At 43.2% G+C, this 118,794-nt stretch overlaps 3 protein-coding genes across 7 annotated transcripts; all 3 read right to left on the bottom strand.

Annotated features, from left to right (window-relative positions):
- Positions 1 to 34,855: 34,855 nt before the first annotated feature.
- ncoa1 (nuclear receptor coactivator 1) lies at positions 34,856 to 74,442 on the bottom strand. Of its 3 annotated transcripts, XM_061704421.1 has the most exons (23): positions 74,155 to 74,442; positions 66,823 to 67,008; positions 63,430 to 63,526; positions 58,433 to 58,538; positions 55,582 to 55,748; positions 55,389 to 55,495; positions 55,056 to 55,233; positions 54,522 to 54,704; positions 54,341 to 54,433; positions 53,984 to 54,124; positions 53,348 to 53,495; positions 52,048 to 52,960; positions 51,228 to 51,446; positions 50,027 to 50,345; positions 49,003 to 49,188; positions 48,328 to 48,442; positions 47,313 to 47,481; positions 46,592 to 46,915; positions 45,869 to 45,979; positions 44,655 to 45,087; positions 44,170 to 44,332; positions 43,831 to 44,020; positions 34,856 to 42,774 (listed from the first exon to the last, which is right to left on the bottom strand). In XM_061704421.1, the coding sequence occupies exons 4-23, from the start codon at positions 58,519 to 58,521 to the stop codon at positions 42,595 to 42,597; spliced, it is 4,428 nt and encodes a 1,475-aa protein (XP_061560405.1). In that variant the 5' UTR covers positions 58,522 to 58,538; positions 63,430 to 63,526; positions 66,823 to 67,008; positions 74,155 to 74,442; the 3' UTR covers positions 34,856 to 42,594. The 3 variants fall into 3 exon arrangements, with proteins under 3 accessions (XP_061560405.1, XP_061560404.1, XP_061560406.1); XM_061704420.1 differs by lacking the exon at positions 63,430 to 63,526; XM_061704422.1 differs by lacking the exon at positions 63,430 to 63,526 and having other exon boundaries at positions 45,869 to 45,973.
- Positions 74,443 to 76,730: 2,288 nt separating this feature from the next.
- Positions 76,731 to 78,344, bottom strand: ptrhd1 (peptidyl-tRNA hydrolase domain containing 1). The gene is made up of 2 exons (XM_061705132.1): positions 78,057 to 78,344; positions 76,731 to 77,086 (listed from the first exon to the last, which is right to left on the bottom strand). Exons 1-2 carry the CDS (start codon positions 78,342 to 78,344, stop codon positions 76,916 to 76,918), a joined length of 459 nt encoding a protein of 152 aa, XP_061561116.1. The 3' UTR covers positions 76,731 to 76,915.
- Positions 78,345 to 78,596: 252 nt separating this feature from the next.
- fam184ab (family with sequence similarity 184 member Ab) lies at positions 78,597 to 115,885 on the bottom strand. Of its 3 annotated transcripts, none has more exons than XM_061704755.1 (22): positions 115,235 to 115,885; positions 105,579 to 105,698; positions 104,864 to 105,022; positions 104,430 to 104,669; positions 104,285 to 104,368; positions 103,333 to 103,584; positions 103,020 to 103,155; positions 102,637 to 102,818; positions 101,096 to 101,281; positions 97,886 to 98,008; positions 97,264 to 97,425; positions 97,052 to 97,173; positions 96,202 to 96,352; positions 93,177 to 93,389; positions 90,394 to 90,547; positions 88,607 to 88,734; positions 86,766 to 86,950; positions 84,744 to 84,890; positions 84,136 to 84,253; positions 83,808 to 83,912; positions 82,735 to 83,012; positions 78,597 to 79,630 (listed from the first exon to the last, which is right to left on the bottom strand). In XM_061704755.1, the coding sequence occupies exons 1-22, from the start codon at positions 115,409 to 115,411 to the stop codon at positions 79,549 to 79,551; spliced, it is 3,504 nt and encodes a 1,167-aa protein (XP_061560739.1). In that variant the 5' UTR covers positions 115,412 to 115,885; the 3' UTR covers positions 78,597 to 79,548. The 3 variants fall into 3 exon arrangements, with proteins under 3 accessions (XP_061560739.1, XP_061560740.1, XP_061560741.1); XM_061704756.1 differs by lacking the exon at positions 115,235 to 115,885 and adding an exon at positions 107,097 to 108,965; XM_061704757.1 differs by lacking the exon at positions 82,735 to 83,012 and having other exon boundaries at positions 79,543 to 79,630.
- Between the last annotated feature and the right edge of the window lie 2,909 nt (positions 115,886 to 118,794).

Raw genomic sequence — 118,794 nt, 5'->3', positions numbered from 1 at the left:
AGAAAACAGTCGTAATTTTTTTCACGGCTGGGCCAATCCAAAAAGCGCAGCGGCTCTCAAATACGCAAGCATAAAAAAAATAAAATAAATAAATAAATAAAAAAAATAAAAAGAAATTTACGGCTCGTTACGGCGCCCTGAAGTGCCGTAAAAAAAAAGGGACACTCGTGCAGATAAGCAGGAAGCCATTGTGTGGCATGTGACTGATGGAGGGTACGAATGGTGGGGGGGCTTCGATGGAGTTCTCGGCCATAAAGTAAATAATGTGCGTGTCACCCGAGCAGCGAGCAGATAGAAGGAGAAAAGATGACAATGATCTGCTCTCACGGCACACCCGGGGAGGGGACGCGGGAAGGGGGGTTGCGGCGGGCCCGGAGATGGAGGGCATTGTGGGACAGCTTGGATCCATGTAAAACTGTGGAGTGATCCAGGATCCATTCCAGTACCACACGCTGAGGCGCTACGATACTCGCCACAGATTGCTACAGACAGAAATGTAATTCCAGGATCTTACAGTTCTTGGTCCCTGAACAGTGACACCTTAACTTACGAATTGACTTCGTTCTGGTACCAAGTACTGGTCCATTGACAGTGTTGCCCCGCTATATTGCAATTCACCTATTGCAGAATTTTTTTTTCTTCATATTCAGACAACGCATAATTCGCCATATTGCAGGATTTTGAGCGTATGTTGTAATTATTTTGCGGTAATTCCGAGCATAAAACATTAAAACTGTAAAAAGAGAAATTCATAACCTATTACAAGGAATGAAACTGTACATAATGTGCAGTACTTTATGTTTATGAGAATAGAAAATGTTTCTAACCGTATGGAAGAGGGTAATAGGAGCGTGGGGAATCTTATCAAAAAAAAAAAAAAAAAAAGTGCGGTCGCTACTTTACGGATTTCACCGACTGTGGGCGTGGTCCGGAACCTAACCCCGCGATAAACGAGGGATTACTGTTTTCGCATTTTCCCCGTTGAAATGAATTGAAATTCAAAAGAAACGTTTATCATTCACTCACCACCGTGGACGTTTCTATTTGTCAACTGGAATCCAACCGTTTACTGCCACCGACGGATATATTCGTCAAGTACGTTTTTCAACGTGTAGGTGTGGAAGAGAGTAAATTCAGCTTTGAAAACCACTTTAATGACTAACAGATTCCTGTAGGGGGCATCGTTGCATCGTTTGGGGTTTGAGAGCAGCACATCTTTTGATTAGATGATGATTAGGCGTGAATCTCAGCTTGTCACATCGATTATGTCAACACATTGGAAGTTGGACAAGTTTAGACACCTCCCACTCGAACAGAGTCTGGATATGTCTGGTATAAACAGAGTATGTGTCGCGGTAGGTAGTAAAGATGTCGGACTTCATGAAGTGAATGAGGAACACCGAGTGGCGTTCAACTTGAGCCATGCGGTGAGTCGGTGTTATGCCGTGTTTCATCATTGTCTAAGTGTAAATAAAGTATCATCTTGCAATCAAAAGGCCTTTTCTCAGTCTCATTTTGGTTGTTTTATAGTTTGAGATGTCAAGTAAGCAAAAAAAAAAAACAACAACATTTGCTTCAAAGTCCCTGTTCTGCTTGATATGTTTCTTTCCCCGCAAAACTCGGTTTCTCTGCGTTTTGGTGAGAAACGGGTGTTTTTGGTGAAACCAAGCCACGTTCTACTGCTGACGCACTGTCAAAAAAGTAAATTTAAGGTTTCTTTTAAAGGCAGCAGTTCTGGATTTATAGCACATAAAAATGAACTTTTCCCCCTGAAATAGGAACTTTTGGAGGACCACAGGAACTATTTTACTTCCGGTGTAAAAAGAGCTGTGGTAAAACTGTGGAATAATCCAGGATTTTGTACATGGCGATGAAATGTTGCTCAACGTACAGACTTTTTTGGAGGTGACCTCCTCCGCCAAATTCCGGGCGGCGTCTGGCTCTAAAACCTTTGACGAACGTCAAAGCGCCACGATCCCGCCCAGTGTCATTTATTGGGGCCAAAGGAGTGCAAAAGAGTCTTGTAATCCAGGATTTTAAAAAATAAATACAAATTTTATGACGAATAAATGTTGATCTACAGAAGAGGACAGACACGACGTCACCTGAGAGTACGCCCTCGGCCGAGGTCTGCGCCGCACCACCGTGTGCTCATTTCACTTTGCAGGGGGAAACTTCCAGAATGCGGATAAAATTTTGCACGGAGAGGGAGAACGAGACGTGTCCACAAAATAAGTTAGGAAAGCTGTAAATTATTCTACTTTACAAAGCACAGGTGCTGAGATACCCACAACAGGACGACGACGACTTCTTTTGCTTCACCTCTCTCTCACACACACACACACACACAGTCAGTCAAAAAAAATAAGTTATAAAAAAAAAAAAAAAAAACGGCAGCAGCGACGCCGAGCGAACACACGGAGGAAGATGAAGCGAGGACGGGCCATGGGGAGAGAAACAAACCGACACAAAGATAGAGGAGGAAGCGGGCGAGTGGGAGGGAAACAGGAAGCGGGAGATCACAGCGACGGAGAAGAAGAGGAGCCAAAGATCACAAGGAGGAGGAGAGCGATGCGCCATTTGCACACGAGAGGGAAAAGAGCGCGAAAAGGAGGAGGCGGGAGGCCCGGGACCGTTGGGGACTGTCCCCATTCCGGCACCCCACGCTCAGGCAGACGCTCGGCCGTGGCCCCCGTAAAGAGCGGCGGCGCCTTCTAAAGGATGGATCCCCTCTGAACGGATCCACACGAGAAGGCCCCCCCCAATTACAAGGGGGACGCTTGTACCCACCCCCCACCGGGGGCCCGGCCCCGGCCCCCGTGTCGTGTGATCCGCTGCAACGCGGCGGGACGACACGGACGGGATACACCGCTGCAAAATGATCTGCATATTATATGCAGATGCTTACATTAGTGGATACAGCGAGGAGGAGGTTAGCGTGGCCCAAGATGGAAAAGTAGCACGCACACGCACACACGCGTGCAAAATACATTTATGAGGGCAAACATGTCGCGCCGTGTTAAGAATCCGTATGAATGCAAGCGGGACTGGTTCAACAAAAAAACACACACACACACACACACACACACACACACACGTGTATGCACATACACGCGCATCAATGTCACAAACCGATCGACTTGATTACAATCTAATCCGATCCACTACAAATTAGAGTGTTCCTAATGATTTGACACAACTCCTCCCGAGTGCATGGACAGAACATTAGGTACACTTGCACTATCTCATGAGATCAAATGGAAAATAAATTAATTCGCGCTCAATTTTAATCGACATGTAATATTACATGCGAAATAACAAAAATTGCATCATAAAAATTCTATTCCGGTAATTAACACCATTGTGCAAATGCACTGCATCACACAGTGGCTATGTACAATAAAAAACAAACATTAAATATGTATTTATACATACACAATACATATTAGTTAGTCAGTGTGGTTGTATACATTTTGCTTTTAATATTTTGAACACCTTACTGCTTAAACGGTCAAAGACTCAAACGACAACACACACAAACACGGCCATAACATTAGGTACCCTATACATTTTTAGAATAAGCAAAAACTTCACATTGAAAAAGTGGATTCAAATCATTTCTAATCGTTTGACATGAACCATAATATAAATATAAAGTGGGTGTAAGATTAGGTGCACCCACATTCAATAAAATATTGTCATCATGTTCAAATATAAAAGCTCATGTGGCAAAAAAAAAAAATCGGAGTGCGGTCCTGGGAGCACATCAATAAACATTGTTAAATTAATACCTAAAAAAAATTAGCATTATTATCTTTGCAAAAGCGCAATTTTCCCATTTAGATGGTGCAAGTGTACCTAATGTTGTGTCCGGTGAATTCTAGTTAATCCGTATGTGCTTTTGGTGGATGGATTAGGAATAAAATGCGTATTATTGGCTTCTACCTGAAGACTTTAACTTCCTATAATCTTGACTTCTATTCCAACGAGGGCTTTTTTGCCCCCACTTCTCTTTTTTGGTGGCTCGACTTCCTTTGGAGAAGCTTCGCTCCTTTTATTTGTGTTTATGCATATGAATGGCATACGCTGAATGCCAATGATTAGATGGCTTAAGTTCCCCTTCAGAGTTCATATCCTCCATAAAACTGTCCAATTATGTTTGAATGTGTTCACCAAGCTGCGCCACAAAGCATGTGCAACAGTGCCCCCTAGTACCAGATATGCACAACGCCGTCATCGAGATTTTTCTGTGGGGTGGGGGCAAAAATGCTGAATGATACGTCACACAAAAGGAAAAAAAAAAAAAGGATATTTTCTGTGACAATTCCCTGTTTCCTAATCACTCTTTACGTGCACACACACACACACACACACACACACACACACACACACACAGCGGTGAAATTTCCAGCGGAGCACATAATATGCATACCTTGTCGGCGGCGCGGCACAATACCTCACCGGGAGCCGGTGAGTAATTTTTCGCTGTGTGAGTTCGCCGGCGGAGCAGGGGGAGTTATTCAGCGCGCTGATAAGTGCCAAAATAACAGCAGATAATTAGGCCCTTTAGAGCGCGGGGGTGTCTCTTAACAAAGGCACCTGCGTCCCCCCCCGTCGAGGCGTCGCCGTGCAACCCCCGACTGATTGTCATTTTTAATCCGCCGCTCCCGCTGAGGCTTTGTCGGCGGCGGCCTTGTTTGTAAGGTGGCGGCGTTACCTGTACGCAGGGAGTTTTGAAAGCGGGGGTACGCGATGCATGTGCAAAGGCATGTCAAGATGCGCATGAAACTCTTTACACCAAGTCGATTATCGCGGGGGATACGTTCCAGTCCCGCCCGCAATAGGTGAGATTTCGCAATATCAAACGATAAATACAGTGGAATCTCGGCTTACGAATTTTATTTGTTCCGTGACCGCAAACCGAGGTAATGTCGCCCATTGAAATGAATGCAAATGCAATGAATCTGTTCCCGCTGCAGAATGACGCTATATTTACCTTATTTTGATCGTTGTGTGGTTCAAAATAAATATTGTGCAACATAGAAAATATATGGGCAACATAGAAGTACGTGACAACATGTATGATGATGAAATAACAGTGACTAGCGAATCACTGTGCAGCGTTTTAGCCTTTTCGGGTACAGTAATGGTTTACGCTCACTGTGCTTACAGCTCGGCCTAAATAGCGGCATATTTTAGGCAAAAAGTCAATGATGTTCATGTGGGGCAAGAAAATGCACAAAGTTCTCAGCCTTTTTCTTTTTTTTAATTGTTCAAAACCTTAATTGTTTGTAAATCGAGGTTCCGCTGTCATAGGTCCGATTTTGTTGCTTTGACTTGCGAGCGCGAACTTGCGATACGAGTGCTGTACGGTGGCAGTGAATTCATTTCCACACACTTCACAACAAGCAGATGTCCGGCAAGTGTTGAACAAGCGGCGTCAAAGTGTTTGGTGCCACTCCCAGTTGAAGTTTACCGTCAAACTAAACTAAAGATAAAACAAAGAGAAGTACACGTTGTGTATTTAAAACGCCAATGACATGCTAACAGTCAGCATCGATAACTGACAGCGGGTACTTAATTAGGCCCACAAGCAGCACGAGTGAAGTACGCTCAAGAGTTCCAGGAACAACTGCGTTCATGTCTGCAGTGCTCAACATAGTATCTGATTGGTACAAAGACTGGGAAAATGGTCCCCAGGACATTTATCAGCGACCACAGGAACGCTACCCTGGAAGAGTGTTTGGACCAACCTACTGTCCAATATTAGTTCTGATGTAAAAAGAAGACCCTGCTATGGGGGGTTATTACTTTTGAGAAGTACGGGAACCTTTCTGGAACTTTTTCTGCAGAGCTGAACATCTGATTAGAAAACAGTTCCACGAACGAAAACGGCTGAAGTACTGTAGGCCCTTAACTAAATGGTCAGTATGTTGTGTGTGGGGACTCAAAACCCGATACCGTGTCACAGTTTTTTCGTTGAAGGACGTCTGTAGATGTGCGGTACTCAATCGCTTGGTGTAAGGCGGAAAGTCGCAGTTGTTGAATGTTTGCGATGGTCCATGTCAGTCGCGTTCGGCCACACTCGATTCAACAGACGCTACAACATCATAAATATCAGTTTACAGACAGTAACCGTTCAATGTCGCAATTAAAAAGAAGCTACAATACAACAGAAAGAAAACATTCTGCCACAAAAATGGAAAAATTAATGTTCAAACTACAGTCAGCTAAGTGGTGAATTTGTGAATGTTGAACCGCAACTATGCAGCGGTCCACTACAATTCAAATCTGGGCTGGCGCAGAGCGGGTCAAGCTTGTTTTCATCGTGGGTCGCATCGCAATGACGGTTGACCTTTGGGGGTGAAACCACATATATGTGCAATCGCTCGGGGTGTAACGGTACGCCAAACATCACGGTTTGGGACGTACCTGGGTTCGAAGCTCTCGGTTCGGTTTACATTCTCTACAGTCATGGAACATAACGCAAAACAAATGGGCAGATTTGATGGAATTTAAAAGGAAACATCAAAAGTTTTAATCTTTTCTTTTTAAGAAAGCGCAACATCAACTGCTTGTCTTGTTGCCAGGCGATGAATGGCATTTGTTCTTTCTTTGGCTCCATCAGAAGAGCCCTGCAGTGGCTGCTGGTTACTTTTTTGTTTCGTTTTTTTTTTTTTTTTTTTTTAACACACAAGGCTACCCATGATGAAAAGCGTAAAATGAGCCATAAACTGAGGTGCACTGAGGCCGTTTACGGACGAAACACGTGGCTCGAGCACGAGGCAGTTACACTTCTTGTCCCTTATCTCTTTCCTCTATATGCTGGGAACCCGAATATAATCACCCACATCACATAATTGCCCTGGCATTTGGTTAGCATTTTTGCGGTTAGTATTGAGCAGAAGTCAAGAGAAATTGTTTCAAGCTTTCGCGAGGCTCATAAAATGATGTGGAGGGCCAGACGGGGCCCTCTGGCCTTTAGTTTGACACGTGTGACTTAGAGAAGTGTCCCAATACTTTTGTAGCTCGTGTGTGTGTGTGTTGCATTAGCTGCTGAAATGTGTTTGCAAATAACGCAGGTCCATTTTGTGTATTGTTTTTTTTTGGGGGGGGCTTGGCGTAAATGAAGTAATTTCTTCTGAGCATCTTGGCTCATTCGACAACAAGCTTGCCTCCCTCCTCTTGGCTAACGCGGCCCCCTTTTGTCTTATCCCCAACCACCGCCATCTCTCTCACACACTCCAATAAAGAAACAAACGGCGTGCCAAACAAATGCAATTCCTCTCCAGTGCAGCCATCCACATCCTGGACTGTGCCAGAGCTGGGAAATCATTGGGATTGTTTACCCCCTTCGTACCCACCACGACCGCCGCCACCTTCCCCCACTGCTGCACCCCCTCAACGCACCTCCCCGCCTCCTTCTGCTTGTCCGCACACACACACACACACACACACACACACACACACACACACACACACACACACGCACGCACACAAAGAAAAGATGCTCGCTTGGTGATCGTCGGAGCCAATTTGCGGGGCCCGCGTGGCACCCTTCCCTTCAGACGCGGGCATTGTGCCTGGCGCTCGCTTGGCAAAGAGGCGAGGAATTATTTTTATCCCCCAAACACGCGGGGCTACGCACTGATGATTTCCAAAAGGCTCGGCCCTATTGTGCGGACCGTTCGGGCCAGGTGCCAAAGCTATTATATTGATCGCTCTTTTCTCTCGCGTTTCAATGCAGATTTAGCGCGCCGAGCATATTAGGGGAATACAATCGAGACGGCGTAGCACGGTGGAAGAGCGGCGAGCACGTCTGCGTCGCACTTCTGAGGTTCGGGTTCTAATCTCTGCTCCGGCCTTCCAGTGTTGGGTTAGCGTCTCGTCTTCGGCTGCATTGCAAAAACGCGCAACAGCGTCAATGAAGGCTCGAAATCAGAAGTTCTCAACTTCGGGGGCTCCAGAGACCCCTTAAAGTGGAGACATTTTTCCAAGGACGCTCACATAATGTCAAATAAAACATAGTACCACGTGTAGCCTTACATGCCATAGGAATTTAAAAGTTGCCTATTTTCAAGAAAGAAACAAAAAAGACGAAGTTACGTTAAAATATTCACATTTCTTCAGGAAACAAGTAGGAATGTCATGAGAATAAAGAAACAAAGGTAAAATGTTTCGAGGTAAAATGTCATAATCTTACAAGAATAAAGTAAGAAGGTGAAGCTCTAAGTTACTAAGCCAAATAAATGATAATGTTGCATCATTTTCAAAAAGTGCATATAAGCAAACATTACAAACCAATTCGTCCTCATTTAGCATGAGGCGAGAACAATATTGTTTTATTTTTCAATTGTTTTTTCGAACAATATTTTCTTCGACAATATAGCCGTAAAGTGTCCTACTACGAGAATAAAGTCATATTTTTCATATTCACGGTTTAAAATGACTCTTCCCTTTAATATCAAAACATGACTACCGTGGGAAAATATGACTATTCTCCTAAATTTGCGACTTTGCAACCTGAAAAAGTCTTTGTTGTTCATTTTTCCTTGACGAAAATAGGACTTTAAGCTCATCACAGGACAACTTTTTTTTCCTCTCCAAAATATAAAGTGGTTATTGTGACATTACGACTTTGTTTTTCTCCCAAAAAAAAGGCGACATTTTATTCCTCTGGCATTTCGGGGAACATGTGGTAGTTGTGTTTCGTCGGGATTAAGATTATGAGGAGGTCGTTGGAAAAAAATTCTCTGGATCCAAAAAGTTCGAGAAGCCCTGGTAAAGGAGATGGACGGACGGAGGGACTATCGGATGCGTTTGCGTTTTCCGGCACGCCGGCCAAATATCACGTCATTAAGTATCCCAACATTTCAGCTATTATTTTTCTTTCTACTTCAGGCGTTATTGCTTTGGCATCTCGCCGGCCTCCTTGGAGCGTGCCGCTGGCACACGCGGCGGGCGGCGGCGACTTTGGTTGGAAAACTACGAGACCTCCGATGTTTGCCGAGGCGCGTGGGGGAATATTCCAATGTTGAAACTGGCAGTGTCAAAGGAGGAAGGAGGGCGGGCGGGCGGGCGGGTCGAGGGTGGCTAATGAGAGCGTCTCTGAGAAAACGATTTGCTTGTTTCCTGAGAGGGGAATCACACAGAACGGCTAAATGGGAGCTCTCCGAAGACGAGGCGACGGCAGGCCTTCGTGTCGGGAGGCCGTCGACTGGGCGTGCCAACATCATTAGCGCCGCGGAGAAGCCAGCGCTAGCGGTGGCCGTCGGGCCCCGTCTGCTCGCCATCACGGGATGTCGAGGGACAGTCGTTCAAGCGAATGCTATTCTGCATTCAAAATGGTATTGTTGCGGCAGTTCGGAGAGACAAGCGAGCGTCGGCTCTGATGCTAATTTGAGAATAGTCATCGTGAAGAACAGTTACGCGGGAAGGCTGAGAGTCAAGCGTTCAAAATGAAGAGATTGTCAAAGCATGTCATATGTGTTGTGCTAACGCTAATGTGCATCAAACAGGTTTACTAGATGAATGCTGCGAGTCAAGCATTCAAAATGTGATTGTCAAAGGGTCGTATCGTGTGAATGCTGAGAGACAAGCTTAATTGTCATTGCAAGAATGCCGAGGGACAATCATTCACACTAATACTATTGTGTATTAAAAAAATATTTTTGTGACGATGCTGAGAGACAAGAATTCTCATAATTTTGAGAATGCAGAGAGGCAATCGGTCATACAAATACGATCAAAAGGTTGCTGAGCGAATGCCGAGTGTCAGGCATTCAAAGTATATGCTGAGAGGCAACCATTGGGGAAAACGGTAATGTGCGTCAAAAATATGCAATATACTGTGGGAATGCTCAGTCAAACATTCAAAATTATGCAACTGTCAAAGAAGACATTTCGTATTGTGTGAATGCTGAGGGCCAATCATTCACGCTAATACTAATGTTGATCACGTATCCTTATTTTCTGTCAAAAAGTCCAAATGTATAGACCGCGGGAATGCTGAGAGTCAAACATTCTAGATGATGCAATTGTCCGTGGAAAAATAAGAAAAAATCATTTGGCGTCGTGTGAAGGCTGAGAGACGAGCATTGGTATCATTGTGAGAATCCTGCGGGATAGTTTTTCTTCTTTCTGTTGTACAGAAACAATATCATTCTCACGGGAGAGAATCCCAAGTTTTGTTTTGTTTTTTAAATAAAATTTTGTACGCGAATGCTGAGAGCTAATCATTCCCATTGATGCGCATCACAAACACTTATTATGAGAGACAACCGTTTAGGATAAAATAAATACATAAATAAGCGAGAGACAAGCGCTTACACTCATGCTAATGCCAAAGAATTCCGCTTCCTTATTGTGTGAATGAACGAGCAGCCAAACTAATGCCGATGCCGTCGTCGGTGTCGGGAGGCCCGTCCGACTGGATGTGCCAATGTCATTAGTGCTGAGAAGCGACCATCAGACACGCTGGAGCCAAAAACAAAAACAGGCGAAAAACAAAAAGGCGAGCCGAGGTTCCGCCAGGCGTTTGGCGTCCTTTTGGGGCCGGCGTGTCCTCAGCCCGCTTGGCAAGCGGCGTGCGGCGCGTCGACAAGCCAAAACATAGAGTATCAATCAATGCAATGATCACACACACGTGTCACAGACAAAACATTTTTTTTTTTTTTTTTTTTTTTAAACTCCGCCTGGCAGGACATGAAATGTGAACGAGCGTTCAACGAGCTCACGCGTGATCGTCTTTTCCGCGTTAATGTTTGCGATTAGCCTTCACCTTGGAGCTCAATCACAGTCGTACTCCCACCGGCGGACCGCGCTGGCATCACAGGCTCGCTAACGTGGAGCTAACCTGGCGCGCTAATGAAATGTGCATCCAAAATATTTGCAGGGCGAATGCCGAGAGTCAGACATTCAAAATAATAATAAAAAAAAAAAAAAAAAAAAAAAACACGATTGTCTCTCAAAAGTGGTGTTTGGCAGAGAGACAAGCTGCTGTATAATTGCGAGAATGCTCAGGGATCAAACAAGCTAATTTTATTCTGTATCACAACTATTATTTGTGATTGTGTGGAAATTGAAAGACAAGCATTAATCTTAACACGCACCCAAAAATATGTTCAACGGTGCCTTAAGCGAGTGACTCAACCCCCGAAATTGCTGAGATACGAGCCGTCGTTTGGCCGACTTTGAGCCTTCAGGCTGTTTATTACCAATTCTTCTTAAATTTTACTGGCCAGCTAAACATCAAACAGAGAGAATTACACTTTGTGTATTTAAAATAACCACCTATCTTTGCCTTGAGTCTGCTAGCTTAATTTTAACACATAATGGGGAAACTCCTTCAGTCACAACACCACGAAGATTTTAGAAATGATCGGGGTGGTTCGTAACACATGAATTGAAGGTATTTGTTGTCTCCCAAAGTGTTTCTCCTTATCATCACTTTCGTGAGGTTGAAGAACAGCAGATCGGCGCTGGTCTCAACCGGTCTCCAAAGAAAGTTCAGCCAGTCAGACTTTGGGGAGTCGAGTCAAGACAAGAACCAGACCATTAAAGTGTGGTCTTGAGTCCTCTCTCAAGTGGTACGACGCTAATACTATAGTATTCATGGGTCGAATGTGTGCCTTTAAGGGGTGCGGCCTAGGAGTTGGAGTCGGGTTGGCCCTCCAGCTGAGTTTTCATTTTGTATTTGTGTGTTTGACTGTTTGTCCCGTTCCCGTGAAGCCAATGCAGTAACCTAATACCTCCATTTTTTTCCCACTGTACAGTATTTTCAAAACACTACATTACCTTGACTGATTGACGGCCAGCTTGGATTTTAATTGGTCCCGAGTCCAAAAGGTGATGTCAGGCACTGGTAGCCTCGGGCGAGCATTCAGCACCGTCGGAATAAAGATTGATGACACGGAGATAAGAAGGGTCATCGTGCTATCACAGCACTTTTCTAAATGAAATAAAAACGAGGAGAGAAGCAATTAGCGAGCCCTCGGCATCCTTGACGAAAGACAAACGCTTCTTGTTTGGCCTTCGGTTTGTGCTGCGCTGCTTTCAGACAGTCGTCCCGCGCTAATTGAGGTCAAACACCTTCGCACTGAGCCACGCTTGGTTACCGCAATGATACCTCATAACCCGCGAGCAGGAAAACAAAACAAAACCAAAAAAAAAGCCTTTCCGGGCAGCGCCAAGCAAACATTCCAAGGCGGTTGCTTCGAGCTCAGGCCGTTTATTGCCTTTCAGTGCCTATTTGGGATTTTAACACGCACACGCAAAACAAAAACTTCCCAATATGTCAAGTGAGGAGCAGGAGACGGCGTCAATACAGTGGCGTCGTATGGTTCTAAGATAATTCAGTGGTAGCCAACCAAAGATGTTGAACTCCACTAACACTGGCCGATCATGACACAAAGTTACTTTAAAAACATACTGAAATGACGCATTCGTCCTTGAAGGCGGGGCCAAATTACACAATATCACCGGTAGGTGGCGTACAGGGTACAAAAAAGGTTTTCTGCTCATCAGTAAGCGTCAAACAAAGTTGTTCCGCATTAATACAGTTTATCTTGTTTTAAAGACATACATTTGGAAGTTTTGTTATCACCAACTAGTACATTGCGATTCAATTGAAAACATTCGAGAAAATGTGCATCTTAGGGACACGCGGTGTCAGCTTGCACAGCGAGACGGTTGAGTGAGACGGCGACGGGCCAGCCGGCGGCAGCTCGAGTCCGACGAAGCTCGCTCGTGATCCCAAAAGGCTCCTCCTGCTGGCGGCCCGACAGAACCCGCCCGCTCTCTCGTCGTTCCGGAGACGGCGGGACGGTGCTCGGATGGCGCGAGCGGTATCGTCAGAGGAGCGACACGTGACTAATCAGGAGTGGGCCCGCCTCGCCGTATCGCGCCGATTCAAAAGGCCGCAGAGACCTGGCAGTAATGGAAAAGCACGACGACGGGGGCCGTCAGAGGGAGTCAACGAGTATTGCGCTCGCTATTGCTTTGTTTTGCATCCAATGGCGCGCGTGGCAATATATCAGCGGCGTCACTGAAAGCCATCGTGGGATTCATTACGTAATGTAAACAAGTGATTGATCCCCCTCTGCTGTCAATAATCTGCTTTACAAGTCACGCGTGTGGGATTGGGGGGCGGGCGCCACGTGTCACCCGTCGCCCCCCCTCCATCTTTCTCCCGCTCCCTTGTTATCTCTTATTTCTCTCCGCGGTCATTCGGCACCTCCGCACGCGCTCATAAAATGGAGGGCGGCCAGGTTCCAATTCAGATCTCATTTGCGGCACCGCCGGCCCCCTGCGCCCGCCGCACTCTCCGAGGGGACCCGGGGGAGCCCTATCGCGGCTCTATATGCAAATGCGCCCGCACCTGGGCAACAGCGTGGGCACGCTGCGACGCCGAGCTTATTTATGCAAATCTGGCAGAGCGCCGCACACGGAGCCCTGCCCGCGGACGCCGACGGATTTCCACGGCGGGCTTGGAAACGTGCAGAACATGAAAGATGTGGACCGAGGGGAGCGGGACACGCAAAATGAGGGATAGTCGCCGGACACGACGTTAGTTGCACCTTAACCTTACGGCGTCGCCAGCTGAGAGGTTTTAACGTTTCTACCGTTGGCGCTTTGCGCGGGAAAGTACATTACCGATGAAATTGCCGCATATGAAAAGTGAATTAATGGCAAATTGAATTCTTTTGTACGTACCCTTCCTTCACTTCCCCTCACAAAATTACAATTGTATTCACATAATCGAAATAATTTTGTTAAATAAAATCAAATTTTAATTTGTTAAATAAACAGAAGAAAATACAATTTGAACCTCGTAATATTAACCACATCATATTCTGACTTTTTCCTCAAAGAAATACATTCATCTCGTTAGACCATATCTTTTTTTCACCCTCCTCAGTAAACTAAAACTTCATCCGCATAAAATAAAATTTTAATTTCTGTGGAGAAAAATGTCAAAATTTTACAATTTTTCTCTCCAAAAAAATACAACCAAGTGCTTAATATTCTTCTTTTTTCTCGTATGACTTTTTTCGTCTTAAAAATATGACTATTACAAAAATTATCTTGAGCTTAAAGAAAAATATCTACTCTCTCAATATTGTTTTTTGATTAATAACTTTTTGCTAATAAAACAACTTCTTGAGAAAAACAATAAAACTTTTACCTCATAACATTGTGACTTTTTCAAATATAATTTGACTTTAACCTCATAATATTACAAATTACACCTTGAAAGAAATAAGTTTTTTCATCCAGAAAAAATATCGACTTCTTATCGGTGTGGCCTTAATACTCTTTGAAAAAAACTAATATCAGAAACAGATATGAGTGAGATGAATTATGGCTGTATACCAGTGCTCAATAATAAAGATAATTGCTCTCTGACAGTGCCTTTGTGAAGACAGAATCGTTGTTGTTTGTTGGGTTTCACTCGATTGTGTACCTTGTGGCCTCTAAGTCGCCATCAAGGAGCATGTCTACTGATCACAAGCTAGAATATTCTTTTAAAAACAACAACAGCAGCAACAAGAACACGAGTAGCGCAGACGAGTGTGTGTTTACCCAAATGTCGTCGACGACGAGGCTGAGTGTGTCAAGATGGCGGAAGCAGCGACAACAAAACCAATCTTTGTGTGTCGGCGGGGCCGGCGCCCCGCCTGGGCCGTCGCACGGGAAAACGCTCCCGCAAGCGAGGCGCCGCATTAATGTGCAAATGTATGCAAGAAATGCCAAAATGACTACTGAACCAAAAAAAATTATGAATAATTACAGCTTTTTTTTTTTTTTTTTCTCTCTCTCTGGAACTTTCCTCAATTGACAATGGAACAATGACTTTGGTGGTTTAATTGAGCCCAATTCGAATGTGACGCGGCGCGCTCCGTGTACCGGCAAAGACGAAACGGACCGTGGACATGCTTCTTCTAGAACAGGGGTGTCTAAATTCTGGACTAAGGGCCGTCCTCAGCCCGCCGTTCAGTTTTTAGCGGCCCGCGCAACGAGATTTAAAGTCCCGATAAAGTGAAATTATACATTTGCTTCCAAATCCATTCTACACAAAGAAGTTCCTTGCAAAGGCTGAGAGCTATGTAGTACTGAATTGTGCCAATATAGTCAACATATACAGTATATTAAACATGCATATATAGACAATGGCTTAATTTTTCACGATTTTCAACCCTCATTTTATGTACATGCAGGGTGATTTTTTTTTTTTACCCATTCAAATTTGGCAGGTAGTTAACAACACAATTCTCTGCGCTGTGTCAGGCATTTATTTTTGCTGAATAGGGCGCGGGGAGATAAGTATCAAATCATCCTCAAAATCAAATCACCATAAAATAGTAAAATTCCTCTTCATTATTATAGCTCGTAATATTACAATTTTCTTCTTATTTTGAGTGTGGCATAGCTAACCAATACCTGCAAATTAGGAACATTCATTCTGAACTGTTCGCCTATCGTGAGAACATTCATTTAAAGCATATTCTTCGGTACTTACAGCAACTCTATTAATAAGACCTCGATGAAACTTGTCAGTTCGTCCTGAGGACAAACTGTGAGAAACCTGAAGAATTCTAGTGACTTTTCATCTGTATTTGAATCTTCCTGGCCAACGACATTTCAATCTTTCGCGTGACTTCAACATCTCATTGACTTCTTGAACAATCACGCGCACTTCAGAATTTAATCAATGGCCAGCTCCGATCCACCATCAGCGCTGACTGATGAACGCGACGTTGGGATGATTAGAACCCGCGCGCGAGGATCACGTGTTTCACATACCAGCGTCCATGCATTGAAATCTGAAATGATTCTCTCTGTCGCTAAGACGTTCGAGGACCGCCCAATGCATCTTCGGCTGGATTGTTAACCGCACGTCCAAGTGCACGATTCCGATTTCATGTCTATCCACCATTTACGGACTATTTCCATGTACATTTCAAATGACACATCTCCTGTATGACTTTGTTTACATTCATGGAACAAATGAAAACGGAAACAGTGTTGACGCTGGATGCCCTTTTCTGATCCAACCCACACATTTGTGTTAACCCCCTTTGATAGAAATGAGGGTAGCTAATCTCAACTTGTTTATTTGTGTTGTTCGTGTAGACGCCGGTGTGTATACCTCACTGATCGGCGCATTTCGATCACGTTAAGCTGTCATTGACGCGGCGTATCGCATCTGTGCCTAACTGCGGCACGGGTCCGATATGTTTGGGATTTTTAACCGCATTTGGGAGAGGCCTGATTCTGATCAGAGGATACCCGATTCCATGGGTTTGCTTAAAATGCCCTGACGCATGTCTTTAATTGTTCTCCATAAGTGTGACAGTTAAAAGCAAAAAAAAAATAATAATCGGGATTTTGTCACTTGAAACCATCCATCTAGACACTTTTTATAGCATTTGTCTTAATTAGGGTGGCAGGTAAAGTTGAGCCTATCCCAGTTGACTTTGAGCTTTTTTGTTTGTCCTTTTTCTTTTTAATGAGTGTTCAGTGAAGCTAACGTGCATGTGTTTGAAATGGCGCACCCTCAGAAATCCAACTCAAGCACGAGGCAGAAGATTGCAAACTCCACACCGGAAGGCTAGATTTGAACCCGGGACCTCGAAACTGTGAGGCAGGGGTGTTAACCATCGGGTCACCGTGGCGCACAGTTTGGGAATCCCTGCTTTTAAATCAACTGCAAGAAGCTCATGTAAGTTATTAGAATTCTATGCCTGCACAAATCCATTCAAAGCCACACGACAGATGCTTGGTTTTTTTAATGTCTTTTCCACAGCAGAAAGCTGGCGCCAACATGTGAACGAACTAACTAACTAACTAACTAACCACTAGGCCCTACCGTCACTTGAACCATGCTAGGCCCTACCGTCACTTGAACCAATCCAGCCTTAAAAGCCCACAGTTCAGAACAACTTGAGTTTTCCAGGGTTTTCCAGGGTCTCAAAACCAAGCAGCAACATCTACAGTAGAGTCAGCCTTTTGATTAGCCGATCATTGCCTCGGGCTCGGGAATTTATAGCCATTGGACAAACACCTGAGAAGAACGACCCTAGAAGAAAGCGAGGTCGCTGTGGTTGTAGTCCGTGTTTTTCCATCAATTGGAGTGTCACTTTAGGTAAATTTTCCCAATCACGCTTGCGTTCCTTTCCGCAAGCGAGCTTGTCAATAGAAGGCAGCTCCGCCCGGGGGCTGACTGGCATCTTTGATGCTCTGATCACCAGGTTCCCGCCTCGCACCTTCTGGTTCAAAACCCCAGTCGACAAAAGGACTCTCGCCGTCTCCACGGGGCGTGATTGACTGCGGCAACACACTGTGACGAGGCGCGCAGGTAAGTTGCCTTGAAAGAATGTATATGAGTCCACCGTGAAAGGCACATGAAAGCAGCCTTTGGAGATGAGGCCCAAGAAAGGGAAATGTCAGGGAAGGTATTAAAGAAAGCAGGCAAAACGGAAAGAGGGGGGGGGTTGCTGCTGTTGTTATTGTGTTTGATGTAACGCTTGACAAGGCAGAGAGTTTAGACGTCCTCGTGTCATACAATATGCACACCAGGAGAGGTTTCATTTAAATGCGCGCTCACTCGGCGGATGCGGCGGAGTGCCGGTCTGCCGGGGATTCATCACGGCCTCGCCGATAAAGACTCTCAGCGGACGCCGATCGCTCGCTCGAGGTGAGATTGCCTTCCGAATGGACACTTATGTCGGAACACGCGACCCTGGCGGGTATTACCGCCGCACTTGTGGACAAGCCGGTCCGCCTGTCCGAGGATTACGTCGCTACTTTCCCTGCAAAGCGTTGAAGTGGCCAATTTCCCAAATCGCTAAGTATCTGCTTAAACATTAAAAAAAAAAAAAAAAAAAAAAGCCACAACCATGACTGAGTGGAAATAAAAAGTAGCTTAGGTCTGATTGGGAGCTGCTCCCACTGGAAACAAAACGGCAAAAACTGAAGGAAAGAACAGCGAGACCGTAAAACACCTGGTACAGATTAGAAAGTATACAGGGATTGGACCCCCTTTGGCCTTCAGAACTACTCCACAGTGGTACCTTGGCTGAAGTTGGCTGGAGTTTTGGGGGCTATGGGGCCATCACTTGTTTTTTCCATTTTTTTTATATTTTATTTCCAAGCTTGCTTCAGATACGATAAGATAAGTTCAATTCAAAAAAGATGAGTCACAGTCGCCCGTGCACTTCCGACCGTTTATTGAACAGGACAAAGTGTCAAACACACAAATATAAAATGAAAGGAGAGCACGGAGAAGAGCCCAACGCCGCGTTCACACCGGGCGCGAATTGAACCATTCGCGCGACGTGATTGCATTTAAAGTCAATGCGGTTCGCGTGAATAGGCGCAAATCCGTGCCGGGCGACTACGAAGAAACATGGAGACTCCCAGAACGACGACGATGTACAGCAAGTTGCAAGTTCTGTTCTCACGGTACAAGATACTTGTTGACATCGTCATTTTAGGATTGAAGAAGAGTTTAAGTGACATGGTGATGGGAGTTGCCATCAGAAGATCATCAAAACATACAGACCACCAGTTCAGGTGGGTCGTGGTCTTGAAAGAGAAAATGTCCCTACACCAAATGACACCACATGGAGTTATACTGTATTTAAGTTTTTTTACACAAAGGATTCTGACCTTGCAGTCGAATGTGGCAGCAGAATTCCAAACTCCTTAAACCAATCACCGAGAGTCCAATCTTGAAGAACCCCTTATAAAACCCCAACAAATGAACCCATTTTGTTGCTTCCGTTGAATTCAGCAGATGGTCCTGACCTTGTATGTCTGATACATAAGATTGGTTGATTCCATATGCGTGTTAATGTTGAGTTGTTTGAACAGGTGTACCTAATAAAGTGGTATAAAGTAATGCCGGCAACAGCATAAATTAACGACATCAATTAGCTTTTCAGGAGCAATTAGCGCAGATGTGCAAACAAGGAAGAGCGAGAAACAACGGCCTCAGGTGGCGGCGGCGGCATTTTTCGTTTGTCGATGAAGCTTTAACATGCATGTTTGCATTAGATGTGCGTTTACATTCATAAAAGATAAAAGACTACCCAATCTTCTCAGAACTCAATGGAAACGAGAACAAAATATAGAGTTTGCTATTTGACCTTCGGTTACCAGAAAATTAACTTAGAATTACTACCTCATTTTGAAGAGACCAGCTAACATTTTTACGCGGCTGTATGACAACTCCACGTTTTTCCCTTTAATGTAAACATGCTAGTACGCTGCAGGTGAGGTTAAGCTTAAGCTGAATCAGCAAACAGTTCGCTAGCAATTAGTGTGCTGACTCTCCATGGCGTCCTTGGACAAAACCGCTGCCTGCCTATGTGCATTTGCACAATAAATCCCAAACACGTGCTAAGGTAAGTCCAAAGGAACGCAAACACCAGCCTCCATCTGTTTCCGCTCCAATTTCCCAACAGGTTACCCATCTCTTTGCTTTTATCTCGCAGATGAGAAAAGTTTTTGGGGAGGGCGGCGGCGAAGGAGGCGGCAATTAGCGCCGAGCTAATGAACTGCCGCTCATTATCGGTGAATCAACGGTGCCCGTGCTAATTACGGCTAGCGGGACGGACTGGTCTCTCCGGCCGCCACGGGGCGCCTCGAGAACTGCGTCGCAACGGCAGCGACGGTTTGCGGAACTGACAAACACATACAACAATACTAAACAGGAAATGAAGCTCCCTGACAAGCACTCTCTACAAAGTTGGTAACCTTAAACCAAATACAGTTGACCACTGCTACATTCCTAGGGGATAGCGGACCGCGAATGGTAAATTTGCATGAAAAATTGACACCTCCCTTAAAGTAATTATAGTCGCCTATATTAATAGTTTAAACCATAAATATACAGTATTTCTACACAATGAAGGCGCATTCTCCTCCCACCGCAAGCGTCCAACGACGGTGCGCTGCGAGCGGCCACAGCAACCACGGCGCCGCCGCCGCCGCCTCGTTCTGCTAAGCTTCCAGCCACCGTTACAAGCCCAAACCTTAAAACTAACCTTGAGCCTAATTTATAATGCGCTATCCTCACCCCTAACCTTCAACCCTAACCCCAAACGCAAGTTAAAGGTAACAACCGTTACTTTGGAGTCTAGCAATTACCACCAGCGTCTATAACCGCGATTCACCTTGAAACATTGCACGTGGGGCCTGGCGTAAACCGGATTCCGGATGGTCGACTATCTGCCTGGGCTGCTACGGTCAAAGTCGCGGCTTCCATCACCGCAGCCCCTTTCAACTGGAAACGAGGGCGGCATCTCCGACGTGGCAAACAAACGTGTTTTCCCAGCAAACACGGCCAGATATTCGCGCATCAAACGCCCGCTGCGAGCCCGCCGCGGCAAAAAGTTCTAAGTGCATTAATGAGGAGACTAAAGGCGATTTAAGCGAACCACCAAGGAGAGCAAACAGCAAAAAGATTCTCGGCGTCGAGCCGTAAGAAGAAGCGACCTGGGCATATAAAGTAGCCCCCCTCCTTCTCCCCCTTGCGTTTCCTCCCATAACTTAAGCAGAGATCAGTGGCTAACACTCTTAATCCCAAGGGGGTGCTTTCTGAGCTGTAATTTAAAAATAGCGTTTTAATAACACACCACTGCTACAGTACATTAATCTCAGAATTAATTATCTAGCCCACCCCCAGCCTATTTGCTTGAAAGAGACTCTTTGCCCGCATTTCTTGTGTTTTAGCTCTATTTATTCCACGAGTGAGCGGATAAAGAGATGCTCGCCGAGCCTCTGCCGTGCGCCGCACTAATTACGCCGCTGTACATTAGCGTGCGAGCGTATTAAAAATTTAAACTGGACGAGGAAGCGGCGCGGGCGGGCCGGCGAGGTGTGAATTTCTTAAACGCCGCCCAATCTAGCGCCGGGCGCGCAACGTAAACAAGAATCAATTCAATTAAAGGGGGTAAATGCGAGCGTAATCCGAAGATATTGTCGCAAACGGCTTCGTTTACATCGTCACGCCGCGACACTTTCCTTTTGGTTTTTTATTTATTTTTATTTTTTTAATCAAACGTCACTCGCAGCCATAGGAAATCAATTCCACGGAGAAATTAAAGAGGGCGACGTGACGGCGCGAGAGGCCTAAAGGCAGCGCAAATATTCAAAAACAATATTAAAGTGCAATAAATAAAATATGAAGCTTCTTTGGCAATATAACACCGGGGGCGTCAGGGGAAGTGGGCACTAAATGCGACTTAATGAAAGATGCTGGCGTTTAGAGGAGCAGTAATCACCGTGCCAAAGGTGGCGCCGCTCAGCCCTCCGGCGCGAGCTGCAGCCTGACAAGTACCAGCCAATATTAGGGACACGCAGCGAAGAAAGGAGAAAAGAAGAAGAATACTACCAGAAGAAAGTCGGCTTTCTTTTGAGGGGAAGAAAAGACAATCTTACAAAAATAAAACTGCATTTCTTTTGAAGTTATTTTTAAAAAAATGCATGACTGTTGTAAATTCCTTTTTTCTCCCGCAAAAATACCGCTATCCTCGTAACATTTACATTTATTTCTCCATCAAAGACATTCATGTAAGATTCTGAAATATTTCTCCACAACAACAAGACTTCAATCCCCTGAGATTCCGAGGCATTTTTGGGGGAAAATACAATAGATTCAGATTTTTTCTATATATTTACATTTTTAATTTTAATGTTTTTAATATTAGAATATTTTCCTAAAAATCTAAAAAAAAAAAAAAAAAATGTGGACTGCATTCTCTTGAGATTTAAAAAAAAAAAAAAAGAAACAAACAAAAAAAATACACCTTTATTCCACCCAAAAAAACTACAACTTTACGGCTCCATAAAAAAAACGACTTTTTTCCCCCCCATAAGAGCAGGACTCGTACTTCTCGTAGTATAATTCCCCCCCACCCCAGTGTGGATCTAATGTTCTTTCATAGACAAGAGATGAAGTCTAACACTGACATTTATGATTTGTATATGAGGAGGAATGTTAATAAAAAAAAAAAAAAAAAAAAAAAGAAAATCACACTTGTCCGCTCCTGCCTCCCCTGATGATTGACTGACTGACTGACCTCTATTGTCACGCCGACACCGATCTGCCCGTGCACGCATCACTTTGTACGTCCTCGGCTGAATGGCGTCGGGGCGCGCGAGGCGGGTGCCCCCGGGTCTGTGTATGGCAGATAACCTTTAAGGAGGTGCGGTTCACGCCTCCTGGCCCCCGGCACCTCACCCGCTATCGCACCGCGGCATCGCCACGTGCTAAAATGCGCAGAGTGGAGGCTCGCCGCGCGTGATTGATGTCGACTGCAGCGCGTCCGCTATCGTGAGGTGTAATGCGGGAGATAGCGTGGAGAGTCTAAGATTGCGTTGGGGAGGAAATAGGAAAAGTGCGCGGTGATAGCGTCCGTGTCTTTCACTTCCGTAAAATCGCAACCTAGCTACGTGGGTTACGCAAAACAATCTTAAGCGCGCATCCGAAGACGTCACGCGCATTCAGATTAAGCAGCTTGGAAGTGAACCAGGAGGAAAAATTGATCAGTTTTGTCATTGTTCGATGAAACCCAAGTAAGTCCAGTTAATGTTTTCTCTTTCGGGAGGCGAAAATACAGTTGAATGAGATTCAACTTTTTGTCATTTACTGATGAAACCTAAGCCTAATTAAGGTTCATCTTCAAGGAGCAAGAAAATATAGTTCATTTAGTAAAAACATACCACAAACGCTGTTGTCTGCGGGGAGCCCCGACGCCGACCGCCAAAACAACGTCCAAAAGTTAAATCAAGCGAACCCCCGCCCATTAGGTTTTTTTCATTTGTTGTTGTTGGGGAAACCATTCTTAACTAGTGACCCGAAAAAATAATAATCGCAACATTATCGTAATTTGGTTGCTTTTTCTGTCATGCCACAAGATTGCGCCAAAGCCCTAGTTCGTAGGAAAGTAGTAATTGGTGTCAAGGAAGTACGTTGAAGTGATAAATCTCATAGGTTGGGGAGGAATTTTGGTTTCTGGACCACAAAGGACTGTTACTCGACTGTTGTTACGAGTGAGCATCTGTATACAAAATGTTGACGTCAGATACAAGCGCAAATGTAAAAATGGCTTCCGATTACAAACGGACACTTTGTACGAGTCCTCTCGGCTACGTCACAAAGTTCTGTATTTACATTTTATGTCGAAATTCATTTTGTCACCTGAACTGCATACATCAACTAACAACTTTTCTGTGCTCAAAACATTTGGTTCCTAATCCCAGGTTGTCGAGACCTGGTTTATGAAAAGAAAGAAACAACAGTTAATTCTTGTCATGACTGTTTTGCTATTTGGTCCTTATTCGTGCATTCAACCAAATAAACACACACGAACGCATTGGACTGTAGAGGAAGTACGTGTTGGATGGACACAGCTACGTAGATGAGGGTGGGCTACTATATATTTATATTTGAAACGTTTTCTACGAGCTACTGAAAGTGACGTTTTTTTGTTTGTTTTTTTACCGCCGTCGTCTCTGCGTGTTGTACGTGCGCGTAAACGAACGTAAACCAAGTGAACGCAAACACATCAGACTGAAAAGGAAGTTGTACGTGTTTGATGGATATTTCTGGCGGCCATGTCATTCAGCCAGACAGCGACGATATGAAGCAGAACACGGACGTTCGGCACTCCGCTAACGTGTCAAAATCGCGGACAGAGGTGTTTTATCGCCAGCTACAAATAGTTTTTAACGTTCTAATTAGGCTTGATTGAGTTATGAAAGGCGAGCAGCCAAGTCGGACAAAAAAGATGATTGAAAAAAAGATGACACTTTTGTTGTTTTTCGGGGGGCGTCACTGCGCCACTGATTTTTTTTTTTTTTTTTGCGTCAGCGACACGACGTCGTCCTATTCGTTTGTTTACAGCGAGGCAGGCGGTCGTCAGTTCAAGCCATCTCGTCAATCATCATTTTCTTGTGCGTGCGTGTGGGACTGACTATTTTTTCAAACATCAAAAATAAGTTGCTAATTTTGCCAGTGCTCTTTCTAGACACTGCAGGTTTAATTGCTAATTGTTAACTGGGAATGAATGCATTTGCATATTAATTAGTTAGCCCATTTGCATTTTTAATTTGCCGCCTTCAAAGGGGGTGAGATAAAAGGTCGCACAATTCTGAATAATTTAAATAATTTATGCTCCATTGGTGAAAAGGAGGCGAACAGAGAAGTGTTCCGCGGATATTAACCCCTGAGAGCTTTTACCGAATAAAGCACTCCAAAAATTGTTTTAACAAATCTAATTAAACGGAAAAAGGTCTGAACACACAACCACCCGGAGCACCAGCAGCTCGAGTGTGTCCTCGGGACCAAAACAACGCTGGGGAGCGAGCGGCGGCGAGGACGACACTTCCTGTCCTCCGTGCGGATATGAAGGCCCGCGCGAGTCCTTTCATCAGTCAGATTGATCAAATATCCCTACAGGAATGCTGATGGAGTCGCCGCTCGCTAATCGGAATTCTCTCTGAAGTGAAGCTGCTCTCCGCTGAGCGTCACCCTCCATAAGCAATCAAAGAGAGGCGCGCATCCTTCAAAGTTAACCGGGACAACTTGCAGCGGGCGACGAGCGGGCCTAATGAGTCGTGTACCGTCGCAAACGCAGTCCGAGCGCCAAAGTCCATTGAAAAAAGGCCAACTCTAACAGTTCTACACGCATCAGTCGCTATTTTTTTCTCCCCTCCATCCTGGTGATCTGAATTACAAGCCCTGCGCTGTGAGAAGAGACCCGTTAGCATCAGCTTCAATGACGCGATTGATCCCAACATCGCAAACAGACGCTTCCTTGCTTTCAATGCTGCGACCGAGTCGACTGACAAAAGGCCAACTTTTACAGTTTTTCGCGCGTCGCTCTGATTCTCCCCGCTCTCCATCCCGGTGACCTGAATCACAGAACACGGGACCAAAACTGAGGCCCGTTAGAATCAGAGCATTTCCAACTTCTATGATGGGATTGATCCCGCTTCTTCAGCGGCAACACCAAGCCAAAGTCCGCTGATAAAAGTCCAACAGTACTTCCCCCCCCCGAGTCAGTCGCCGATACATTTCCTCCTTTTTCTTCTTGTCAGAGGGCAGCAAAGTGAAGACCGTGGACCATAATGTCCTGAAATAAGGATAAGCTAATGTTAGCATGGGTGTTTATTTGTTGTCTTTTGGAGTACACACAACCCATGGGCATGGTTCACGTCACCCATATGGAACAAGAACCTACTACCTGTTTTTTTTCCACGGGCCATGTACTAATATTTTCACCTTCCTTCCTCTTGATCAAGTTCCTGAGCACTTTGTGCGTCTGCCGCCTCTCTGGTGTCGTGGTCATCTTCGAATCAGCAAATGTCCAGCTTCCATTACGAGCGTTGCAAACTCCGAAGCAAAGTCCAACTGTTTTGCCTTTCCGTGCACGGGTCACTGTGATTTTCCTGCTCCTTTGTCTTAATCAAGGTCCTGAACGCTTTCTGTGTCTGGGTCCTCTCTTTATGATCTTCACATCCGAACATCCAGATCCAGACATCGTCTCCTCCTCAGTCACTGAAGTCCATTGGAAAAAGTCCAACTTGTATATTTTTTTTTGTGTGTGTGCCAGACATTGAAATTTGCGCCCTCCCTCTTGATGCAAGTCCCGAGCGCTTTGTGCGTCTGTCTGGTCTCCGGTGTCCTGGTGATCTTAATTACAGGCCCTGGGCCTGCAGCAGAGAGGCCCATTAGACTCAGAAGGCATCCAGCTTCCATTATGGGCTTGGCATTCGGTCTTTGTGCCCATGCTCTTAAATTACACGTTGCCAATCGTGGTAGGCACGGGCAAGACGAGGATGGCTAAGGGATAAGTTGAAGGAGGGGTGGGCGGCGATGGTGGAGGCATGGGGTTTTTCGGGCTACGCTTGCCAACCGCACCCCTCTCCTGTGCCCCTCTTTATCGGCAGATAACTTATGCAAAACGGCAGATGAAACCCATTCCCATTCATGTCGAGCTGATTGTCAGAGTACGCTCGCATTCCTTTGAGAGCGTGATTGACCGGCTGAAAGGCGACAAATTAGGGGGCCTGTGCCGTCTTTTCTCCGCGGCGGTCGCCGGGTTTATTTGCGGCAGATTCACCCGGGCCCAAAATGAAGTGAACTCAGGCAGCGCTGAATGGGAGAGCTCTGATTGAATAATTGATTTCCTTTGTGCGGCCGGTGTTTAAGAGGGATAGCTCGACATCCTTTGGAGTGTAATGATTGTAATTACCGCCGTGACTGGTCATGTCAAATATGACACAAGAAAGGACTGTTATTAACCTTTATTCTCAGCCAGAGACAAAAAAAAAAAAAAAGATCCTCGTCTCTTTGCCTTCTGCGTAGGGTTTCTTCCAGGCAGGCGTAGGTTGGAACGCTTGGACGAGCTCCCGGTGCCAGCCCGCCAAAGGTTGACGGCTAATTGAGTGTGCAGTCGGAAGTCGGCGAAGTGTCAGTGACTCGCTTTCAGGATGACGGCGGAGCTACGACGCGCTCGGCTGGAGACGGAGGCAAGCTCATCCGTTCCCTGGAGTCTTTAGGGTACAGGGATGAGGTGGTGGTTGTTCAGGTTGAGTCAACAGATCAGCGAAAATTCGACTCCAGAGGAAGATGCATTTTTTTTCTTTTTTGGTATAGGCATAGGTAGCTTGCTAGCTAGCTAGCTAGCTAACTGCACGTCGCAATGGCACCGGATAACCGCTGAGGCGAACAAAGACGGCTGAGGGGCGACAGCGTTTTAGCCACGGCCCAAAAATCAGGAAAACTGAAATGGTTAAGAACAGTTCAACGCGATTTCGCCACAGCTGATTACTCCTCAGACTTTGCACGTGTATAAAGTATTTAAAAACAAATCTCTGAGTTGACTTTACACGTTCTTTTAACATTTCAGCATTCAGTTCCTTGGCACCAAATAATCGAGTACATGTTCCCAAAAAATATATCGGTGAATCCAAACGATATCTCCATACATACAATGTTGTTTCATGTCGTATGTTAGCATTGTGCTAGCGGACCTTTGTTGGATGGAATTATGTGGTGGTATGTGAAAGTTTTGGTGTTTAAAAATACACAATTTACTTATGTTTTACGTTTCATTTTCACACTAAACTTGAACTGCGAGTGACCAAAACAGCTTGAAGCAAGCTCGCGTTGCCTCTTATTTGGAGAACTTCAAAAATGTTACCTAACGCGGGTGGGTCTGGAAGGTATCCCTCATTATGAACGGGGGTTTACTGTACATAAAAACAATTTAAAAAACACATTGATGTGGATGGAGATATAGTTGGACATATTCCCTGTGACAAGCACATGCTGTGTGGTCATGTGTCAGCCACCCAGCGGGACATGTGACTTCTTTTAGGTTGTAAACAAGACGAGCGATTAGCCTGTCGCGCACTCGGCCGCGTGGAAGTGAAGACGCGAGTCGTCTGGTGTTGCCTAATGACTTCCTAATTCCTCATCAAGGCATGAATGTCCTCCACAGCAGGCGGACCGGGCGCGGTGGCAGGGTGCCATCCGGGAACAGGTGCCGCGCACCCGCCGTCCTTAGGCCTCAATTACCTCCTTCCGGAAAGAAACCCGCGCACCTACTCGCGGCTAACGCTAATCATGCTGATTCTGACAGCTGGCGGCAAAATTAGCCGAAGAGCCACCTTTTTCTTTTTCTTTTTAGGGGGGAGGTCTCTTTTTGGACTTATTTAGCTTAGTAAATAAATGCTTCTGAAAATGACACGGCACGTGACATCAAGATGGTAGCAAACAATTAAAAGACTATGGTCCATTATTATCGCCACTTAAGCAAGTAACTCTATGATGGCAATCAGTCCACCTCGCTTCCTTTTTTTGAATCATCTTTCCCCATTGAAATGAATGGAAATGCCATTAATCCGTTCCACCCCTAAAAACTAACAATTTGTACAGTTTTTTTTTTTAATGATAAAATTAGCGCGTTTTAATATTGCACTTTATAAGTTATGACATAATTAAAAAGAACGCCACCCTTTTCCGACTGAAGACCACGGTCTCAGATTTGGAGGTGCCGATTCTCATCCCAGCCGCTTCACAATCGGCTGCGAACCGCTCCAGTGAGAATTGGAGAGCACGGCTTGATGAAGCCAACAGAACCACATCATCTGCAAAAAGCAAAGGTGCAATTCTGAGGCCACCAAACCGGACCCCCTCTACGCCTCGGCTGCGCCTTGAAATTCTGTCCATAAACGTTATGAACAGAATTGTGACAAAGGGCAGCCTTGGCGGAGTCCAACCCTCACCGGGAACGAGTCCGACTTACTGCCAGATATGCGGACCAAATTCTGACTCTGGTCATAAAGGGACCGAACAGCCCGTATAAGGGGGTTCGGTACCTCATACTCCCGAAGCACCCTCCACAGGACTCCCCAAGGGACACGGTCGAACGCCTTCTCCAAGTCCACAAAAAACATGTAGACTGGTTGGGCGAAGTCCCAACTTAAAAAGGGGGACCACCACGCCAGTCTGCCAATCCAGAGGCACTGTCCCCGATGTCCACCAACGGGTTCGGGGATTGCCGCCACGACAGGCACCGACCACCTTACGGCCACAGCTCCGGTCGGCCGCCTCAGCAATGGAGGCGCGGAACATGGTCCACTCGGACTCGATTTCCCCCGCCTCCCCCGGAACACGAGGAAAGTTCTGTCGGAGGTGGGAGTCGAAACTCCTTCTGACAGGGGATTCTGCCAGACTAAATACACAAGATGCCATTTTCCTTGTTTTATGTTTAGTTTAACAGCAAACTTCAACTAGGAGTGAAATTAAACAGCTCCAAGCTTCTTTTTTTTTTTTTTTTTTTTTTTTTTTTAAAGAGTTGTTCCCCATTTGTCAGAGTGCTGCTATAGTCAAGTTGAGTTCGATGCATCCATGCAGCGCTTGCATCGCCAAGTTTGTGCTCGAAATCAAAAGTGGGTGTGGGTTGGGGGGGGGATAAATCAAATAAAAACATAAATAAATAATTAGCCAAATGATGATTTGGATGTTGAAAACTCGTAAATCAGGTCACTACCACCGTATATTCATAATATACATCAAATTGTAGCTTTATTGTGGCCACTTTCGGTCAACTGAAACACATGAAAACTGCATTGTTAAATGATTTATTTACTGAACTGAATCAAACAATTTGGCGGCTCAGAAAGTGAAAGCGCCCTCTGCTGACTGTACAAATCCTGCACCCTCTAAACGTATTTCCCGAGCGTAGCGCCCTCTGCTGACTGTACAAATCCTGCACCCTCTAAATGTATTTCCCGAGCGTAGCGCCCTCTGCTGAGTGTACAAATACTACACCCTCTAAATGTATTTGCCTAGCGTATCTATGAATGTCAGCTCAAAACATGACATTTCGCCACTAAAGTTGCGCATTCGTTATGGTTGTAAAAAGCGAGAGAGCATCTTTTACATCAATCAGCAGCGTCGCAGAAATCTTGCCTGCTGTGAGCCGTTCCTGAAAACGTCCTCCGGGATCGCGTAGCTGGCCTTAAAGGGTGAAAACGATCCTACAAACACATTTGTAGTACATTTATCATCCGGTAATTGACTAAACGTGACTTTTAGCGGTCACTTTTTTCCCCATTACTGGCTGACTTACCTCGACGCTTGACTTCTTCGCCGCGTCAAATGTGATCCGGGAAGGTGTACTGCGATGTGAGTGTGCGCCCCCTTGTGGGAAAACTGGACAAGTGTTTTCACAACCGATTTATTCAGCCTCGACAAACTAATGTACAGTAATATACTATATTACGTTCTTTTCGTAATCACGGAACTAGCCTTTTTTTTTTTTTACAGTTTGGTATTATTTTATGTTCTTGTTTAATTTAAAAAATAAAAACGCAATTATACCATTTTCATGGGACTCGAACCTATGGTACTTTGACAATGATACTGTGTTTTTATGTTTTATGTATTATACTCTTTTTATTTAAAGGTTTTAAAAACACCTTTAAAATTTAAATAAATATTTATATATTTGTTGCTTACACATATTTTATTTTTATATTTTAGTATCTAATTGTATATTTTCTTTTTACTTTTCACTTAAATGGTTTAAACATTTAAATTTTACATTTGATAGATATTTATTTTTATATTTTAAAAAATGAAACAGGTTGATGTAGGTATGTGTCTCATTCATAAATTGATGTTTTACGTTTTATTTTAATTTAAAGTTTTGAACATTTAAAATTTTGATTGTGTGTGTATTGTTATTTGCATGTTTTATTAACATTTTACTACAGTATTGTTTCAATTCAAATATATCATCAAATTAGCAGTATTTTCTTAAATTTGTATTTATTGAATCAAGAGAATGTTTTGAATTCTATTTTCCATCCATCCATTGTCAACACCGCTTATCCTGGTTAGGGTCGCGGGGCGCTGGAGCCTATCCCAGCTGACTTCGGGCGAAAGGCGGACACCCTGAACTGGTCGCCAGTCAGTCGCAGGGCACATATAGACACGGACACCCATTCGCACTCACATTCACACCGTCACTGAGTGGGAACTGATCCCACGCTGCCCGCACCATAGTCAGGCGAGTGCACCACTACACCAGAATTCTATTTTTTTGTATGCAATTCTTTATTTATTTTTTTTTTTTTTGAGAAATGGTCAGTGGACTTGAATATGTGGAACTTGTATGTTTCTTATTGGTAGTTTTTTTTCTTTTCTAACCTACCTTGGAGTTCAAATAAAATGTCTTTGTATTCATCCAAGTTTTGGAGAAAATACCTTTAGAGGTGAAAATGTATACAAATATTTTTAAAAGATACTGTATGTAACAGCAAAATATATACAAAGCTCTTTGTTTGTTTATATATGTTTTTTTGCTTTCGAACACAGTATTTTGTTTTCATATTTTAGTATTATCTTAACCTGTGTTTTGTCTTCACTTTTCACTTGAATGGCGTCCCAATACTTTTGCATGCAGCTTTAACTCCAGCAGCGTCCACCATCCGTCATCCCATTAGCCTTGTTGGCACGGCGCCGGCCACCGGCGGCGGCGGGCGAGGGGCGGCTCGGGTGCGCCCGGGGGGGGTCGTAGTCGCTCCGTCACTCACGCCGCCGTCGCACGTCACCGAGTCATCAATCACGGCGTGTAAGCAACCCGCCGACAGATGGAGGCCCAGCGGGGGGGGGGGGGGGGGGGGGCACGAGGGAGGCACCCCTCGGCCTCCGACCCCACGCAGAGTGCAGCAAAGAGGGCCCGCTGGCCGTCACCTTCGCCAGCCCCTCCTGCAGTTAAGTCCTAGTGTCACCTGTGATTACGTGGACCTCAAACAGACGTGGACAAACTAGAGAACACGTGCAGGTCATGGCAACAAACAAGCAGCAATTTGGCAGAAAGTAAACAATTATTTTTAAAAAACAAAAAAGAGGCCTCAAGCTGTTTAATGCCACTCCCAGTTGAACTTTACTCCATCCATCCATTTTCTTTACCGCTCATCCTCACTAGGGTCGCAGGTATGCTGGAGCCCATCCCAGCTCTCTTCAGGGTACACCCTGAACCGGTCGCCAGCCAATCGTAGGGCACATAGAAACAAGCAACCATTGGCACTCACATTCACACCTACGGGCAATTTAGAGTCTCCAATCAATCTACCACGCATGTTTTTGGGATGTGGGAGGAAACCGGAGTCCCCGGAGAAAACCCCATGTAGGCACGGGGAGAACATGCAAAATCCACACAGGCTGGTCCGGGATCTGAACCCCGGTCCCCAGAACTGTGAGGCAGGAGTACTAACCAGTCAACCACCATGCCGGTTTGAACTTCACTGTCAAACGAAATATAAAACAAAGACAATTGCATGTTGGGTATAAACAACCACATACAGTACATCTGCTAGCTTGATGCCAACACATAATGGGAAACGTCATAGACGGGCTAACGAAGAGCACCTATGTGGCGGCGTTGTAACACTTTAAGCCAGGGGTGTCAAACTCGTTTTTGTCTCGGGCCGCATTGTAGTTATGATTTCCCTCAGAAGGCCGTTAGAACAGTGAAATGATTCATCACAAAATCATATTATTACCATGACACAACAAATTGAGGGATAACTAGTTTTGAAATCAGAAGACAAGGATAATGGTTTGTTCAAGTATTGTTTAAGTAAAGTAGAAGAAGGGTTTGGTAACAGAAAAATGCAATATCTCAACATTATTGTTTATTATGATGACAATTTGGAATTTGGGTACAGATTTGAGCAAAAATCACAGACGTTGACCAGCATGATTTGCTTTCACATAAAATGATGTGGCGGGCCGCATCTGGTTCCCGGGCCTCGAGTTTGACACCTATGCTTTAAGCAATGGATATTTAAACAAAAAACTGCAGTAACATTTGTCATTTTTCGCAGAGGATACAGAAAATATGCCTGTGGTATATTAGCCGTCGACATGTGTTGCTGCACTATTTGTGTTCAAATATCCATGTTCGGAAACTCTTTCAACATTTCAACTTTTTCTCGTAATCTTCTGATGGGGCCGTGTTTAATTGTATTATTCGAATACGAGGTGGACCAAAAAAAAGAAAAAAAAAGACTTTGGACCCGCTTTCCGTAAGAAGAAATAAAGCCCCTTGTGCCGGATGGAGAGCAAAAATAGCGATTAAGACGGATAAAGATGTCTCTCTGTCTCAGCTGAGATATGTAATGATATTCATAAAAGAGACCACCGACTGGGGGGCTTCCAAAAAAAAAAAAAAAAAAGTGCTCCTAAGCAACAACAACATACACGCTCACAACAAGCTGCATCTTGGGAAATTTTGACCGGATTGGGACGAAGCAAACGGGAAAAGCTTTTTCAAAGTAGGCCATGTTGTGTGTGTGTGTGTGTGTGTGTCTGTGTGGTCTCTCTGCGGGCGCAAACACGAGCCAGCTAGCATTGATAAATTAAACATGAGAGCCTTAATAATCAGCCAAAGGTTTAAGCGTACAGAAGTAACCCCCACTCCGATGTCACTCGCCGTTTCGACGATTTTCTGCTCTGACGTTTGCTGCGTGAGCGTCGATAAGTCGCGGCTGTTTAAACACTTTGAAGCAACGCGTAGTTGAATGCAAACAGTGGGGCAACACGTCGACCGATAATATAACAAAAGTCAAAGGCATATATTGTTTATCCTCTGCGAAGAACGACTCAACAGAGGGGTAACTTCTCCATGTTATATATATATATATATATATATATATATATATATATATATATATATATATATATATATATATATATATATATATATATATATATATATATATATATATATATATATATATATATATATATATATATATATAAGTCACTGATGGTGTAGTGGTACACTCGCCTGACTTTGGTGCAGGCAGCGTGGGTTCAGTTCCCACTCAGTGACGGTGTGAATGTGAGTGTGAATGATTGTCCGTGTCTATATGTGACCTGCGACTGACTGGCGACCAGTTCAGGGTGTAGTTCGCCTTTCGCCCGAAGTCAGCTGGGATAGGCTCCAGTGTCCCGCGACCCTAACCAGGATAAGCGGTGTTGAAAATGGATGGATGGAGATCATATATATATATAGAGAGAGAGAGAGAGAGAGAGAGACTAAGTGTGGGTCTGGAACTATTTGGAGCAATTTCTGTGCCTCAAAATGTCAAAAGAAAGTTGGACTTCAATGTGCAAAAAGTGTGCAGACTTGATTATTATTTTTTTTAATTATTAAAAGTATATATATATTGTATATATATATTATTATACATAATGTATATATATATTATTATCAGTATATATACATGACTAAGGAAATATACTGTATGTGGATATATTTATTTGGTATACTATGTAATGCAATTGCTGGTATGTAGACATTGTAGGGGCTGTAAGGGGAAAGGACCAATAGAAAGGCTTTGCTGGCATCTTGTGGCCACACATGATATTACATGACACTATTCCAGACGTCACAGCTTCCGTATTTCGGTCCCTCACGTTCATGTTACACAAATCGGTCCCTCAAAATATACACAACAGAAGATGAAAAAGTGAAATAAAAAACATAAAAAGTAGGAACTCAATAACATAACATACAAAGCACAATAAAAAATCCGTATATTAGATGAAAATGTAGAAAATAAAAAAAACAACTAATAACATGATATATAAATATTAATTCAATAAAATAAAATGTGCTGTTTTCTATTTTTAATAGAAATAAAAATTATTTTCCCCCCATTTTATCTCATGATAGGTACTTATTTAGGGCATACATCTATACACATAGATAATTATTGATAATAGATAAAAATGTCAAACTCAAATTAATATATCCAGCAATTACTATAATTGCAGAATGTAAAACCAAAACAAAATATAATTGAACAAATTTGATAGTTCAAATTACATGAAAATGTAAAAGTGAAATCAATAAAAAATATCAAACAAAATTAAATGTATACATGATTGCAAATAAAATCGAGAAAAATCATCTATATATGTACTCACACAAATAACATTTAATTTTTAAATTAACTGTGAAACTCAAAAGTGCATGTAAAATATTAATTGCAATTCTATAAACAAATTGTATGTTTCAGCTAGACTCACCTCCCTTTTCTTCAGTTGTTCAGTAGGCCCTGTGGAGGAGAAATACAGCTTAAATAAAATAATAATAAAAAGACAATAATATCAAAATTAAGTAAAAATTCAAGCTTTGGTTCCTTGGTAAAATGATTAACAAATATACTTTTTTAAAAACATATAATTATGTCTCTTCAAGTCAGGAAATTAAGTGTATAACATTTAAATAATAAAATACTCCCGACTGGTGGCTGCATTTTAAATGGTGTTTTTATTGCAATGTGTTGCATTCCCACATTCATATTCAGATGTTATAGATTTGTTAGTCCAAAAAAAAAAAAAAAAAAAAAAAAAGAGAAAGTATCATGTCCTCTGGGGCAGGTGCGCATCCTCACCTCAGAAGAGGAGCGAAAAAAGAAGAGACACACCAACAACTAAAACATTCAAAAGAATTTTCTTTTAAAAAGAGCGAGGGATCAAAAATGATGCACGAGGTGTTGTGTGTACTCGAGAAGTGTGTGTGTGTGTGTGTGTGTGTGTAAACTTGAGCAGCCACAAAAAAAAAGAAAAAAAGTTCCAGTAGGGTTTCTTTTTTTTTTTTTTGTACAAATGAGTCTAACAAGAAGGAAGGGGGCATTGAGGCAGCCCACACTGATTGTCTAAAACACCCCCCAAAAAAATAAAAAAGGTCTTTTTTTTTTCTTTTTTTTTTTCAATTCACACCTGAACAGATTGAAGGGTGGTGGTGGACGGGGATTGTAAAAAAAAAAACAAAAAACAAACAAACAAAAAAAAAATTTTTTTTAAATAAGACAGAAAAACTCCCAACATGCATAAACTTCCCCCCCCCAAAAAAATGTCAAAAAACGTCGTCCCACATGAACACTGTCACTCGTCATATTGTAGCTGCTCCCGTGCCTTTTCTTTACAACCAAACCTTACATAAGGGTCATATACAAAGAAAAGAAAGTAAAATGTATCATATATTTATATCTCTATATATTTATTTATATTAATTTGTACAAGGGGAGAAAGTGGAACCTCAGCGTTTGAAAGTGGAGAAAACGCCACCAGAGTCCAGACCTGACCGACGAGGCGTCTTTTTTTGTCTGTATAAAAAGCGTAAATGGATGAGGGGGGGGGGAAAGGGGGCCAGTGGAGAAGCTAAACACAGGATGGGAGCCCGAGCCCCACCTAGAACCGCGTTGTGATCCAGAATGTTCTGAAAGTTTGAGGTCTTTGAGTCTCTGAGGGGGAAAAAAATAAAGCTGATTAATGAAAATCAAGCATCTCATGTTTTTTTGCAAATCGGGAACATCTCAAGAATTTGTTTCTTTTCTATTTTGTGGACAAAAACCAAAACCCCCCACAAAATGTGGAGATCCCTTTATATATATATATATAGTTTAGCAAAGAAAGAAAAAAAGTTACGTCTTTTTTGCTACCACTTTTCGACAAATTGTTTAACATTTTACTGTCCAATAATAAGCAAGTATGTGAATTTAAAAAGAAAAGAAATAAAGATAAATATTTGTCCGTTGTTTTACGAACTACATCATTCGTTCAATCTTTGTGTCCGGTTGAACTCGTCTCGGTGCACGCTGAAGCTTCTCGCCCAAGCTTAGCATAGTTTAGCTTGCTAGCTGCTAACAAAGAGACACGTTTGTGAAACAAACTCACAAAATGTGGAGATACATGTTTTCGGACAATATTTGCATTGAAGTTGAGCAAAGACAGAAAAAAACAAAAAATGTTGGCATTTGTAATCGTCCTTTTTTAGCTACCACTTTCAGACAAATCATTTAGAATTGCATGTCCGATTTCTTAAAAGTCTAAAACATCAAGCAATATTTTTTTTGCTTTTCGGCAATATTGGCATTGTGGTTAGTAAAGACCGAAAAAAAACCTAACAAGCAGTTGCACCTGTCCTTTTTTGCTACCACTTCGCAACGAATTGTTAAAAATGTTGCTGGACAATAACCATGTATCGTAATTTTTCTAATAGTCTGAAACATCAAGAAAAACTTCCATTATTCTGATTTGGAAAAAAAAAATGCTCACAAAATGTGCATATAAATGCGTTTTGATGATGTTTGCATATAAGTTGAGCGAAGACAAAAAAGTTAGCAGCGGTAATCATCGTCGCTCCCACTTCACGATGAACTGCTTAAAACATTTTCACTGCACAATGAGAAGTGTGCATTGAAGATGTTTTAAAAGTCTGAAACATCAAGAAAAATGCTTTGTCTAGTTTTTCAGAGAAAAACTGGATTATCAATAAAAATGATTCTTTTTTGGGGGGGTAGCAAGAAAGGCTGAGCAAATGTGGAGATCAATGCTTTTCTTTGGACAGTAACGATATTTACATGGAGGTCGGTGAAAATCGAAAGAAAAACAACAAAGCAGCCCAAGTCGTTACTTTTCTCAAATGTTTCTAACTTGGCTGTCCAGAGAAAAGCATGCGCCTCCAAATTTTCCATGATTTTTATCTGCATGTCTTAAAAATAAGAATAGAAAAATATGGGTATTGGATATCAGATCGGAGAGATGATTTGTTTGGAGTTTCTTTTGAAGTTGTCCTGAACAGAACCTTAGCAAATATGTGTTCATTCTTCATATTTCATACTTCATATATCATGTTTTTCATATTAACAAGAGCCAAAATTGGGAGTTCAAAGACAGGGGGCGCTAATGTAAACAGTCAGTGAGGAAGTTAGCATGTTTTGTTGTTTCAAATGTCATTGTCTGAATAAAACCTTTTTTTGTTTGTTTTTCCTGAAACATCAAATACATTGTTTTTGTAGCTTTTCATATTAAATCAAAAAGCCAAAATTGAAGGTAAAGACAGGCGGGGCTACGGTCCAGTCAGGACGTTAGCATTTTTTTCCTCAGTATGTGCTAACGTAAAAATCCAGTGATAAAGTTTGTTTAAAATGTGGCTGTCTGAAGAAAACCAAATATTTTTTTCTGCAACAAATAAATGTTGGTTGTTTTTCACATAAAAACAAGCCAAAAGTGGAGGTAAAAGAAAAGGGGCACTAACGTAAATATCCAATGATGACGTTAGCATTTATCAGCTATCACTTTACGTTTTGCTGCCCAATTCAAAGCATGCATGCTCACACTTTGTCTTTTTCCTGAAAATTGGAGATTGAGTTTTAGAGCCCTCTAAAGTGATAACAAAAAAAAAAGGAAAAACAACAACTAAGGGGGACGCTACCGTAAAACGGACAGTGATGAAGTCGAGATTTTTTTGCTTTCACTTCAGTGTTTCAGTTTCGATTCGTTTAGCTGTCCATTGATAAGCATGCGTATATCCACATTGTTTTGGGAAATTTTTTGGGGGAACAAAAGCCAAAATAGGAGATTGATGATTAAATGTTGTTTTTTAAACACTATTTTTTTAAAAAAATATAAAACCTTTATTGCAAAAAAACATGAATGAGGTTTGGTTTTGTCTGACGACAGACAAGCAAAAACGTAAAAGTTTTGAATTCATGTTAATGGGATTGTGGCTTACTCCAGTGCCCCCCTCCCTTTCTTTTGGCTTATGGGTGCATAGTTTACGTTAACTTTGGGCCACTTAAGATAAAAGACCGGGGGCGCGAACATCCAGTGACGGTTTGCATACGAGATCTTTGAGGCTTTGGTCATTTACAATCACTAAGAGAGATGGAGGGAAAAATGTCAGGTGGTCGTTTCTCCGCCCTGCCGAGGCTCCACTCTCCAGCGTCGGCTATGACAACAAGAGAAAAAAAATAATATACAATATGGCCTTTTTTTCTCTTAAATTAACCCGTACGATGACGATGACAAATACAAACAAAGCCAGTCCACACTGCTCGTCGCTCAGTAAAAATCACATTCAGCAGTCGCTATAGAAACCATTCTCTGGCATCAGACACGTGGAGCAGGGAAGGAGAGGATCCATAATAATAATAATAATAATAATATACAGTATTCATCACACGCACTGATACTCATATACATATGCATCATCATCGAAAGAATTTGAAAAAAGTAGAAAATCCCGTAAAATAAAAATAAAGACGACGGAGGCGAGTAGTTATTTACCACAAACTTGTCTTGATGATGATGATGATTCTCCTTACTATTATTATTATTCACATTTCTCTTTGCTATTTACACCATGTTAACAAAAAGCCTGTATCTGCCGACTAGGAGGAGGAGGAGCAGGAAGAAAAGGGAGGCCTTTCCACTGAGCAGCTGATTGCATAACATCTGGAATTTCAACATGCATCGCTTCTTTTTTGGCTTTTGTTGTTGTTTTGCCTTTTGTTGTTGTTTGTAGTGTGGAGTGAAGAGAGGAAAGGATTCCTCATCCCTGCAGAAAAAACATCAGCCGATGGACTGGACGCGCGACAAATACGAGAAACGGCTAAAACATTCTCCCACTTTGCACAAGCCCAAAAAAAAAAAAAAAAAAACCCCAACAAATCCAAACGGTTGTTCCAAGCGTGAAATCTGTCCAAAACCTTTATGACTTGGGATCATCAAGATACCGGAATTAAATTTTCAACGTCAATACAAAAGGAAAAAAAAGACAAAAGATGAAAACGCAATAATCAGGGGTGGGCAAACTTTTGTACTCGTTATAAAAACATTTGCCAATGGGGGAAAAAAAAGGTGAAAATGTGCATGCAAAATAATCCATTCCCATTTTAAAAAAAAAATGTCCTTATTTGTAATTAATTATAAATTTACCAATGATTTAATACAATAAATAAAACGTATTCACAAGGTCACTTTTTTTCACATTTGCATTGTTACAGCCCTTTTCCAAATTGGTATAAATTCTTTATTTACGGGGGGGAAAAATCCCAAAACAACACCCCACTATGACGTTTTTTTTCTGTATTAAAATAAAAAACTAAGAACTCAAATTAGTCAGTTATTCGAGCCATCGCTTGGGTGATTTTTTTTGTGTTGGTACATGCAAAAAAAAATGACAAATGAACTTGACCGTATCGCTATACTCTTGTATTTTTTTGTATTATTTGTACCTTATTAAAAGTTGACAAGTGCTGCAAATTAGCACTCGCGCTAAAACGTTTAATGCAATACATCTGCTTTGTCCAATGTTCTTGCGATGTTCATATCAAATAAACCAACATACTAGTGCACTTCAGACAGCCACCCACACAATAGCAAAAATGTAATGTATCTATTTTGGAATAAGGCTGTAACATAAAATGTGCGATGAATATTTTCTGGATGCAATGTATATAAAATGATTTATTGTTATTCATATTTATTATGTACAATCCATTACTTAATGAGATAATGTATTAGAAATAACAAATTGATAAATTCTTTGCCCACCCCTGCGCTATATGGACAAAAGTATTGGGACACACGCCTCAATGACGCAACGAAGGCTAGCTAGCATAATGACAATCGACCATTCTTCCAGAACAGTTTCGGGCAAAGTTCCTTTTTCGGTCTGTAAAAGTGTTCTCGGATGAGTGCGGTGCGAAAGAACGCTGGGGCAAGCCAGACCAGGCCCTCTTTCGGGACCAAGTTCTTCCTACACGCAAACGTGCCGAAACCTCGCACCACGCTGCGGCACTGCCCATTACTTTTGTCCACAAACTCGTTCAAATATATAAAAAAAAAACAGCACAACGGAGAGATGGTCATCAATGGAGGGGAAAGTAATGTTCTGAAGAAGTCCTTAAAGTTGTGTGAAAGAGCATGTTGCTGTTTTCATGGATTAATACTGCGTCACTAAAATACACAACAAACAAACAAAAAGATACAAAATAACCAAAGAAGAAACCAGCGAGCTGAGTTCACAGTGTGAAACGAGGTCCGAAAATCAGGCGGCGTGTGCGTCTGGTAAAGAGAAGTATGAGGTAATCGGAAGAAAATCGAAATTAAACAAAAGTACTCTGAGGTAGGGCGTGGAATGAGAGACTGATCTCCTGATGGTGGCATCCATTTGAGGGAGTCTTTTAAGTGTAGGATGCGAATAATTGGGCCGCGGGCGATACGGTAAACAAACCGATTTGGCTGGCTTGTGAGAGAATGTTCACCAACGACTACGACTTTTACGTCCTTAAAAATACGCACCCGACTCGGCCCGGTGCCTGAAGTGCTTCCTTGTGGGGGTTAAAACTACGAAAATGGCGTCGCAGGAGGTAAAGGGCTGGGGTACATTTGAACATTTGGATGATTTTCACATTTTCTCGTTGGGGGAACGACTACTTCCTCCTCCGCTGCAATATTTAGCAGTGCAGTATGACCTTGAAAACTGTTGCAATTAGAGCCCCTTTCACTCAGAGCCGGCGGCCATCTTGGGTAGTCGGTAAAATGGCGCTCGAATGTTGGTTCCGGATTCAGGAAAAAGTTAAAGAACCGGTGCTTAAAACACAGTACGACTCTAAACACCTGCTGCAATTATTGCCCCTTTCACACAGAGCTGGTGCCAGCGCCGCTTTGGCAAACAAAGGCCAAGTGAAGTCTAGAGTGAGTCAGATGTCAGACAAATGTTGGTGCCGGATTCAGGGAAAATACAGTTGCCAACACAGCTAAGGTAAAGTTTGTTTGTTAAATGTGTGGGAAACATCAAAAACCTAGTGCCCATTTTGCAACTAGAGCAAGAGGAGATTGCCAGCATGGTTAAAAACCATGCTACATCTAGAGTGCTTAAAATGGCAGTCGATATGACGCCTGATTCAGGAAAATTTCAAAGAACTGGTGCTTGACGTGCCTTGTCGGCACCGCGTGAAAGGAAATGTCATCGCTCCATGGTGCCAACACAGCTTTGGCAAATAGATTTAGTAAAATGGCAGTTGAATGTTTGTGCCGGATTCAGAGAAAGTCAAGATAAACAAAAATTAAAAATACGGGTCTTCATTTTGGCTCTACTGACTGACGGTGGCCAGCTTAGGTCAACTCCAATGACCATTTTGCATCTTTTGCATCTAGAGTTTGTAAAATGGCAGTCGACTGTCGGATCCAGGAAAAGCCTTGTTTTGCTTTGCCGGCGCCGTGTGAAAAGGGCAATTTTCCACATTTTTTTGTCGCGAGTCCACCAATAATGTCCATCTTCCTTCTGTACTGTACAACACGACACACGCCTGCATGGCAAACAACACTCATAGGCCGAGTTAGCGTCGGATAGAAAAAGAGAGAATAAAAGAGAGAGAGGGAGGCCGAGCTGGCCTCGTATTCACAGCTGCTGAGGTGAGGGTTAATAAACACGCGACTGTTAAATAATCCCATCAGTTTCTCACGTATGTTTTTCTTTTATACTCAATACAAAAATAAAGGAGAAAGAGTTCCAAAAAAACCCAAAAGTGAGCAGCATCCTGTCCGTCTGTCTCCCATTCATACATCTGTCACCGCGTCCCTTGCGGGCTGTAAGCGCTGATTGAGATGATGACGACGATGAAGAGAGCAGAACAACAAGAAAAAAATTGAATAATTGTGTGTGGAAGAAGAAGAAATAAAAGAAGAAGCTCAAACTTCCACCAGGCACTGTGTAGCTGACAGAGAGAGCGTCGCAGAACCAGCTGATACCGAGCTTCCGTTGTCACATTCCCAGAAAAAAGCAAACCAAAAAGCCAAAACGGGGGCCGCCGCCCCTCCGAGGTACTCCCGTGTCCTGATTGGACAGCAACGAGGAAGCAGGTGTTTGGTAATGGTTGGTCGGGTGGGTGTGGTGGTGGGGGAGATGAGCAGCAAAGACAACACTGCCTTGAATAGGCTGAGGCAGACAGACAGGTTGTCAGACAGGTCAGACAGGCAGCTCGTCGGCGCCCTCCCACGCCGGCCCCTCCTCGGGGCGGGGCGGCGGCACGGGAAGTCGTTAAACGCCATCCGCAGCCAGACGCCCTCCGTCCGTCCTGAAGTGAGGCGAGACTGCCACGGGGTCCCAGTGGAGGCGTCCGAGTGAAGAGGAAGTGGTGGTCTGTCGGTTGACGTTTATAGGCGAGCCGGGGCCGGCAGGGGGCGGGGCGGGGCTGTCACTCGGTCAGCAGCTGCTGGAGGAGGCTCTTCTGCTGGGCCTGGGTGGTCTGGGCGCCGGGCGGGGTGCCGGGACCCTTCTGGCCGGCGGCCGCGATGGAGCCCTGACCCAGGTATGCGTCGCCGCCCACCAGGTTGACGGTACATTGGACGTCGGCGAACACTTGCACCTGCTGCACCTGCGCAAGGGAAAACATGCTTACGTACACGACACACCTGTGATTCTCAAACACTAAGTGGTGGTAGTGCGCAGGCTCCCTCTAGTGGTGCATGCAAGAATCAGTGCCCAAGCACTGAACTGTATTTAACCTTTAAGTTCAATACATCTGTATTTCATCTTAAATCCCTGTGAAATGAAAATAAATATCCTCTAAAAAAACAGAGAAGAGTGTTGTGAAAGCCCTGCCAAATCGAAATGATTTAAAACAATTTTTTTTTAAATAAATCACCAACTGTATAAAATGAGACTTCAAAATCGTGAAAATCAAACTGTTCTTTCCACTCTTGAACGGTGTGCATGTATTTTGCATGCCCTGAATCCACGTCCCGCTCAATTGTCAATCAAATGCCAGTACTACGACCTGGAAAAAGGGGTGGCACCTCGTATAGCATATTTTTTATGCCTACACATAACTGCATGTTTGAAGCACGAAAATCCACTTAAAGCCTCCGGTGACTGGAATATATCTTAACATGTTGTCGTGAGGCTTTTCCACGCCGTCACAACGAAGAGCTCTAATGTGGCCACAATAACACAAAACCCAGTCCACACGTTTACAGTCAAGTCGTACTTAAAAAAAAAAAAAAAAGTACACTCTTCTGTCTTTCTCTGCGCTTAAGTTCTTATATGGGGGGGGAGGGAGACTCACGCCGGACCCCGTTTTAGCTACGCCCCCAAAAAGAGGGAAAACTGAAATGGTGAAAAACAGCTTAACGCTTATCTCCACAATTGAGTACTACATAATTCGCTTTCTTTGCACGTTTTCAGCAGTTATCGTCAATCTTCATGTATAATGTATTTAGAAACTAATATCTGAATTCACTTTACAGGGTGTTTAGGGTATTGCCTGTGACGTTTTCAAATGTTTTATGATGGTAACAGACCCCGGAAGTTACTTTTCTAAATAGGACCTTAACTGACCACCTGTCAGGTTAAACCTTTGGCCATAATAAAACGTATTATAAATCTTGCACAGGTTCAAGTAAAAACGCACGCAAAAAAGGTTTGCTCTGACCTGCTGCTCGCTACACAGCGAGCCCACGCCACGGCTGCTGATCAAGCCGCCGCCGGGCTGCCCCAAGGAGGGTAAGGAGTCCATGCCGCCCGAGCCCCCGGCCATGGACACTGTGATGCTCATGTTGTTGTACACCCCCTGCTGGCCAAACGTCTGTCTCCCGCTGTGCTGCGATGACGGACTGAACAGGCTGTGGCACACACGTCAGCAAAGAAATAAATAAGGATTTTATCGCAGTTTGCTTGTGCATGTATGTTTTTGCAGGTGTCCAAAGGGCTGTAAACATGAGAAGGGCACAATAGTTATAGTACATATATGCTGTATTGATGCATCACTCACCTGTTGCTGGCCTGCTGCCAGCTCTTCATCTCTGGGGACTGGTAGCCAGGGGGGGGGGCTTGCGGGAGCAGAGGACTACTCTGGGAAGTGGCGCTCTGTGGCGACAACAACGGACTGGTGGGGCTGATCTCAGGAGGGAAAGGCGGGTCCGGCTGCACCGCGGCTGCACATGGGAAGTAAACGAGAGGGAAAGTTATTCTGCTGTCTGCCGTGTTTTCTTTAAATGAGCGTTACTAAAGACTCGAACGTCGCTGCGGCTATCAAATAATATTTTGATTCGGGACATGAATATGAGGTGATAGATATGCTCAGGACTAATCACTGTTGTGTTTCGTTATTTGTTGCTGTGATGAGTTATTTGCTCTCGTGGCTTTTCATTTGCTGTTGTGGTTAGTTATTTGCCGTTGTGTTTAATTATTTGCTGTTAGGTTTTGCACTTCAGGGCCACCGTAATTTTAAGTGTAGATGTTGTCGTTTGTACTCACCAGTGCCCCCAAACTGCTGCATCAGACCACCTTGCTGCTGCAACGAGGAGCCGCCCCCGAAGGGCGGAGCCTGCACGCCGCCCAGCAACATCGTCTGGCTATTCAGTTTGCCGTCCAGGGGGCCACTCGGAATAGGCGCCCCCGCCGGCATGGGGCCACTGAAGTGACCGGGTGAGGTAGGAGGTTTCCCGGACACCTGGCTGTAGCCGGCGGGGAAGTTGAACTGCGCTTGTTGCTGAGGCGCAGACGCGTTGTTGTTGGCACCTTTCGGGACCCTGGCGACAACGGCGGAAACGGCGCCCCCCGCGGGTGAGGCGGTGGCCATGTTCTGTCTCATCAGCATGACCTTCTGCTGGAAAAGCTGACGTTGACGGTGCTGGATGCTGTACAGCTCCCTCTGACGCTGAGCCAGCATCTGAGCATTTAGCGGAGGCTGGGAGCGGAGGGCAAACAATGTGTTAAAGGCCACTTCCATCAAATTTAAGACCTCGCCTTCACTCGGCATAAAGAACAGTAATATTTCAAGCTCCATAAAACAGGTATAAAGCATTTTTACAGTCATTCATCTATTAATTTATCAATGCAAACTTTCTATATCTACACTTAACACTTTTTGTTTTATTATTGAAAAAATATAACAGTTGGAAACTTAAAAGTTACTTTCTTTTTTGAAATCATATATCAAAATTTTCTCTATTGAAATTAAGTGAAATGTCATCCGTTTGTTCCAGCCTCCAACAAACCATCACAATTAATTTTGTTACATTTTTGATAAAGAAAAATAGCACTGTCCTGTAAAATGTGAATATTAAAACATAATGAAAGAGAATATAAAAACTTTACACTGGTTTACATGAATGAAATGAACATTATTTTTCATTTTGTATTGGTGTGAATGACTGTTCAGCAGATGCCTGAAAGTGCATCGCGACTTTCACTTCACTCGAGCAGGCATCGTATCTGAAGCTTTCGCGTCAAACCAGATTTTGCCACACAACAAAGGGAAAAAAAAGCTCAACAAAAACAAAATAATCGACCAAGCGACGACTCGGAACGCGAAAAACTTGGAGCACTCGTAAATTAAGACACTAGTGTACACTCCTGTAATATAGTGAGATGCACCTGTACATAATGACTTGAAATATTGATAAGTACAGCTTTTAAGTCACACTTCAGGCAGTCTTAGAAGGGAAATTGCTGAACAGGTGACTCACCTGCGAAGGAATTTGAAGTTGCGGCGCTCCCAGACGAACGGCCATGTTCAGACGCTGGCCTCCTCCTCCTCCTGCTACGGAGAACGTATTCATCGCCAGTCGGTTCTGGAGCTTAAGGGAACGGTGAGATATCAAACAACGATAATGGGGAATGAGCTTTGATGATGATGAAGACTGAAGGACCTTAGGAAGGCCAGAAGAGAGGAGGTGAATAAAGGCGATGAGGGGAAGCCAGGCAGCTAGCACCGACAAAAAATGTATTCACGTGGCTTTTCTCTGGCTACGGCCTTCATTTCTTTAAACAGCGGAGGAGGCTGGGTGTAAATGTGACCGTCAGACCAAATCCAGTCATCAAGCCAGGACATTTGAATGTGTTGTTCACAACTTCACAAATGAGAATGTTCAACTGTTTTTCTTTTAAACAACTGCCATCTCTCTGGCTAAATTACATTAGTGATTGACCATGGAATATAATGGAAATATAGTACAATAGCTGTGTACAGACAAATATGTAAATATGTTATAGTGCAAGTGTATATACATTAAAATTGTGAATATATATATATATATATATATATATATATATATATATATATAATGCTAAATTTGTGCTTTGTGGACTGCATTTAAGAGCAGAGCGGGCAACATGTGGCCAGCGTGCCGCATTTTGCCCACCCCTACGATAAAGGCACAAAATGGGAAGAACTGAGTCTTCGCTGTCACCTGCTGAGGACCCTGAAGTCGTTGCTGCAGTTGTAGCCTCAGCTGGTTAGGTGGCAGTCTGAGGTGGGGGCCCACGCCCTGGGGCGGCCGGGTCACCCCCGGTCGGAGGCCCGCCATGGCGGCGGGTGCCCCGGCGAGGAACGTCCCCCGGGCTGCCCCGAAGCCCAGCGCCTGCTGCTGACCGACGGCGGCCAGCTCTGGGGGAAACTGAGCGGGCGGCGTGAACTGCGAAGGGTAGGAAGGCAGCTTGGGATCCAGGGAGAGCAGGGTGGCAGTGACTTGCTGAGTTGGCAAGTTCTGGGGTATCGGGTTGTAGCAGCCACCCTGTGGGGAGCGACAAGTAAAGCCCACGAGTCGGGAATCACGAGACCACTTGAGAATAGGTGAATTTCTTTACAGTGTATCCAGGAAGTATTCACAGCACTTAATTAAATAGGTGAAATTGCATTTGAATGCACTGGGAATTACTAATTAATAATTGCTATGTTTCCATAAATTAGAATATTGTGCACACATACTGTATCTATATGGTGGCCTTGATTTTTTTTTTTTTTTATGTCATGGCTGAGTGGCCGTAGTTCCGTGTAGAAGATTGAGAAAAACAATTTAATTTAATCAATTTTGGAAAAAGGCTGTAAGATAACAAAATCTGGGGAAAAAAGTGAAACGCTATGAATAACTAACTAAGCAGATGGAATGGATATAATAATACACTACTCACCTGCACCAACTTATCAATACCCAAGGCTTTGTCCAGCTCGGCCAGTTCACTTTCGTCGGTGCCGCTGAGGAAGGAGACCAACTGCTCTAGCAGAGCCTTCTCATCATTCCGGGCCTCGGGCGTGGTCGGCGGTACCAGGACGTCGTCCAGCGTACAGGGCACGCACTGCCTGCTCAAAAACAGAAACGGCTTTGTTCGATACATTCTACACTTTCATCCAGTTCGTAAACAACAGATGAGAATAGCTCCAGGTGGCAGAACACAACTGGCGCCGCTGACCTGAACTGAATAATCAGTTCAGGTCAAAATAATCAAAATGAATCCAGCTGAACCGATGAGTGAGGAGGATCAATCGTGTGGATGTCATAAATTGTCATACAGAGAAGATTGCAAAACTGCCTAGAGACAAAGCAGCCACTTCTAAAGGGATGCACTGGGAACCAAAATGCATCATCAGGTTTGTGGAGGGCATTTTCTCACAGGTATCCATAAAAAGTTTGTTTGGGCTGTCGTTGAGTCATTCAGCAAAACAAAACGGCTCGCCTGCGAGCTACCTTCAGCTCGACAGCACACTATTCATTTTACTGTCAAAAGAACACATCTGTGCCATTAATCCGAGTAACAGAAAAGTTCAGTAATTAGCCTTTCCCTTAATGATCACGTTAACTCTGTCAGAATTTCGACCACATCTATTTGTGAATCAACCTTACCGTTGCAATGTAAATTGCGGCGAGCCTTCTGACTCCCTTGAAAGCACTTCCTCTCATGTAACGTCATCTTTTCGACTGTCAAACTACAGTGGTAGTAGATAAGACAGCTAAAATCATCAGGGAAGCCATTTACGCGGTTTTCTTAATCGGTTTGCCTTAGTCAAATGACATTAAAGGGTTTGCTTACTAGTGAGGCCTTCAGAGCTTTCACCCGCCAGTACGTGTGGCGTCATAATGAAATGGTCCATGCGTTGCTACAGCTTCATTACTAAGCATGTACGTGTGAGTGTCTGTGTAATGCTCACTCTTGGGGCGAAGTGAGGGGCGCTTGTAACGGAGTTCCCAGGGCATCAAAGGTCAACGAGTCAGCCAGTGACAGAGGCTGGAACTGCGAGTCGGCCAATTCCAACTTGGTTCGGCCTGAACGGGTTAAGCAACACAGTTGGAAAGAAATTCATTCACAGTGTGGGCCAAAAGAAGGTATCCAATTTTTAAATGTACTTTTTTTTATGTAAATGAAGGAGAATATCTGATGTTTATTTTGGGTTAATCAGAGGTATTTTAAATGGTGGCACCTGTGTGCTGAGTGCCATTTAACATGAGTTTGAACATGATTGGTTAATTCTGAACACAGCCACACCCTAGTTATAAGAGGGTGTGCACACTTGTGCAACCACATTATCTCAGTTGTTTAGTTGTATGGTTGGAGAGGCTGCCGCTGTCAACACCTAGGTGCAAATGAACGGCAGGTCATTGTTGTTGCGCCGCATGGATGTGACAGAATACAAGTCCGCCTTGCAGTGATCCCGTGCTTTGGCAGGTTTGTGACATTCATCTCATTGAGGTCCACTTCACCGTGTCCTTTGGGCAACATCAGACTATGTGTGTCAAATGTACACCTCAAAAATCTCCCCAGACTTTTAAAGCTGGGAGAATTTTCACTCGTTTCCCCAAAAAGTGACAGTGTTGGCTTTGCGTACCAGTGGTTGAACTGAACGGGTTGATGATTTCTGCCTCTGGGAAGGGACTGCCGCTGTCTTTGGGGGCCTGAAAGAGGTCTCCCTGTCCCTTTCCATGAGCCTGGCTCGGAGTCGGGGCACTGCAGAAATCGAACGCCGAATGACTCTGGAGACTGCAGCCTGAAGCGGGGCCGCCATCATTGTGGCCTGGGAAAACACACACAAGCTGTGTTCAGAATGGTTCATTCATTCCCTACTCACTATATGGGTGTTTTGATATAGTGCACTACATAGTTCACTAAAAAGTCCACTAAAAATCCCTGAATAGAAATTAGTGAGTGAATCCGTTCTGAATTATTCCTCTGTCATCCTTGTGCTTCACTCTCCAAGCATGACCAATCCACCTCCACTTAATCCAACTGTTGCATTAGTCTAACAGTTGGATTGAGCGTAAATGGACGAGTCATGGCTGGAGAGTGGGGCGCGGGGATGACATGCTACGCTGGTGGTCACTTGTAAACCTTCAGCAAACCTCGCTCCTTGAGAGCCTTAAGAGTAGTGCGAGCCGGTGGACTAGCAGCCCGGGCTCTTAGCCTGCTGGTTTATTATGACAAAAATGTGTTTATTGCCAAGGTATTGGATCTGGACTCAGTATCAGCAGATACTCAAAATCAAGTGAGCGATCGGGACATCCCTAAAAAATGGTTTCAGAACGACACTCGTGCGCGCCGTTTTTATGCTTCGTTGTTGTCACATAATTACAACGTACCTCATCAACATCAGCTGGTACAAAGGATGGTACGAACAAATACATTATAATATCATTTAGTTTTAAGGGATTTTCCAAATTTAATCTGAAAAAAATAAGTTTTTTTCTATGTTGTGATCTATATCGCAGATTTTCATCTATTGCGGCTAGGTCTGGAACCCCTGCGATAAACGGGGGCTCAATGAAATGACGTTTTATACCCACACATTACTCGGGTTCCCTGTCATCCTTGACAGCTAGTACGCCCCACCTATCCACGCCACAATGAAAGCGTACCTCTGCTCGGAGTGCCGGGCAGCTCCCTCTTCACACTGACGCCGCCGGGCTGCGGCTGGGTGGGCGACTGCAGCTTGAGCTGGGGGGAGGGCGAGTGGAGCTGAGGCGACGGGGACTGCAAGCGGGACTGGGACAGCGGGGACTGGAGCGGAGGCCCCGGGGACTGGAGCGGCGCCGGCGTCTGCGGGCCCGGAGAGTGGAGCTGGGGGCCTCCTCCGGGCGCGCCCGCGTCGTCCGTGCCCTGTTTCGCCGAGCTTGGAACTCTGAGGGCGGAAGGCAGCTGGGCGAGGGGCTCCGTGTCAGCGTCGCCGCCGGAAATCTGAGGGGCACAGGGCGAAAGAAAGCAAAGCTACAGGTGAGACCGGAGAAGTAAAGCAGGAGGGTGAACCTTGACTTACAAGTTTAATTTGTTCTGTGACCAAGCTCGTAAGTCATCTGACTTGTACATACAAATGCAAATAATCCGTTTGAGCCAAAAAAAATAGTACAGTAGGGCTACAGCGATACCAGTATAGTATCGGTGCTGATACTGTACATCTGTACTGTACCCGTACTCCCAAAAACGCTCCGATACGACGACACGTATACCACTTGATGGGTTTCCCAATGCAAATGAGACACTGCTCACCCGGGCCCCTCTACTTCGGGACGTAATGTTTTAGACAAGTGCTTCGCAATAAATCAGAATATAGTGGCAAAATGTAATTATTTCAGAAGCTGTGTGTATATATTAGATATGCGACACACAAAGTGAAATATCTTTTAAAATAATTTGAGTCAAATATTATTGGATGATTTTTTTTTATATAGAAATTAGGCAGAAATTGGCCTTCTGAAAATAATTTTCCCGTGTTTCGTGAATCTGTATGATAGAGGAGTTTCACTTTTTGAATTGAACTACTGAAATAAGTTTTCCAACATATTTTTATGAATTGAAATGCATGTGTTATTATATACAATGTTATTATAATTTATTTGTTCAACATTTATAACGGAATGTGAATCAGGTGAAGTTGATCTGGTACGTTGCAATTATGCGACAGCAATAATGCTCAAGTAGTGTTCCAAAACTATTTCTAATTTTACTGATGAATGAACTATACAGTCCACTATATATAAATCCCGGTTGAGTGATTAGGGAGTCGGGACTGAGTGAACGATTCCAAACGCCATAGCAACAGTCTGCTGACAAACGCGTTACCGTGGAGTCTCGGCTATCCCGGCGGCTGTCTCGCCGGCTGTCTCGCCTTCTCTCCGCAACGGGGCTCGACTTTGGGCTGACGCAAGCCGGAGTGCCAGCCTTGACGGCGGGGCTCGTGCCCACCGCCGGCCCGCATGCCTCCCCGTTGCCTCGCTTCTCCACCTTCACCCGAACTGTCTGCAGGCTGAGAGCCGAGGGAGGAGGCAGGTCTCCCAAGTCCTGCAAAGACAAATCAGCTTTCAATAAGCATAGTCGAAGGTCACCGTTAGATTACTGCTTAGCTTTAGAGGTATTTGATTCAAGTGGAGTTAGGGACCAAGAACCCACATGAATAGCAAAAATTTGAAAACAATGGACACACCCCTAAAATATTCATAATTGCCTCTACTATGCTACTTTCGCTATATCTCAGTTCATTGGGTGCGGCCCCAGTATATCACAGATTTTTAAGCTTCCGGTAATTGTCGTTGTTCCCACCGAGTACGAGAGATGTTTATATGATGGTCTCCCATTCCTTTAAGCTAGAGTGAGAACAGGTGCTAAGGAGTACTTAAGAAAATGTGTTTAATACATTCAAATGTGTTTACAGTGTGTGGAAGGGGTAAAAGTATAAGTTTTGTTATATGGTCTCTCGATATCCAGATTTTCGCCAATAGCGGGTAGGTCTGGAACATATGTCCCAAGATATACGGGGTGTTCACAGTACTACATGGGTAAACTAATGGTTCAAAAACGGCAAAAAAAAAAAAAAAAAGAGTTAAAACATTAAAATCGATATATGTGTATCCTGCTTAAGAGTGGCTAGAATCGTAATATTCACCTTCTCGTCCGTGTCAAGCAGAAAGCGCAGCAGCTGGTGGTCCTGCGGCTCTCTGGAAGTGGAGCGCTGCAGCGCCGCGCTCACCAGCGGACTGGACGGCAGCTCCTTCTTGATCGCCACCTCGCTTCTGTTGACGCCGTCCTCAGAGGCGGCGGCAGTGATGGAGGAGAACGAGGTGGAGGACGTGGTGGTGGAGTCGTTGCTGTCCTGGAGCAGTCGGTGTAAGATCTTGTGCCGTTCTGTCAGTGTGCTGTGGGAGGCGGGACACTGAGGACCGGGAGAGGGTTTGGGATGAAGCAGCGAGGTACAATGGACGTCGCTAACATCACTTCCTGTCCCGTTGCTGTTCAGCGGCTGATTAAGTCTGAGATGAGCCAGCGGAGGGGCTTTGACAGAGTCCTCTGCCCCTCCCTCCGCTCCAGGCTGGAAAGAAGAGAAGCCAGCGGGGGTCCCGGCTTGTCTGGAGAAGCATCCTTTTGACCCGACCTGGGTGCTGTTACTAGCGTCGCCGCCAGAGTGTTGTCTGTTCAGTGCGCCGGCTGGCGAGTGGAGGCCCGGCGCCCGCGGGCTCCCCGTCGAGCCGGGACTGGCCCGCAAAACGACGGACGACATAAACGAGGTAGGGGCGGCTGCGGTGGGGCTGCTGAGAGGTGACGGGCTGTTGCCCTGCTGGGGACGCGTCCGGCTGGGGGACGGGTAGGCAGCGGCCGGATTCAGTCGTTGCGGGGAGACGTTGCTGTTGCCGGGGTGAAGCCCCGTTGAGGCGGAGGGGGCGGAGGAGGGGCCTGAGGTTTGTTTTGAGTTGCTGCCAGCAGCGAGGACCGGCGAGCGAGAGGGCGTCTGGGCGAGGTTGCCCAGGGTTGGCTGAAGGCTGGGGTTAGTGTTTTCCTGAGAGCTACCAGTGTTGTGTTCCCTGGGGGAAGAGAAATATAAAATTATATACCTGAAGATGCTTAAAATCAGCAATAAAATCAACACACATATGATATTACTGTGATGTTCTGCAAGCAATACCTCGCGACACCAAATAACCATAAAATTAATTAATACATTGGAAGAGAAGCATACAAAAAAATAAAAATTCCAATACTTCTTGGTATAAGGAAACATGAATTAAAGGTTGTTATTGGTAGTTTAGCAGTGTACATGAAGAACACAGATTCACATTCTTGGTTTCCAGACAGTGAAAACATCCATATTTCATATCTTGCCTCAAGCTCGAGAACAAACTAGAAGATCAAAAATACCCATAATGCCAAGCATCTATACATCAGACCACGACACGCTTGAGTGCCAGTACCTGTCAATAGTGTGAATGCCCATGATGAAAGGCTGAACGTCTTGGTTCGGTGGGCAGCAGAACTTGCAGCGGGTCTGAGCCCTGAGCGGCGTGCCGTCGGTCAAGGTGAAGCGGTACAGCGGGCTGATGGCGGTGCCGTGGCTCATCACTGCGCGCCAACACAGACAGAAGGAGTCAGCGACAGGGTTGCAAAATGTTAGGAATTGAAGTTGGAAACTTCACATCGAAATTAGTGGCAATAAACCAGTCATTGAACAAATTGAAGATTGGCTTTAAAAAGATCTTAGAAATAGGTTGGGAAAATATATTTTGCATAATCCTGACTACAACCAGCAGATTTCATGCAAATACAAAAAGTAGATACAAAAAGTCCACATAACATTATTCAAATGTCAGGTTTTTGTGATATGAAAAATGAGACTACGATAAAGCATTTCAAAACGCTAATTTCACCTGCAACCTGTACAAATGGATAGATTTTTTTTTTTTTTTTATGACTCCCAAAATTGCTCAGCTTTACTTCCCATGTAAATTTAGTGGAAACTTTCTGGAAATTTACCAGAGATTTTCCATCTTTTGCAACCTCAGTCGGCCAGAAGAAAAACACAGTTCAATGGAGCGAGTAGTTGGACTCACCCTCATGCAGCAGCTTTTTGGCGTGGGAGGGCTCTTTGCCCTGCGGCTGGAAGAAAGCGTAGATGCACTTCCTGACCAAGTCCTCCCAGCCGGGCCGGCCAGTCGCCCGCAATGCACTGGTCTCGATGGAGATGATCTTCCCTGAGAGGACCAATACACAAGCACGTCGGTTTAATCGGGTATTTTCAACAATTTCACCTCGGGCTGGGCGATATGGCTTTAAAACAAAACCTCAGATTTGTTTTCACAAAAATGAGATTTCGGATTGGAACCCTTCACGAATACTCGCAAACAATCACCCAGCTCTAATTTCAACTTTCCCATATGAGTTAAAAGGGGTTTATATTAGGGTGTCACCTGTGGGGTCCTGCTTGGTGATAAAAGACTCTGCGCTGACGGGCTGGGCACGAGGCATCCGGCACGCAATGCAGATCAGGCAGCTCTGCAGGTCTAAAACACAAAGTGGATGAGATGTTCCACAGAATAATAATAATACTAATAACACTAATGATACTATAAGCATGCGGCGCTTCCGCACCATCGCCTTCCTCCTGCAGGGCGGCACGGGGCTGCGACACGGTGAAGCACTGCATGATCTCGTACTGCTGCCGGGCCTCCTGGTTCTCGGAGTCTATTTCGTCGGGCGGCCTTTTCAGCATGCGGCAGTTGAAGGTGTGGCAGGTCCTGCGGCCTGACTCCTGAGGCCATGGCGCGCCATTCACTGTGCACATGAACACAGAAAGCGTAAGTTAATGATTCGGGGGGGGGAATAAATGAAAGGATCAATGTTTTTCCTGCTGTCACACCATGTACTTACCCAGATTATCATGTAAATGTAACGTAGATATTAAATATAACAAATGTGGTACATTACAAGTGTAAAACTATTAAAGAAGTACATTAGAGATGTATAGACATTAAGAATGATGTAAAAATGGTAAATTAGAGAAACATGGACTGTCAAATGTGATGTAAATGTGGTACACTGAGGTATACAGAAATGACATGATGTAAATGTGGCACATTGGGTGTGTAGAACATTAAAAATTGATATAAATACATAAACGCTCACCTAGACTTTTGGGCAGCAGATTGCGGACAAACTCGTTGTGGTCTCCCACGTGCAGGATGCTGTAGACGCTGGACATCATAAGCTCGTCCTGCGGGTACCCCAGGTAGCTCGTCACATTCTCCGAGACAAACACGATGCGTCCCTCGCGGTTGACCACGAAGAAAAAGCCATCCAGAGCCTGGATGCGAGCAGCAAGTTGCTTTCTTTATTTTACAAGTTGTGATACAGAGAACTGCAGCTAAAAACGTTATATGGTCTCTCCATTGCTGGTGGGTCTGGAATGATTACCCTGCGATAAAAGGGGGGTTCACGATAGAGAGGGGATATGCTCACCTCTAGCAGCATGGGTCCCAGGGATTCTTTCTCCATCAGGCCCTGGCTACTGGAGGAGATGTCGCTCTTCTGCACCGCATCATCCGGAGACCGAAGAGCTGCTTTCTCTGTGGAGGCGAGACAAACCTCTCAGGAGTCAGCGGGCGCTGCAGAATATGAGTGCCTAAACTGGACGTGGCCGCTGGTCCCGTACCCAGCTCACGCCGCTTCATCTGCTGGATTTGGTCCACGGTGCTCTTGAGGATGTGGCACTTGTCGGGCTTGGCGCTCAGGGTGGCGATGTCCCCCATGTTGGAGGAGAGCAGCTCCGCCAGCTCGCCGATGTAGCGACACTCCAGCTCGCGCCGCCGCTTCTCCAAACTGCCGACAAATATGGAACAATGGATTTACTTTCAGGCGGCACGGTGCTCACCTGGTTAGACCGTCTGCCTCACAGTTCTGAGGACCGGGGTTCAATCCCGGCTCCACCCGTGTGGAGTTTGCATGTTCTCCCCGTGGCTGCGTGGGTTTTCTCTGGGCACTCCGGTTTCCTCCCACATCCCAAAAACATGCATGGTAGGTTGATTGAAGACTCTAAATGGCCCGTAGGTGTGAATGTGCGTGCGAATGGTTGTTTGTTTCTATGTGCCCTGCGATTGGCTATAACATACAGTTGTGCACTAACATCAACACAATAACACCCCAAAATCATGCTCAATTGCTAATTTAATACACACACACACACAAAAAACAATCGCCAATTTATTACGCTGTCATTGATTAGAAAAAGTCTGCGCTCATGCCGACCAGACAAAAATGTTTACATCAGACATTCAATCTTGAGGCAACATAATGCCACACAGCTCCCGCAGAGTGAGGTAAGAGGTAAAGTTTAACAACACTTCTCAGGGAGTTAAGTGTTCAAGAGAGTTAATAGATTTGGTCAAGCTATTTTCAACACTTTAAAATGGTTAATAATGCGCAAAAATAACAGACGATGTGGGGACAGAGCATATTTTTGTGAAAATATATTCAAATTGACCATTCTTGCACATAAAAGCTTTCTGCCCGACAGCAATGATGTAGAGTGGATATAAAAATTCACACTCCTGTTCAAAAGTTTTTGTGATTAAAAAATATGAGACCAAGATTAATCATTTAAAACCTTTTTCCCACACCATTAAGGTGACCTATAACCTGTACAACTGAGTTGAAAAAAAATTACAATTTAAATATATTTTCAAGAGGGGATGTAAACACCCTTATAACTGGGGACGTGGCTGTGTTCGGAATTAACCAACCATATTCACATCATGTCATACGGGAGTCAACTTTTAAAGTGTCTCTGATTAACACCAAATAAAGTTCAGGTGTTCTAGAAGGCTTTTCTTGACATTTTTGCTTTCTAGCAGAAACATGAAGGTTTGTGCTACCACTGACTGCTACAGATAGATAGGTAGGTTGTTGTTGTTGTTGTTGTGTGTGTGTGTGTGTGCATGTTATAGAAATGTTGCTGTACGTATAAAAGCACTTATTGAGCCCTTTAATGCTCATCTCCGTATGCTCCACTAACACGCTCTGAGTAACAGCAACTACATTATGTAGAAAACGTGAAAAACAAAATGTGTGTGTTTGCGTGCGTGTCTACGAGGACGACAGTAAAAAGTAGGTCAGTGCATTGGCCGGCCAAAACACACAGGCATGGTGGCCTAGAGAGGGAGGGAGGAAGCGGGTGCGTTCGCAGAGGGAGGGGCAAGGGGTGAGGAGGAGGACGCAGTGCGAACGCGCAGGTCACTGGTTGCTTTTGGAAATACGAGCCGGGATGTTACATCAGCTTACATCAGCTATTGGGCCTTAAAAGGCTCACAAGAGCGGCTCCGCTCACTCTGGGAGCTGTGCGTGTGCGCGTGAGCGTCCTCGCTTACACCTCGACCCTTCGGCTAAACTTCAGCTAACCCGTGATCTGATGATCCATCTGCACACACCTCCATAATCCACACATGTTCTTAAACACGGGGGGAAGGCTGAGAAAGATATCAAATATGGTACATTTATACGTTGTGGCATAGAGCAGTAAATATGATGTAAATATGCCACAGTAGAGGTACATATACATCAAAATGATGTAAAGAGTTGCATTAGAGTTACAGATACATTAAATACGATCTTAAATGCACTATAGTAGAAGTGTATAGACGTTCAATATTTGTAAATATACAGATATGTAAATACAATGTAAAATTTGTGGTGTATAGACCAGTAATTACATGACATTACATACATTAGCGTTGGATATATAGTAAATAAATGTAAACATGGTACTAGGGCTGCACCTATCGAATGTCTTTTAATTCAATATTGTAGCCATTAGCCCATTGATTCATCAAATTTGTTTTGCATTATTAACCAACACTACCAATACAAAATATGCATGTGAAGTGCTAGTATTTTTGTCCACTTGAGGTCGCCATCCTCTGTGACTTTCAACGTGTGTGGCTTTAAAAGGGAGGGCCTGGCCTGGTGAGTGACGTGTGAGTCAGCAAATGAGAGTGTAGAGTTGGCTGTTGTGGGCTCAGCTTTGAGCTGTGGACTGGCTAACCATTAGCCAGTCTGGGCGTTGAGTCCCTGGGCGTCAGCTGTGGCAGTGCAGTTAGTGTATGAATGTGGTAAAGTGTTTCTTCTGTTACCGTTTGTTCAATAAAGTTATTGAAAGTTGACTATCCTGACCACCACCTGGGGGGGCATTACAATATGCTCTAACTAGCGGTGCTAGGCTATATTAGCTAACAGTGGTCACGTTAAATTGTATGCCAATCATAGACGTGCTGTTGTGTGAACCAATTCTGCTTTGCAGGAGACACATTGCCCTTTATCTTCTTTTTTTAAGTGTGAAATGATCACAACTTTTGGAAATTTGCTGTCTTTTATGCCCTCTTTCGTTCCTCCCGGCTCAGTACCGTCACGCCAACATATTTGTAAGCGAGTCTGCAGTAATATTAGTCCGTGTGGAAAAATGACCACCGGGACGCTTCAGGGTAGACAGTTTGCTTATTTCGTGTTTTTACCTTTGGGCTGACGTGTCGCATGGCGAGCCCTTCCTCTTGCGTGACTCGGCCGTGTCAGGGTCCAGGGGACTTTCCCCGACGGCGCTCATTTTCAGCTTCGACTAACCTGCAAAGAAAAGGCAACAAAGAAAGGTGATCAGCAACAAGAATGACAAACTAAAAAGTTAGCCTTCAGAAAGGCGCTCAATATTAAAATGGACCGCTTACTCGGAGTAATGAACAATGACAGCATGTGAAATGACCTGCACTAACTTTAGCGACTTCCGTAAATACAATTAGACAGTTATTAATGTGACAAGACAAGAAACAAAACATAATTGAATAACACAGTACAGGGAACCCCCGTTTATCGCGGGGGATATGTTCCAGACCAATTCCACCAAAATGGAATTTTGTTTGACAAACATCCACTATCTTAACGCTAGCATATAATGCAAAACCCTATAGACAGGTTAACGGAAATTAGCATCCATGTCTCAGTAATTATAAACCTTCAAACACCTATTACTTTAACACACACATGGAGCAACAACACACACAAACTGAACATAACAAAACTCACAGGTATTCATTCCCCCGCTCTGAGGGGAGAATGATTATTACTTGGGGACTTATTTGCCTTTTTCTTCCTTTTAATGACGCTGCATCTCTTCCAGTCTATCTCAGTGCTTACCGGCACATTGCAGCATAATGTGATACTGCATTGAAGGCACAAAACTCTAATTTCAGACTTGCCTGTATACTGTGAAAACCCCCCTGTAAAAAAAACAATTGCTTAAAAATCCACAATATAGCAAGGCTGTGAACGATGAACCGTGATATAGCGGCGGTTTACTGGATTTGTTTACACATCCCATCACGTAGTGAGGACTTATCCTCTAATTTCAGTCTAGGCAAAACATAATTGTAAACACGCAATGACGAATGCAGTCAGTAAATGAAAACAATTTAAACAATTACTAACACGCAGAATGTATATCACAGAAGCATGTACAACCCCAATTCCAATGAAGTTGGGACGTTGTGTTAAACATACATAAAAACAGAATACAATGATTTGCAAATCATGTTCAACCTATATTTAATTGACTACACTACAAAGACAAAACATTTAATGTTCAAACTGATCAACTTTATTGTTTTTAGCAAATAATCATTAACTTAGAATTTTATGGGTGCAACACGTTCCAAAAAAGCTGGGACAGGTGGCAAAAAAGACTGAGAAAGAATGCTCATCAAACACCTGTTTGGAACATCCCACAAGTGCGTGAGAAAATTGTCGAACAGTTTATGGACAATGTTTCTCAACGTACAATTGCAAGGAATTTAGGGATGACATCATCTACGGTCCATAATATCATCAAAAGGTTTAGCGAATCTGGAGAAATCACTGCATGTAAGCGGCAAGGCCAAAAATGAAATCTGTTTGAACTCGATTGCGGCTCAAGGGGAAGGTAGGTGGGGGTCTTGAGAGTATACAGTGTTAATGCACAGCGGGTGTATCTTTTTTTTTAGGCGCTGCGTGTTAGTAGCGTGTCTGAGGGGTGATATGAGGTCAAATGCAAACAAGGCTCGTCAGGACGGATTAGCATCGCCCGATGCTGCGACAATGGCTGCTTAGTCCCCCCTCGTCCTGCCCACCGTCACCCCCCGCCGCTGGTGGATTTCAATCCCTTGCCGTGTGTGTGTGTCCGCTCTCTTAAGATGAGTACATTTCCAAAAGGGTCAAAACTCAGATTTCGTAACAACTACACTATTAGAAGTAGTATCATTGGTCCCACATAGCAAAGATTATATGCCTGCAAGTACGCTCTGTTTGTACATGTGCTTTAAAAAAAAGCAGTTATTTGAAGGTTTTTAATTACTGAAACATCTATTAATTTCCTATGACATTAAGTGTTACATGCTAGCATTAGACTAGAAGACTTTTGTTAGATGAAATTATATGGTTTGGTTAAAAAAAAAATTGTGTTTAACTATACAATGTTTAGGCGGCACGGTGGCCGAGTGATTAAAGCGTCAGCCTCACAGTTCTGAGGTGTGGGGTTCAATCCCCGTCCCCGCCTGTGTGGAGTTTGCATGTTCTCCCCGTGCCTGCGTGGGTTTTCTCCGGGCACTCCGGTTTCCTCCCACATCCCAAAAACATGCATGAATTGGAGACTCTAAATTGCCCGTAGGCACGACTGTGAGTGCGAATGGTTGTTAGTTTCTATGTGCCCTGCGATTGGCTGGCAACCAGTTCAGGGTGTACCCCGCCTCCTGGCCAATGACAGCTGGGATAGGCTCCAGCACGCCCGCAACCCTTGTGAGGAGAAGCGGCTCAGAAAATGGATGGATATACAATGTTTAATACTCTTGTTGTATGCTTTGTTTAAATGCGTTACTGCTCTGTGTGTGTTAAAGTAGCAATTGCTTATTATAATCGTAACATTAATGCTAATTTCTTTTAGCCGGTCTATTCTGTTACCCATCAAGATAGCGAACTTTCTTTAGACATAATGTGATTTTATTGAACATTTGGTGTTGAAATATATGTTTATATGGATTTTGTTTTATGTGTCAGTTTTAGAATAATCTTCAACTCGGAGTGAAAGACAGCTTTAAGCTAGCAATCATTGCTCTTATTTGGAAAACTGTGCGAGCGAGAGAGAACAGGCACAAAGGATTACTGTAAAAAGTGTCTTTTAATGGGTTTGTGCTTAAAGCTTGTGGGGGAAGGGCAAAACTCTTAACAAAATGATTTTCATATGGTCTTTTGACTGTATATCCCAGATTTACATATCTCCCGGGTGGCTCTGGAACCACGCAATAAACAGGGGTTCAGGGTATTCCCATACTAGCATTGACAAAAAAACATTTCACTATTCACTGTGATTTCAAACCGCCTTTATGTTTTCATTCCAATACACAAGAGCATGCAGTAGGTCCACCGGCTTGTTCAAGCAGTTGCCGTGTTGAGATGCCAGATTACAGTTATCCCATCAGGTCCTTTTGACGGGAAACCAGCAGGATGGTAAACAGCAAACTTCTTCCCTCTTGCTATTAAATTGCTAGAGGAGTCTGCATCATTTGCACAACTCCAATTGTATCAGCATTACCACATTACCGGTAACCTTTTATTGCTAAGTGACACTCCGTAGTGTGTGTTTATGTTTTTATGTCAACAGTTTTTGTCAAAATTGCTGTCTATTGTGGTAATAGAGTGGCTCCAACTACCGGAGACAAATTCCTTGTGTGTTTTTGACATACTTTGTAAATAAAGAGGATTCTGATTCTGAGCAGTGTGATGGGGGGGGGGGAGAAAACTAACAACGCCTGTAGCACGGGTTCTGCACCTGACGACCTTCCCACCAACCGACCAATGAGAGGGTGTGGAGGATTGGGATCAAGACTTAAGCCGCCAAACAGGAAGAAGGAATCCCAAGCGTTCATTCCTGCTCAGACGCCTCCAACTGGGTTTGTAACAAGCGGCCTGACAATTCCAGTCGAGTTCGTTTCCTTTTTACCCTCCCCCCAAGTCTCTCCACGTCTTTGTTACTGACACCGATCCCTCCATCCACAAACACACACAAAAATGTATGGTCAGCGGGACAAGCAAGGAAGAGACCACCTGGTAACCAGAGCGGGGAGTTGACATTGGCAGGAGGAAGGGAGGGTAGGAAGGAACGCGCACACACGCTTACACACTTAGAGATTGTCCTTATTAATCTTCTCAATGTACATTCAAACTTTCAATAGGTCCCACTTCATGATTTAAGCTCCTTTGGGGCCCTGCGTGACGTCAGGAGCTGGGCCGGGAATGCGAGGCAGAGGCTGGGATGCCTGCCTGGTTTCTATAGAGCTGACTGACGTGCTTATTTACTAACTAGACGGTAAAATACAAACGCACTCATGTCGGCCTGGGGCGATATGGGCTTAAAAAACAAACCCCAATTCCTATGAGATTGGGACGTTGTGTAAAATGTAAATAGAAACAGAATACAATGATTTACAAATCCTTTTTCAACCTATATTCAACTGAATACACTAAAAAGACAAAATAATGTTTAAACTGATGGACGTTATTGTTTTTTTGCCAATATGCTCTTATTTTAAATTTGATGCCTGCAAAACGTTCCAAAAACTGGAAAAGTTGAGGAATGCTCAAAAACAAAAACAAAAATAGCAACACCTGTTTGGAACATTCCACAGGTGAACAGGTTAATTGTAAACAGGAGAGTGTCATGATTGGGTATTAAAAGGAGCAGCCCCAAAAGGCTCAGTTGCTCACAAGCAAAGATGGGGCGAGGTTCACCACTTTGTCAACAACTACGTGAGCAAATAGTCCAACAGTTTAAGAACGTTTCTCAACGTACAATTGCAAGGAATTTAAGGATTTCATCATCTACGGTCCATAATATCATCAAAAGATTCAGAGAATCTGGAATAAATCTCTGCACGTAAGCTGCAAAGGCAAAAACCAACATTGAATGCCAGCGACCTTCGATCCCTCAGGCGGCGCAGCATTATCATGCACGCTAGGTTAATTGAAGACTCTAAATTGCCCAGTAGGTGTGAATGTGAGTGTGAATGGTTGTTTGTTTATATGTGCCCTGCGATTGGCTGGCAACCAGTTCAGGGTGTACCCCACCTCCTGCCCGTTGATAGCTGGGATAGGCTCCGGCACTCCCGCGACCCTTGTGAGGATAAGCGCCTCAGAAAATGAATATTACTATGTGGGTTCAGGAACACTTCAGAAAGCCATTGCCAGTTAACACGGTTCGTCGCTACATCTACAAATGCAAGTTAAAACTCTACCATGCAAAGTGAAAGTCATATATCAACAACAGCCAGAAAAGCTGCTGGCTTCTCTGGGCCCGAGCTCATCTAAGATCCACTGACGCAAAGTATAAAAGTGTACTGTGATTTGACGAGTCCACATTTCAAATTGTTTTTGGAAATCATGGACGTTGGGTCCTCCGGCCCAAAGAGGAAAGGGTAAAAATCCGGACTGTTACCTGCGTAAAGTACAACAGCCAGCATCTGTGATGGTATGGTGGTGTGTTAGTGCCCATGGCATGGGTAACTTGCACATCTGTGAAGGCACCATTAATGCTGAAAGGTACATACAGGTTAGTAGGTTAACAGGTTAACATATGCTGCCATCCAAGCAACCTCTTTTCAGAACTGTCCCTGCTTATTTCAGCAAGACAATGCCAATGTTTTGGGTTTTTTTTTCAATGAGGCTGTAACAATGGCATTTCCTTTCATTTCCAATGGGGAGAGATGATTTGAGATACAGGTGTTTTGAATTACGGGTGTGGTCTCGAAACAAATTAAACTTGAATCTCAAGGCATCACTGTAGTTGGGTCAAAAATGACTGAAATGGTTTAAAATTATCTGGTGAATGCAAATGCTTTGTTAGCAAGAACATGTCAGTTGGCCAAAGGATGAAAAAGCTAGTCCTACTTTTAATCAGTTACAAAAAAACAAAACACACAAGGACTATTGTAAATTAGTCCCGGTCCTGAAAAGACGTAGTATAGCTTCATTTTTGATGGTGAGGTATTGTGGTACCCTTCTAGGACCTGTAGCATGAATGTTAAAAGCATGCATTGCAAATCAGAGAGCAATGCCGGGGGGGGGGAGTTGGCGCAACCCGTGAGAAGCTGCTCAGTCACTGTTGCTAAGGCCCACCCTCTCGGATATAGGACATATGGAATGTATACACGGCCTCAGCCAAACAGGGCTGCGCTGCACCCCTTGACTCCCTGCTCACAACTTGCACGATCAGTTAACTGACATGAATACTTCCGATTGGCGAGCATCTTGCGCATGAGGTTGCGGTTAGGGTCAGTGCGCTCATGTTTTAATCAATGAGGAAGCCGATTTTGTCGTTGGTCCGCAACTGATGAATGACTACACACACACACAATCGGCCGCTGCACAGCTCATTGCATCACCAAGCTCACTGATTTCATTTTCTCATATTCGTGTTCAAATGCATAATCCACATAAGACAAATTATTCAAAGCGCACACATTGAGGTTTGCCTTTTCTGGAAGCTTTCAGCTGTTTTAAACAGGTCGCTTCTTGGGAAAGAGACAACAAAGCCTCTATAAACGTCTATACGATTGTGAAATTCTAGGAATTTTCTAAGACGAAAACTTTTCATGGAAACTAATAGGAATGTATGGACTGCTTCTGGGTCTGCACCCGGATCGCGGTCCGCCAATTCGTGACCTCTCCTTTATAATTTCCCCGCTGCGTATGAAGTACGTGCACATCTCCCTCGTTGCTCCCTCGTCATTGGTTGGCTTCGGCTGTCGTTCCATGGCAAAAAAAAAAATGAAATGAGGTTTGTGGTTTGCTTGCATTTGCTTCACAATAAAGGGCAAGCGTAAAACGGTTGTTTAAGACTGCCTGAAGCTGTACATGCAGGGCAATCGGGAAAAATCGATAACATTTTGCAATAGCTTGAATGTTCATATCAAGCTATCGATACGATAACCATATATTGTTCAGCCCTATTCACTATCAGCCATTGTCAAATTTGAGATATTAAACTATAAACCGACAAAAACAAGACTAAGAATTGGCTTTTGATGGCAAAATAATGATTCAATAAATAATTTCTTTAACGAAAGGCGCCATAAGTGGCGCTGACTCACCGGATGGCTCAAGTTGAACGACAGTGGCTTTTTTTACACGGCGTTCGTCATTCTCTCCATGAACTGCGTCATCTTTTTTTACAATCGCAACACACACACTTTCTACTAACTCGCACAACACATTATCTGTTTATACCAAACATATACATACTCTGAGTGTCAGGTGCCTAAACCTTTCCAACTTCAATTCGATCGTTACACTTTTTTACTTCAAAAAACAGTGATACAATTCTGCGGCGCAACATGGTACAATACTGAAAGCGCACAACTCTAAAGTCAATCCCATCAATAACAATTTCTTAAAAATTAGCGCTAATCGTTAAACCGAGATAAACCGAGCGGGGTTTGACTGCACGCTAAAAACAACCTTGTACAGCCAGCCCTTTGTTGTATGACTACATGGTGGTGTAGAGGAAACTCGTGGCTACCATCCATGCGAAACATGTTTAAACATCAAGAACAATATAAAGCCTTGAGGGAAAAAATGCATTGAGTTTGGTGCATAAAAGTGTTAACGCTCAGATACAAGTGACGGAGCATATGACTAAACAACTCAGTAAACAGATTAATAAATGAAGAGTATTACATGTATTTAAGATGCCACATGACTCCCTCTTGCTGCCTCCACCTGACTTGTTAACACACTATTTATATTGCAGACTGATAATTCTACATGAATATTCATCATTGGTATCATTAATGGGACTTCGCTGGTGTGTGTGTGTGTGTGTGTGTGTGTGTGTGTGTGCGCGCACGGGCGTCCTCAACTGGACCCTTCAGAGGCGGCGGGGAGAGGTTCAAGAGATGAGACGAACACAGAGACGCCTCATCCTGAAAGGCTTGAAAATCTAATTGGCAGCCGATTATGCATATTACGTCTTCTTCAGCCAACTATACATTTTGTTTATTCAGACGGGGATCCTGTCATGACTGATGGCACGCATTAACTGTCCATCATCGTTTTATTTACGACCCAATTCCAAATTGAAAGTTAACTTGCATTCGCTTTAAAATAAAGAGGTGACTGTTGGAGTCTTAATAAATTGTGTAACTTTTAATCAACATTTTTCCCCAGTGTGGAACTTTCTTGTTCTCAGGCATCAATCCGGACACCATATGGACTCTGATTAACCATATGTGGCTGCGTGTGCCATCACTTCGTAATAACACAACATTGCATTATTGCAACACTGCATTATTGCAAGTTTTCTGCCCTGACTTCATTGAACAACATTCCATGACTGTAATTTTCCTGACATTTTGAATCATTTCTTTTGCCATCACTTTATAATACAACACAGTATCACTACCACTTTCCTGATGTTTTGTATTATTTTGTTTACATCACTTCATAATGCAACATTACATGAATGCAACTTCAGTGACTTTTCAATGGTTTCGTTTGCCATCACTGCATAATACAACACTGAATCACAGCAACTTTCCTGACTTTTTTTTTTATTTGTTAGTTTGTCACCTTCACAAGACAACATTGCATTATTGCAACTTTATTGACTTTTTCTATTATTTAGTTTGCCACCTCCAAGATACAGCACTGCTTAGCTGCAACTTTTCTGAATAATGAGAATTTTTCATGTAACATCACCTCACGACACAAACACTGCACTACTGCAACTTTATTGACTTCTTTGATTATTTTGTTTGCGTGTACTTCAGGTATTTTACTGAGGTTTCCTAATTTTTTGGGGATAAGTTGGTCTGAAGTTTAAGGTACCTACGTGGTCTAGGTCTCCAAGGGCTGAGTCATGCGGCGGCCGGACATGTCCAGGGCAAGAAGGCGACCGATCAGTGGCGGAGCGGGGTGGTGGGGGGGCTTCGAGTAGACTGTAGGCGAGAGGGTCACGGTCGCTTTGCGGTCCCTCCGTCACGTAGCAACATCGCGTGTGCAGCGGAGAATATGGCACCTGAGGCAGAGGTGGGACAAGACAACAGTGTCAACATACTTTAAGAGCAGGGGTGGGCAAAGTATGAACTTAAAATGGTTTCATTAATATCCAGGGATCTCGTTTGATGGGTATCCCGCGTCTCAGACGCACAAAAATTAGCAAGAACGCATCAAGTACAATCAATCTGCATCTCCTGGCGCATGCCTTACTTCGTACTCTGGCGTGGTGCTGGAAACGAGGCAGGACTCGAGAGTGCAACTAATTTAGCCACATATGTGCCCAAATTTCTGAATAGTGCGGGTGGAACAAAAAAAAAAAAACAGAGTGTGCGTACAGGGGCCCAGTGATTTATGTCAGGAAGCATAAAAAACTCCCGCGACTTGAGAGCTGACACAAGGGTCTCTAAACCAATCAGAGATAGTGAAGAGCGACTGAAACACAACTCAAAACCTCAAAGTGACAACACCAATTTACACACAACCATCCCACCCAATTCATTCTGCCGGGAACAAAAAAACACAGTGGGACATCTCTTGTTTCCCGTCAGCTTGCAATTATGGAACCCTTTGCCCAACAATGCAAATCCAAACGTGAATATGGCACACATATGCTGACATTATGTACAGTATAGGGCTACCATTGTAAAGAGATGTAGGTATTGAAAATGTTGACAAAGCAGCGCTTTAAAGAAAGGCTGCAGAGTTAAAAAGTAGCACGCATTTCAATCAAAACAGGTTGCTTTGACCTACTTGTGTCGTCATTAATGTTGCTACTTGGCTCTTTTTCTTAACCAACTGGTAATTGGCAGTATGTTGACTGTTAAGGCATTTATACTGCTGTGCCACATTTTAATATTTGTAGAAGTGCAATTTCTGGGAACACAGGCTGAGTCTGTTTTATTTATATTTTTGTACCCAAGATATTTTATTTACTGTTCTACATTATATGTTCATTAATATCTCTAATATCATTATAACAGTGGCATCAAAAAATAACAATTAGCAAATTTTTTAGGACGATATATTTTCCCCAAAACTATCATGACAGGCCTAAATACATATACAGCAATATACTGAGAGAGAACCAGAGCAATAGATAACACTAAAAATATTGTACAAACAGTATAAAAAAAATAAAGTAACACCTGTAATAAAACTATAATATAGCGGGACCGCAAAGAAAGAACCGTGATCTAGTGGAGGATTACTGTAGCTGTATTCCTTGATGATAAGTTGCGGGAACTCATTGTTCCCGGGTTGGGACTCGTTGTATCCATGACACGTGCATCACAAGCGTAAAATGAGCTATGGTATGCATTAAATAATAGGATCATGAAATAAAATAAATAACTTTCTGTACAGATTTTACATTGATGATAAATTTCTAAATGAGTATGAATTATTATTTCATTATTAGAATAATCTATTTTACGCTATCTAAATATGACGTGTCCCATCTGTCCCATTTTATTCTCATTTCATTCATCTCATTACAGAATTGGCTACTTGATGTATTGTTGTAAAATGAAAAATATTTGTTAAAAAAAAATTCATATACATGTAACATTTTGTTAAATAATTCAATTTAATTTAATTTACTAAAACTAAGTCAACTATAAATAACGATGAGGATGATTTTTTTTTAAAAGGAACTATTATACATTTTTACATGCACATTTTAGCTTTTTGACAAAAAAAAATTCTGCCTGTTTAAAATTCTAATTGAATAAAAGTCTATTGACTGCAGACTTAACAACCATGTTAACTTTCTCGTACGTCGTTGCAATGACGAGGCATTTCCTCACCTGGGCGCATCGCTTTTACGGTTCTTTATCAAACTAATTACAGCAGACCAGGTCTGTAATTAGAGCTTTATGCGTGCTTGCCCTCACTTAATGGAATCTGTGTGATGTTTTCTTTAAAAGCTATGTGGCATCTAAAATAATTACTATAAAAAAAGAGTAATTCAACTGTTTAGCAATAATAATAATAAAAATAAAAATCTGTCCTTAAATCTTCCCAAATCGCTATACAGGATCCATCTATTAAAATGTTGCCTTCCATGTACTATACTCTATTAAACCAATAGAATGCCACACAAGTACGAAAAAGGAGGCTATTGTGCGTGACGTCATGCTTCTGTTACATTCATGGGATAACGAGGTTAGCCGAGCAAACCCAATTGCCTCAACAATAACGATCCCTGGAAAGGGTCCGTACAATATATTGAGTTTGCGCTCTCTCTACATTGAAGGAAATTTCTACTGTCTGAGGGTTAGGGTTAGCAACGATACAAAGGGTCTACGTCTGCTGTACTCACCAATGGCATACAGTGTCAACGTGGATTGACGACATGGCCAATAATCAGGTTACCGGTTATTGATGCGGTCATGACATGTGATATGCCGGGAAGCACTGTACACGCACATACACGGTGCTAAAGTCACAGTTGTTTGAAGGTTTATGATTACCATAAAATAATCAATGCTAATTTCACTCAGCACGTCAACTCTAAATTGCCCGTAGGTGTGAATGTGAGTCCGAGTGGTTGTTTGTTTATATGTGCCCTGCGATTGGCTGGTGACCAGTTCAGGGTGTACCCCGCCTCTCGCCCAAAGATAGCTGGGATAGGCTCCAGCATGCCCACGACCCATGTGAGGATAAAGCGGTACAGAAAATGGATGGATGGATATATATAGAGAGAGAGAGGGAGAGAGAGAGAGTGTGTATTGTGCAAGATAGGGTTTAGATTTCTATATTTTGTCCCTGGCTTAGCAGTCCATTTCAACTATTCAAGCGCTCCTCGAATCCTCATCTCGTGGACTGCGCTTGAGCATATACGTGGAGGCCTACGAGGCAAACAATGTGTTACGGCGTTGTCTCACTAGGCCGATCAATTCCTTCCCGCCGCCTCGCTGCCTTCACCTTTCTTTCGTTTCTCCTTCCTGGCACGCCGCCACTCTCTGGCTGACAATGACAGCCATCGCTGACAGAAGCAGGAAAATAAAGTCGCAGAGCTGCGGCACGCCATTCTTCTTCTTTAAGGCTTTGTGCTTTTGTATGCGTGTGTGTGGGGGGGGTGTTGCTGCCTCACACCAAATCCAAAATGGAGAGGACAGACCACAACAATAATGACAACAACACAACAGCCGCAGCCAGGATACAAGAGACGACGATTTACTAGTCTGTGCAACGCGAGCTCCGGCCGTTATGAAAGCGCTTGATTGTGTTACTGTAGCTCTCCAGCCTTGAAAGCACAGCACAAATATAGACATCAAGCCTTCTTCCACAAGGAAGCAAAAAAATAACATAAAATAAAAAGATGACATATATAAAGGCAGAATGACCTTTTTGGCTCGTCTACAAAACAAACAAATCCAAAAGGATTCACGCACCAGCGGAATCTAGTGCAGGCATCGGGGCAAGGCATGCATGTTTCTGCAGCATATAAATAATACAGAGTGAATCTATGGCAGGTTCACGCCAGGACGCCATTGTTATCATGTGGTTGGTACAGCTTAGGTCAGACGCATATCACTACCATACTTAAATGGAATACTTGCAGAACTGTTCATTCATCCCGCAATTCTGTATACACTGGAAATCATCCCTTTGCACTGGTGCGCACATATTCTGTATAATCTATCTTTTTTTTCCCCCCAATAATTGCTATGTGCACTGTACATTGCATTAGTGCACTGTAGTTATCATACCGAATAGCTATCATGTCATCATAGTCTTGACACTACTGTTGACATATTTACACATCATCTCATTCGTGCCTTACGCGGTGTACATACTTGACTGTATATGCGATTTAATTCCCACTCGTTCAGGTCTGATTTGAATGCAATCAGCATTTCAGTTGCCTTTAGCTTGCTGAAGGTGTGATGACAAAGTTGAGCAAGACCGTAACTTTCTGTACAAGTTGTATTTGAATCTTTCTATACAAGATGCACTCTTAACAGGAGACAGTATAGTAGAAATTGTATTTTTTTTTTTCCACAGTTGTATGTGATTCTATATTACTTATTAATCATAGTCTCTTGATAGCCAAGAAACCCATGTTGACATATTCAGACATCATCTCGTGCCTTACACACTGTACACGCTATGTAATTACCACTCAATCACATCTGGTTAGATGCAATCGGCAATCTGCATTTCTTTGCCTTGTACTTGAACGGTGTACTAACAATATAATCTCATCTTCCAATACAACTCTGACAATTATAAATATTTGTAGGCGGTGGAAGTGGCGGGAGATTTAGTGGACCTGCCTGACGTGAAAATGAATCGGGCAGCACAGCGTCACTATTTGTCTCAAGATTTTGGCAACTTTTATGTTAAAACGAATTCCGGGTTTGAATAAAAACAAAACAAAAACAAACAAAAAAAAAAAGCTCAGCACTGCAAACGCCGGAGCAGAACCAGTCTTCTGAGTCACGCCGCCACAACAAAGAGTTGTCCATTATACCAACTGTTTAACCTCACCTACATTTTCCCATTTTATCCGTGCAAAGGCTCACAAGCACACACTTACATGTTCAAGTCCGGCAGAAGACACTGCAGTCAGACTAAACATGACACAGCACTCTCCAGGCCGGAAGCCAGCAAGCGTTAAAAGCTGCTGATTCAAGAGAGGCCAAGTTCTGGCGGCAAGTCTCAGATGCTGATCGAGCATGCTGAAAAAAAAATACAAAATAAAAAAATCACAGGGACGCGAAGCGCGGCCGACGACACTCGGCTTCAGTCTACGGACGAAGGAGTCAGACGACTTCCTGGAGTCAAGTGACAGACTGGGCTGGCTGCAGGTGTCCACAGTGAGAATGCTAAATTTTCAAATCTACGACCTTGGTAAGACGAGGGCCGCCGTGACATTGAGATTAAATAAGTAAGAGTACAACAGATTCTGTGGTACTAGTGGCAGATTGGAGTTCAGTCTCTAAGGTACTAGTCTTAGAGTGTACTTCAGGTTCTAAGGTACTAGTTTTCAAGCATACCTCAGGCTCTAAGGTGCTTGTCTTTAACAGTTCCTCCAGTGGCTGCTGATTGTGCATTAATACGCATCGCAGAGATGCGAAAAGTGGCCGGCGACACCTGGCCACAGACTACTTCCCGTCGTCAAGTGACTTGGCTGCAGGTGTTCGCCGTGTGCTCACAACGCAACAGGAGCCTGCGGATGAGGAAGGCTAGGTTTTAAAATGGCCGTCCTCGGTGGACCGCCGTGACATTGAGACGACGACGACAAAAATCGCCGCCGCTCCATGTCACTTAGGTGGCAGTTGAATCTGCCAAGGGTCCAAACAACCACTGGACCCTTTACACAACTTCTCCAGCCGCACCCCCCTTTCTGTTTGGAGAGATTAGTGTGGAGGAATTCCACAGCCGATATCGCTTACCCACTCAACTTTGCAAACCGCCGCGATTTTTGCTTTGAGCCCCCGCGCGCGCACACACACCCCAAAAAAAAAAAAAAAAAAAAAAACAGTCCGGGTGTCAGATGAAGTCGCCGCCTCGAGTGCAGAGGAAAGCTCGTGAGCCTGAGAGGCCCCGCCAGAATGCTTTCACACACGCAATCAATCAACACGCACGCTTGACAAAAACAAGTCAGCCGTGCCGCGGAAAGACAACCTTTGGATAGGACGCCTTTGACAATCATTTTGGAGCACTGATTTCAAGGTTCCAAGGTATCACTCACTGAGCGCACTCCAGGTGCTAAGGTCCAAGTGTAACCATTTACTGCCACCGATTTATATTCGTTAAGTTTTTCAACGGCGAGGCGTGGAAGAGGGTCTCGCCCAGCTTGTCTGAGAAATTCAGGTTTGTAAACCACTGTAATTACTAACAGATTCGTGTAAATGGCAGCGTTGCAGGGCTTTGGACTTGAGATCAGCACAGCTTTTGAGTAGAAGATGAAGATTAGGCGGTGAAGCTTGGCTCGTCACCTTGAGTTTGATTGAGAGAAATGCCAAAGTGGAAGTCGGACAAGTTAAGGCACCACGTACTTGAACATGCATGTACGTGTATGGCATAAACAGAATGTGTCGCGATAGGTAGTAGAAAGTGTGTGGCACGATCGTGAAAAAAGATGATGCAATTCACGGAGTGAATGAGGAACACCATTCACTTGTTTTATAAAAAAAAAAAAAAAAAAAAAAAAAAAGCCACTGACATTCAACTTGAGCCATGCATTGAGATAGTTGCTCAAAGCACTGTTCAAATTTGTCACTGTAAATGTGTATTTTGCAATTTTAAAAAAGCCCTCTGAGTCTTGTTTTAGTTTAGATTTTGCTGTGTCATAAAAGTAAACAATATTAGTGTCAAAGTCACTGTTTTGTTTGACGTTTTCACGCAAAACAAAAAAACATTCTCTGCTTTTTCATCCGAAACTGCTGCTTTTGGTGAAAACCTTTGTTTTTGTTCCCCCCTAGTGTACGGAGAGAGTACTATTTCTTTCGGTAGGTCTTTTTGAATATGTCAGTTTCAAGGTACCCGTCTTGAAGTGTAATTCAGGTTCTAAGCTACTTTTAAGTCGACTTCAGTTTGTCACCTTTGCACGTACTTTAGGTTTTAAGGTACGAGTCTTGAAGTGTCCCTCCGGTTCTTAGGTAGGCCTGCTAGTCGTTAAGCGTACTTTTTCCAAACAAGTGTCCTCAACAATCTGTCAGTGTCTCTTTAAGAAGCTCCTGAAGCCAATTAAGGTGTCCCCCGGCTCAATTAGATGATGCTATCTGCATGCGCACGTGCACGTGAAGTAGCATCGCTCTCCCTCTTCTACAGCACAGATGAGCCTCGAACCACAACAACAAGACAAAAAGGAGGTCAAGAGGACTCGGGTAAAGGCAGACTAAATAATAATAATTAAAAAAAATAAAAATAATAAAAACAATTCCGGTGGCAGCGACACCTTGAGGCCGTTCGGATGCGCTTACGTAAGAGTCTTTGATTAATTTACAGGTGCGCCAAGAAAGAAAGAAAGAAAGAAAGAAAGAAAAAGAAAGATTGGGTGGATGTGCGTGTGCGCGTGAGCGCAAACGCGCGCGCGCACGGCGGGCGAGCAAGGCATCGGCGGCGGGAGGCCGCGGCTACAGCGGCCGGGTCCCATCGGGGGCTGTCGGCACTCGGCAAGCCGCCTCCACCGGCCTCGCTCGAGTGGGCTCACCTTGTTTTGGCAGAAGCAGGCGTCGTCCTCCCGGTGGGCTCTCACCGCCGCTCCACGCTCGCTGGTTTTCTTCCTCCTCCTCCCCTTTACATCCCACGAGAAGTCGCCGCGCCTCCCCGCTGTTTTGGGGCGTCCGACAACAGTCAATTAGCCGAGTTAGCTCCAAGTAGCTAACTTAACTTGCGTGACAGATAAGCTTGGCCGGATTTTTGTTTTTGTTTTTTGTGGGTGTCTGTCGCTAACTTTACGTGGGTAACTTTACACTCGCTCCGCGGCGGCTGACACGTAACGCCCACCCCGCGCACCCCCCCCCCCCCCCCCCACACACACACACACACACAAAAAATGCAAAAAATAAAAATTAAAACACGCGTACGGCGTCAAGTTGAGCTTTTTTTCTGTTATTAGCAGGCTGGCTAACAAGTTAACATCGGCGTCTGTTGACAAACAAGCCTGCGTGGAGGAGGAGGAGGAGGAGGAGGGAAGGGAAAAAAAAAAAATCACCCACGACTCGAAGCCCGCGAGCCTCAACGTCAGTTAGCTTAGCCACAGCTAGCCAGCCTGGACCCCCCCCACCCACCCCCCCACAAAAAAAAAAAAAAAAAATCGGCGTCCGCCCGCCTGGAGTCTTCCCCCCTCCGCGGTGGTGCTGCTGCCGGTGGTGGGGCGGCTCGGCGTGTCAGTGCCGTGCGTGGCCGAGCCTGCGCGGCGCTAGCGGTGGCCCAGTTCGCGAAGGCAACTTGTCACTGTGCTCGGCGCTCTCCGCCATTTCCGAGCTCGCTCTCGCGCTCGCTCTCCAACACAAACAAACAGCGCTGCCGGGGGCGCGCGCCGACCGTGCGTGATTGCTTGCGTGCGTGCGCGCTCACGACGAGAAGCGGATGAGAAAACATTACCTGGCTAATGGGATACATTAAAAAAAAAAAAAAGACTTTACTAACACAATAATGCTGACTTTTGAGCGGCACTGGCAGAGAGGTATTTATCGAGTAGGTTTTACATACTGATACTACTTTGATGTGCTTACAGTGCATTGCATAATGCAAAGGTGCTATATCAAGAAAGGATTGATTGATTGAGCCTGAAGTACACTTGAAGACTAGTACCTTATAATCTGAGGTACACTTGCAAGTGCCTTTAAAAACTGATGTCAAAAACAACTAAAGATGAGAACCTGAAGTACATTGCAAGACTATTTGCTTAGAACCTGGAGATCCCACTTAAGGATAAACAACTCAGAACCTGAAGTACCCTTAAAGACTAGCACCTAAAACCCAAAATGCACTGAAAGACTAGTGTTTAAGAACCTGAACCTGAATTATGGATTAATAATAGTTGTTGATCATGTTCATATGGTTTTGGCCCAAAGTACAGTTAAAAACCAGTTCCAACCTCAAGTACATTTACAAGTACCGTCCCTTAAAACCTGACGTACATTTAAACAGTCGGACATGAGAACCTAAAGTACACTTACAAGAACATTAGAACTTTAAACAAAACAAAAAACTTCGAGATGAGAACCTAGAAAAACTCAACAGGTACGTGAGAACTGTAGTGGAGTAAGCATCTATTACAGTGAAACAACACCTTTGAAGAGCTCTCAAGACTTTCTTTCAACTCCACTGTAAACATCAGCTTTACAGATGTCACGTCGCTGAAGAGGGCATGTGGGTAATGCATCGATTTATTCAAGTGGGCACAACATCTGTTTGGGGTAGAGAGCACCGTTTGGATTGACCATATCCAAGCAGCGCACTCCCCTTGAAACTCCGCTGTTGACGTCAGCTTTACAGATGCCACGTCCGCTGTGCAGGCCTTGTGTTTGTCGTTTCCCGGGTTCAACTGAGTTGTCATCTTCGTGCCTGAAGGGGGCGGCAGACTGCCCAGACGGGCAACCTGGCGTCACGCTGAGCTAGGCGCTGCTGTGCTCGTTCAACGTACGCAAACGACTTGTCAGCTGATTAGCTCCCATTGTGCGCCCACTTGGCTCCTGGCCCTTCTGACATTTCGCTGCCGAGCATTGCACCCAGGGATGGGCCTATTAATATGACCCAGAAAGAATATTCCAAACAGCTGTCGGTATGATGCGGTGCACTAGGACCACGGTAATAAACTCTGTTATATAAGAGTGCAATTTAATTGTTTATTCATTTTTATCTAAAAATAGTTGGTTATTTTAAATAAGTAAAAATATTGGTAACTAAATTTTATACTGTATGTACAGTCAACACGATGTAATTTGTTAATTTAAAAAATATTTTAAAATACAGTACATGAATTTACATACACATTGTCAGTTATATTCATCTAATTAATTGATTTGCTTGACCAAATGGCCTTTCCTTGCCTTCCACCCTGACATTTGGCCTGTTTTACTGCACCTGCCCCCCCGAGGCTGTTGTCAGGATTCTGCAACGACCAACCGCAACAAGATCTTCACCACTTACGTTTTTTTTCCTGCCATCACTGGAATCACCAAAAGCCAAAGAAAAAGCACAAGCTCAAGCATGATCTTTGCGTCATGTTTTCCTCATTTGAATTTTTTTATGTCTGACTCCGTGGATGTCCCTGTTCAGAATACGCTCCAAAAATTCATCTTTAACAACAAGAAAACTAGATGTTAACCGTTTAAAAGATATTTTAATACGGTTGCGTGGACGAAGCGGATTTTCAATGTTTATGTATGCAGTTCGTTTTTTTACACCAAAACTTGATACAATAACAATGGCAGCCATGTTTTCCAGTAAAAGTCAGTCAGAGATCACTTGAAGAGCTTGAAGTTGCGGAGCAGCGGCTGCACCATTTCTTTGGGGTACGGCTTCAGGGCCAGACAGGTGGCCATGTTCTCGGGCTGCTCAATCCAAAGCTTGTGGGCCACGCCGGCCTGGGTCAGGCTCTCAGACAAGCCCGAGAGGGCGGCCTCGTCCGGAGCCTGGACGACACAAAAGGAGGTGTGACTTGGTTTAATAATCTAATGTGGAAACAGGTTGTTGTGACTTTCGGCTTTTCCCATCATGGGTTGACAGATCCTTATACTGTAATGCCTTGAAATACGTTTATTTTTTTTCCCCCTCACCATGCTCCCCCCTTACAAAAAAAACCACCTTAAATAAATACAAAAAAAAACAAATCACTAAAGGAAAACACTCAATCATATTGAACTTCATAAAAACATAGTAATAACAAATAAAATGGAAAGAATTATGATTTATTCATTACAACTCCTTCCAATGTGCATGACTTGGCCACGGGGAGGTGGGGGAGGGGGGCAGTATAATGCCGTCATGAAGACAAAGAAGAATTTAACGAGTAACAATGCTATTCGTTAACCCGTCTATGGCATTTTGCATTGTACGTTAACATTAAGATAGCTCTTTTTTGAAGAATGATGCATTACTCCAAACTGCTGCTTGTCATTAAGTGAGTTGAGTTCACTGCCTCAATACAGCACTTGTATCTCAAATCATGTACGTCGAATGAAGGCTTGTATCTCGAAAAACTCATAAGTCAGGTCACTCGCGTCTCAAGGCACTACTGTACTTCATAGCTTAGGCAACACCAGAAATACAAATCGATGCAAGACCCCTTCGTACTGCAGCCATTTTAAGGTTTCTTGCATTTTAAGAATAACGTAACAAAAAAAAATAATCAACAATTTTGCCAACTTTAACGACTTTTGAGCGTGACTGTGGTTCGGATATGGTTTTGGCAAGCTTAAAAAAACAGCATGAACCCTCACTAAAGCAACAAGGATGACATCCGTTGTCACCGAACGCTACAGACTACGATAAAAAAAAATATTGGTGAAAATATATGAAGTGGTAAAAGTATCGTATTTTAAAATTCGAGCAGCCTTAAATCTGCGATTAGTCAAATGGAGTTTGGCGTGACTCGACGCTCACCGCGAGCACCACTTTGTGCATGGAGTCGAGCTCGGCCAGGTAGCTCTGCGTGTCCCGGTCGGCGTAGTGGAGGTGGACAGCGGCCGTGGCGGCGTGGCACGCCTGCGTGATGACGGCTCCCAGCGGCCACGACAGCTTGTGGACCAGGTCCGCGCGGACTACCACGTACTGGACCAGGCGGCCTGGGGAACCGGCGGCCCCTGAGGCAGCCATTTGTTTGCCACAGCGCGTATTTATCTTCCGGGTTAAGGAATCACCACTTGGTCGACATGACGGCGCTGCTGCCATCTATCGACGGTTAAGTAGAATTGCAAGTTCATCCGTGTCAGATTGGGTTCATAAATGGGGGGAAGGTTCAATATATTAATCAGTTATTGTTATTGGAAATGTATAAAACAGTTTGTTAATTTTACACAATTGTAATTAAAAAAATTTTTAATCAGCATATAGTTTATCCATCCATCCGTATTGTCTACTCATATCTATGTGAAGAAAATGTTCCCACCAGATTTGCCAAATAAGAGATGAGAAACACAAGCATAAATGTCACAATAATCCTTTATTAAGCATACACATTATAATATAAATATAAAATGCTATTTTTGCTCTTAAAATCAGTGAGACATCATTGTATCTGTGTAGAGACAGACAAGCATACAAACAAGAGTTTTGTATTCTACCAAAAGAGATCAGTTTCTTCTTCTTCTATCACGAGGATGGTGCCCACCCTAAGACGGACTGACTGATCTGGGGTCTGCGTCTAACAGAGAAGCAGCATTTTCTTTTCATTTCATGACTAGTATTTTTTTTTTTTTTGGGGGGGAATGCACAGAGAAGAGCAACAAGGACCTCTAAACTCCACGCATGTCTATTTCTCACTTGGAGTCCCCCCCAAAAAATAAACGCTGGCAACGATGAGAATGAGTGGGAGAAACCAACTAAAAACATCCAACCTAGAAGATGACGAAGCAGATGATGATGATGATGAGCGTTTAGTCCATATTGTGGATCTCCAGATACGAAAGCCGTTGTGAGCATTTTTCGGATTGCCTTGATGTCTGCGTGCTAGTACGCGCTTTGCCCCCCACCAGTAAGACAATTCCAGCTGGATATGAAGGATGTTCATTTCCAGATACGAACGCTCTGTTGCTAATGCAGCACAGTAGTTTACGAGTAAGATTTCATCGCAAGTGGCACTAGTAGTGGGAAAATGTTACTAGTAAGACAGACATTCTACTCGTGTGCTGAACTGTCATACTAGTGAGGACAAAGAGCGTACTAGTACATCTTCATTTATTTCATAAACTGAACCAAGCCCGAATGTGGATTTGTTTTTTTTTTGTTTTTTTAACAATATAGAAAACAAACAGTTTCTTTTTTTTTTGTAGTTTAATTCCAGACTTTTTTTTCTTAAACGTTTGGCTGACATGCTGCTGAATTCTGGTGTTTTGTTTCTGCAGGTGCGTGCGTGTTTGTGTGTGTGCGTTGTCAATCAAAAGGAAAAGTACTGAGCGAACCACTCTTGCCGCTGAGCGTCCGGAAGGTCGATGGCGGCGTCCTTCGTCTCAGGAGGGCTGCAGGAAAGGAAAAAGGACAAGAGCAATTCATATACACTATGCACGTATTCTACATTTGGGATGAGTGTAGTCCGTACAAATTTATATTATATATCATATACGTATATGGCGTGAGTCGTTGGGCCAGGAGAACAGTGGGAAAAGGTATAATTATATCTGAAATAATAATACAAATGTAATCAAATCAAATATGAATGTTTTAACATAAATTTGAGTTATAAATAGCCATCATATTTCTATGGTTTAAGCCGTGTGAAAAGGTAAAATAGCTATGAAATTTAATTTAAAAATTAAAATGTTAACCAATTCTAATGTTGTTTTTCACATTTTTTTTTATTAAAATGTTTTTTTTAATTTAGCATATTTTTATGGCTTAAACAGTGGGGGGGGGGGAAGTGAAATAATATCTCTATGAAATTTAATAAAAAATTTAATGTTAATGAAATCCAATACAAGCTTAATTTTTCACATTTTCGTATGAAAAGGATTTCATTTTAGTACATGTATATGGTTAAACCGTGAGGGAAAGGTTTGTATTAATATCTGTAATTACATAAAGAAAACAACTGAAAATGGTTTAAAATATATTTTCATGGTTAAAAAAAAGTGGTAAAAGATAAAATATTCATCTCTATTACATTTCTACAAAATACGCCAAAACTATCATAAAAGGAACATAATTTTATATTTATGATTTTACTTATCTTATGTATAATGAATTACCGTATTTTGCCTATTATAATAATAATAATTATTATTATTTTAAGAAGAATAATTCAATTGAAATTGGACTTTTGTGTAATTATCGACATATTTCCCACATTTTCTGGTTCAATTGTGAATTCTACCACTTCAAACAACAACAAAAATAAACACTTTTCTTTTAAATAATTTGTCTTTGGAAGTGTCAATCAAAACGTTAGGGTTTGTCGAATTGTCGGGCAGATTTTTTTTTTTTGGCACTCATCAGCCTTTGCAGCGAATGAAGCGTCGTCTTGTAATGCAGCGGCTGTCCACTAGATGTCGACAAACACCACTTTAACAGCTACAGTGCAGTCGCTGCAATGTTCTGTAATGACTCGTCACCATTTCATCACCATTCCACTCATCTTTGAGGTTTTTTTTGGGGCATTTTTTTTGACAATTTTCTCTGGGTTCCAAATATTCCCTGACGCGCGCCGAAGTCCTAATTTAAGACAGAAGTGCATATCTGAGAGATTTATTAAAATTAATGAGGCGATTGAATGATTTAGAAAAGAAGTGTGTGGAGAGAGCAATGGGACTAATCCTTCAATGCAAAGTGGATGCACTCTACTGTATGTGACCTCATACTGTCAATGCTGCGTGTGTGTGTCTGCGGGGGTGGGTTGCCCCTAGCAACCGTTCATGAATATGATTTCATAATTTCTTTGTATTCTTTTACATACTCCTCCTTTCTTTTAAGTTGCTCGAGCAATTAGCTGGCCCATCTGTCTGTTAAGAGAAATCAAATGCGGGCCTTGAACAACAGTTTTCTCACCCATGCGCTCGCTATCTGGACGTCGCGGCGCAGCATTGGGAACATGCACACGCAATAACCACAAACGTGCACACGCACTTGTTGACGTCACGCGTGTTTTGCGGGCATGGAAATGTGAAAGCGTCATCAAATGACGATTAAAAACGCAAAAACATTCGATGGATGAATATGACGATGAGTACACAGACAACAAAAAGTGGATAACAGCGATGACACACACAAAAACCATCAAAACGTGCACACAAACATGCACCTTTTGCATCCCAAAGCCATTCTTTTGATGCCTCCTGTGAAGTCACAGCAACAGCAAACCATCCAATCACGTCGTGGCAACCGGTTTGTCCGCCGTCATTTTCCGTTTGCCTTAGCTACATTCAAGAAAACTGGGAAATTTCACAGATCCCGATCGGAAAAGTTGAACTTTACGACTCTTGTGGGAATCAACGAGATGCGCTTTGTGATTGGTTGATCAAGAAGATATTTATTCAACTGCAGGGAATAACTGGCATTTACTGGCAAGCAGGTGCTTTTTTTTTTTTTTTTTTTCTCTTCTCAAGCGTTTGGATTTGGAATGGTTAAATTTCAGTTAACTGTTGCTATTTACTCAACTGCAGGGAGTAGTTGGTGTTTATTTGAGAGGAGGCTTTTATTCTTCTTATTTCTTTTAATATTTAGTAATACGCTAATTATTTTCCCCACAAGCAGCTCTTCGAGTTTAAAAATATGTCTCTGTTTGAGGTGAGGCGTTTATTTTTTCAAGTGAACACAGTGTCCATTAGAGCAGAGGTCACCATTATTGAGGAATGGTTAAATGTCAGACTGAGCAACAATTACTGGGCATTTACTAGAGAGGAGGCTTTTTTTTTTTTTTTTTTTTTTTACTTGAAGCAATGAAGTGAACATTTTTAATAATATGATCCAATTTTTTAAATGATATCTTTAGTTTTTCCACTGGCAGCTTTACCTGTGAAAAAGGCAGTACCTAATTGAGGGGAGGTGTTAATTTTTTTTCCAAGTGGACACAGCATCCATTAGAGCAGAGACCATCATTTTTGAAGAATGTTTAAACATCAGTTACCGGACTTTCGCTATTACTCAACTGCAAGAAGTAATGGGGTTTTACGAGAGAGGAGGCATTTATTTTTTACCCGAGCAGTTTAATGAAAATATTTTTGATATGATACATTCTTTAATGATATCTTTTCTTTTTCCACAGTCAGCTAGCTATATTGTGAAAAAGAAGGCATCTAATTGAGGGAAGGTGTTTATTTTTTTTAAGTGGACGCTGCATCTATTGTTAAATGTTTTTAATTATATTGGTAGCGTATTATTTATATACGTATTTATTTATTAAATGCAATTATCGTTATTTATTAAAACTACTTGTATAGTTTTTTGCAGTGTTTGTCTGTTTGTTTCTTTACATTTGACTGCGGGCCAATCAGATGCGGCGGTTCGGCTCTTTTCCCCTAATCGAGCTCTGTGATTGGATGATGTTTGACCGGCCGCGAGTCGAGCTCTATGATTGATGACTTTTGACCGGCCGCCGCCCACCGGGACTGAGACGCTCTCTCGCTCTCACCTCGTGAACTTCTTGGGTTCTGTGGGAGGGGTCGGCGGCGGGGGAAGAGGTTTGTTGGCGTTCAGCTCGAGGTGGTGGAGGAGGGGGGGGTGGGCAAGGGGTTCGAGGCGGCCGGGCTGGGCCGGGGGCGGCGGCGGAGGCGGCGGCGGCGGCGGCGGCTGCTGCTGCTGCGGGCCGCCCCCGGGGCCCGCCGGGCCCGAGCCGGCTGCCTCCAGAACCCTGAAACCGGCGGAGCTGCCGAATCTGCTCGCCGCCGCTTTCTCATTCTTTCGCTTTTGCTACACAGAAAGAAAGGAAGGGGGGAGCACGGGGGAGAGAAGGGAGTTCAAAGCAAAAATCAGGGTGAAAATAATCCAAAAAGGCAAAATGAATTCGGTCAAGAAAAAAAAAGGGAAAATGAGGAAAGGTCCCAAAGACGCGCTAACGCGATCGTCTCGACCCGGAGCCCGGCGCCGCTCGGTGGGCTTCGGACATCCAAATGGCTTGGAAAGCAAAGTGAGACGGTCAGGGACGCACGACAGTGCAAAAAAAACCAACACCAACGACAAAGACAAAACAAACACACTGATACACTTCAATGGTCAGCATGCGGTGGGAAAATGACGCGCCCAAAACCCCTGACTGAGGTCATCGAGACCGCTCGCCACCATTTAGAACATTTCATCTGAAAAACGGTTTGAAGTGTGTGTGGGGGGGGGGAGGATTAAAAGTAAAAAAGAACATGTATGAAAAGTAAAATTAAAAAAGAAAAGTATTACATGTTAAGTTTAAAAGACTTAAAAGTATTCAAATCTAGAAATGGGTTCCAAGTTAAAAAACATATAAGAAGTATAGTAAAAACAAAAATGTTTGTAAAAAATACAAAAGTATTGATAAGTAAAAAAAATAAAAAGTACAAATGTATTAAATAAAAAAGTACAAACATTATTATATATAGTACATGTTTATTATAAACTCAGTATCAAAATGAAAGTCAAAGTATTTTCAGCGGCTGAAATGAAAAGTTTGAGAATGTTGTTGCCAGTTTGAGATGAGATGGCGTGGAGCTCGGCAGCGCCCGCCGTCGGTCCTACCTTGATGAGCGGGTTGATGACGCCGACGTTGGGGCTGGCGTTGAACACTTTGTTGAAGTTGCTCTCGCGGTTCACCAGCTCCAACTGGTAGAACTTCTTGTCATCCTGGAGTTGAGGGAAGCAAAGGGCTCAGCGTTTACACGTCAGCTTTACAGATGCCACCGCTGCTCTCCACGCGGAAAGGCATGTACTGAGACACGCACGCTGGTGTCAGACGTCATCGTAAAGGTAATTGCACCCCCTAGTGGCACCACTGACAGACAGCACTTATATATTTGCATTCCAAAATCATGAATGCACAGGACCCTTTTATTTTTTTTTGACCTACCACCAGCTTCTTGACGAGAGATTCCCTCTCGGAGACCATGTCCTTGAGCTCGGCGATCATCTGCAGATCCTCAGGGCGACTCTCGCGGTTCCTGAATTTCTCCTCGGTGCCTTCCAGCCTGTCGCCCAAAAAAAAAAAAAAAAAAAAAAAAAAAAAGAGTGAGTCACTGGACTTTTTCCATCCAGTTTTGATCAGTAACGCCTCCTCCTCCAAATAGAAAAAAACATTAAAACTAAAAATTTAAAACTTTCACAATCTTTTATTGGCTTTTTCTGGGCGGTCTTGACAGAAATCGATCAAATGAAGATGAATTGGTGTGAAATCTTGTTGTCCTAATTTGTTATCTAAAAAGCTCAACAGTTGATGGCACTTTGAAAACTCGCATTTAAGAAGTTTGACATTTAAATGTCACTCTTACACAAAAAGGCGCCAAAATAATCAGCGATGGCCTTTTTAAAATCAGATCAACCATTTCACGCTAAAACCATTCATAAACTCCAGCGTGACCGCTTATTTGCACGTCAACATTCCCGGGAAGCAAAATGGAAATGTCACACTTACTGTACAATATGAGTGTGCACGGGCGGTGTGAGGGTTCGTGCACGTACAGAATTTGCAGGGCAGAGATCTTGTCCTTGAGGACCTCCTGCGCCTTGTTGAAGTCCACCAACATGTTGTGCGTCTCTCTGCTGTGCATGGCGTTCAGCTCGGACACTTCGCGCTCGTGACGCTTCTGCAGCTCCTGCTCGTGAGCCCTGCACACAAACACGTTGAAAAAAAATTCTAAATAAAAAACGCACATTTCCACAATGAGAGATTATTGATCGCGTAACGACTAAAACACACAAAACTGCAAGCAATCTTCACAAATGTCTTATTTTTAGGGGGTGTGGCAAAATATCGTGATGTATCCCAATGTTACGATAATAATCTTTTTTTTTTCTTTTTTTTTAAACAATAAAATAGCACATACTTACAATAACAGCACCATAATACAGACATACAGATATACAGTACATGGAGATGACAACTAAACTCAGGAAGCCACAGTAATATTAACAGCTCTTCACAAAGGAGAAAGAATATACAGTATGCTTGTATATCATTATCTTTTATAATACTGCATCGATATGCAAATGTTAAATATAGATACCGTGTATCACTATCTGTTATGGATCGTATCAATTCACCGGCATCAAATATTAGTTGTAAGCCGTATCATTATCTGTTGCGGTACTGTATTGTTTTAAAACATCAAATATGGATTTTAAATGTAAAATTATCTTTCACAACACTGGACTCATACAGCAGCACGGAATATTCTTATCTTATTGTGTTGTACAATATTGCTATCTGTTACGATACAGTATCGATCGCAGATGATGTGATATATATACCGTATCGTAATCGATTACGGGAGAGTGCTGACAGAACACCAGCAAATATCCATATCGTTATACATCGTTATCAGTTATGCATCAAATATCGACATTGTGATTCGTAACATCTTTCAGCTGTTACGATACGGGTTTCAACACAAATATTGTGTGTGTTAAAGTAAATCGCTTTTTCATATTGTCACTCCCTTGCATTTCCTCATCTTCCTCACTCTCTGCATTCATTCATTTATTTCATTATTTGCTATTTTTAGCTCTCTGACCGCTGCGCTCTCTCTCGCACATACACATATACGCACACACAGCCGTTACATAACGGACGCATGTTGTGCGCGTGCACACACATTTTAATGAGTAGCAAGATCAACAAAGAGTTCCCAGAAGATTCGCGATGCCTGACGCCAGGAATGTCAACCACGCGTCAATATTTGTCACCTTTTTGTGATCAAATGTCGGGTTTTTAGTGACCAAATATCACGTTTACACGGGCGACTGTTTAAGCCCGTTGAAGCAGTTTGGTGCTAAAATATCATCTTGTTTTCAAAATATTGTTTACAGGGCAAAACATGGTCAAATGTTGCCTTTTTGTGAGCAAATATACTATTAAAAAAATTATTATAGTGCTCCAAGGCTTATGTAGCAAAAAAATAAAAAATAAAAAATCTGCTTTTCCAATATATGAGGAGTGTGCATACGGAGTGTAAGGCGTTATAATAATAATATAAACATAAAAATATACAGTACAGCCCTTGTGGTAGCAAAATACAACTTTTTGCGATCAACTATTGCATTCCGAAGCGCAAATATTGCACTTTTTGAAGCCAACTGTATCATTTTTGTGGTAAATAATAGCCAAGTATTGGCCTGGGGTATTTATTTTGGTGATGCTGTCAATTCTGAGGCCAAAAGGTAATATATTTATCCATCCGCTTTACCTTCTATCGTGTTTTAATGACTTAATATCATCTTTACATGGGACACTAGCCTTTCAAGCAGAAAATCTACCATTTTTGGTTCCAAAATAAAATGTTTTTTAACGGTGTTTTAGTGAACAAAGTAGGGTTTACAAAGCAAACCAGTCTAATGTAGCCTTTTGATACTATATTGTTTGTGTTTCCAATACATGAGGTGTGCGCATGTGGAGTGTAAGAGTTATAATATATATCACTTTTTGCGGTTTTATTATTATTTTTCCTGGGCTGGTTCTTCATGCATAAGCGTGGCGCGACCTACCTGATCTGCTGGTTGGCCTCGCTGCGTATCTTGAGCACCTCCTTGCCTTTGAGCTCCAGCTCCTTGGTGAGGCTGCTGATGTTCTCGTTGAGCGTGTGGATTTGGTGGTCCAGCTGAGCGATGTGCTTCTTCCTGCGCGTCACCTCCTCCTGCAGCTCGGCCACGCGGCCCAGCAGCTCGCGCTCCTGACGGGGAAAGAACGCCACAGTTCAACCCAAATTGAAAGTGACGCTTTCAAACATATGAAAATAAAAACTGAAAATAAAAATGCCACACAAAATAAATGTTATGTTGAAATTGTACTTTTCAAATGTTCACTTTTTAAATCTTTTCAGTGATAGTGTTATTTATTTTTGTTACTTTTTTAAATGTACTATACAATTTTATAACTGACAGATGGGCCAATTCCATTGGAAAAGAGGTTAAAAAAAAGAATTTAAAATGTGTATTGTAAAATATTTAATTTTAATAATAGTTCACTCATCTTTTAATTATTTATCAATCATTACATTATAATTAACCTATTAAAAAGGTAAAAATGCTTAAATGTAGAGTATATGTACAATAGTTTATTGGACTAATTTTAATTGTACTATTTATAATAAATCAATTAAATTCTTGAATACTGTAAATAAAACATTTTAAATGTCCTGCATATGTACAACTATTCATTCACTAATACTTTTATTTTATTATATACAATACATTCGATGAACTTTTTTCTATTTGCATTTTATTATTTACAAGAAATTAACACATTATTTAATCAGCAAAATAAAAGTTTAAGTGCATTTCTAAAATTCTTTATTTTGCTATTTTTTATTTCATCACTTACAATAAATGAATAAGGTGAACATTTTTATTTTATTTGCATTTCACCTTTTACAACATATGAATTAACAAAATTATTAAAAATAAAATAACATTTTAAGTGTATTTTTAATGTTCTTTATTTGACTAACATTGTTTTTCTTATTATGGAAAATAAGTTAAAAAAAGTGTATTAAATTTAAAAAAAATCTAATAATTTCAGCGAACTAAAATAATGCTTCTAAAAAAAAAAAGACATTTGTGTGAACATTTTTTCTTCTTAATTTTCACACCTGGATTATTAAGTGCTACTTGTTTACGATGTAATCAAGCAACTTGAAACGTGCTAATTAGATGTTGACTCTTCGAGCAGATGTGCTGCCAGATGAGGCATCTGCTCGCTGTATTGGAACAACTTTCGCTTTTCTTTCCTTTCCGACCTACAAAAAATTAATGAGCTCGTTTCCTCTGCTAAAAACGCACACGCTCACATCTTCCTTTGTCCACCTATTTCCCTGCTCGTTCATTTTTTTTTTTGAACATCTTTGAAAATAAGAAAAGGTCTTGAATAATTCATCCAATGAGGACATTAGCCAAGTGAAACAGAGTATCTCGTCTCGCTGTGTTGAAAATAGAATTTAAACTGACTGTCCAATTCATTTGGAACATAATCTAACGACATCCAGCACATGAGATGCATCATACGTTTTGTGTGTGTGTTTGTGTGTCCTTCATGAAAACGCTTTTAAATAGATAGGAACACCCACACTGTGATGACAAAAATGGAGGCATGTTATTTAAAAGCTGTGTGCTCATTAAAATGAACCAACGAGTGTTTGCATGCATGCAGGCAAGCAGAGAGCCCAGAGGCCAATTTAACACATTTTATGCAAACGACATTCGTCCAATTAGCCGCGTAAAAACAAATGTGTGTGTGCACGCGCGCCCACACACACACACACACACAAAATGCCACACCACGTCATAAGAAAATGGTATTAAAGACACCGTTTAAAATGTATCGATTGTACCTGGAGGCGGGTTTTCTCCACCGTCTTTTCCAGTTCCTTCTTGGCGACCGTCACTTCCTGTTGGTGGTTTTGTCGCAGGTGCTCGATGGCCGACGCGTGAATGTGGTTCAGCTCCGATCGCAGAGATGCTGGGACAACAAGAGGGAGGGGAAAAACATGAGAAAGACACTGAGAAAGAAAACAAAAAAAAGCAGGGCGATCAATCAATATTGATTGATCGCCGTTTACTGTCGTGGACGTTTATATTCGTCAATTGGAATCCACCCGTTTACTGCCACCGACGTTTATATCCGTCTAGTACAGTTTTCTACACGCAGGCGGGGAAGAGGTTCTTGCCCAGCTTGTCTGAGACATTCAGGCTTCTAAATTACTGGAATGAGATCCCTGTAGATGGCGGCATTGCATTGCTTTGGATTTGAGATCAGCACAGCTTTTGAGTAGAAGATGAAGATTGGGCAGTGAGTATCGGCTTGTCACGTAGGATTCTGAAGGAGAGAAATGCCAACACGTTGGAAGTCGAACAGGTTTAGGTACCTCACACTCCAGAGACTTTATATACATGGTATCAATAAAGTGTGTGTTCTAATGTCTTATTTTTCCATCAAAAGCCCTTTCACAATCTTGTTTTTGTGGTTTCATAGTTTGAGGTGTCATAGAAGCAAAAAACATTTGCATCAAAGTCACTGTTCGACTTGACATTTATTCTCACAAAAAGCTTATTTTCTCTGCTTTTGATCAGAAACCAGTGTTTTTGGAGAAACCAACCCATGGTAATTACAAAATATCGGAAAAAGCTTAAAGAAAAAAACTGTTTCTGGTGAAAGAAAAGCATATTTCTTTTGGTAGGTTTGGTACTTATGTTGTCACAGAACACAATATTCTGTGGGTCTTGAAAAACCAGTCAAAATGCTCTCAAACAGCTGGCAATATGGGACCTCTGCTTGGAAAAGGGCTGGCAGCGAATGAGCGCGCACACACACACACACACACACACACATACTGCAAGTCGGAAGCGGCGGGCAAGCTAATAAAAAGGAGTGTCGGCGGAGAGAGACGGATGGCGTTCTGGTGTCAGGAGCACGAGCGTGAAGGTTAATGGAGGAACATCCATCAGTGCCGTCACCCCCGTTGAACACACTCGGCCCAATCTGGAATGTTCCGTTTGGGTGGATGGAGCTCGGGATCGAACAGGGAGCCAGGTCATTCGTAAAGGTGTTTTTTTTTGTTTGTTTGTTTTTAAAATGAGTTATAATATAAACAGTATGTAAAATATTTTGGACCTTTTTCTATTATTATTTTTCATTATTTTCTTGGATTTGTCTCGTTTTGCAATGAAATGAAATAAAAGACCTCTTTGAAAGACCATTTCAATAAAATATTTTGTTCATATTAGCCTCTTAATGTATATTAACTCATAATACCTTGAATAAAAACCTTGAGCTTTAAACTGGAACCAGAAACGTAAAATTCGTTTAATATTACTCAATTCACAAAAATGGAGATGTCTGCTTTTGTTTCTCTTCATTTACCCATTTTACACATATTTCTATTTTCTTATAAACAGTAAATAAATTAACATTATTAAATGAGATATACGAAGAATGAAAGATAAAAAAAAATAATTTCAGGGGGGAAAAAAACTGTTAAATTAACGCAACATACTGTATTTATTTAAAAATGTAAACGCTTGGTTGGCTGGATTAATGAACGACACGGGCTATTATTTGGCTCCTCCGTGATTTGATGTCTGTATTATTTCTGAGTGAAGAAGTGGTGCATGTGCGTACCCAGCATGGCCTTGCCCTCGTCCTCCAGCTCGAAGCGCAGCGTCTGCAGCTCCTGCTCCGACTGCTGCTTGAGGGTCTCCACGCTGTGCCGGTGGGCCTCCCGCAGCGACTGCAGCTCGGCGTGGTGGTGCTGGCGCAGACGCTCCTCCAGCTCCTGGACGAGGTTGCGGGAGAGGAGAGGAAGAGGACGATGACGATGAATTGAACATGAAGAAGAAGCACAGACAGGGAGTGGAACTGAAAGAGAAGACCGATCGAAAGAAAGATTCTTTTTCTGATTCTTATTCTTTTGGTCACGACCCACAGCTCGAGACCATAGGTGAGGGTAGGAACGTAGATCGACCGGTAAATCGAGAGCTTCGCCTTCCGGCTCAACTCCTTCTTCACCACGACGCACCGATACAGAGTCCAAAATGAGGAAGCAGAGTCTTGGGCTGTGGAATTGAGGTCTTCAAAGTATTCTCTCCACCGACTCACAACGTCCCGGTGGTGAGTCAGCGCCTCAGCGGCGCCCCGTCCCCACTATACACGGTGTTGACGGTGTACTCCTTCCCCCCCTCCTCAGATGCCGGACGGTGTACCAGAAGTTGCTGACGGTCGGCCACTCATGAAAACCAGGTGCGGAACCCGGCACGCTGCGCAACACTTCAGTCACCTCGCTCGCTGTGCAACGGGCTTAGCCACTCCATGTTGGTTATTTGCTTTTATTGATCAGATGTAGGTCTTTGTAACACTCTTATAAAAAAATAAATAAATAAATAAAAATAAAATAAAATTAAAAAAAAAAAAAAGAACTCAAGGCAAACATTTCTCATCCGAGTGCTTCCTCATTAACGTGTCAGGGTGGAAGGAGGAGTGATTGAAAGCCTCCAAAGCTTGCAGGTGGAACATTCTTACTCAGCACTCTGCTGCATTATGATCAGCTTCACTGGAGGTCTACGTTATATTCACTCCTATACACGATGGCTGCACTCCAAACACGCGGTATTCACGCGGTCTTTAAAATTCAGAGGCAGGAGCAAATATGAAGAACCTTCAGCGTGTTCCTTTCATCAGGACAAATGATCCCCGTCTGAGATGAGTGAGATGAAAGATAACAATGTGATGGCTGTTCCTCGCAGTAGTTAATCGAGTGGTTTTTTTTCGCCCGTATATATATATATATATAATATTACTCCCTGGGTGCAGCTCAGAAAACTGCACATGCTGCACAAATGCGCAAAGATGCAGCATGAAGGCTAACAGTAAGCTTTTTTTCCCCCTCAAGTACTCACAATGATGAAACATTAACCGCTATTATTATTATGCAGTGAACTCCCGCTTCATTCGGTATTTCATGCGCATTTAAGTAGCAGTTGTTTGAGGGCTTATAATTGCCACATCATCAACACAAATTGTCGTTAGCCCATCTGTGGGATTTCGCTTTTCAGTTTAGCATTAAGCTAACAGACCTTTGTTAAACTAAATATCATTTGGATGAACATTTTGCTGTCCATTTAAATGAATGGAAATGCTATGAATCTCTTCCAGCAACCGGGCCCCCCACCACACTTTTTTCCATTTGTTTTTAATAGGAAAATAGCACACTATAATATTATTACTTCATAAAAACAGAGTAAATACATAATTACAATGGATGTAAATAAAATAAAATTTGCCACATTTTTTGTTTCAATACAATGGACATTGTGCTGCTCCTTCTGGTGTGTGCGCCTTGCCCACCTGGGGGCAGTATAATATACACAAATTGATATGCAGTCAGATGGTCACAACTGAGCTCAGTAATCTGACCAGCACACTCTTGTAAAGGCTAAATAAAGGTCACATAAAAATAAATTAAAGCTGCAGTAATTTGCCTTCGAAAATATGCCTTCGAGTATTTTTAGATTTTTGTTTGTTAGCATTAAGATAAGCGGACTATCCTAAGTCTCTTTTTGTTGAAGAATTGTTGACTATCTGCCAAACTGCTGCTTGTTGTGAAGCGAGTCGAATTGAGTTCACTATTATGAGTAAAACTAGCGCTCAACTGTTAATCACCAGCAGTTACGTAGCCCTCGCTTGATTTCTCGCCCGGCAACAGTGTTGCGAGTGTCTCTCTGCATTGACTTTGTAATGCAATTCTACTTCATGATTATAAACCAAGCCAAGCAATTTAGCGTCTGTGTTTGTGGAAATGAGAGCGAGAGTGTGGGAGGAAAGAAGAAAGACGGCGTTTTATTTATCGCTCCTGTTCTCAAGCAGTGCGATGACATTAGCATAAAAATACAAATATAAATATGGATGTGTGTGTGACTCACGGCACATTTCCACCCTGGGAGATGACGAATAAAAGGAAGGACACCTTTTCCCGACCTTAAGCTTTTACTTAATTACAGCTGTTGACGCAAAATGATGGGAATGTACCATTTTTTGATTGAGGGATGTGGGTGGGGGGGAACAGTTCCATGGTGAACCAAAAATGTTTGCCCATTTGTTTGTTTATGGAAATGACAAAGATGTTTCATGAGTTGTGAATATGTTTTTAAAAAGAAGAGCAACACAGCACAAATGGACATAGTGTCCACATCCTCTTATAACTGAGATGTGGCTGTAAACAATCAAAATCACGTTAAATAGGAGTCAGCACTAACACCTGCCACCATTTAAAGGGTTTCTGAGTCACCCAAAATAAAGTTCAGATGTTCTACTAGTTGTTTGTGTTTACATCCGCTCTCAAAAAGAACAGTTGATGTATTTCTACCACAGCCATTCTAATTAGAATGGAAAGGCTTCGTGGTCCTTACCTTGATGTCGCGTTGTCGCGCGTGCTCGATGTCCTGCAGGGCGCAACACTGCGCCTCGTGCAGCCGCTGGTGTCTGCGCTGGTGCTCCGTCTGCAGTTCGTCCAGCTGCGTGCGCAGGTGCTCCCGCTCCTGGCTGAACTGCTGCTGAAGCTGCTGCAGCGACGACTGCGATTGCGACAGCTGCATCTCCAGACTCTGCTTCAGCAAGGAGATCTAAAACAAATAGACGTTTGATTTTTTTTTTTCCAGTGTTAATTAAATGTGCAATAATATATATATTTTTTATGTAATAATAGCGGCTACAATGAAAGATTTTCATTTTACTCTAATAGATTTTTTTTTTATTTAAAATGTAACTAGGAAAATTGAAATAGATATAAATCTACTCTATTACTTCATTTTAATTTGACCTTTCACATTTCTAATTCAATCACTACTAAAACACAAATACAAACATGAAAAAGTAAATATACTCTAAACATCTTATTTTCCTATTGTTAGACCCAAAACAAAATTAAAAAATAAAGCGTATCCTAAAAGTTTGATTATTTCATTATTTTTTTAAGTTACCATTTAATTAACAATAAAATGATTTAAAATTTAAATATAAAATCTAAATATAAAAAAAATACTTAGAAATTCAAATAAGCTAAGCAAAGCAAACTTATTTATATAGCGCATTTCACACACAAGGTAACTCAATGTGCTTTATATGATTAAAAGCATTTAAAAACAAAGGGAAAAAACAGCTTAGGAATGTAAGGAATGTATGTACTCCAGAAGTTACATTTTTTTATGTTACTTTTTAAATGAAAAAAATGAATTACAAACATGAAATTAAATACAGTCTAATGGTTTAAAATTGTAGTTCAGTTGTAAAAATTCAACAACAACAAAAATAAATAAAAGCCGTGCAGTTTTCATTTCTTTTTATCTAAAAAAAATAAGAGAAAAGTAGAAAGGTAGAAAGCAGGGACATAAACACTGATTTTGATTTACGTTAATAAAAAACGTGCACAATTCTTGCGCAAAAATAATTTTTTTGCCCTAAAAAAATGCATACATTTTATTTTAAGTAAATATATGTATAATGTCTCATTTTACAAGCTATAGCCCGTTGTAACGGCCAACGGGTATCAACAGGGGGTTGTGGGTTATCCATGAGCAGTTTGCCATCAAGTTTTTTTTTGTGGGGTTTTTTTTTCGGAGCAGAGCAGCTCTCTTTCAGCGAGCGCCGCGCATTGCTAATTCATCAGGACTTGAAAAGCAACTAAGAATAAAACATGAAAGCTGGATTGTGTCATCACACACACACACACACACACACACACACACTCAGTCGATTGTGCCCCAAATTTGGAGAATGTGCCGTGACTAAGACGTGCGTCACACACAGTGTGGAACAGAGGGCTAGCATTAGCGTTAGCGACAGACACATGCGATGTGTACAACAGTGTCACACGGACAAGTACACGTACAAAACACCATAGACGGATTAACAAATAGCATTTATGGGGCTGTGTTATAACCCTTTAAGCAATGGATACTTGAACACAAATAGTGGCACACCACATGTAGTTAGAAAATATAACAATAGTCACGGGTATATATTCTTTATCCTTTGCTTAAAATGACTAATATTACTACATTTCAATGAGTCAATCGTGAAACACTTCTTTGTGTGTGTCTCTGTCTGTATTATACTGCCCCCCAGTGGCCAAGGTGTGCACACCAGAAGGGGCAGCACAATACCCATTAAATTGAAGCAAAAAATGTTGCAAAAACGGTTAAATTCTTTATATTTTATTCAATCGTGTAATTGTTGTGTGTTTCTATAAAGTACAATATTATAGTGTTATTCTCCTTATACACATACAAATTTCACCTACTCATCGCTCTTGTCGTTTTTCCCATCCTGCCTTTTTTGCCCCCTCCATATTGAATTTGGTGTGATTAAATCTGCTCTATTGGCCGGCAGATTGCAGATGCATGCTACTATTTCAAGGTAAACTGCAGTTAACGCTGATCTATAAAAAGTAAGATCTGCAAGGGACCACCGATCACCACTCTTGTTGCAGACAACTTGAAAACGTCCCGTCATAAAAACGCTAGAGAAAAACAATCTCATGCTTTGGCGAGGCCCTCTACTGTCACACGGCAGCAACAAGTCTCTAACTCTCCGGCTTCAAAATTATGGTGCTTGAGTGCTGACTGGAATGAGAAGAAATATTAGCTCTCCTGCATTAGCTACACAACAAAAGATGCATGTAAAACAAAGTGAATAATGACATCAACTAGTCCAAAATGGTGCGATTCGAGTGCTGACTAGAACAAGAAGAAATAATAGTTCAGCTGTACTGCTGTCACTGCAAACATCTTGTGCAAAATATCGAGAATGACAAAACACTCAAAAACCAGCTGATCCAGAATACTGCCCCTCGAGCGCTGACGAGAACTAGAAGAAACGAGAGTGCTCCTGTAAAATATAGCGAATGATGAAATGTTCAAAAGCCAGCTGATTCAGAATGCTTCTGCTCGAGTGTTGACGAGAATGAGAATAAATCACAGCTCTTCTGTCCAAAGTGAAAAAGTGGTGCAAATGCTGCTGTTCGAGTCCTGACTAGAACTGGAAGAAGGGATCATTCTCCCGTTTCACTGCAAAAGTTGCATGTAAAAGATAGAGAAGGATGAAATTAGCGGGGTCACAGATGCTGCTCCTCGTGTGCTGACTAGAACTAGGAGAAGAGATCATATGTTTCCTCTGGTAGCTTCAAAGCAAAACTTGCATTCGATATATATATAAATATAAGGATGAAACACTTTTTATAAAAAAAAAAAATAAAAAAATAAAAAGCCGGTCCAGAATGCTGCTTGAGCGCTGACGAGAACCAGAAGAAATGAAAGTGCTCTTGTGCTAGCTTCACGACTAACATTGCATTTAAAATACAGAGAATCCCAAAACAAAAACTAGCATTTTCGCTCGAGTGCTGCCTCGAACCGGACGAAGAGATGCCAGGGCCCGCACCTGTTCCAGCAGGTCGTCCACTCTCCTCTGCCAGCTCTCTCGGGCGTTGTTCATTTCCTGCTCCTTGTTGCGGGCCAGCTGGCTCAACGCCGCCGCTTTGTCCGCCTCGTGCTCCTCTCGCAGCTCCTCGCGGAGCTTCTTGCATTCCTGCCTGCAGGCACGCAAACACCACACGTGAGATGTTAAAGACAGCAGAAAACGTCAAACGACAAGTATGCGGTGTACCGTCCCTGTTCGGAAATGCTAGCCCAGCCCATGTTGTGCTGTACTGAAAATAACTAGGAAGCGGCAAGTCCGAACTCAGCGAGTCCAACGGAATCCCGAGCAAAGGACAAATGGATGGACATGCAACTCCTTTTCCTTTTATGTCTCATTTTTTTCTTTTCCACCAAAGAACAGCAGTGTGTAAGTGTGTGTGTGTGTGTGTGTGTGTGTGTGTGTGTGTGTGTGTGCGCCTTCAGTCTGACAGTTGCCACCTCTCAAAATCACAAGTGCACGAGTACAAGTATGGAGAATGATGAAATCAACTGGTCGAGAAAACTGCTGCTCAAATGCCAACTCGGACTAAAAGTTACTCTGTCCAATTTTCACAGCAAAAGCAAGAAGCAGCACAATTTCTCTTTCATTCCTGTCTTGTCATATGGAGAATGACAAAAGTGTTGATGACATTTAGTTCTCCTTTGACACACTTTCTTTTGCAGTGAAGCAAGTACAGGACAACTTGATCTAGTTCTACTCGGCACTCGTTACTTTCTCAAGTGTGTCATCATTCTCTCCATTTTACATGAAGTTTTTGCCCAGTAAGGCTAAGACAGGAGAACAAGTATTTCTCCTCCTGTTCGTGCATCACCTGAGGGTCTCCGTCCACTTAAGTTCCAGCTCCAAAGCCATCTTATCCATCTTATGCTTCTCTTCCTCTTTGGTGCTGATGACTTTGGCTTCATGTTGACGCGTTTGGACCTCCAGCTCTCCCTGACACACACACACACACACACACACACGATATTAATGCTGTTGCCCTGACTTCCGCCTGCCAGGCGCGGTGAGGTTTGCGTGAGCCACCTGCAGGGCGGTGAGCAGGTTGCTGGTCTCCCTCAGCCGTCCCCTGGTGGCGTCGAGCTCCTCCAGCAGTTTGTCCTGCGCCTGCTTCATGGTGGCCATCTGCCGCTCGGCCGCGCCCATGTCCTTCTCGCCCTCCTGCGCCTGCTGCTGCAGACGGCACACCTGACAGGCAAGGCAGACAAACCGCCAGGACAAATGAGGATGGTTTTGACGCGGCCCAAGACAGCAATACGGAGAGGCTTGAAACCCTCGTTTGAAACCATAATGCCTACTTTGGAACCTCAACCTTAACTTGAAACCGTAATTGGAAACCCTAACCCAGACTTTAAACCCCAATTTGAAACCCTAACCCTTTTTCAAACTTAGTTTCACAAACTAACCTTTAATACACTAACCCAGTCTTAATTTGAAAACACAACCTTTGTTTTACACCCTAATTTGAAACCCTAACCCTTTTTTTGACATCATAACCCAGGCTTGAAGCTCTAATTTGAAACCTAACCTTGACTTTAAACTCAAATATAAAACCGTAAGCCTTGTTTGACATCCTCACCGAGACGTGAAACCGTAATTTAAAACCCTAATTCAAACCCCTGAGCAAGTCTCGAAACGTTCCTCTCACCTCTTGGTCGGCGGCGTGGAGCTTGGAGCTCATTTCCTCCCTCAGCTGCTCCAGCTCCTGCAGCAGGACACTTCTCTGCTCCTCCAGCGTGTGGCGCTCTCGCTCAAACTGCTGCTCCAGCTCCTGTACGCACGCACACCCGTTTGAATGAAATATAAAAAAGCTCATATGAAATGGAAGAGGCCGCCAAAATCTGCGATGCGCCTGCAGGACCGTTTGGGGCTCGGGCTAACGAGGGTTGCTTTTCTCACCGGGAGCCGCCGGGACTCATTAGAGACGAAAAGCACAGCCGGACGGCGATTTATCGCAATGTTTTCAACTCATCGCAAGCTGGTTGGACTCACGCCGGGGAATCCTGTGCTTCCAATTTCCGCTCCATTTAATCAGCATTTCAATCAGCTTCCATTCCATTTTTTTTCCCTTTTTGGCAGGAATTGAAATCAACCCTGGCCCAAAATTCTTACTTGTAACCCTAACCCAGGCTTGAAAACACAAACCTTGTTTGAAACCCTAACCCAGACTTCCAGGACTGATTCGAAACCCTTACCTGTTGCTTGAAACCCTAAACCTTGTTTGATGCCCTAACCCAGGCTCAAAACCCTACTTTGAACCCCTAACCCAGACTTCAAACCCAAATCTCAAAACCTAACCCTTGTTTTCAAACCCTCACCCAGCCATAAAAAAGCTCATTTAAAAACCATGACCCAGACCATAATCTGAAACTCGAACCTTTGCTTGAAACCCTAATTGGAAACCCTGAAGCAGAAACCAAACCCAGATTCTAAATCGTAACCCAGACTTCCGACCCTGATTAAAAACCCTAACCTGATGTTTGTAATCCTAACTCAGGTTTAAAACCCAAATTTAAATCATCTACCCAGACCCGAAACCCTAATTTGAAACCATAACCCAGGCTTGAAAACCTCATTTAAAATCCCACCCCCAACACGAAACTAGGATATATATATATATATATATATATATATATATATATATATATAAAAACTAGATGTATAAAACTGGATCTAAACATCCCCGATTTTACCACGCTTATGCAAAGTTGCTTCCATGCTCGGCTCCAGCACTTCTATCCCGCAACGCGCGGACGGCGTGCAGAGCCCACGTGATCACAACAACACCTTGCTAAGGTGCTAACATGGTAGCCAGCAGTAAGAGCGAATGTCGTTTGCTTAGTCATTTTTTGACACTCCAGTTGAAGAAAACTGGACAGACATAACAAAATAGTTATACTTATTGTATGTCCAAATACATCACATTCTTTCTTCGTTTTTGCTAAAAATAAAAAAAAAATCGCTAGTTTACGGCAGTCAGAATGAATGAAAAACACCATTGACGAGCTAACGAAAGTCAGCATCGAACTCGCAGCACTTATATCTCTCAAAATAATTAATCATGGTACACAAACTGTATAAAACATATACAAACAGGCAATATGCCAATACTCTCTGGCATATATTCTTCCAACTCTGAAAAACAAGTTATAATAATATTCGATCCTGACTTCTACTTTCTTTGTTACTGCAAGTGTGTATCGCATTGCGTGCACCACACTGCCCCTCAGAGGTCAACACGTGCACAGCAGTTACTTTATGTAACCCATTGGTTAATAATAAATGCGCCCGTTTTCCCCCATACTTACTGTTGCTGATTATTGTTCTCTGTTTGAGTAATATCACTTGATCAAGACTTTTCTAACATTCCATACTACACAATAAGCAAACTATGTATGATTATTGCTGAAATAGGATCGGACCGATATCAGTATTGGCCAAAACGCAAGGCTGCAATATCGGTATCTGATCGGAAGTGAACAATTTGGAACACTAACTTTAAAACCATAACCAAAGTGTGAAACTTTAACCCAGGCTTCAAACCCTAATCCAGACTTTAAATTCTGATTTGAAGACCTAACCAATCCAATTGGTACACTTCCTGTCTGCAGCAAGCCAACAGTCATGTTGTTGATAAGAGCTGTTGTGGACATATAACGCTGTAATACTTCCTATATACGGGACCGAGTGTACATGATGACGATGATGATTATCTAACATGTATGTAGGACACGAGCAGCTTAAAAGCAGCGGCACGAATCACTCCAGCGTGGGACTTGAATGCGGCACGCTGACGCTAAGTAACTTCAAATATTCATTCCGAAAGTACGCACAGACCCACACCCACACACGGCTGCACGGCCACACACCCCGCACGCACGCACACACCCACACGCATGCATGTTCATCGACTTGCTTTTCAGCAGCCACTTTATTAGGTACACAGTCAGGCTCCTAACAGGCTTTTTTTTTTTACAGTGGTACCTTGATTTACGCGTTCAATTCATTCACTGGCCAAGATCGTGATTCGATTTAGTCAAAAAAACAAATCAGTTTTCCCCATTGAAATGAATACAAATGCCATTAAATCGTTCCAGCCACCCCAAAAACAAAACAATTTTAATGTAGACAGAAAAAAACAGGCACATATTCTTAATCTTCTGCGAAGAACAACTATTATTACCGCGACTTACGAAGCAATGGTGATGGTCGTTTGTCTGTATTATACTGCCCCCTGGTGACCAGGGCGCGCACACCAGAAGGAGCAGCAGAATGTCCATTGAATTGAAGCATCCATCCATTTTCTGAGCCGCTTCTCCTCACTAGGGTCGCGGGCGCGCTGGAGCCTATCCCAGCTGTCATCGGGCAGGAGGCGGGGTACACCCTGAACTGGTTGCCAGCCAATCGCAGGGCACATACAAACAGACAACCATTCGCACTCACAGTCACACCTACGGGCAATTTAGAGTCTCCAATGAATGCATGTTTTTGGGATGTGGGAGGAAACCGGAGTGCCCGGAGAAAACCCACGCAGGCACGGGGAGAACATGCAAACTCCACACAGTCGGGGCCGGGGATTGAACCCTGGTCCTCAGAACTGTGAGGCTGACGCTCTAACCAGTCGCCACCGTGCCGCCTTGAATTGAAGCAAAAAATAAATAAATAAAATAAAATAAAATAAAATAAAAAATAAAATAAAAAAAATAATAAAAAAAAACATTTAAAAAAACCTGCATGTTTTGATAAGGTCCAACCAGCGTTGGGGAGCAAATAATGACATGTAATGAAAGTATGTAGTACAGTGTTTGTTCACAGGAATGTGCTGGTCTCCATGACAACGGCGTACGGCGTTACTCACAGCCAACAGTCTGTTTTTGTCCTTCTCCGCCCCGCCGAGCGCGTTCTCCAGCGCGGCCCGGTGCTTCTTGGCCACCTCGTCCAGAACCCGGGCCTGGTTCTCCTTGGTCTGGCCGCTCTCCTCCTCGTAGCGAGCGCGCAGGCCGCTCATGTCCTTCTCGTGAGACGCCTTCTCCTCGCGCAGCGTCTGCCAAAAACACAAACACGCGCGCGCGTCCTGACATTCGCGCCATATGCTGCGTCACTCTACCATATTGACAGCGATTACAAATGAGCCGGCGAGGATTCAGACTCCGTCGCTCCTTTTTTTTTTCTTCAGTTGTGTGCTTCTCAAAGATTTGGTGAAGCAGCATGTGGCTCAACACTCAAGGTTATTATATTTGTCACTTTAAACAATTGTATGTTGGTCACACACGAGGTAGCTCAATGCTTAGTTTAAGTGCGCCAGCAGCTTTAATATATTGCAGTAGTAGTTAAGAGCGCCTGACTTCTTTTTGGTAGCAAATCCTACAAAATTCTCACTAAAACCGGTCTTTGAGCTGTTTTTTGTGCTCGCGCCAGGCTTGCGAGGACTCTCAAAGTTGCGGAAATTTCCCAAAAGCGTTGGCAGCCCAAGCCTTGCAACTCATTTCTGTTGATTTGAGGCCTCTCAGAGGACAACGCGGCGCCAAATGTCAGCGCCGAAGGGACGACAAAGGCAACGTGAAGCCGCCACACTTGACATTTCGCATCGGGGACGTGCCGCCGGCTGGTCCTGCGACCTTTTCAAAAGATCTGTTTTTTTTCTCAAGACCGGCAATTACACTTATTGACACTCTGTCACTGCCGCCTCGGACCATCTAAACCTTTTTGTTTGATTATTAAAACGCGACTTTAACCATTGGCTGGAGGCCGATTTATTAATCGTCGCCATGAATTCGACTGGATGTGTCGTGACAATTTTATTTATTTTTTTGCTGCTCCTGAAGTGACGTGGACTGCTTGCGGGAACACAGCTGCCAACAAAGACGTACATGGCACCTCGAGTCCAAACGTTTGCTATGCAAAGCTTCAGATACGTAAATCAACAACTGACGACAACGTATCCTGGAATAGCAATCGGGTCCCGCGTGACTGCCGGTCGTCAACTGCGGACTTTAAATCTCATCTTGATGACTTTGACGTCATGGCGGTGACTTTAACTGTCGTCATGACAACTTTGAATAACGTCTGTGCTTTTTTTTTTTTTTTTTTTTAACATTCTGATTGTATTAAAGAAAATCTTTAAAAGTTTTTGTTAAACCCAAGAAATTCTTGAATAAGAGAGGATAAACTGTCAATGAATCTTTTCTGGGTCAGTTCCCCCGAAAGAAAGAAAAAACAAAATGAATAAAGAGAAATAATTGAAAATTAATTGGAAAAAAAATGAAAGAAAATTGGGGGGGAAAAAAAACTGCAAAGATGTGAAACCGCGTGTGCTGAAGCGCGAGCATGCGGGGGTCGACTGTATAGCAAAAAAAAAAAAAAACTGACTGTACCATGAGCGCGGGGCAGAGGCCGTACCTTCTGCAAGGACTGCAGCTGCTGCTTGTGCCTGTCGTCCAGCGCTCGGCTCTGGCCGTGCAGCGCCTCTCGCTCCTCCTCCAGCCTCAGCACCTTGTCCTTCAGACGGCTGCGCTCGTTGTCCAGGTCGCGCACGGCCGCCTCCTGAGTCATCTGGGTGGCCTGCAGGCTGCTGATCTGACCTGAGAACAGTTCACACGATGTCACACTTTAGCGCCGCTTGCACTTACAACACGGCCGCAAACGCAGAGGTACATTTCGCTGGCGTCGGGCCGAAACCTCTAATGTCCAAATTCGGTCGATTTGACATATTTTTTGATTGATATTTTTGCTACCGGTCAGTCGGCACGCGGGTACGGTACTTTGGGATGCGCGCGGCTTACTGGCTTTGAGGAGGATCTCGGTGGCCTGCTGCTGAACTCGATCCCGGGCCGCCTCCAGCTCGCACTCGGCCTCCTTTTGACGGATCTCCACGATCTCGGAATTCTGCGTCACCTCGTCCAGCTGCTTGCTCAGCTCCTGAGGAACCCAAAACACACAAATTGCAATTCATACAGCCTGACTCGGTGCTGGAGGAAAACACACACACACGCACGCACGCAATTTTGAGTTACTCATATCCCAACGCACCGCTGTATACAGTCTTTGTTTCTCATGAGTCAGCACTGAAGGATCGCGGGTACTGGCGCTACTGACCTTGACGGCGTTCTCGGAGGCGGCGAGCGAGGCCTGCAGCTTGTGCGAGCGTTCGCGGTGCTCGCGGGCCTCGTCGGTGACGCGGGCCAGCTCGGTCCGGAGCTTGCCCAGAGTCTTCTGCAGCGCCGCCTCCTGCGTCTGGAACTCGCGGCGCAGCTCGGCCTCGGTGCGCTTCCACGCCAGGAGGTTGTCGGCCGTCAGCTGCTGCGTTCGCTTCATGGCCTCCAGTTCCCGCTCGTAGAAGGCCTGAGCCTGAACAACACCAAAGACAATGGAGACAATCGTCCGATGAGATTTTGCTGTGTTAAAAAAATATATATATCTATCAAAATGTAAATTCAATCAAAAATGGAGAAATATTTGTTAAATAAAAACAATATAGCATTTATTGGCTGTTGAAGAATAAAAAATTTTAAAGTAGAAAAAAATCTAATTCTCTTCATAAAACAAAATGTTGTATATGTAAATTCAATACAAATATATTTAAAGGATTATTAAAAAAGAATTTTTACTTATTGGCTGTTATAAAAAATACTATTTTTTTTCAAATTTAAAATAAAGTAAAAAGACCAATAATACACTGTTTGTTTTGTTTAAAACGAAAATACAATAAAATAAAAGTAAATGTTATGGAATTCTATTGAAAAAAACCATTTAGATTTATTGGGCTCTAGTTTCGCAATTAAACAACAAGCACATATAATAAATACAACAAAAAAAGTCAAATCTAAAAATACGAAAACTAGATTTGCATATATGATATGAATGATATCTGTGCTTATGCACTGCCAAAAGCTGTGATGTCAAAGCAGCAGCTTTAATTTGGGTGCGATCCAAACTTCAAATCAAGTTGCCCTTTGAACTTAGGCGCCGTAAAGCTGTCTGATCGCGACTGTCGTAAGACACGTTGGCGCCTCGGCGGAGGTCTCGGACGCGCCGCAGCGGCCGGTACCTTGCCGAGTTTGGCCTCATACTCGTCCACCAGTTTCTTCTTGTCCTGTTTGAGTTCTTCCACTCGCTCCGCCAGAGAATCCACCTGAAAGAAACAGAACAGGCTCAGCTTCCAAGTTCTCCCCATTTGCATTTTTGCCGTGTACCTCGGCTTTGTGCAGCTGGCCCAGCTTCTCCTGGTCTTTGCTGTAGTTGGCGTTGTGACTCTGGTGGCTGCGGAGGAGCTCCTGGACCTCCTGCCGATGCTGGCCCTTCAGCTCCTCTAGCGCCACCTTCTTCTCCTGCTCGGACTGCGCCTGCGTCTGGCCGAAGGTGCGCAGCTTCTCCTCGAACGAGCGCCGCATCTCCTCCACCTCGCGCGACATGGACACCACCCGTTGCGTGTGCTAATAATGGCGGAAGACGGGTCTAAGTTCGGTTCAGGTCAAAAGTCTAAATTGGACCACTTTTAAACCACCTTTAAAAACAAGTATGATCACGATTCCCTCATCCTCTACCCAATATGGTTCCTGGGCTCCAGGTTGCCCATGAAACGAGAAGAAGAGTCAGACAGGAAATGCCGTCGCCGATGATGCAATACCTGCGCCTCGGTGCACAGCTGCAGGTCCTCCACCCGCTGCCGGTAGTTGTCAAACTCGGCCAGCGCTTGCCTCTTCATCCTCTCGTGCAGCTCCATGGACTCCTCCAGGGACTGGATGCGTCTCTTCAGGTCCATCTCGTCGCTGATCTTGCTCTTGTACTGCGGGGGCGACGGGGGAGATTAAAAAAAAATAAAAAATAAAAAAATGTCGTTCAACAACATATGGCACCCTTCAGCGTGAATATTTCCACTGTAACTAAACAGCTGGTGGCCTGTTGGCGATGCAGTGAAGGCGTTACGCAGTTTAGCAGCAACCGGCTGGCCTAAGTGGGCAGCCAAAGGGAAGGAAACAAAAAGCAAACCCATCCATTGACCGACCTATTGTGTTCGTATCAATAAACTTGGTTGCGTAGGCCTACGTCTACAAGATATAAATGCATCTTACAATTTATTCTCGCTGTTTTCTGCCTCGATGGGCGGCCGTGCGGACGGAAGGAGGAATGAAACCCATTCACTGGTCAACCTAACATGTTGTTTGTATCAATAAGACTTCGTTGTGGAGGGATGCGTCTTGAAGCAACGCATGCGTAACGCACGGAATAAACGGGCAGCCGTAAAGACGGAAACTGGAAGTCAGTAATGATCTTCGGATGAACTCGGGCGCATATTTGGTTGTTTTTGGGTGCGTGAATGGAAGTGAAAGGCGTTGACGCACCTGTAAAATCTTCTCTCTGGTCTCGGAGAGGATTTGCTGCACCTCCTCCTCGTGAGCCTCCTTCAGGGTGGCGATGGCCGCTTCGTGCTCGTCGTTCTTGGTGTTGAGCGCGTAGATCACCTGCGCAAGCACCGCCAGAGAAAATCCTTTAGAACGCTGAAACATGTACGATTGCTGTTGGAGTGGATTCCCAAAAAATGATAATACACAAAATGTATCGCAACGATCAAGTATTTTTTTTTCTAAATCAGCAAGAAAAATATTTGTTGTGTTTATTTTAGATGAAAAAAAAAGTTTCACTTTTAGATAAACTGGTGAAACAGATACAAAAAAACAACAAAAAGATGGATTAGTGGCGACACAGTGAAGTACATATTTTGCTGTCCAAAATTCAAATGTTTTTTGTTGGATAAAAATAAATCAGCATTTTTGTTTCGATACTGTGGTGAAACAAATACAATTGTTGTTGGGGTTTTTTTTGGGGATTAAAAAAAACTTGCAAGAGTTAGAGATGATAGATTTGTAACATACTATATATATATCCAATATCAAAATGTTGTTTTTTTTTTTAGATTAATTTTTTTTTTTTTTTTCAAATTGGGGGGAAGAAACATTTTTGTTGTTTTTTTATATGTAAATCTAACCCAAAAAATAATAATAATGAAGAATATTTTCGACCCATTTATGAAATAATTGTTGTTTTTCTGGGCTGAACTAAATGCGTTTTTAGGCCGCCCTTAAAAATAACGGCGGCATCACTTTGACCGGTCAGTCCGGCCCAGAACTAACACCGGGCCGGCGAGAACGCCGAATGTGAGACCGTGAGAAAGGAAGCCAAGCGTGAGTGTGTGGCGAAAATCAATTCAATAATTCAGCACTCAGAATACAAAGAGGAGTTCGCAGTTCTGTTTGTATGCGTTGCTGCTCCGTGCGTGTTAAGGTAGCAGTTTATGATGATGACCCTGCAGGCGATGCTAATTTCCAGGAGCCCACCTATTGAGTTTTGCATTTTATGTTAGCATTAAGCTAGAGGACTATACAACGTTTAACTTTTTTGTTTTATGAGGCAGTTTTACAGTAAACGTCAACTCAAACAAAACAAAACAAAAATGGAGTTTCACTGTCTTGTGTTTTGGTGGGTTTGTTGACTCGAAGGTCTGTTTGTCAGCAGGTTGATGTAGACTAAAAAAGAGTCACAAAATTAGGGTCGGGCAAATGATTTCATTCAAGACGATGTTTTTTTTTTAACCGAGATTTTTTGTTTTATTTTTTAGCAGCTTCCGCAGTTCCAACTGCGACCCCGCTGACATGCGCCGCTTGTGCACAATGGAAGTGGAAGGAAATTGGGCAGAATTTGTTTTGCTGATGACGTTGCGTCCAATTACAGTATTGGTTGCAAAAACAGTGATTTATCCATTTGTTTTAGTTCTGTAGAAGTTTATGTTTTTGTAATTTTTCTTTCCTGTGCTACGCGATTGTTCCCGAGACGAATTTGCGACCGTTGAGCTCGGTGATCACTTTTGAATCCGCTTGCAGCGCCGACTAATCAGGGAGGCGGACGCGGGTGGGATGTCTCCGCACGGATGCACTCGGGAGCGGCGTGGGAGTAAGACGAAAAAGAACAATCCAAAGAAGAAGCCTTGGCGCAAGATGTGTGCTTGACTTTCTAATTTCATGCCACTGCTAGCTTCCACACACACACACACACACACACACAATTAGCTGGGCTAATGCAGACATCAGGATGCTTTCACTTGACTTGTAACAATATAACCACTGTGCTGTGGAGTAATTTACGCTATAGTCTTTTCCTGCTGCGCAATCGTTAAATTACAATAATGCGGATGAAACGATGTGTGACTATTTCGCCGACCGGATGCGGTGGTAAGCTGCCCCGCTTGGCCCCGATGGACTCACAAAGGAATGAAGACGCAACAAACTAACAAATGACCGGACCAACAAACTACCAAACAAAAGAATACAAAAAAAATCCAAGCAACAAATAAACAAAACAAAACAAAACCAAAAAAATCAACTGACCCGCAAACGGACGACCCAAACAAACCAACCAATTAACTAATTTTCAAACAAATGACCCAACCAACTAGTAAACTCAATGAAAGGACAAACCTACCAGCAAAATGAACCACAGGACAAAGAAAGAAACCAACCAGCAAACATTTGAACCAAAGAAGAAACCAACAAAAAAAGAACTAAAAACCCGACGGGAAAAAAAAGTGCCAAAGAACAAAACCAACAAAAGATGTGGCTAATGAGCAAACAAAGGAATTACCAATCCAACGAACAAATAATCAAAATTCTAACGGCACTTCAAACACGGTTTTAGTGGTCGAACCGTTACACTGCGCAAGTCATCACGTTTTCTGATGAAGGTACGTACAATACAGCTTGAAGACTTTGCTTAACGCTAAAAGATGACCAGAAAAACTTTGACCGCAGCTACCTCGGCCAACCTGTTTGGGTTCTTGCTCAGCTCAGGTCATGAACTCGTTAAGAACGTGATCAAACTTGAGGATACTTCAAAGGTTTTGTTCATTCTTCTTTACATTCTTTAGTCTGGATCTTCCAAAGCCGACAAAAGTCCACCTGGAACATTTGGACCGCTCTCTGCCTGCAGAGGCTCGGAATATTTTTAGAGCTGAGTGGGAAGACGGTAATTACCTGCAGCACAGACAGGTAAGGTGGGGGAGCGAGGGATGGAAAATACTTTCTCTTTGACACACACACACACACACACACATATGTATCCGACCGGCGGGTTTCCAAGGCAACTGGACACAGTCGCCTGCGTGAGGAGGGAAGTGCTCGATGGAGCGGACGTCAGACGAAGCCGAAGCGACGGCGTACGTGACGGAGAACACGTTGGGCGGCGAGCGATCGGGCGGCTACATCGGCGGCACGGAATCGGTGGAGATTGTACAGCAAAGTAATATGGATACAATGAGCTGATGAGCCGACAGAGAAAACAACAAATCAACTGACAGAGCAAAGAAAAATGGACCCAACTCATCAAAAACTACCGAACCAAAGCGCAAACCACTGAATGAACCAATGAACTCGCCAGCTGAACAAACAAACTGACGCGTGACCCAAAGAAACAATGACTGAAGCTACCACAGAACTAACCAACCATCAAACTAAAGAACCAAAGAACAAACAACTGACTGAACAAGTGAAAGAACCAATGAGCCAAACAAAGAACAAACCAACCAGCAAACTATGATACTACTGCTACAAGCTCACTAATGAACCTAAAAATCATCAAAATAAAAAGTTCATTTGATCAAGCAACCAAAGGATGAACCAACAAACGATCCAATCAACAAACAAACATACACAATCATTAGAAAAACTAGGAATCGTTTTGCTAACTGCTGAACAAGCGAGCGAGAAATACGGTGGCCCCGAAGGCTCAAAATGACATTGGTTGTGTTGGGCCTTTTTGCGTACGGTTCCATGCAGTTCGCTCTTAATCTGCTTTTCCAATAATGTAGCGCATCGTGTCTTTTGTCCCTTTCGGACCACCGTACACTCCCAAATCAAAATGTGGATGTGACATCATTTTGCTGTCTTAATACATAGCCAGTGCTCACGCAAATGAGTTCAAGATATTAATGAGGTGGAAATGATCAAGTTTAACGTTAGTGCTGCTTGACTCTTTCTTTTCTCAGGATGACGAATGACTCTTACTAAAAACAAAAAGGTCTTGTTGTGTTTTTTTTTTTTTGGTCTTAGAGTATGCCGGAATGCAGTTAAAGATGTTCACGTGCTTTTTTATTTTCCTTTTTCCGCCCGAGCGGCTGCTTCTGCGCTTTGCAAAATCAGGTCACATGAGTCACCGGCGGCGTGCCGCTCAAAACTAGAACTCTCTAATCCACCCTCGGCCTGACGGCGCGACGTCACCGCCCGCCTGCAACGCTATTATTTGTGTACAGGCGGCGGTCACGTGATTAGGTGCACCCGTGACGACAGACGACGCAAGAAATTCCGGCTTTTACGCGGATACGCGAATGGCGTTCTGGGAAAGGCGCGGGTGATCAACTCTTTCACGGGCAAAAGTGTGGGAGGATATGCAAACTCCACACCGTGGAAGGCCCGAGAGTCGGACCCAGAACTTCGACTGTGAGGCAGACGTGGCGACCACTAGGGCACCGTGTCGCCCTCTGCGTAACATGTGGCTGACACTTGACTTACGCAAAAAAAAAACCGCACTTGTCACATCGTACGGCAAAATATCGGACGCGGTCGTGAGCAGGCGGCATGAATGGGATGACGAGGAGGAAGCGCGCGCAGACACACACAAACAAACACTGACTTGCATTAGCGCCGCCATCAGTTTACATTGGCACTGTTGACGCCCGCAGCCCGCGCGTTTTGTCTGTCAGCATATGCTGCATTTCATCGGTTGAGAGAAACCTGCTGCACTCTGAGAGCCGGTTCAGGTGGGTTCGCCACACCTGAGCGGAAGAACCTTTTTGGGGGGAGGAGGACAGTTTTCCTGTAATTAAGAGCATGTTCACCAGATACAGCCGCTTAGCATATTAGCGTTGTGTTCGGTCTCCGCGTTTGTTATCTTTTGTGAGCGTTTGTCTCCCAGCAAGTAGGACACTTTTTTTTTTCTTCTTTTTTTCTTTCCAGGGCGTTCGTCGTCATGGAAACTGCAGGGCTCTTTTGTTGTCGCACATTCGACTTTGATGGACTCGTTAGCACGGGGCGGTGCCAATAAAGCGGATAAAGACTGAAATGATGCCTAATTTGGGCTAAAGGCAAGGCCGGTTAAACCGGTGCGCTAAAATGCTGCCCGAATATGCTAAGCTCGACGCTAAATTCAACAGCTAAGCGACGTCCACGCCAATAAAGTGACACGTGAGCGCTCGATACATACTCACTCCACTTTCTTGACTAAACTGATGAGAAAATGCTAAGCTACGTGATAAAGCCAACACTCTTGACAAGCAAAATGCTATGAAAATGATAAACTGTATGCTAATTTCTACTGTTACAACACTGAACTAAGCTATGTAAAGCTTTCGATACGTGTTAAATACAGCATTCTTAATTAAACTGACAAACTACAGCCTACATGAAAATGCTAAGGTATGTGCTAAATCAAATGTTGTTGAGGTGACTGACAAACTAAATGCAATGACGATGCTATGATATGTGCTATCTTCAACTGCTAAGCTAAAAACACAACATTAAACTGCAATGTAGAGCTCTCTATGCACACTAAATCCAGCATTTTTGATTGAACTGATGCGCTAAATGCTATGTAAAAATGCTAAGCTACATGCTAAATTCAACTGCAAAGTGACGCACACATTAAATTGCTAGCTAAAGCTCTTGATGATTGCTAAATCCAACATTCTTGATGAAACTGACGAGCTACAGGCTACATGAAAATGCTAACCTATGCGCTAAATCAAATTCTCGATGTAACTGACAAGCAAAATGCTATGAAAATCTTAAAGTACATGCTAACTTCAACAGCTAAACTACGCTATTTAAAGCTCTCTATGCACACTAAATCCAAAATTTTTGATTAAAATGACACGCTACAGGTTACATAAAAAGGCTCAACTATGTGCTAAATCCAGCATTTTTGAGGTAACCGACTAGTTAATGCTATGAAAATGCTAGGCTATGTGCAAAATCCATCATTCTTGATTCTTGATGTAACAAACTTTTATGTAAAGGTCTCTGTACATGCGAAATCAAACATTCTTAATGTAACTGACGAGCTTAATGCTATGAGAAAATGCTAGGCTACATGCTAAAAGCAATCGAACGCAAAGAGGCGACCGTGCATGGCGCGCAGAAGCGGTCGATTGCGTTTTGAACGCCAAGAAGAAATGCTGAGTCATGCTCTGCCACCATTTTATAGTGACATCCATCGCGCGGTGGGCGCAAAGCTCCGCTGACAGAACGTCAATGTCTCCTCTTCCATAATCTTTGCGTCTGCTGACATACACAAGTATACCTTGACGGCGTCTCCATGGCAACTAGTAAGGCGTGATCTGTCTTTGCGCTCTGATGGGCTGATTGCTAGTTGGCCAATGAGAAGAAAGAGAAGCACCTTCCCAAAGCCGAGGAAACCTGCCAGACAAATCATTCTTTGCCATTGTGCGCGTGTGTGTGTGTGCATACAGCGGAGGTATCTTAATGAAATCTGACAATTGTAACAACGAGCGCACAGGGGCATCCTTCCTGCAGAGGTTAATAAACTACATGCACACAAATCTCTTCTGGCTTTTCATTCTCCCGGAACGGCGTTTGCCGAGATGAGAAAGCCGAAGCCACGTTAGCGCCTCTGGGCGGCTGTGATGTCACTTCCTGTTCTAGGTATGGGATGGAAGGTATAAAAGAAAATGTGTCGGGGAAAAAATTAAACGTATCGAAATAAATAAATAAATCTAACAAAATAATGTCATTTTTTTATTTTTATGACTAACTTGATAATAATTAACAGATGATTTCATGAAATAAAAATGTCAAATGTATATGCAACATTGTTTATTTTACTAACATTTGTTATTTTATTCTTTTTTTTTTTTTTTTAAACTAATTCAAACAAGTATTTCATCAAATGAATAGACATTTATTAAATGTCTATACAATTTGAAGGGTGGGGGTGTAACAATTCAACAAAATAGCAATTGTGTGTGTAAAACGTAAACTTATTTTACTGAGGGAAAAAAATCTAATTACCTTCTCCGATTTTAACATAATTTATTTATACTTGAATGAGTAAAAAAAAAAAAATTTTTAAATCAAATGTATATGTACAGTAAAATTTAGTTTTGCTAATATTTGCTATTTTATTTATAATGCATAAATAAATAATTACAGAGACTCACTTGGATAAAAGGGAGCCGGGTGGCTGCGTGCAAACCACAAAGTGGACAGCTCCTTGAATATATGATCAATTTCCCACATCACCGATCCGTTCATCTGCAAGCCTGGCGCCGTTTATCGTCTTTTGCATTCACTCGACAAACCGCATCGATGTCAACCTCGGTCAAACCGGGGCACAGACTCATTTTGAAATGTTACCCTGGGGTCAAAAAAGTTTATTTTGATGGAAGGGAACCTTTAAATTCTATTTTATTATGTTTTAATACATTTTCATGCAATACGGTATTAAAAACACGTAACCCCCCCAAAAACGCAGTGTTTATTGGCTGAAATTCACAAGTCAAGGTACCATTATATTTCTACTTCCATTGCTTCCAAACCCCAACAAACGAGGAATGTTTTGCTTCCACCTTATTTGCTTAGCGTTACTTTTTACTTTCATACTTGAAGTCACATTTTAAAAGCAAGCCATAAAAATGTAAACGCCACCTGGCAGTCTCTGCTGTACCTAATTAAATGTCCTGTGCCTCCAGGAGGAAGTGTGTGTGTGTGTGTGTGTGTGTGTGTGTGTGTTTGTGCGCGCAAGATGCTGGCAGACCTCCGGTTTGTGGCGATAATGACACACTCAAACCCTCCACGAGTTCCAACCTGCTCAGGAACGTGTCATTTTTATTATTATTGTTTTTTATAAATCCCAGACCTCCCCCAAGGCAAGGCTGGAAGTTCCGGAATGCCCTTGAAAGGCCGACGAGAGTCAGTACGCAGAGCCGTAAAGCGCTGCGCTGCTTATTGTAAAGCATTATATAAGCTAAAAGCACTCGCACTTACTTGGCTGTGTGCATAAATAGTTCATCGCAATGTGCATATAAAGCATTACAAATTCAGCATAACGCTGCAAACATAAGCAAAGGATAAAGTGCATCTAATATCGAGCAAATATGAGCACCTGTACGAGTAGATATTCTTTTAACACGTACATACTGTTCATTTTCCAAGTACACAAAGATAATTGACACACATTATAATTGCATGGGGGGGGGGGGGGGGGGGTGAACATTATTTCGTTTAAACCTCCCATAAATATTGAATAAGTGGGGATATACCGCCAATGGGCATTTTGGGGGTTGAATACAAATAAGAACAATAGAAAAAAATATACCCCAAAAAAAATAAAAAATTGAAAAGTGACTCTGCGGATGCCGAACCGCAAGTGTGGGGGGGTCCACTGTATCCTTTGTCTGCATCAAATTACGAACTACAGATCTTTTCGGAAAGGATTCACAGGCTGTGTGACTATGAGGAAATCGGACCACATTTTAGGACCAATTTATACTCGAGAAATTCACACGCAGGCCGCGTGATTTGCAGCAAACGGTTTGAAGCGGCACGTTTATGGAATTGGACTTCGAAGTTTGAAGCTGCAGTGTCAAACTGACGACGTCACCGCTTCAAGATGTTCAATGCCGCTCCCACAACTAAACAGAAAGAGATTTACATATTGTGTATTTAAAAGAAAGAAGAAGAAAAAAAACTAACTAAACATACACTTTGACTTAAAGTCCACTAGCTTAATGCTAACGGTGGCGGTGTTATAACATTTTACGGAACGGATATTTGAACGCAAACGGTGTAGCAACACGTGCACAGATAACAAAATAATATTTACAAGCATTCATTCTTTATCCTCTGCGAAATACGACAAATATTACTGCAGCTTACTGAGGACTTCACAGTAGTTGAGTGAAACTCTTCTTCGTTTGTCTGCATGAGTGCATTTATACTGCCACCCAGTGGCCAATTTATGCACACCAGAAGGCGCCGTACTACAATAATGTTAATAATAGCCATCCATTTCCGTACCGCTTTATCCTCACGCGGGTCGCGGGCGTGCTGGAGCCTATCCGAGCTAACTTCGGGAGAGAGGCGGGGTACGCCCTGAGCCGGTCGCCAGCCAATCGCAGGGCACATAGAAACAAACAACCACTCGCACTCACATTCACACTGAAGAGCAATTTAGAGACTTCAATTAAGTTTTTGGGATGTGGGAGGAAACCGGAGTGCCCGGAGAAGAGCCACCCAGGCACGGGGAGAACTTGCAAACTCAACACAGGCGGGGCCGGGGATTGAACCCCGGTCCCCAGAACTGTGTGGCGGATGTGCTAACCGGTCGACCACCGTGCCGCCTCAACATGCACATTTAAAAACCAAAAGAAAAAAGAATGTGAGCAGACAGCACGTGCCTCGCTGATGGGTGCAGCATCCCGACAAAACGCGTTCAGCTCTCTGGAGCAACACGATGCCATCGCCAAACTTTCATCAAGAATCGCCGAATTTAAGACTTGTCAGCCCCCTTGGCGTTAATGTACGCTCTTGTTGTGCCCGTTGACGACGGCGGTAGCAACATGCGAGGCTGCTCTCAAATTCGGCGTGCATTTAAAACAACGTATCGAATGCAAGGCTGTTAGAAATCTCACGAGCAAGTTGCTCAGACCTGACGTTCTCTCGCGTTTGAAACCCACAGTTCAGCCACAGGCGCACTGGAAACACCACATTTTCATCTCTGCAAATCTGAGCTCGGATCAACGCCGAGTGAATGAGAGGACTGCGCAAAGTCGAGGGAAATTAGAATAATAGCGGTATCTTCACGAAATCTCCAACGCTGAGGGTGCAAACGTAATATATGCGCATTTCCTAACGGGGTCTGGGAGCGAGAGTTGAAAGCAGCGGTTGCGTCGCTTCTCGGGGATGCAAAAAGGCCCCCAAACATCTGCGCCCCTTACCTTGGTCAGCTGGGCGATCTTCTTGCTCATCTTCAGGTGCAGGTCTTGGGTGTACTCCATGGCCAGGCCGGACTGGAAGGAGGACGAGGACGTGGACGACGACGACGAGGAAGACGAAGTGTATTTCCCCTGACCGGCAGGGCAGTAATACTGCTGCCAACCCGACCCAGTCGCCATCTTCACGATGATGCTTCAGCTGCTTGATGGAGATGGGAGCTTTAATCATTCAAAAAAGAAAATATCATTTTTACTGGAACCTAACAACAAAAAATAAATATGACGCAGCAAGCTGTTAAAAAAGTGTCCCATTTTGCTTCGGGTCCGGACGACAGAACATGTTTCAAAAAAAAATTGGGAAAAAGTGACGTGCAGAATTTCAAGCTCCGGAGATGTTAGCGGCACGCATCGTGAACGAGGCCGCCGTCAGCGCTCCGAGGTGCGGGTACGGCCAGCTTCACCTGCTGCTGACGTGCAGCGGAAGTCGGAGCTGCCGTCTGGCTCCCCCCCCGCTCGGTCACCTTGGGAGCCCGAATGAGGAGCAGTCGCACCGGATTGCTCCCTCCTCGGTGCTCCGCGGTTACATGGAGGTGCGTGCGCGTGCGTGCGTGAGACCGGACGCGATCGGCGAGCGTGTACGACGGACGCGGCGGCAGACACCCCCCCCCCCCGCCCCCCCACGAGCCCCAGCCTCTGCCTCTGCTGCTGCTGCGATCCTGTTGCCATGGATCGCCTCAACAGTGCGTGCTGCCTTCACGGGCCGTGGGAACGGCGGCGACGCATTCATGTCCAGTCAGAGAAATGAAGTTAATTTGTGAATGAAGGAAAGTGAATCTCATGCCCATGCCCAAACTATGAAAGAGAGTCTTATTAAGTCCTGTTTTTGAAAATGATTAATTATTTGAATTATTTGCCTGTATTTATTTGATATTTCTCTTATTTTAAATAAAATATTAAATGTATTATTCGTTTTCAAATTAACTTTTTTATTTCCATTTTCCATTACAATTTGAGATGACTTCAAATGTATTTTATGTTTTTATTTTTAGATTTTTGTACTTTTTAAAAATAAAATACTAAATGCACAATTAATCTTCAAATTAATTCTTCAAATTCTCATTTTTATTTCCATTAAAAATATATTTAATTGTATTCATTACAATTTCAGGGTATTATTATTATTATTATTAATAGTTGTACTTATGCTTATGTTGAAGGGGAGTCACAAGAAGCACAGAAAATTCCCACGGCCATGGAACGTAGCGCGGCATCTCCTCATCCATCAGAACTCAGGCGTCGGGAAATAAAACGTTCAAAGCGAGCCGAGTGGCGGCTGCAGGCGCTGTGACGCATCGTCGTAATCGTGACGCAAACGCAACTTCGTACGCTCGCTCGTTGCGATTTACGTTCCTGCTCCTCCGGCACGACGCGAGCGAGGCCGCCGGGCGCAATCACAACAATCGCTCGGATTTCAAACTGAATCTCCAACTGGCTACTAACAACATTTCCGATGAATCGTTACCGTTACGCGCAATGCTTGTTTCTGTCTTAATTTGTCAAATTCAAGAGAGAACATTTAAATATTAATATCCAACTAAAACTGTTTAGAAATATATGTATATCTGTTATATCTATTTATTATATAAATAGTATATCGTGAACGTTAAGTTGTTTCCTTCATCTCCGTTGTCGGATTCTGTGACACATTTTCAGTTTGGGGCGCACAAATCTTTCCCCGTCGACTCTTGTTCAAAGTTTGACATGCGCAGTCGTTCCCCTTTCAATGCAGAAAATTGGACCAAGGCGGGGCGCGACGTTCCAGCGCCCCCCGCTGGCCGAAGGCACATCCTGGCTCGCAAAGAAAAAAAAGAAAATGTGTCAATTTTCATCGTTAAGTATGCTAACATTGGTTGCTAGCTCACGTTCACGCTGACACGACGTGGCGCTCACTTAATATTGACCAGGAACATCTAAATTGTTTCGTGGAAAACAGATTCAAATGATTTAAATTTTCATTTTTGTAATCAGCGTTGTACTCATCATTTTTTTGGGATGTAAGGTTTGTGTGCGCATTTTAAACACTGTTGGAGACTTGGAAATATGTCAGCAATCAATCAATCAAAAGGGTAGAAATACCTGTCATCTTTCAAATACAAAAAAAAAATATGGTTGAATTATGTTGTTAATGATGTTTACAAACTCTGACACTAGTCACTGCGTGACATTTCTCAACGGAATCTTACATATCGATAATCAAATGCAACGTGAGCGTATTATACAGGACAGATGCACTTGTACTTTTCTTAGCTCAAAGACTTTTTGGTCCAGAAATGTTCTCATAAGAAGATCAAAAGTAAGATGATTTCTTTTTCACTAAAAAACAAAGGTGAGCGTGCTACAACTGAAGAAGAAACTGAAGAAGAAGTAGAAGAAGAACAAGAGGAAGAGTGTGTCTTCTTGTGTGTGTGTGTGTGTGTGTGTGTGTGCGCGCGCGCGTCGCCAGGCGAAATGCGGCGATGTCAGCGAATGAAGAAAGCTCAGATGGAGTGAAGCATGCTGGGATACGCTCGCTCGCTCGCTCTTGTTGTTGTGCTGGTGTGCATAGGAACAAAAATAATAGCGCTCCGAGGTATTACATACTTTCTCAAGCCATGAAATAGTTCAACAGAATGTACCAAATGTAAACAATTTGTGCATCATGATAATTCAGTGGGCAGGGTGTGCGCTTTGGCCACCTGGGGGCAGTATAATATAGACAGACCAATACACTGTACATTAAGACATTCACAACTCCTCAGTAAACCGCAGCAGTAATATAGTTGTTTTTCGCAGAGGATAAATAATATATGCTCGTGGGTATTGTTATATTGTCTGTCCGCATGTGTTGATGGACCATTTGTGTTCAAATATCCGTTGTTTGAAGGGTTATAGCGAGGCTACGTCGGAGACGTTTCGCATTGTGTGCTAGCATGAAGCTACGGACAAAGTTATGCGTGCGATTAAATACAAATATTTTGCTCGCATCTTAAGTGTCAAATGTGTCAAATGTGACATTTGCTCACAAAAAGCCGAAAGGTGTTTGCCGAAAGAGGCTCGCGTTCCACGTGAATGCCAATAAATCGCAACGTTTGATCACAAAAAGCTCTACCTGACAACAAATAATACTTTTTGGCTCCAAATTGAATATTTTATTAAACCGGTGAGTGCGTGCGTTTGTGCGTCTGGCAGATAACTAAAGTTATGTAAGAGTGTTAGAACGGCAGATGACGGAAAAAAAAAAAAAAAAAAAAACATGTTCTGAGATTTGGAAGGCACGAACAAGATCCAACTTTTCAGTCCAAATTCATCGTTGTGACATTTTCGTGTTCAACATTCCTGGACGGATATCACAGACAAACAGCAACAATAAAAACAATAATAATAAATAAATCATTTCAAAAAAACAGTTGCCATCTGTTTATCTTCGCTTTGCCAACATGGAGATCAGAAACAGCAAAGTTCAGCGAGCACAAAAACTTGAAACCTTACATTTAAAGCCATAACCCTCATTTGAAACTGGAACT

Source organism: Phycodurus eques, chromosome 18, assembly GCF_024500275.1.
Source record: "Phycodurus eques isolate BA_2022a chromosome 18, UOR_Pequ_1.1, whole genome shotgun sequence".
NCBI classification, from domain to species: Eukaryota; Metazoa; Chordata; class Actinopteri; order Syngnathiformes; family Syngnathidae; genus Phycodurus; species Phycodurus eques.
This window is presented reverse-complemented; position numbering and strand designations above follow the sequence as displayed.

What these genes read in the sequence shown, in the direction of transcription:
- fam184ab (XM_061704755.1), bottom strand. Translation starts at nt 115,411, where the DNA reads ATGGCGACTGGGTCGGGTTGGCAGCAGTATTACTGCCCTGCCGGTCAG. An exon ending in CCAGAGAGAAGATTTTACAG is followed by an intron (nt 105,023 to 105,578) that starts GTGCGTCAACGC and finishes TCGCCCCCGCAG; the next exon opens with TACAAGAGCAAGATCAGCGA. An exon ending in GAGGCCAACCAGCAGATCAG is followed by an intron (nt 84,891 to 86,765) that starts GTAGGTCGCGCC and finishes GTTTGTGTGCAG; the next exon opens with GGCTCACGAGCAGGAGCTGC.
- ncoa1 (XM_061704421.1), bottom strand. Translation starts at nt 58,521, where the DNA reads ATGAGCGCCGTCGGGGAAAGTCCCCTGGACCCTGACACGGCCGAGTCA. An exon ending in TGCGACACGTCAGCCCAAAG is followed by an intron (nt 55,749 to 58,432) that starts GTAAAAACACGA and finishes ATTTGTCGGCAG; the next exon opens with TTTGGAGAAGCGGCGGCGCG. An exon ending in TGCTTGACACGGACGAGAAG is followed by an intron (nt 51,447 to 52,047) that starts GTGAATATTACG and finishes TTGTCTTTGCAG; the next exon opens with GACTTGGGAGACCTGCCTCC.
- ptrhd1 (XM_061705132.1), bottom strand. Translation starts at nt 78,344, where the DNA reads ATGGCAGCAGCGCCGTCATGTCGACCAAGTGGTGATTCCTTAACCCGG. An exon ending in TGCACAAAGTGGTGCTCGCG is followed by an intron (nt 77,087 to 78,056) that starts GTGAGCGTCGAG and finishes TGTGTCGTCCAG; the next exon opens with GCTCCGGACGAGGCCGCCCT.